This window comes from Rousettus aegyptiacus, unplaced genomic scaffold (assembly GCF_014176215.1).
Source record: "Rousettus aegyptiacus isolate mRouAeg1 unplaced genomic scaffold, mRouAeg1.p scaffold_m13_p_2, whole genome shotgun sequence".
NCBI classification, from domain to species: Eukaryota; Metazoa; Chordata; class Mammalia; order Chiroptera; family Pteropodidae; genus Rousettus; species Rousettus aegyptiacus.
In genome coordinates this window covers 157131059-157275237 of record NW_023416295.1, presented here as the reverse complement: position 1 = coordinate 157275237, position 144179 = coordinate 157131059, and the positions used below count along the sequence as shown (strand labels likewise).

The window sequence follows — 144179 nt, the reverse complement described above, 5'->3', positions numbered from 1 at the left end:
ATGGGAAGCAAAACACATTTCTGTATTAGTTACATTTCTATTGTTAAAAATGAGCAAATCTGTTCAAATAAGCTTAAGCAAAAATGAGTATTGGAAGGCTATTGGAGTTCGTGGAATCCAAAGAGAGATTGAACAAGCTAGCTTTGCAAGGGCATGAGGCAGCCGACATGTGTGGACACACTGCCCAGTGCTGTGTTATTGAGAAGACTGACTCATCCCCAACTCACTAGCCCTGTCTCTTGCATTAATTGTTAAGAGAGATAATAGCTCTGATTCATCTTCAATCAGATATTCACCCCTGGTCTAACCAGTTATGTATGTGAAGTCAGGGTCACACAGCAGAAACACTGCTGGTGACAGGCTACTTCCGTGGTGAGGGTGGGTATCTCCAGTAGTTATCGTGATCACGGGTACATGGTAAATTTTTGGTCACCTCCTAAGCCAGTTGAAGTATCTTTTGCATTCTCCTTATCCCCCTAACAAAATACCTTTCCAGTCTTTAGTGTGTATCTGACTTCTTCAAAAAATTATCTACTATCTTTATATCCTTTCCCTCCTACCAGACTTTCCTTGGGAGAGAGTTTTCCATGCTTATTGTAATACATTTCTGACAAGGTTTAATACTGCACCCCAGGAGGCTTTGCATTTAAATAGAGCATAATGTAACATAATCTAACAAATATTGATGGAGTCCACCTGTGTATGAGGAGTCCTGAACAAAAAATTGTCCTTCCTTTCTCTAATGGTGTTCAAAGACAGATAAGGCTCAATTCTTACCATGCAGAAGCATATAACTTAAAAGCCTCAGTCAAAAGGATGAAGCTATAACTGTAAGAAGGGAGATTTTGGGGAAAGGAAGGGCTGGCCTTGAAGGATCTGACTTCTCAGATCACACGAGGAGGCAACAGATTGTCTTACCTGCCAGGTCCCATAGGTTTCCCATGGTGCAGAAATTAAGCAGCTCACATGGCCACAACAAACTCAGAAGACAATCTTATGGGTAGGGGCAGGGGCTGAGCAAGGAAATCTAATTAGACTCTGGGAAACAAAGGAATACCATCCAACAATATAAATCTTCTAGCCAGGACCCCTTAGGAAAATATTCCCTCTGGGACCATTGGGTCCACGTCATGGAACATTCCATGGTAAAGGTCTTGTCTCCCATGGGGTGCTTGCCAGGATATGTTTTAGTCATTCACAGCCCCCAGGGGGGCAGTGAAAAGTGAGGGCGTAAGTCCTCATTGTAACCAGATCTATGACGGTACGAGCAGTGGAGGCAGGAAGTGTTCTGGCACCAGTGGTCTTGCCTTCCCACTGCACAGGTGGTCCTGAGAAAACCAGGAATTGGTCTGAGTCTGCAGCTTCTTCCTATACTGTATCCTCATCTCTGCCTTCTCTCTCTTTTCTCTTGGTAATACTCACCACCTTGAGCCTCTTCAGGGCACGTGCAGAAGCATCCCTTCTGGGCTCGTTCAACTGAGGTAGGACTGTAATCTGAACACTTTGGTATTGTCTCATTTCCCTCTACAAAAATGCATTGATGCCTTAATGTCCTGAATTTTTTACTGATGATAAAGTGGTCTACTATATAATGTCCATGACTGATAGACCTCTTTTGGGGTTCAAGTGTTTTCTACCTGGACAAATGCCCAGCACAATTTGAATGGCAATTGTCATGACAGACAGTAAGGGAGATACTTGGGGGTAAAGGGTAGGGGCTTTTCATGAGATGTTTCAGGACATACCATATAGCAAATGCCTTTCCACACATATGTGTATATTTATGTAGGATAGATACCGAGAAATGGAATAGCCGGTCAAAGGGTAAAACTACTTTAAATTTTAATAGACACAGTCAAATCACTTTTCAATATGGCTATAGTTAGTTACCTCTCTACCAGATAGGGCTAAAGGTATCTCTAGAGTGATTATGGGGGCCATGAGGCTTAGTATCAAGACTTTAACAGCTTCTTAGTGTTGCAGTAATGCATAAACCATTGAATATTTCCTAGGGACATATGAGAATTTCATTTTGGGGAAAAAACCTTGTAGCCACCATTGTTGGAAAATGTCCATTTGCAGAAATTAGTGGGTTTCCTTCTTGGGGCTATTCTCTATCAGAGACTGAGACAGAGGAATAAAAAAAAAAGACATCTTCAATAAATAGTATTGGGAAAACTGGATAGCCACATGCAGCAGAATGAAACGAGACTGTTATTTTACACCATACACAAAAATCAACTTAAAACAGATTAAAGACTTGAATGTAAGACCTGAAACCATAAAATATATACAAGAAAATATAGGTGCTATGATTCTGGACATTGATCTTAGCAATGTTTTTGTGGATTTGACTCCAACGGCAAGGGAAACAAAAAGGAAAATAAACTAGTGGGACTACATCAAACTAAAATGCTTCTGCACAGCAAAAGAAACCATCTAAAAAATCAAAAGGCAACCAACCAAGTGGGAGATGATTTTGCAAAGCTATTTTAGGTAAGAGATTAATATCCAAAATATATAAAGAACTCATATAAATCAACAACAACAATGATGATGACAAACAAACCAATGAAAAAATGAGCAGAAGATCTGAATAGACATTTTTCCAAGCAAGACACAGAAGACATGAAAAGATGTTCAACATCACTAATTATTAGGAAAATGCAAATCAAAACTGCAATGAGATATTACTTCACACCTGTTAGAATGGCCAGTATCAAAAAGACAGGAAATACACAAGTGTTGGAGAGGATGAGGAGAAAAGGGAACCCTCGTATACTGTTAGTGGATTTGTAAATTGGTGTAGCCACTATGAAAAACAGTATGGAGTTTCCTCAAAAAATTAAGAATGGAACTATTATATGATCCAGATATTCCATTTCTGAGTATTTATCAAAAGAAACAAAAACACTCATTCAAAAAGATATATGCACTCCTATGTTCATTGCAATTTTATTTACAATAATTAAAATATGGAAACAACATAAGCATCCATTGACAGATGAATGAATAAAAAATGTAGTATCTGCACACACACATAATAGGAATGTTATTCAGCCATAACAAAAGTGAAATGTCCTTTGCGACAACATAGATGAAACTTGAAGGTATTAACACTAAATGAAATAAGTCAGATGAAGGACAAAAAAGTATGATTTCAGTTATATGTGGAATATAAACAGAAAAGAAACAAACAAAACAAAAACAAACTCAAAAATACAGGCAACAGAATGGTGGTTAAAAGAGGGGATGGGGATTGGGAAGGATGATATGGGTAAAGGGGGTCAAATGCATGGTGACGATGGAAACTAGACTTTCCAGTGGTGATCATGCTACGGTGCATGCAGATATCAAATTATAATGTCACACACCTGAAAATTATGTAATGTTATTGACCAATGTTATCTCTATTTAAAAGAATGGTATATTCAAGTAGGTCTTGGAACTTACACTCTATAAGATCTAAAAGAGTCTAGTTCCACTTAGTGATAATTTCTCTAGCTCATTTATTTTTATAATTTCAAAAAATATATAGTAAATAGGATATTTCTTCTAAAACTAACCTTAGATATCATGTAATTAATTCCTCTTACTTTCCAAATGAAAAAGCTATAGCCCAAAGAGACGTCGCTTGCCCAGCTGATTCTTAACAAAACCATATTTGAAATCTAGATCTCAGATTCCCAGTCTAGGGTATTGATCTGGAAGAAGAAGCAGCCCAAATACAGAATCTTTGGGTTGGAGGCAATTTTAGAAAGGACCTAGAAGCAATTCATTAATTTAGTCTCTCAGGCTATGTAGATATCCCCTCAATAGAATATCTGATGTTTCCTACAATTTCAATTTAAACATTTTCCTTGAAAAGCAGCTCATTAATTTGTGAGAAAAATACACCATTATTAGAAAGCATCGATTATTAGGAAAATCTTCCTTTCATTGTGCTGAAATCTGCCTTCTTAGGATTTCTTGAACTTCTTGAACCTTTCGACTTCTTGGAGCATCGATGAACTGGTTACAGGCTGCTCACCATTCCGGTTCCTGCTCTCTGCATACTTTACTATTTGTCACTGTCCCTCTTAGAATGTGACTTGCAGAAGAGGACAAGGTGATAGTCCAGCTGCGGTCTGAGAAGTTCAGGGTGCCATGGGGCCATTGTCTCCTTTGATCTGTCCCCCATACTTCTATTAATAGAGCCCCAATGTTTTTGGCTTTTTTGGCAGCTGCATTCCTGAGATTACAATGAAAACCTCAACTTTTTTTTTTTAATTGACAACTATTAAGCCAAGTTTCTTTCATCTTTTGTTTATGTAATTGATTGCAGGAATTTGTGTTAAAAATTCTATCTTTTAGCTTTTAGTTAAACATTCCTGTCTTTTGAGAATGTTTGAATCCTCATTTTCTGAAATGTTTATCTTTTCTCTCTGATATACCTCACACAAATTTGATAAACAACTCTTCTATGCTGTAGTAGAAATATCTAAAGAAGAGACCAGCAGGGTAAGATGGAGGAGGGCACAGTATGACACAAATGACCCTTGTTCAAGTTGATTGATTATAACTGTGAATCCACACGCAGTACTGGGATACAAATTTTATTCCTCCTTTTTTTTTTTTTAAAAAAACATGGCTGTCATGAAAGGCTGTTAAATGTCTTTCTGAAATGAAAATACTCTATATAATTATGGCATTCTTCTGATTTACTGCCTAGTAACCATTTTAAAAAGAGAAAATGGGGTTAGTTCCACATGGCCAGTTCTCAGTGAACCCATATCAGCTTTTAGTGATTATCTCTTTGTAAATATTAACTTATAGATCTCCTGAAGGCAAATAGCTAGGGCACCCATGCCAAAAACATAGTGCCAAAGACAGAAAAAAAAATTTTTTGGAAGCAGAAGGAAGCAATGTTCTTCTAGCAACTTACTGTTTCAACCTAGGTTGATAGAGAGCAACACAGGGAACTGTGTTTAGAAGCGAGGGCATGGGCAGATGGTGTAAGTCAAAGGCTTTTGAAGGTCTTGGGAGGAGAGAGGTAGTGGAGTCCATGAGTGATGCAGGCACCCCGCAGGAGAGCCCAAGATGAGTTGGGACTTGCACCAACTTTCTCCTTCCCAAAGCACCAAACTTTCCCTCCCTCTCACTCCTTCTCACTTGTCACCATTCTGCCTGCAGCACTTGGAGTCAACTCTAGCCTTTTTAATAAGAAGGGTTTGGAAGAGAGACAAGCCTTTTCAGTCTGAGAGATAAAAATAAAAATGTCAGTGATCAGAATTTCCACATATGGTCTCAAATGATAGATGAAATTTAAAGCTGGCAATCGTCCTGAGTTGGAAGGACGCAGGCAGCAGAGGCTGGAAGGAGGTTTAGGATTTTGTTTTGTTTTGTTTTGTTTTCCCCAAGTGATAATGGACTGTCCCAAAACACAGTAAGTTCTTTCCTTTTTAAGGGCAGTGAAGGTTGCCAGGCTTTGTGCATTTGCAGCTGACCTGTTCAGAGACATTTTGTAGCCCTACCCCCACCCTCTGTGACTAGATTTTCCCAAAATTCCAGGAGGGAGTCCTCCACAGACTGCCCATCTGTTCTCAGGCATGCCCGGAATCTGGGTAACAATTACATTTGGGAATCACCTGTTGGAGCTCCGGAAGAAAGACCATACTCTGCAACAAGCCTTTGGAGATTTCTTTTTGTCCAAGACAGTTCTGCTTTTGGGTGTGGTTAGAGATTAGGAGGAAGGATTAGAAGGAGGAGAGAGATTTGCTGAGAGGAGTCGAAACCCAAGAAAGGTTACTTTTCACCCTGACACAAGAGATGAACACATTTTCAAGTCCAAAGCTCATGGAAACACTATGATCTAGGCTCTCGAAGCCCTTCATTCTGCGATGTGTTTTTTGCTCTCAGCACGAGGTGGATTTTTACACCTCAGCACCCTCTTGTTAGCTGCTGCCATGTTCCTTGGATAGACACATAAAGACTCATGTTTATGAGCCTTTAGGTGTTTTTAGGCTTTTGCTGTTACAAACAGATCTGCAATGGCCATCCTTGTCCAGGCCTTTCCACACGTGTTGTATGTATTTCTGTAGGGTAGATACTGAGAAATAGAAAGCTGGTCAAAGGGTAACACATTTTAAATTTTAATAGATATAGTCAAATCACTGTGTGAATCTGTGAAACATTGGCTCTGCTAGGAATACACCATATCCTTTAGCAAATCATTCTGCCCTCAATTTACTAACCTGAAAAATGAGGAGGAGGAAGAATTCTGAGACTACAATATGATCTGGGCCAGTGGTTGTCAAACTTGAACATTAATCCATTGGAGAGCTAGTAAAACACATTTTTGGACACTATCATCAGAGTTTTTGATTCACTGTTCTATGGTGGGGCTTGAGAATTTGCATTTCTAACAAGTTTTTTGATGATGCTGATAATGCTGATAATGCTGGTTTGAGGACTTCTGGTCTAGACCACAAAACTCAGATGATCTCCTAACTCCTAGCTATTTAATGGTCATGCTTGGGAAGTAATGATCTACAGGCCTAAGTTAAGGACCTAGTCAGCAGGAGATGACTTCAGGGGCTGTACCCAGACTCAGAGGTGCTCAGTAATGTGGGAGTTGGGGTTGGGAAGAGGAGCAGTCAGGGGTCTGAACCTGCACCTTGAAAGATGTCATCGAAATTTGAGAAAATCCCACAGATGCCAGGAGCAGGTAACAGTGTCTGTAACCCAGTCCCAGCCTTGCAGATTTGTTATTCTAGTCAGAGTGCAGGAGCCAGTGGAAGCCCAGCCCTGCTGCTGAGGAAACATCTTCTAGTACATGCTCCATTGAGAGCAGATCAGCATCATCTTCTCCCTACAGAAGGGACAGCTCAGCATAGTGCTTTTCCTGTTTAAGGACTTCTGCAGCCATTATCTCAACTCCTTGAAACAGCCCTGAGAGACAGAGCACAAGGACAATTATCCTATTTGGGAGAAGGGTGGGAATCACTTGCTTTTGTTGACCCAGCAAGGGCAAGACCTAGGAATTGTTTTGCCAGCAAGGTAGGTGGGAATGTGTGGAGCCATGTATAGTCATCCCAGAAGCCTCGTATAACCAGGAAACTGAAAAGGCTCACAGCATAGTCTGTTCCCCTATTCAACTTCGCGAATAACCTGGTCTCAGCAGCTGAGCAACTGGGTCACGAAAAGTGTTAACAAGTTGGCAAGGGCCATAGGGGTCTTACACTCTTGAGTTGGGATTAGCAAGTGGATTCTCCAAGAGAATTACTACATAGCCCCAAAGCAGAAACCTTTAGACAACCTGCACTTCTAGAGCACTCTGCTCATTATTTAAACAGTGGTTCAATACTATTAAGTCCAAACTGCTATACTGTTGCAGGAAAAACAAATCTAAATTCAAAATAGGGGAAGAAATTCTGGTTTGTTGAAAAAAAATCTTAATGTCATTTAATAAGTACCTACCGAGCAACCATTATTTACCAGGTTCAGGGGACATACATACTGATGAATAAGACAGCCGTGATCACTGATGCCCCGATAGAGCCTACCATTTAGGGACGGAGATGTTATTTAAACAAGAAAGCCCACAGATCCTAGATAATGGCTGTGATAAGTGTCATAGTAGAGAACGAGGAATCATAGTAAAATACAATATTATAGTTTCCAAAGCTGACCCGATTCTAGGAGATAGAAACAGAAATCAAGGCTTCTACCATTATTATCCATAATTCGTCACATGAGGCCTTGCCCCAGGGCAAGTTCCTGTGCAAGGGGCAGCATTGTGTGACTGAGTGTGGCAGGGCTCATTTTCCTTTTTAAAAATGGCATGTAGAAGCTTTAGGACAATTGTTTCTTCACCTTCCACTCCAGACAGGTCTTTGCCAGAGTCCAGGATTCATGATCATTCAAAGAGAACTTGAAGTGAGGTCAGGAAGGAACTTGGAGTGATTGAAAGAATTGGAAAAGGGGATAAGGAAACTTAAGATAGCTCAAGAACTTGAGAGTTAACTGGTTTGCTCTTTCAAAGTACATGCCTCTTAGAGGATCGTGGCTTCGCCTCTCCCATTGGATACACACACATGACTGGAGTGTCCTGGTCTGTGATGATGGGGGTTTCGGGGATAAAAACAACAGCACACACCCAGTTCTAAAATTCAGTTCTCTTTCTCAGAGACCTTCATTCAGTTGGAAGGAAATACTGAATCTTGAAGAATCAGATTATGGTTCTAGAACAATCCTTATGTTTTGAATATGGAGGGATCCACATATTTGAAAACATGATATAAAACTGAAGTGTTAGGTGGGAAGGGCACAAGGAGGTGCCCCTTGCTGGCTGACTGCTTCCAGGCAAGGTCACGCTGGCATCATTCCAGTCAGGGAGATGACGCTGTCCTGCCACCTAACCCACTAGGAGGACTTCTCGGGGACTAACGGTTCTAGAAATAGCTCCATCCCAAACTAGCTATTCAGAAGTCCATGAGGAGAACCATAGAGTTGTGCCCTTGGTTTAAGGTTTTGCCTGAATTTAAAGTGTAAATGTCACCAGAGGGGTAGCAGTTATTACTGTCTAGGAACACAAAGTACTTTACTAGATCCTTTCCGGTCAGACCTAGTGGAGAGCAAAAGAGAAAGGCCCCATATCTGGGAAAATGTAATGTTGGGGAGAAAAGAAAGAAAAGGCATTGGTAGGCTGCATGGAGGAAGATGATTCTCTATTGAAGGAAAGGGTAGCGGTGTGCTGTTTTCAAGCTTATGCTGATTTGCCAATTTCCAAGCTGTAAATACTCTGACCATTGCTAATTTCAGGCTGCCAGTGCGATGTCAACTGGCTCACACAATTCCTGGCAATGAACAGTTGGCTGGTGTTGCCGTTGGGTAAGTGTGTAGGCTCCTGCGCACTGTCGGGGGTCTCCACCGGTGGGCAGAGAGGCACTGGAGGGGTGGTAAGAAGTCTCCCTCCTTTAGACTTGGCCCGCGGTGCTGGTCTGAAGCTCTCGTGGACTATGTTGAGATTCCCCTGTGTTGCGGATAGGAGCGGTAGTGGGGCCTGGGTGGCCCAGGTAAACATGGGTGGGACTGAAACTACAGGCGGGTGAAAAGTTTGGTGGGCCCCTAATTAGACCGAACCTCCCCATCTGCCTTTTGTAACCATCACGTAGAGAAGCAATCTCAGCAACAATAGCATTAAAGAAATTAGAAAATGATTACTGCTTATATCCTGAAAGCACGCTTCTTAGCATGGGGACACCCATTCGAAGACAATGCCCTGGAATCACAGAGGGAAAGTGACAATGAGAAGGGAGGGTGAGGCCAGCTGTTCCCCTTTGTGGGGGAGGCAGGGACAGGCAGGGTTATTAAAAGCTCCATGACATGCCGGCTTTGGCGGTGAGGTTATGTCTCAGCCTGCGGGATCACTCCCTTCAGAGCAGATCGGGAAGGCATCAGTACCGGCTTGGTTGAGTTATTCGTGTCCGTGGGGCCTAATCCTGTTACATGTGTTCTCTCTTTGATAAGGGCCTGCCTTATGTCTCCAAGCTTAATTTTTCAGTTCCAGACAGGGCAAAAAGAATGATTCCTCAGAATCCAGGCCGAATTGCGAAGGAGTGACGGTTCTGCCCTCGCTCTCCCATCTCCCTTTCAGTGGGTTTCTCCAGGCAGCCCGCAGCTGGCATCCTCCTGTCGCCCCGCGCCCAGGGCTCTACGCTCTGGACCGAAGTCCTTGATGTGTCAACAGGACCCCCTTGCCCTTTTGTTTTATTTCTTGTAGCCTCATTATCCTTTCTTTCCTAATTTCCATGATGAGTGAAATTTTCGTGAACTATTTTAATTTAAGGGCTGAATGACTGGTTTTGACTTAAGGAATCACCTCCTCCAAGACATAGTTGTAGTTTTACAAAGCTTTAACACTAAAGAAGGATTCCAATGTAGTAGAACTTCTGGCTCTGTGGTAGTTAGATAACAAGGTTTGCTTTGGGCAAGGCTTTGGTGCGCCCACAAATCATACTCTACAAATGAACATGCATTCCCCCATGGCAATCCAATCTTGATCTGCTTAACAAGGAACAGTATCCAGTAATTAATAGTAGGTCCAAATAGGTACATCAAACATAGGCTCTGCTTGACTCCTTTAATGGGGATAAAGCCAGGTCTCTAAAACGAACCCCACTTTTCTGTTGAGTCCAAAGACCGAGAAGAGACCTAGAGAAGAAGAGATGTAGGAAATTTAAGAGTATGTGGCTAGCAAATCCTTTCCTGTGAGAACTGCCCATTGGACAGAATAGGAAGCAGGGTTTTCCCAGAACGTGAATGTTGCATGTGGCTCAGACTTGTGACTTATCTTTGTCAGAGAGTTTCCAACCTGGTTTGGGGCTGAGACACACCTATGATAATTGAAATGTTCTCAGGACACGCCTACCTCTCTTGACCAACACATAAAACCAGCCGCAAACTCAGACCCATCACCTCCCCTCTGTTCCACCCAAGCTCCATTCAAGACAGAACCACCTGAGCAGAACCGAGCAGGCGATGAAGCTCCAGAATGCACTCAGTGATAATTATAATAGCTATCACTTATCAAGCGCTTATTCTGCCCAGCTGCTGTTCACGGGTGTCGTGGGTGTGTGATCTCATTTAATCCTTGCAACCACCCATTTACTTCTACTTATTATTATTATTTTCATCTTAGAGATGAGAAAACTAAGACTCAGGCTAAGTAACTTGCCCAACGGCATATAGCTAATAATTAGCACAGTGAGGGTAGAACCCAGTATACTATGAATCCAAAGAAGACTAGTTTTTCCCAAAACTCCACGTCCTGGGAACTGGTTCCCATTCTCCATCTCAGCTGACCTGGGCCACCACCAGTGTTCCCAGGTTCTGAGTCCTCATGGCCGTTGTGATCTTCAATCAGATTCATAGTAAAGCCAAGAAAGTCCCCAAACCAAAACAGAAATGAAAACCAGCAGATAGTTTTGCTAGGCTTTACCATGGATTCCAGATGTTTTCATATCTGGAGGCAAATGCACTTGAAATATCTGGCTGCCTTCTCACTTAAAAACTTGATTTGCAAAGGATATAAGAGGGTCATCAGGGTAGATGTGATGGGACAATTTAATACTCCCTAAAGAGTTCCGAAGGGGTTCGAAGTGCTTTGGATGTTAATATTCTGGATGTCATCTGCCCTTTCCATCTCAGACTTGGCATCTTTATGGAAAGTGTCTCAGCAGACAGTGGAAGACACACGGGCTCTTCCTTGTATTTTAATGTAAATCTTAACTTGCTTCCTGACTTTATTGAGTGCACCTAATTTCTACTCAGCATTTGGATGCCGGGACTGTGATTAGTTACTTAGCAAGAGCAGAGCTGAGATGGTTGCTGTAATCTGAAGGGAAACATGGTCAGAGGGGCCTTGTCTCTACCTCCTCTTTCCTTGTGCCTACTTCCTGACTTTAACACTCAGCAAAGTCTTGGGGTGAAGAATTAAGAGTTAAAAAGGCAGCAGCTCCCAGAAGGGTAGAGCCAGAAATGATGTCTGATTTCACTTGGCTCATTTAATAAGTGCTTATTTATTATAAGAACTTAAAATTCAACTCATTGCTCTGGGTTATGTGTGAGTGCTAAAATATGCTAGACACAGCCCCTATCCTGTTGGAAAGATATTTTCAAATAAAACGATACAGACATTGGTAATACCAGGTGACGAACAATACTAGGCACGTGCAAGAGTGATGAAAGTGTGCTGGGAGTTCAGAGAGTTCTAGTGTTTGGAGGGGTTGTGTGGAACAGCAGAGCCAGACCAGGACCACAGACGAGGGGGTGACAGAGGTAGTCTTCAGCCAAGCTCATTTCTTTGAGCCAGCCATGGTAATCCACTGTGTTTTGGCTCACACCACAGCCTCTTCTAATCCCGCTTCCTTCTTTCCACCTTCCCTCTCTTCTTCTTTCTCTTTATCGTCCTATCATATGAGTTATTCAAATCTTTCCCATACTTCTGTACTTCAGCTCAAGTCTAAACTTGTCCTTAGAGCTTTTCCCAACAATTTCAGACTTTGATGCATTTTCCAATTACCGATTTTTATAATGGGTACATGCATACCACACCTTGGGGAAATTAATCATATTCTGCCTTATATTGTTTGCTAATGATTTTGTTCTACGTCCCTAATGATACTTTAAGCCTCTTATGGGCAGGGCTGCATGTAGTATTACTTGTGGAACCAGCACATCACTAGATGCTTACTGGTTGCTCAGGAATTTTGAGTTTGATGCTCACTGTCCAGGGTCATTGGTTGTCTAGTCTCATTCGAAGTTTTTTGTAGGAGCAGATGTTGCACAGACAATTGCATAATATTCAGGAATTGGATGACCTAGGGAGTAGCTTTGGTGCTCTTCCAGAATTCCTTCTGTTTTTTTTTTTTTTAAAGCAACTGCCTAGTATATGTTTCATAAAACTTTTCATGTCTTTGAAATACTACTAACCCTCTCATCCCTCTGCTTAACAACTTTGGATTCCCTTGCCCATTCTTTATGGCCCTGGGATGCATTAAAACTTTAGCATTTCTTTAGTGACCATTGTACAGTTTTAAACAATCAATTCAACCTATCTTGGCCTCAGTTTCCACATGGGTTAATATCGTTATCATAACTATGGTTCTGTTCTTAAATTATTTAGGGTTGGCAGGATTGTTTCAAGCAAAAGATAGCGCATATAGCATAAGCAAAACAAATAAACAAGTAAATAAAATATAACTAATTTTAAGAACATGGGGGTATCTCATGGCACTCAAGAATAGGTACGTAACCAAAGCTAAGTAGACATTCCAAAAATTATCCACTATGGTTCCCACTTTGTCTCCCACCCCTCTTTTCCTTTTCTTAGCTCCTTTTTTCTCTTCTACCTACTTCCCTTTCACTTCTGCTGCTGAATTCTTCTAGGTTGGCTCAAATAGTCATTATATGACCCCTAGCTCAGGATCTGAGGACGACCAGGAAACACGTACTCTGGAGTGGGCAGAAGCCTGGGCTCGGGTGAATAGGCTGTCTTTCTACACGCACTGTGTCTTTCTAGTGGCCCTAGGGTTAGATCTGTAGACACTGACTTCCCATTAGAGAACCTTAAAGGCAGAGCCGGCATCTCTGCTCTTCCCTGCTCCATTCATTGTCATCAGTGCATCATCAAACCAAGTTAACCAAATATTCATCTGTTGTACAGGAAATGGGCTGAAATCATGGGACCCGATGGGAAAAATGTAAAATCTGACACCTTAGTCCAAAAAATGAAGAACAAATGTCAAAGGATTGAAGAAGGTTCTGCTAAAGAATCTCATATTAAAAAAAAAAAAAAAAAAAAGCTGTAGCTTTCACAGACTTCGAGAAGAATGTGAATTACTTATGGATATGGGTGCCATGAAAATGGATGCGAATTTAAACTAATACTAATAAATTTATACTAACAGGATAAGAATGTATTATCCAGAAGGAAGGTGAAGCCCCACACCATTCTGATGACTTTTCAGTGTTGGTTTTAGTACTCTGAGAAGCCGGTCGTCTGGAATGTGTTCAGGGAATAACCAGGATGGTGTAGAACTTGAAACCATGCTACATGAGAAATTACTAGACGAAGTGGGAGGACCTAGCCTGAAAAAGGGAACATATTGGTGATGCTAGATCTTGGTCTTCGAATCTGTCATGGGACAGGTATAGTGGGAGCACCTAAAGGTCTCAGTTAAGACTTACAAGATGAAAAACTCCAGATTAATATTTTGTAGACATTTTAGGACTGTCCAACTTATAGAGAGACTGGCTAGTCCTTTGTTAAAACTGAAAATGAGGGGTAGGATCCAAGAGGGGGTAGGATTTGAAATAGACTGTGCTAGATGATTTCTAACAACTCTTGTGATTACAAAATTCAAGCACAAAAGGAATCATTATTTCCATTTTATAGCTGAGGAAACCAGAGCCCATAGTGATTAAGTGACTGGTCCAAGGTTCTGCAGATGGTCAAGATGCTGAACTGAAGCGTGGCCTCTTGTGGTAATGGGGCGTGGTCTGTACACCATACTTCCTAGATGCTATCATTAATCCTTCCCATGACAAATACCCTTGTCATCGGATTTCAGAATAGTCTCTTAATCCCTAAAGCAGAGTAGAATCAGTGTGACTTCCACTAGGGAGTCAGAGATCTACATTCCCATTCCATGGCCCACTTCCCCCATCCATCCCATCCCTGGAGAAGGTAAGCAAAGAAAACCAATGTCAGTCTCAACCTGCAACTGGGAGAATATGCGACATGACCTCATGTCACTGGCTTACCCCACCAGATTGTGCACGAGGGACTCAGCATAGAAGCTTCTTGTCAGATTTGCAGACAGACAGATGGAGGCGAAAAGAGAAAGACTCGACAAAGGTCCTTAAACAGGGCTGGCTATGCTGTCACCATCAGAAAGTCCTGCAGAGACTCATATGGGTGGGCCTCGATTTGAGAAAACCAGTTTTAAAACATGGCCTTACAAAATACATAAATTTGGTCAGGAATATATTCATTTACACAAAAAGTATTCGTTTTATAATAAATTGTCTAATTCCTTTAAATTTCCTGCTTTCCTCCTCTTGTGCTTTTCTTCTGCCTGTGATGACTTTTTAAAACTAAAAACTTTATTGAGAGATGATTTACACACCCTAAAATGCACCTTCTTAAAGTGCACAATTCGGCGGTGGTTAGTATATTCACAGAGCCGTGGTGTCTAATCGCCACTATCTAATTCCAGAACATTTCGTCACCTTAAAAAGAAACCCCTTTCCCATTAGCAGTCCCCTCCCCCCATGCCATCCAGGCCTCGGCAACCGCTAAGCTACCTTCTGTCTCTGTGGATGTACCCGTTCCAGACATTTTAGATAAATGGAATCATACAGGGTACAGTCTTTTGTGACACACTTCCTTCAGTTAGATTAATGTTGTCAAGATTCATCTATGGTGTAGCATGTGTTAGTAATATGACTAAATATTATGCCATTGTATTAACATAGTACATTTTATTCATCTACTCACCAATTGATAGATGTTGGAGTTGGTTCCACTTTTTGGCTGTCACAAATGCTAAATAACACACACCATTTTATGACACTTTCAGTAATATGTGAGGGTCCTAATTTCTCCTCATCATTGCCAAAACTTGTTATTTTTTTATCTTTGATTATAGTCATCTTAGTGGGTATAAAAAAATCTCTTTGTGATTGTTATTTACATCTTACTACTGGCTAATGGTGTTGAACTTCTCATGTTCTATTGGCCATTAGTATATTTTCTTTGGAGAAATGTCTAATCAATGTTTTTTTGCCTATTTTTAATTGGGTTATTTGCATTTTTATTCCCTCCTGTGGGTTTGAGATCAAACTCGGTGACCAAACCTTTTACAGGAATGGGTCCACTGTGACAACATCAGCCACAGATCCAAACATGTCTGGATCACGAAGAAGATCACTGTTGGGTAAACTGTGGCCTTGACTAGGGATGTGGGACTAGACCATAGATGACTTCTTAATTGCAGTTTCATCCCAAGGAGACCATGAGATGAGATTTCTTTTCCTTAAAAGATAAATACATGTTTATGGGGATGGGAAAGAGTAAGTTTGAGAAGAAAGGAGGACCAAGGAGACTAGTGAGCCCTTGAGTGATGTCGGTCAGGACCCCCACCTGGGCCTCTGACAAGCACCCAGTGTTTTAGGCCAGCACCTTACATTCCAAAGGCTTGCCTGCAGGATGGAGACTTGAGAAGGAGCCGATCCTCTATTATATGTTCGTCTCTGCAGTCCCTTGCTGAATGAGCCACATTACTTATTCTTCATGGCCCTCAGCTTTTTTCATCAGTAAGATAACCTCCAGTGCCAAGGTTCTGTAAGCAAGGACAACAATAACTTCTCTTTCTTGTTTCCTAAAGCAAGACACTAGAACAGCCTGAAAACTCCTTCTCTGGAACTCTTAAAGAGAGTCAGAGAATGTACCTTCTGGACACAGCCAATCCTCAGCACTAGCCCAGAAGATAGCCCCTGTGGATTAACTTTCAGATCCAGGATGCCATGAATGTGCATGTTTTCTACCAGGTCACCAGGAAAGCCTGGTCTCTGCCCCCAGGCAAGTTTCCATACTAAATGAATTGCATATTTTAAAGTTTCCAATGTGTAAGTACATTCTGCTTTCTATTATACGCTGACCAGCATGGAGTAATGAATGCCAAAATGTGAAAAGAGGAAAATTGGGGTGGATCAGAAAAATAACTTGGCGGCAGCAAAACTGTCCTGAGATATAGACGGCCATCTCTCTAGCCAGTGTCCTAGGTACAGGTGGGGAAAGAAATCCATGATATGTAAATGAGTTCTGATCAGGTCTGCACATTCCTCTTAACCCCAAACCCTATCCTAGTGGGCATTTGCTGGGTACGTGTTTGAAGTGGGCTTACTGTGGGAAATCGTTCCTTGTGGTTTTGCCTGGAATAAAAGCATTAGAGAAAGAGATATAATCCAGGGCTCAGGCATGTGCACCCCAGGCAGCCAGGCTGAAGGACAGCTTTGGAGCTGAAGAAAAGGAAGAAAGATGGCCTGGAGCCACAAATCAAGATGTACATTGATGTCATAGAAGGCTGTTGCCTGCAGCTGCTCAGCCCTGAGCTAGCAAGGAATCTGCTCAGCTCCTGGATTATGTCAAAGGCCAAAAGGAGGATGAGATTAGATCCTCAGGTGTGTAAGCACTCGGGCCCAGAGAACAATGGATTTAGAAATAAATGCTGAAAACATGTAAATTGTCAATGAAATGTTAGTGACGGTCAACCAAATCAATACCTCCTTTTAAAAAGAAACATGCACAATAGACCACTTTTGGAAGTTTGCACTTTGCTCCCAGAGAGGACTGGAAAACTTTTCTCGTTTGAGCTACTGGGAGTGGAGGCAGCAGCAGCAGGATAGGGAGATGTTCTTAGTGACCAGGGGACCAGAACGGTAGAGTGGGTGGCGGTAGAGGCTCCCAGCCTGGCCACAGACTAGCTGCGTGACCTTCTCCATCTGTTTCCTGATTTTTAAAAGAAGGAGGTAAAATGTAATGGTTTCAGAGATCCCTTCCAGCAGTAGTAGTCTAGGATGACTTTATGAAATCTACCATACAAGATTACTTCCTTTTCCCCTCACTGCTAGGTACAGAGGAAGGAAAACATAAATGGCCACATAGAGGATTAAAATTAAACCAAAGGAAGAATTTTTCAAACTTTGGGGTCATGAATGACAGAAGCAGGGCTCTAAGGAGAGCTGTGGGATCTGTTTCCCGCCTCAGGTGGAATGCATCTGGGGATGCTGGAGGCTGAGAGTGTCATGTGCAGAGGTGGCCTTCATCTTGTCAAACTCTTTCCTGCCTGGTTGCAGCCCCCAGCGTGGCTTTTTCTGCTTCAGTCGTCTCTTTCAAACCAAGCTGCGTCAGCTTCTTAGTTCCTTCCTTCCATCGTGTCGCTTTTTTGCTAACTGTCCTTCCAGACCTACTTGTCCCTTACCGTATCATGTCTAATTCCTCACTCTGACTTTCAGCTCTCCATAATGTGCTTCTGCTATTTATAATCTTCTACTTCCACAAATAATGTTCACTAGAACCTAGTCTGTCCTGTGAATACACTTGGAATCTAGGTCCAAGTGGTGACCACTGCCATAGCTTTGTTCTTTTCTGTGCACATTCTGATTATGCGTCATCTCCACCAATCCTGTTTATCCTTCAAGCCTCAGTGGAGTTGCTGCCTCCTCCCTGAAATCGTCCCTGACCCATCAGGCCCTTCCTGAACTCTCTGACCCTCTTTCCCACAGACAGCTTATCACAGTTGAGCCTTAAAAATTTGTGCACTTAATATAGGTTTTTTCTCTATATAAGTAAATCAAAACCTACAGTTAGGCACAAAGTAGCACTCAGTATAGACTCTATAGGTTTTAATACACTTGGCCTTTTTTTCTGTGATGAGCCTTAAGGACTTACGGAGTCCTCAAGGACTCAGCACCTCTCAGAGCCTCAGTTTCTGCAAATGTAAATAAGAGGTCAGCATGAGTGGCCTCTAATGCCCTGTAAGCTCTAACATGTTGTGGATCTAAGAAAGAAGTTGTTAGAACTCTGTTCTTTGACAAGGGATATAGAGAAGAGAGCAGTATCATATTATAGGGGTAAAGATGAAGTTAATTTTAGGTCTCATCTATCCACCCAACAGATATTTATTGAATACTTACTCTGTGCCAGCTCTGACATAGGCGCTATATCTTTATCATAGAGCTTAGATTCTAGTGATGGGAGGCAGACAATGACCAAATAAAGCAATATACACATAATATGTCCTCTAAAGAGCGACCACTGCATATGGCCACACAGACTAAATACTGCACACTCCCAGGCAGTGTCTCCACCTAGACTCTAACAGCTCTGAGTAGTGACGAGTACTATGAAGAAAAGGAATAGGGCTGGAAGATAGAGAGTGATAGAAGGTAGTGATGATTTTGAAAGAAGAACTCTCTGCTGACGTTTTAATTAAACAATCTTGAATAAAGTAAGAGAGGAAACCACATGCATAATCTGGAGAAAGAGCATCCTGGGAAACTGTATACTGTACTAAGCTCTTGAGGGGCTTAACCTGTTTGAGGAAGAGCTCTGAGATGTTATAATCCTGCAGCAGTCCCCCAGACAGTATTATCACCATCAGGGAATAAGGGAAAAAAAAGACCTCGTCGCATCAGGCATGAATGCCTTGGTTCTCTGGCTTTTGCCTTCTGGCACTTACCTTGGAAACCCTTTCGCATGTCCACCTAGCTCTCATTCATTCTGTTAGGAAGCACTAATTAAAGCGCCAGGCACTGTTGAGCCTTCCCTGCTAATTTCACTCTCTCCTAGAGTTCACTACAAATTCCATTTTTTTTCCCCTTTAAGATCAGAGTATAGAGAGTGTGCTAGAAATATATAACGAAGAGCAGAATGGAGTGGGGCCAATCTTATATATCTTAAGAAGTTCATTCATCACTTGGCCTCAGCTCTCAAGTTGGAGAATGTTTTTGGATGAGGTGCTGCACCAGTCTCTACCTTTGGTTTCACCACAAAGAACTTTTGCTAGACCCCAGTTTTCTGTTTTATAAAATGGTACATTCACTTATACGAGACAGGTCAAGGATGAGGATGGGGAGGCAGTTTAGAATGGGAAAGGCTCACCCGGTGATAAATAAGCAATACATGGAAGCTAGATACTGAGAGGGAGGCACTGATAAGTGAGTGAGAGCTATTTCTTTAGTTAGGAAGACAAGGCATGTACAGAGATATCTTCAGTGAAGTTAGAACTTGGTAAATGCTAAATGACCAAGGCTGCAAAAACATGCTGAAGGAATTGAGAAGGAAATCACTGTAGTCTGAGGTGATTAGAAAAATCTTCAGAAAACCTGGAGCTTAAAGATGGGCAAGATGTTCCCAAATAGAGTCAATAAGATGAAAGGATGAGACTCAGAAATACAGATGAGAAAGCTCATGTGAGATTTAGGGACTGGAGGAAGAATGGGGACTAACACAGAAAAGATCGGGGAACTACACCGGGGCTAGAATTCCAGTTTTATACATTTAGGTGTTTCTGTTAGGCCTAGGAAAATTCTAGCCACTATATCTAGAGTGTTCTCTTAGGTAAAGGTGGGACACCACCTTTTCTACTTCCTCAGTGTCAACCCCATTAGGCCCCATTCAAGGGCTTTTCTGTCAGCATCTCCTATGATGACAACATCTCCTATGATGACAATAGCAACAATAATACCGTATAATTGTATAGTCCTCTGAAATTGCAAAGTGCTGTATTTGAAATTTCACAAAGGCAGGGGCCATATCTGACTCCATTCAGTTCCTCAAACCTGACACATTGCTTACCATAAAGTACAACTCAGTAAATTCTTAGTTGATAAATAAAAAATAGGAGAACCAATTGCATCATCTAATTTGAGCTGCATAATAACCATCTGGAGCAGGGAGAGCAAGTGTTTTTATTCCACTTTCAAGATGAGAGAAGTGAAACCCAGCATGGGTACAGGGTTTTCCCAGTTCTCTTAAGTACTATGTTGTAGACTTTGTATTAAAAATTGCCCTGAGCTAGGAACCAGAAGACCTGGAACCAGTGAACTAGGAACTTAGCTTTGTCATTTAACATCTTTGGATCTTATTTTTCCTTGCCTGTTAAATAGGCATAGAACTAAATTTCGTTGATTCCAAGATACATAAGCACACACTCATACACACACACGTGCATGCACACACACACACACACACACATTTATTTAATCACATTTTAATGTCTCTGAAGTTAGAATGTGTCTGATAGCCAATGGTGTGCCATATTTTAATTCATGACATTTTTTTTCATTCTTTAATTCTGTGAGGTACAGTAACTTTCATCCTGCCTGGATGCTGGAATGTGAATATGAAAATACTTTTGAACTGGGAAACACTGTCCAAATAAATAATAACTAGTAAAACAGGTTGCCGTCAGCCTCCCTCAATCCCTGGTCCTATGCTTCCTAACCACTCTGAAGAAGGCAGCCCCTAAGTGGGTTCTAGTTAGAGTCCCTGAGTGGGCTCTGCAAGAAAGGAGATCAAGTGGCATTAACCCACAAGCAAATGCTGGCATCTCTGAAACACCTGGTACAAATCTTTGCTATTGATTAAAGGAATTAGTGGCCTGAGAATCTATGAATAGACAAAAAGAAAGGAAATGCAATCCTTTTCCACAAGCCCAAACACAGACCAGGCATGCATTGATCCCCTCCCCCGCCATTTGTGCATACCTGTGGTTCCGTAGGGCTGAATTCCCAGAAGGAGCCCCTTTTACATGGGGACCTTGCTCCAGCAGAGGACTCCTCCTTAACGGAACCTCCTCCCTCATGCTCTTCCACACACTCCTTTGTTTACAGCAGCCACTGGCCAGGTAGACAATGCACAGGGAAGTGATAAGGGGGTTGGCGATGTCTGCTCTGAGTCTGCAGCAGGCACACTGCAGTCTGTAGTCACTGAACTGCATACATTGTCTGCATTTGGCCTCCATCAGCCACAGTTGTGAAAAACAAAGAAAAAAGTCAGCATTTGGGATAGGGATGACGGAGGATGAAGTGAGTAGCAGAGCTGAGACTAGGGTAAGTTAAGTGAGGCACTATGGAGTGAAATTTAAGGAGAAATACATTCTCACTGTACAGTCTTCTAATATTCCAAGTTTGCCACTCATCCCTGTCAAATCTAAGACAAATCTTTGTATATTCCATACTTAATGGGTTCCAATACTTCCTAACATATAGAGTTGATAATCCTTTTTGTTGCACTTAATTTATAAATATTTTTCACACATATTTTGTCATTTGCTCTTCACTGCAACTTGAGAGTGTATTGTTATAATTACTATAGTATGCTATAAACAAGGAATCTAAAAGTTGAGTGTTACTTGATTGAGAAGCCAGACATTGATAAGCAACAGGATGACAACACTTAAAAATAAGTTGCTATAGAAATTTAGTTTTAGTTTTTATTTTTATTACCCATACTGGTGCAATAAGTTTTAAAATTAAGGCAATCATCTTGCCTTATTATCTGTGTCTTAGAATTATAGCAATGACTATGCAAAATGCTAAACAGGAATTGCATGTCTCTGTCCTATGGACTGTTGGTTTAAGAAGGCATGCTTCAGCTAAAGCAAGTTAGATCTTCAGTTTTCAGGAAAATTTAAATGGAAAATAGAGTATCCTACTACGGGAAATTAAAAAGGTGTGTGTGTGTGTGGAGGGGGGTGCATTGTATCAGAGAGCATCAGATGAGAAAAGCATTAAGTTTGAAAAGCATTAAGTTTGAAAGGGCAAGGAGTTGCCAACATCTGTAGATATCTCAGTGGAAAGAAAACAAGACTGATCTTTATCTTTTGCAATTAAGAAGAGGTGAGTTTGGGAAACACTTCTGAAATGGTAGAGTAAAGGTCTCTGAAATTCTGCTTCTCCATAAAAGTAATAAGAACACTTTAAAACTTGACCAAATCGATATTTTTAAAACTCTAGAAATTAACCAAATTAACCCAAGAAGCATTTATTTAAGAAAAATTTCTGAATCTCATTAAGAACAGTGAGATTTATAGTATTTAAATTTGTCCTGTTTTCATTCTCCTTGCCCCAGCTTCACGATAACCTTGATAACTCACAGTTTCCCAACCATGGTCACTATGAAAATCAGCAGCCTAGCAGCCCCTGCTAGAAGACACATGGGTTTGGAGCTTCCCCCAAAGCCCCATCCCTAGAAAATTGTCACTATTTGATCTGTCTAGCAGCTTCCTTGAAAAGCCCCATTCACAGGACTTGTCTTTATTTTATCTGACTCAGAGCTGAAAGCCTTATCCCCAGAGCATTTATTTAATAATAATAATAAAAAAATCAGTGACAGTTGTTTAACAACTGCTTGAGGTGGCAATACCAGATATGACAAATACAAGGTTTACCAAAAAAAACTTAAAAGAAAAATCTGAGAAACTAAATGTTCATAGGGGACACTGAATAGCTCCAATATATTCATGGAAATTTAGAAGGCCATATACATGTGCAGCTCTGAACACTTACCCTGGAAAGACCTAAGAAGTCTTAGTTTCTCACCTCAGGCTGACATAGAGGCTCTGTACAAGGAGGAAGTGAAGGCTAATGCAGGGTTGTAAACTACTAGAGCCCAGAATCCAGGCCCCAACACACAACAAAAGCTTGGAGACATATTGGTTAAAGGAATTTAGGGATATCTCTAAATTACTGGCTGACTGCTGAGCTAACCAGTAGAGACTTCAGTGGACACATACAACAAAGATACAAACTTTACAGAAATAGTTCAAGAGAGACACTTAAACAAAACAGCAGCAAACAGCAAAAGCAACAAACTTGGACAGATTGGGAAAAGGGGAAATCTGATTTCCAGAGTTACTACATTATATTATTTCAGAAGTTCAATTTTCAACAAAAATAATGAGACCCACAAAGAAATAGGGAAGTATGATCTATAAATAAAATAAAAACAAAGTCAAATGTCTCCTTAACAAGGTTCTTAAAAATTGACCATCTTTTAGCTAAATTTACAAAAAAAAAATTTTTTAATGTAGGGAGAGACATTGGGGTTGTGGGGAGAGAGGGAACATTCAAATTTATAAAAATCAGGAATGAAGGAATGAGAAATAGAAGAGTAAATATCACTACCAACCTTACAGAAATAAAAAATATTATATAATCAATAGTGTCCAAAAAATAATAGGGTAACCTAGACAAAATGAACAAATTCCTAGAAAGACATGCACTACCAACACCGAATCAAGAAGAAATAGTAAATCTAAATAGACCTACGACATTGTATTGGAGGGTCTGCTCAGAAAAGTTAGGTAAGCAAAGTAAATAAAAAGCATTCAGATCTATAAGAAAATTAGTTCATCAATAATTCAAGATACAAACTCAATATACAAAAAAAAAAATAGATTTATATACAATAGCAATGAAAAATCAAAAAAAATTAGGAAAAATTCATTTTTAATAGCACCAAAAAAATTAAATACCAAAGGAAAATCTAAAAAAATCATATGTAAGACTTGTCAACTGAAAAGTACAAATCAAGTGATTTAGGTCCCATTGTTCTGGCTTCATTTTTAAGCTTGGCAGCAACAGTCTGATCATCTCAGGGTCAGGGCTCTAGGGGAAATTTGCCTGCTTGTTTAAGAAAAATCTGAGCAAAAATCTCATTGACCGTGATTGGGTTTATATGTTTATCTTTGAACCAATCACTCTGGCCAAGAAAATATAGGATTGGGCAGGACTGTGTCATGTTCCTCCTTGTAAACGGGAGAAGCCTCACCAGAAGTTTAGTGAGTGAGACAGGAAGTTTCCAAAACTGTTTCTAAATGGGAGAAAATAGATGAAATGGGCACTGAGGAGGCAAACAACAGCAAAAGTCTACTATGAACAGTTAGAAAAAAAATTGCCAAAATAGGAAATCAGTCTAAGGGCAGTGTATAATCTTGGTGTAGTTAATATTCTCTTAATTTTGGCTCTTTATCCTTTGAATGCAAGTCTGGTTTGAGTTGTAATTTACATTCAATGCTTCTATTTACATTTTTAAATATGAAGTTTCATCTTCCACCACAACATTTTATTAACCTACCTTCTGTGTAGTGGTGGCCCTTAAAACATGTCCACGTCCTAATACCTGGATCCTGTGAATTTAACTTTACATGGGAAAAGTATCTATGAAGATACAACCAAGTTAAGAGGCCTGTAATGAGAACATCCAGGATTACCCAGGTAGACCTCAGATCCAACGATAAGCATTCTTATAAAAGGCAGAAGGGGAGAAAACATGGACGAGAATGTAGAGTGAAGACCGAGGCGGAGACCGAAGCAAGGAAGCCACCGTGAATGCCCACTGCCTCCAAAAGTAGGAGGAGGTGAGGAACAGGTTCTACCCTAGAGCTTCCAGTGGGAGGGAGTACGGCCCTGCCAACACCTTGATTTCAGTCTTCCATACTTCAGAACTGTAACAGAATAAATTTCTATTGTTTTAAGCCACCAAGTTTATGAGTTACTTGTTATGGCAGCCCTAGAAAACTAATGCATTCTGATAAAGACAGTAGATTTTGAAAGAATTAAATCTATTTCACAAATTTTAATTTTTAAAACATTTAAATAGACCACAAGAATATTTTAAATCATATGTGGTTTTTCTAACAGAGCAGGTGGATTAAAAATCTTGTTCTTTAATCTTTTGAATCTTTTCTTATCTCTAAAACAAAACAGAATAAAAAGCGAAAGAGCAAATAAAAGACTGGGGGGTTGGTGGTGTGTGTGTGTGTGCGTGTGTGTGTGTGTGTGTGTGTATGCATGCGCTTGTGTGTGATCTCCCAAACTTGGATTAATGAGAAATTAAAGAAGAAAAATAACTAATATTTCAAAAAATTTGTGTGAGAAGAGAAGGCACAAGATCGGTAGGTACAGGGATGCTAATAGTCAAAAGAAGATTTTATTTTTGTTTTTAGAATGGGAGGGAACCAAGCACGTTCAAGACACAAGAGAATAAACAATTAGAGAGGGGTGGCAGTTGTAGAACAAAGAGAAGGTGACCAACACGGGCAGGTCTGTGAGGCTAGAGGGGATATAGCTGGCCTGGGGGAGCCATATGCATTTTGAATGAAAAGATGGAGACCTTGTCTTTCAAACTAGAGAAACAATGGTCAGGATGGCTATTGATATTGAGATTTTAGGTAGAGGGTAAACATTAAACTAAACTAAAAACAATAGTCTTGTAAATTCTTATTTTAAGAATTTCGAGATAGAGCAGCTGAATTAGATTAAATTTCCTTTGAGTGACTTTTTTTCCTGATTACCCTATTCCTAAATTTGCATCTAATCATGAAAGTACAGAATTTTAGACTTGAAAGAATCCTGTATATTAAGGCTTCAAAATAATTATTTTTCTAACAACAACAACAAAAAGTTCCCATTAAAGAAATAATGAAATGGAGTGTTCCAAGTGATGACAAGACACAGGATGAGGTCCGGATGAACAAGGCTGAAGCGCAGAGATTAAAGTCATGGGAATTGGGAGGATCCAGGCATTTCTAAGATTGGGAGACAACGTAGCATAGCTTTACATTTTGTTTTTTATAGAATAGATTTAATGTCACAAACTAAAAGCCAGACTTTCAGGGCTCAAATCCTTGCTCCATCACTTAAGAGCTGTGTGATCTTGAGCAAGCTACTTAATGTACTAATACCTCTTTTCCATCTTTTTGTTAAATGGAGAAAGTAGCACACCAACCTCCAAGGGTTGTTTCAAGGACTGAGTGAATATTTGGAAAGTCTTACTACAGTGTTTGGCATTTGATAAGCACTATATTAAATTTTTGTAAAAATAATAGAGTGCTTGATTCTGTATATTCTTAAGGAAGTTTAATCAGAATATTTTATGCATGATCTTAATTCACTTGTGTTCTCTCTTATTTATCTTTTCTTTTTCACACTTAACTTCTCAGAGAAACAAGTCGGCTTTAGAACAGAAAAAAGAATGCAGAGATTTAGCTCCCAGCCCAGCCTTAGAACCCAGCTATCTCCACTGTCTCTCTCCTCCCAACTCAGGTGCCAACCATCCCCATCCCCAGCTGCCCACCATTTCTCAGAACTCGTAGCATCTTAGAAGTCACTAGAGGACCAAAGAAGCATCTCAAGGGCTTCAAGGGTTGCATGCCAGCAAGTGGTAGAGCTGAGGTCGCAACTCAGATCTCTCTATCTTAATAAGATGTCTTTCAAGCAGCTGAAAAAAACACATTTGAAATGGGTGGATAAGGATCCTTCCTAGGATAACATCAAGAGCTGGGAGGAGGTTTGTAAGAAAGGCCAACCCTACCTGTGGGAGACCCTTCCCAAATATTCTCATCTCTGGCTGTACCCCACCACAGGCTTGTTCTGATAGGCTGAGTGGCCACAGTCAAGTCACGATACGTTCAGAGCACTTTTCTTAGGTAATCCGGTGGGAGATGGGACACAATTTCCAAGATTATCTAAATGCTTTCTGTGAAAGAGATGGAAACGTAACAGGCTACACATAAGAATTGAGTGGGAAAAGCAGTAAGACACGGAATATGGATGGCTATCCCACCTCAGAACTGCTACCTGCTCCTCCCCCTCCCTGTCCATCTGCACACAAAGGCACCTCCAAAAGATTACCTAGAGGGCCAGACTTAGAGCCCATGGCGATTCAGGCAGAATTGTTGCAATTACTTTCAGACCTGTTCTCTGAAGCAGGATAATTTTCATAAACCAGAATAAATCCTTCCATGACAATGAGAAATTTTTATAGTCTTTCTGCAGCCATCTAACTAATTGCATGTCTCACATTTTACAATTTTCTCTCCCCATCAGTACAAGAGAAGTAGTTAGCAATGACCTTGGTCTCGTCTATCCCTGAACCTATTTAAAATTGTTGGAAGGGGAAAATAGGTATGACTGGAGGCTATGCAGAACCTTCACCCTTTTATCCTGTTCTCCAGGCCTATGTGGTAAAATCAGCCAGTGGTGATTGAGAGGTCGTACATTCTCTAAAGTGATTAGGGCCTATTTGAGGCACAGTTAGCTCAAGTTGCCCTTTAAAAAATTTAATTCAGTAAATTTTCATAACTGGATTAGGTTTAAAGGATAATGAAATTCACAGACATGGGAGTGGGAGAGGAAGACAGATCTATACACAAATAAATGCTGGTCAGTGAGATGAGGGCATAATTCAGCTAAACTGTGGGATGCAGTGGGGACCCAAAGAAGGAAGTCTTTACTCTCCCAGTGGTCAAGGGAGGTGATGTTTCAGTGTGTCTTGAAACTGAGTAGGAATTCTCCAGGGAGAAAATCCAGGGAAGAGTTCCAGGGAAGTGGGATGACATGTACAGTGGTTTACAACAGCTTTGCAAGTTTGGGGAACTGCAAAGACTGCAAATACTATAGCTAGCTTGCAGGGAGTTGGGGGTGGTCATAGCAAAACAGCTAATGAGGTGAGGGGTGGTTAGCAGAGCAAGGTTCCTAGAGACCTTGCAGGCCACCCCAAGGAGTTGGGGCTTCAACCTGAAGGTAATGAGAGTTTAGAAGTTTTGTTTGTTTGTATGTTTGTTTGTTTATTTGTTTTAACGATGAAGCGACATGGAATTTTGGAAGATAATTGCAAAATTGCCTGTAGTGCAGAGGAGGGACAAACCAGAAGGAGGCTATTTCATGGACAGAAGCAGAAGGGATAGGGGAAAAGAAAAGAGTTCAGAGAAATGCAAGAGCAAGAATCAGCAGAAGTTAGTGACTGATTCATTTGGGTGCACATGGGAAATGCCTGGCTTGAGTGCCCAGAAGGATGATGGTTAGAAGAGAGATAAAATGCTCGTCAGGGTATGGAGGAACAGGAACTCTCGTCGCTGGTGGGAACGTAAAATGGTATGACCACTTAGAAGACAGTTTGGCGCTTTCTTACAAAACTAAACATACTCTCACCATGTGACTCAACAACAATGTTCCTTGGTATTAACTCAAATGAGTTAAGAACTTATGTCCATACAAAAGCCTACACATGAATGTTTATAGCAGCTTTATTCATAAGTGCCCAAACTTGGAAGCAACCATGGTGGTTTTCGTAGGTGAATAGATAATGAAACTGTGGTACATCCAGACGATGGAATATTATTCAACAGTAAAAAGAAATGAGCTGTCAAGCCATGAAAAGACATGGAGGAAACTTAAATGCATTTATGACTAAGTGAAAGAAGCTAGTATAAAAAGGCTACTGACTATATGAATCCAACTGATGACATTCTGCAAAATGCAAAACCATAGAAACAGTGAAAAGATCAGTGGTTTCCAGAAGCAGGGTCTGAGAAGCAGGGAGATAAGCAGATGGAGCACAGATTTTTTGGGCAGTTGTATTATTCTGTACAATACTGTAGTTGTGGCTACATGTCATTATACATTTATCAAAACCCATGAAATGTACAGTACAAAGACTTAACATAAACTACTGACTTTAGTTAATAATAATATATCAATAATGGCTCATCGGTATAACATAATGTACCATAGTAGGTAGTGCAAGATGCTAATTCTAGGGGAACCTACAGAGGTGTTGATGGGGGGAGGAGAGAACTTTGTACTTTCTGCTTAATTTTTCTATAAACCTGAAACCGCTTTTAAAAAATCCATTAAATTTTTAAAAACTCACAAAATTTTGATTTATGTCCTTTTTTATATATACTTTTTTCTCCTATTGCCTGAGTAAGTGAAGGCAGAGGGTGTTTATAGTTAGGATTTAGCTTTCTAATTATTAGTAGCTGTTAGCATTTAAATAGACTCTCTTCAGAAGTTTAAAACATGATTTCTGAACACTCCATCTTAAAAATAGAGAAACTGAGTACCGGAGAGAAAAATGATTTGCCTAGTGTCACCTAACTCATTTTTTTAAAATTCATTTATCCTACATTTATCAAATCCTTTCATACATAAGCTTTTGTTGAGGGTTGGAAGTAGATGAATGAGAGACAATGACTAACATCAAAATGCCGTAGTCCAGAGGAGCAAGAGATCAATAATCAGAAAGTTAAAAAGCACTGTAATAATTACTATAATGGAGGTAAACATGAGATGCAGAGAGATCAGATCAGGGTTAGGTGTGGTCTCAGTCATCAAGGTCCACATTGTGAATGAAGTCAGAGCCGGAATCCAGACCACTCCGTTTTTCCTTTACCTTGAAGAGATTATTAGGTATAACCTTGGGCGGGAGGTTGGGAAATTGACCTGGATCATTTGAGTGAAGGTAAACGGAAAGGACTACAGAGGTGCATTTTCTGCTTATCAAACTGATGCTGAGGGAGTATGCCATGCAGCAAATAAAAATGTGTCCTATCACTTGTTCTTTACAGGTACGTGAAGCCTGATACATCCTGATACATAGAGTCACATAGCTTTAGGTGGTTTCTCTCAAGTGTTTCCACAGCTTTCTTTCTGGATTCCTTCCACAGTGTACCCTGGAGACAAGAATGCCTTCCCTGTAGGATTCTCCAGGCTTTCCTGCCAGGAAAGTGAGTGTGTTCTCCTGCCATTTAGTGTGTCTTATCTTCTCAGCCTTTATTGACTTGTCACATTGTCACCAAGGAGACTGTGCTATACAAGCCCCCACAAATATTTCTATTCCATTTTGGAAGGGAAAGCAATTTTATCTACTTTTCCACTTGGCTTAAAAAAAAAAAACTTTGAAAATTAGATATTTTATATTAAGTGACAAGCATTAACTAGAAATTTGAGAACTGGTAAAAAATCCTTCTTTTGATGAAAAATCTCTTCCGTATGTTTGGAAACTAAACTTTCATACATAATTGAATATACTGAATGCACAAAACAAAACAATTTTTAAAGATCTCCCTTTTACAATTCTGGGTTCAAAAGGCTTTGGTTTCCAAATATTTCTGACAAGGTTTTGACTATTTTCAGATAATTTATTTGCTCTTCGCTCAAGCTGGCTCAACTTTTTAGGCCAACCAACCTGATTCATGTAAATGTCTTTTTACATTTCAAGTGTTTTCCATATAACCATGTCACAAGAAACTACAGAATTGCCCAGGAGGGTGAATGACATGTGGTTAAGATTTGAAATTGAGGTGGAATCACAGGTATCGAGGGAAGATGCCTAGATAGGAAAACTGTGTCTTTCATCCAGTCCTGCTACTTGCTAGCCAATTGTGTGACTCTGAAGGATATCAGATTTTCAAGATTCTTTTAAGCTTTTGCCACTCTGGGCCATCTCTGTCTGCCTGCTTAAACAATGGGGGAACAAAAGTCTTGTGTTTCATTGCCTGGATAAGAGAGATCAAAGGAGGTAAGCATTCAAGAGGAAAAAACTGTTCCACAAAGGTCCCATCTACCAGTAATCCAAAAAATTCCACCGGCTCTCTGCACAGCCGATAGGATAGATAAATAGGGCAGTGTCATATGGGTGAAAATGAAGATTTATCTTCCAAAGTAACAAACTGTTTGAGTATACACACCCAGAAAAAAATAGGGAGTCATTAAACAATGAAGTGTATGGTAATGATTATGAGTGCTTTGGAATCTTCTTTCAGCTTTCCCAAATATTCTCACCTCTGGCCGTACCCCACCACAGACCCTATCTCCAGACACGCCACGTTACCCGATGGTGCAAGAACATGAGTCTCTGCACATGCGCGTCCCCTTCCATGCTGGGAATGTCCGGCCCAACCACTCCACCTGTCACATGCCTCATCATTTTTCAGGATTCCAGTAAAATCTTCTCCTCGTGTAGCCTTCCGGAAAACTCCAGAATCCTCAGTACTCCACTCCTGCCTCCATTACAGCACAGCTCTGTTGTCATTATCTGGTAGCACGTGTCATCCCCACTGGATTGTGGGATCCTGGAGGACAAGGATGGGGTTACCCATCTCTTTTACCTTGGTGCCGAATGTGGTGCTTGGCACTTAATAGTTTTCTAGATATCGGAGTCAGACGGTGATGTGAGAGAGTCAGCTTATATCAACAACTTGAACTGGCTCGAGAGAACTGATTGTTAAATGTTAAAGAACTTTGTCGGCCAGTATTAAAAATTACATTATATAAAACTTACATTTAAATATGTTCAAAACAAAAGTTATAAATGCTCAAAATTCGTCACTTCCTAATTACATTGCACCATTTTCCTATTGTCTACGTGCTTGAGGTCGTTTATGTCTATCGTACCTGTGTGACAGAAATCCTGTGTACGAATATGCCGCTGCACGACTCCCACGTCAGGGATACTGCATCCGCGGTTCGAAATCGGCCATGGCGGAACTATTTATTTATGTCACAGAAATTGACAAATGCTTCGAATTAGGGCTTGGTTTATTGTTTTGTTGATTGTCTAGACTTAACAGAGTAGTGGAGAAATACTAATAATGCAAACTAAATTAGTAGTGTCTGTAATGATTACATTGTGAATAGCACACACACAAGCCCTGAGTATTCGAACACTATTATTTATTCAAGCAAAGAAGTCCCTCACGTCATTAAAAAGCAAGTGAAATTGTGACATATATCTTTGTTTTTTCACTTTAATTTCATTCATTAAAGTATCATCCAGCATTCACGTCAAAACAACATTTGTTTGTCAGTTACAATCATAGGTTTGCTACAGATACAAGAGTTTGACAAATATCAATGAAAGCATTTTGTGAAAATCAATTGGCTACATAGTACTTACAATAAAGGGTATTGTATATTTTATTATTTGTAAATTGTGTATTACACATTCTTATTTATTATAAGCTTTCAAGTTAGAATTTGTTGCATGATTTGTCAGGTGTTATTAGAATTTATTGAAGGGCTTCTTAATCTAGGGTTCATGAATTTACATGGGAATAAATGACATCTTTTTTATTTTATCCCTCCACCATTTTTTTAAATCTCCTCCCCTCCCTCCCCTTTGGCAACCATCAGCTTGTTCTGTATGTCTATGTATCTGTTTCTGTTTCATTGTGTTTATTCTTTTTTTTAGATAACCACATATAAGTGAAATAATATAGTATTTGTCTTTCTGTGTCTCACTTATTTCACTTAGGGTCATACCCTCCATGTCGATCCACGTCGTCACAAATGGCAAATTTTATTCTTTTTTATTGCTGAATAATATTCCACTGTATGTGTGTGTAGACATATATATATATGTATATACATACACACACACACACACACACACACATATACACACCAGATCTTCATATCACTAAAATTTATAATAAACTCTTGTGTATATATGAATGAACTTATCCCCACCAAACCCAGATAGCCTGTTGTTAAACATCTGCCAGCACATCTCTGGATACAGAGAAGAGAGACATCAGGGAGAACTGGAGTATTGCGAGGGGTCTGTATTTATAGGGAAGGTGGGGCTGGACATAGGCCCTAAGTGTCACAGAGGGAGGCTGGGTAGAAGGAAGTGGCACAATATTCCCGCCAGGAAGAACAGCGCCAGCCAAGCGCAGAGGTGAGGTGGGCTCCATCTGTGTAGGAAACAGTGAGGAGTCCGGGCAGTTGGAGAAGAGGTGGCGATTGGGAGATGTGGGAGATCTAGCTGGACAGCTGGGAAGGGCCGAATTCCAGAAGTCAGTGCAGGCGAGGCAGAGAAGCCTGGATTTGATTTAGCAGGCAATAGGGGACACTTCTTACTTTTTATAAGAGGAGTGATGAGAAGTGAGCAATGATTTAGGAAAATTAATAAGGCCACAGTGTTCAGGATAGATTGGAAGTGGGAGAGACAAGCCCAGTTCCTCCAGAAAGCAGAACCGAGACTGTGAAGGAATTCGGTACAGCCCTTCGCCTCTGTTCTCCATCTACTTTCTCTCTTGCTTTCCCTCTGCCAAGCTCAGCCATGTCCCCCTCCCTCAAGCTTCCCCCTCCAACAGCCCTTTTCTCTTGGGTCTGTGATTGATTCTCTCTTAAAAGTATCTGGTGATAGATCCAAGGGGCATTTCATAAATTCTGCCTCATTATGTGAAGCCTAGTTTAAAAACTTCTCTTTCTCTAGATCAATTATGAAATAATAAAATCTGACCTGAACCTAAGCCTGCATCTCTTCTTTTTCTGAGGAAGGGATTCAGTGATGATGATCAGAAAATCCTAAAAATAAGAGAATTTGACTCTGTAGTTATAGGAGCCCAAGAAGTAAATTGCTTTTCAAAATCAATGGTAAGAGATTTCCTCTCTATTCATTCTCTGTATATGTGTGTCCACCCTCACATACTTACACACACTCACACATCCACACAGACTTCCAATAGTTAGCAATATATTAGTTGGCTGTCTACAGCATTGCCATTCTTATTAGCTTGAAGTATTGAGAAAGAAAAATGCTCAAAAAAGGAGTAACCAAACAAAAAAAAGTCAAATATCTGCCATTTACCATCTTTTCACGGATGCTTGTTGCTTTCAGGACCACAGTGTGGCACCTAAATCATGGTCCTCTTCAGGAATCACATTTACTCTGTTTGTTTAAATGGTCTGATCCCATCCATCATGCCATCTGAAGTGAGAATAATGTCTGGCTAATAATTCCAAGGCCCCAGCATGGCGTCATATTGGGCTGCGCATTGATTTAATGGTCTTTGGGTCATGAGGTTGGAGTGGCGGTGGTGTCAGTGAGGTACAGATGGCTCCTTGGACTTGTGGTCTCCTGTCACAATGTTGATCTGCTCGTTTGCCCAGGGACATAGTTGTGCAAATGCAGAAAACACTCGTTAACTGCTAAAAAAGAAAAATATCCAAAATGAGTAATATCCTCATATTTTTTTCCTTTAAAAATATGGCCTACTGCAAACAAAATATGCCTGAGGGTTTTTGTGTTTTTTTCCACATTTTCTTGTCTTTCCAAGAGTTACCAGCAGAGGTCCTTGAACCCATTCTTGTGCGTGAGCTTGTGCAAGTGTGTGCACATGCGTGCGCTCGCACACACACACACACACACACACACAGTATTTATTTCTGTCCCTCTTTCAAAATGCCAACCCTACAAACATGTCTGCCAATTCTTCAGCACTTATAGCTGCCGCTTTCCTGCCCCATTTCTGCTAGCTCCCTGTGGACAACCCAAATGGGTGTGGCTCCCTAATTTTTCTCCCTACTAAGGACAAAAATAAAAAGTCATAAATGCCAGAAATTTCTTGGAGCTAAGTCAGCTCCTTCTCATGGGTGATTTGTGTGCTGGACTCTGGCATCTGATAGTTGCGTGGTAGGTGGAAGGCAGGCTGGTGCCCACACCTCGTAAATGAAAATCTGTCAATTCATAGCAATCAGTAAGTTCCTCCTCCTTCTTCACACTGAGCTAGGTACTTGAGAGGTTCCAAGAGTATGAAGTGTGTTTCTTGCTTTCAAAGTGAAAGAAACTAGCGCATTAAACTGTTCAAGAATAACTCAGTGCTAAATTGAGTGGCACTGGCTGGAGGAGACAATGCAGTATTGTCAACAAGCACTAGTTTAGGAGTCAGAAGTATGGATTCCTTTTAACCTCTCCCCAGCCCTGCAACACACAGAGCCCCGGACACTCTCTCTTTCACGTTGCTAATCCAGCTCACTCCTTGGCCCGTACTAGGATTCCCTGACTTGGGTATTAAATAAAGTTCAACATTAGTGTGGGAACAAAGATTGTATTTCACAAGCAATGGAATACAAGCTATTCTCGTTTCCAGTATTCACAATTCTACCTATTAGGGTTTTGCCTCTACATTGACCCAAATGAACGAACTGAGTACACAGAACCCTGACCATTAAGAGGGTCCTAAAACTAAAGTACGGGATTGTGATTGGGTTGTCTTGCATTGGGTTAAGTGTTGGTTTGCCTCATTTACTCTCAAAAAGTCAAGTCCTATGCCCTATTTTGTTTGTGACACAAATAGCTTTTGAAAACACCAATCTCTCTGTAGTTTTTTAATATCGAAGATTCTTATCAGTGAATTTTTAGAGTCCAAGGACTATATGTGACAGGAAACTTAATTTATTTCTCCCTCTGCCTCTATATCTATCTTATTTTTTCAAAGAGCCTGCAGTCTCTCTTGATTCTCATTTGTAGTCTGTCATTGCTCAGTGTTGAGAAGTCATCCCTTGTGGCTCACCTATATTTTTTGCTTATAATAGATAAGTTAATTTTCTTTTAAGATATATTTAAAAAGATTCGTTCATTTGTTTGCATTTGTCAATTCTGTGCCAGTACTGTCTATATACCTCTCCAGGCACCATAATGATATAATTCAACGAAATAGATTGAGTCCCTGTGGTACCTAAGTCCCTCCGGCACCCAGGCACTAGAGACAAAATGAAGAGGAGATACATCCCCTTATTTTCTCCTACATAAGCATCATGATCTCAGCTTAAATGGGATGATTACACAATTCCTTAGTTGTGTAGGCACATGTGTGGGTGTGCATGCAACACATGAGCTCTGACTATTAACTAGTAAATGCACACAACTAGAAGAAAATAACATTGACAGATTTCATTTACCGAGTCCTTAACGTTATCCCTGGCCCTATCCCAGCCACTCGACAAATGTTAATGCCAGCAACAAGACTGTGCAGTAGGTGCTATTATTATCTCATCTTCTTCCAGGCTGGAGAAGGAGAGAAAACCAGGGTTCAGCATTCACACAACTCGGACTTGACAATGAGAGAAGATACGGTGGAATGAGGGGAAACACCAGTTCTGACTATGCAGAGCTTCACAGTTCAATGCAATTTTATCACTCTTTCAATTGTAAGTGACAATAAACCCGACCCAAAATGGCTTAACTAAAAGTATGAACTTACTGGCTCACACAACAGAAACCCTGCGGGAGGTTTGGCTTCTGGCCCAATTGGCTTCAGGTGCTCAAACACTCTCTTTCTCTCTGTGTCAGCTCTGCTTTCTTCTGCGTAGGCTCCATTCTCAGGCAAGTTCTACCTTCATGGCGGAAGTAAGAAGGTTACCTGTTGGTAGTACAGGCTTATATCTACACACTTCTAAGTCTAGAAGAAAGATAAAGCCTTTATTTCCAGTGATTCCACTGAAAGTTCTAGAATTGAGCCTCTTTAGATCTGCATGAATCACATGCCCATCATTAAAGTCCTGTGGTTGAGATGGCTTAATGCTCTCATTTTCTAGGTCTGAATCACAGTCCAGAGCAGGTATGATCCACTCTACTCATGGTATAAAATATGAGACTGGCAGGGGCGGGGTGTTACTTAAAGAATATGGAGGTATTAAAAGAAGGGGAAACAGATGCTGGGAAAGCAAACATCATATAAGTCTGTTAAACATAATATAGACACACATACACACTCACACACACACACAGCCTCTTTTGTCACAAGTGTGTTGGAATAAGCACCATGCTAATAGAATGAACTAGAAACAATTTCTTATAAAGGCTTACCCTATAAAATAGGCAGAGTTTGGAAGATCATGTGTAAACAAATGGAGAGCTGATTTAAAGACGTGGAGCTAATGTGAGAATGGACATTCATAGAAGATTGGTGCATGCATTCTGTAGGTATTCATGTCACACCAACTGCCAGGCAGCACTCCACGCCCTGGGGATACAGTCCCTGCCCTTAGGGAGCTAGAGGTCAGCTTTTCCAAAACTTCTCTTCCAGGGGAGGAAATGGAAACCCAGAGAGGATAGAAACAAACCAAAATAACAAAGCTAATTAGTGACAGAGCTAAAACCAGAATGACTATCATCTGCACTCTGCGCTCTGGGGCTGTGAAAAGAACATGAACTTGGGGTTCAATCGACCTGGGTTCGGATCCTGGCTCTGTCGCCAATTAGGTGTAACAAGCCCACCACCTCCACCTTCTCCAGATCACATGCTTTACGGCAGCCTTGAGGAGTGAATCAGGTGAACCATGCTGCCTCTCTGGGCATCTGCTCTGTGAGCTCAGGAATATTTCATGGAGATGTTTCCCCCCGACAGGTTTATGGCTGGTCTTGGCTCAGCGCCTTGAAAACACTCATCATGTGATGAAACAAGAATGTCATCCTGCCGACTATCAATAAACCACAATGGCGTTTCCACTCCACCCCACCACACAATCCCCCTCCCCTCAAGCCCACTTTCAACCACATCCCAAAGATCCAAATCATCTCATTAGAAAGTGACACCCAACAGAATTTATTGCTCCTAATCAAAAGAGTCACCAGAGCTTGTCTTACAGATACTTTTATGTTTTGTGTTAAAAGCCAGAGTTTGGAAATGAGGAAGAGCCATGTCTAAAGGGAAACCAGGGATTTCAGGCTAGAAAATCCAGGAGGCGGCCATCAGAGGATCGTAGCAGATCTTGGAACAACAAGATCTCAGCTCTCACCTGACCAAAAAAAAAAAAAATAGTGAAATAGACTTGAAAGAGGCCTGCCCTCTGGATTCCAGCCCAGGTGATTCATCCTGGGCTTTCCCTACCTGGGGGAAGAATGGGTTTTCCTGAAGAAATTGCATGTTTCTGGGATGCAGGGTGAAATGGTATCACTATGCTGAATTCTAACCATAACTCTGAGAGAGATGGGGGAAGAACTCAAAGGTTCAGTGAAGGCTTCGAGGAATATATCATAGAACTCTCCTGCCACCTCCATAGACATCACACCAACCCCTTCCCTCCAACCCTCCCATTCCCCTTATCCAGAACATAGGCCCTGATGTTTTATCCGAAGATCATTTCTAGGGATGGCAAGAAATATTACTCCTGAAGAAGCAGGAAATGATATAAAGAGGATAAAGCACATGCCTGCCCAGGAGAAAAATACAGAACAGTGTCTTGGGGGAGCCGGTGAAAGTTTACGTGGGCAACAGAGGTGGAAAGAACGATGAAGTCAGGAGATGCCGAGATCTTAAACTACCAATACTGTTGTGAACCAACTCTTAAAACCACACTCACTCCTAACCAAGACAATGGGTATCAGGTCCTTCATGGCCCGTCCAAAAGGAAAAAAAGGTGGCACCGTGGTATGAAAAAGCTTCTGAATTGGCAACTAAGGGAGAAATATTCCTCTACTCCCAGTTCCCTCAACCTATTTTCTCTGAGACATTAGGCAACTTACTTTACTTCTTGGTGTGTTGATCTGCAACTTGGGGACAATAGTACAACTGCATGTGATTGCCGTTTGGAGCAATAAAGTGATAGATTTGAGAAAATCCCTTATTAATGGAAAAATGTGGTCCAAGTTTCAGTCATTGTTATTTCCCATTTCTCACCTGTTTGCATCTTGTTTATATAACTATGTAGTTATAGTCTGTCTTCCATTTGGAGTATAAGCTCTTTGAGGGAAGGACTTGTTTTATTGCCCTTTGTTTAGCTAATGCTTAATAAACATTTCTGAATGACTGTGTGAAGGAGGAGTGACGGGTGCTCAGGGATTCCTGTCCTTTGTCTGCCATTCCCAGGACCTGGGAGCACTGTTCCACGACTCTGTCAGCTCAGACCTGGCTGCTCTGGATCAGCCCAAAGGCTCACCAATTGGACAGGGCTTTGCTAGGCTAGAATCCAGCAGAATGTCTTTGCTCTGCCTGCCTATTTGTTCTGCTACTGTAGCCAGCACTAAACTTAGCTGTCACTACATGAAGACAGGGCTGCTTTAGGCCTCACAAGTCATCCCACAAGCCATGTGGCTGCAGTCAATACCTTCTTGTCTTCCTGTCCCCATCACCCGCTTCACCAGGTTGCTGGGCCATTCCCTGGGATGCAGGGCTGGGAGGCAGAGCTTACACGGGTAGCAACCCCATAACGACACTCTCCTCACCCAATTCATGGTGCCAAAAGCATAGATTCTCTCAAAAGTCATGAAGCAAATGCTCAGTGGCTCCCTCGGGGAATCATTCCTTCAGGGAGTGGCAGTGCTGATTCAGTCCTAGTGAGACCAGAGGGGGCAGTGTCTAGAGCATGAGGGAAATACTTAAGAGCTATTCGTTGGTTCAGTGTTTCACTTCTGCATTCAGTACACATTCTCCATGCTCCTGTGTAGGGTTTCAGGGCAAACTCTCAAATACAGGGAGGGCCTCATTGCTTATGTTGGCAACCAGAGATGACTGGTCACATTTATTCTGGTTTAATTCCTTGTGAAGTGAATTGGAGCTTCTCCCTTCATTCATTTGCATGAGGCACATGAAGGGCTGGAGAGACCGTTCTACCCTGGGTATAAGCAATAAGGGGGAGCATTGTAGGCAGAGGATTTAAAAACAATAACAAAATGATTTAAGAGGTGGTCTGCTTTTTAATCATCACCATGAGCTAAACAATCTAAAAATGTCAGTGATAAAAGAATCCTCCCCACTGGACTGGATGCTTCCTTCACTACCTACCTCACCTAGATGTGCCACAGAACCACACCTGTCATCAACTCATTCTTTCATCAGTATATTGAGCCCACTGGTTTTTAATACAACAAACATTTTTGGAGCATCTGCCAAGAGAGAGACATTGTGCTTGATGCTGGGGGAACAGAAATGGCTGGGACACAGTCCTGGCTCTCCATGGGCTCACACACGGAGGAGAAAAGCAAGGCCTCCAACAATTACTACAGGAAACATGAGTGTCCCCAAGCCTGCTAACCTTGGGAGGGGGAGTCACCCTTCAATTAGATATTTAACTACCATATATCTTTAATTCTGAGGGACATATTTATTCACATATTAACGTATCATCCTTATAATTGATGGTGTCTCACAACTGTAATTGGCAGCATTTTTTCTTTCTTAGTGGTGCATAAAGCATGATGCACATTACGATCACTTGGAATTTTGGATTCAATGTAGTATGGTAACACAGCCAGGCCCCCAGTCTGGATGTCTGCAGAATCCAGTCTTTGTCAGGTCTTCTTACAGAGAGTTTCTGGAATTCTTTGGGAATGCTAAGGCCAGCATGTCTGTCCCGCTGGTCACCTCTGTCCAGGTCGTCTCTGGCCATGAGCAGCTCCAGCAGCAGCTCCGTGTTGCGTCTCCTGGCTGATACCCCTTCCTCTCACTGCTTTGCCCTTAAGTCCCCAGGTGAGAGCTGACTCTGGGCTGTAAGCAGTGTGTCTGAGGGTGGAGGAGAGCATGAGAGAATGGAAGTGCAGAAAGGGAAAACCTAACCTTGGCAGCAGTGACCACAGTTGCTCAAGCACGTTAGCCTTGCCCCTGCCAGCGAGTCCCTTGCCAGGCTGTGACTTCCCACGTGGTGCACCACCCCTTTCCCTGCCCTCACTCTCCAGGCCTGGACTCGACCCCCCAGGTAAGCCAAACCCCTCAACAATATGTTAATTTCTGCTTCTCTGGACAACCCATGCTGAGCAGTTCAGTTCCTCGTGGTCAGCACTTTTGCATTCCAGAAGAGAATCTGAGCTTTAAAGAGTATTAAAGAGTTTTTCTCAACAGAATCACCGTCTTCTCAGGACTTTAGACCCTTGCTCTAGGAGTTCTGTCGTAAGAGCAGGGGTTCCTGAAACTTATCTGTGCCATGGACCATTTTGTAGTTTGAGGAAGTCTGTGGACTCAGAAAAAAAAAATTAAGTGCATAAAATAAAAAACACAGGATTAAAAACAATACCAGTTTTATCAAGATACAGTTGTCAATAAAAAAATTAATTTGTCATTCAATGATAGATGTGCTTTAAAAAAAACATTAAATAATATGATCTATAAGCAGGTCTAATAATTACTGCAATTTTGAAATGGTAAAGGATGTAAAGTATATTTCCAGATCTCTGACTTGGAATTCTGAGCTGTGGAGGGGCGGGACGACACCGATAGGGACAGAGAGACATCGTGTCTTGTTTTAGGCCCAGGGGTCAGGGACCAAGGTACTGAGCAGAAAGCAGCCCTATTGAAATAACTTCTTGAGTAAATTCCCTGGATCCAATACTTTCTCAATGCCATCCATTGTATAGTCCAGATTAATCTTTTCTAGAAACCTTTCCAACGCTCCACTGAACATCCTTAAGTGCCTCCTTATCACCTGTCACAAGAGGTTTCTAATCCAACCTCATCCATTTTACAGAAGAATCTGAGGTCCAAAGAAGGGGTACGGTTTATCCTAGAACATGTGGCTGGTTAGGACAAATGAAGTCAAGACTCTTTAGCCTAAGATACAAAATGCTTCACCCATTTCTATCTTATCCGTCCAACATTAACTCTCTATTCAAGTCAAGCTGTGCTCTGTACTGTCCCCTGCACAACAAACACAATGTTGTCGTCCTGTAGGTCTTCTATCTTTCATCCCCTAATATGGTGGTGAATTGGATTGAAATACAGCTCCCAGGGCAGACATTTTTAGAATGGGAATATAAGACCCAATCCCAGTTGCCATCCCTGGGCAATGTCATGAGAATGTCTCACCATGTTTTGTGGATGAAGAGTGATAGGGAGGAATTCAGAATGACCTTAAGGAAGAAAATGCCAGAAGAAGAGAAAAAATGCAACTGATCAAAGACCATAGGAAGTCATTTGGCTACAGCCAACAACAGGTGTATGAACAAATATTTCCTTTCTGATTCAAAGAAAACTTTTTATGGGGTACCCGGGTTTAATAACAATGTGTGTTTCAGAATGATGGAGTTGGATTTTTTGCTTTCTTAATGTTCTCCCGATCTCACACACACACACACACACACACACACACACACACACACACACCCACACCCCTAACCAAAGCAATAGTTATAGGTCAGGCAGGGTTGACCTTTGGATACTCACATGGTCTGCAAATCATGCAACAGCGGGAGGTTCCGAGCATTCGAGATGCTGCTATTTGTGACTTCACTGGCTGTACCACCAGCGGAAAAAGCATCTCTCAAAGTGTGCAAGGCCATTGGTTGGCAATAGTATAAAGGAAGAATTTCTGTAATACAGAGACAAATTTACCCCGTCTTTGAAAAACTTCTAATCTAGGACAGAAGTCAATTGAAAGAGTTAAATCCTGGATCCTCTCTCCCAGGGAGAATTGACTTTTGTGCCCCATGTAGGCTTATACCCATGCCTACCGCTGTAACCCAATTGCGTGTATTTTTCCTACCCATCTCACCTCTTTAGAGTGTACATGCACTTGAGAACAGACATAGTCTTACTCGTGTTTGTATATCTTGCTCTTACTATATCATCTCTGATGCAGTAGGAACTTTAACAAGTTCCTAGGTGATGCTGAAGCTGCTGGTTTGGTAACCACGCTTTTAAAACCACTGCTACTGACTTTCCTTTTCTATATGGAATGCTCTCCACCTTTGGCTTTTATGGTAAAGACTCCCACTGATTGCTTATCCGATATGTTTCCCCTTTTACTTACTAATAGATCTGATTTTATTCTGGGCAGAAATACAAATAGTACATTTCCCAGCCTCATTGTTGCTAAATGCAGCCAATAATATGGATGACGAAGTTGTCTGATGAGACTTATAAGAGAGTATCTTAAGTAATGCAAAAAGTGACATGAGCACTTTTGCCCTCCCCACTTTTTCCATTAGTGTCATAAGAACATAATGGTTGGAGCGCCAGCAGCCATATTGGACCATGAGGCAAACTTTAACAAAGAAGCCTTATACGAAAGATCATGGAACAGAAGCATAGAATGAGCCAGAGTCCTTGATGATAACATGGTACAGCCATGCCAATCCATTGATTGTTTATCTCAGATTTCTTCTATGAAACAAATCCCTAAAATTTTAAACCACTGTTTTTTTTAGCTTTCCATTTATGCAGCAAACCTAATCTTATCTGATTCAGTTTCCAGTGTGCTATAGTGCTCTTTTTTGCCTTCTAGCTTATCAAATTACTCCTCTTGGTTACTACGCCTCATCCTTATTCTTTTCCTATTCCTCCTTCTCCAGTTTCTTTTCTTTTTTAACTTTTCTTCTTTTTGTTGCCTTTTAAACCACAGCTTATCCAAAGATCTGACCTCACTTCTTCTCTCTTCTCTACTCCATTCTTCTCTTCTTTCTCTAGACTTGTTTTGGAGAGTCTAGCCAGTTTCATTGCTCTAAGCATAAGCTCTATTCTGAAGACTCTTAATTTTGAAACTACAATGTTGCATTTGTAGAAAAAGAGCTGCTATACATCTCCTCCTGGATATCTGATTTTCCCTCCAAGAACTTTTATTTCCCATTTCTCTTAATTGGTCACCTTGATTTCCACTTCATAACCTGGAAATCTTCAAGTCATCTTGAACTTCACCTTCTGCCTGAGGCTGATGATATTATAAATACTATCAATTCAACATCTGTAATTTAACTTCCGGCCAAACTCCACTGTCCATTGTAACTCACTGTCAGAGTTCAGGTCTTCATTACCTCGCTCCTCGGCCACTGCAGTAGCCTCGTAACTGTTCTTCCTGCTTCACTTGCATTCACCCATCGCTCTCATCATATTCCACCCTTATGCAGCCATCATAATCCACAGAATCCGGTCCACCATCTGATACCGGCAAATCTTTCCAAACATAATTTCCCCTGCTTCTCATCATACACTTTATCTAAACTTCATCCGACCTCTACAATTCACCATCTTCAGCATTTAACATAATTCCCTGTTGCTATCTTGTGTTCATGCAGGTTCATTTGCCAGTATTCCCTACTACTTCCCACTCTCTCTTCCCTAAATCTGATTCATTCTTTAGGCCCAACAAAAATGCCATCTTGAAACTCTACAAAACCTCCCATGATCTCTTGAATTAAAAGTTCTCTCTCAAATCCTATATTATTTTATTGGCATATCTTAAGGCACTGAATTTTCTCTTCATATTGTGGTAATTAGAATGCATACTTTATCTTGTTATCTAGATCTGTCTTATTTATCTTCCTTGTCCTTCAGAGTACCAACATGATAGGTGCTTAGTAATTATATGTTGCGTGAATAAACAATATTTTTAGTTGTTAAGTGCATGAATAAATATATACGTGTTAAATGCTTGACTATTACTTATAGTTTATCCTCTCATCACCATGGTCACTGCCTCCTCCATATCTGCATTCCAGCCTCCATTCCTTTGAACAAAATTGGCAGAGGAGTGAGGAAAGAAGGAATGTAAGGGCTATGCCAGTGTGTTTCCTTCTTGAAAAATAAGTGAAACAGAAAGAAAGAAAGAAAGAAAGAAAGAAAGAAAGAAAGAAAGAAAGAAAGAAAGAAAGAAAGAAAGAAAGAGAAAGAAAGAAAGAAATGAAAGAGAGAGAGAGAGAGAGAAAGAGAGAGAGAGAGAGAAAGAGAGAGAGAGAGAAAGAAAAGAAAGCCCTCCTCCCTCCCTCCCGCTCTCTATCTCTCCCTCCCTCCTCTCCTCCCCCTCCCTCCTCCTCCCCCCCGCCCTCCCTCTCACGACTAAGCTCATCACGCCTCTCTCTCCTCCCTAAAAACTAAAGCCAGAACCTCACATCAGAAAACATACAGAAACCCACACCCCCGCAGAAATCACTCCAACCTAACAGAAAGACAACATCAAAAATAAGACTACATGAACCCAAGAAATAACTGCAAGAAGGAAAAAAGAAAAAACAGCAAAGAAGAAAAAGAAAAGACAAGAGGCGAAGCTTTCTTTGAGCTTTGATAGGCAAGGAGAGGATTGTGGACATTTTTTACTGCAGAAAAAATATTTTTACTCCTTTAAAAAATATGAAGGATCTGTCAGAAAGGAGTTCAGTGCACTTGATCTGCTGCATATTGGACAATAGGGACTTCCCATTCGTAGCACACTTTACACATTTACGCTGCTCCACTGCAAACAAACTGTCCTCTGGGGAGGTAATGTGCCCTGCTGCAATGATCAATGTCTTTCAAAGACTCTCCTGAGGCTTCTTTGAGAGCAAAGCCCCTCTCAGTTTCCACTGTAACACCGAAGGGAGAAGTTAAGTGCTATGAATCACACGTTGGGTTTTATTAACCCCATGTGGTGCACAGAGTGGGACGTCACACTCAGCCCCTCAGCTGTGTGGCAGGTGTGTCCTCTGCTTAGTCCTCAGGGACCATACGGGTTGGTCCCCACTCTCCTCAAAGGGGCAGAGAGACAGTCAGACATGGATAGAGCGCAGTGCTTGGTGTCCTGCCTCACATCATGCTATTTTACCATGATGCTATTAATAGACCCCATTTGTTCTCAGTTTTCTTGTCTAAAATAACCTGCATAGAGGACCCCACAGAGAGTGATACTAATTAAGGGGAATTTTATTTACCTTTTCCCAGCTGGTCCACAGTCTGAAGGACATGACTTCTTGCCACCCAATCATCCACAAAGAGGGTGTGGTTTATGCCTGTTAGATGACCATAGGAACGGGGTGGGGGTGGAAATTTTTTTCTCTTTTTCTCTCCCTTTCCTTCCTCCACCTGAACACACTCTGAGTCCCAATTAAACAGCTCTCCGCTGAGGGGGTCTGGTCACTCTCCCCTTGTGCAGATGTGCCATCCTCAGAGTAATGAAATCCCCTTTTCTTCAGCTTTCTTATGCCTGAAACATCTGCTTAATCCCAACAACTTTTCTAATACTCCATTTCTTTCACTTTGTTAAAAAGGAGGAGCATGCTCTGGTTTGCAAGGGGTGAGATGAGGTGGGGTGGAGAGGAAGTTCTGGGCTAGCTTAGGGCAGAGGAAGAGAAATGAGGGCAAAAGGGGCTTTCTTCTGGATGGTTCCTGCTTTTCCCCATAAAAGATCTGAAACCAGCACATTATACCATCATGAGGATTAATGTCTTTCTGAAGACTCTCGTCTGGTCTTCATGAGAAATTTGTATTCCTTTTACTTTAATTTTTATTTCTTGCAAGGTAATAATCCTCACCTTATTATGCTAAAGGAGTATCTGCCCCTTTCCTGCCCTGTACTTTATTACACAGTTTCATCACATTCACTGACAAGAAACAGTCCCTTGCCCAAATCAATTTTCTTGAATACCCAAGCTCCTTCTATGATCGTGGTGGGGGAAGGGGAGCCGCTCTCCAGCTCTCCATGCAGAAACATGGCTCTGGGCTTCAGGGAGGTGATGAATTTTTCTTTCTTTTTTTTTAAGGATATAGGTATAGGTGTTATTTATTTATTTAGGTAATTTTTTTTTGTGGTGACATTGGTAAATGGATGGACCTTGAGATAATCACGTTAAGCAAAATAAGAGAGGTGATGGATTTTAAACCTATAAAGTAGTCATCTACATTGCTAAGGAGCTCTGCAGATGATGTTGAGGTGGCCCACTGCGGATTATGCTTTGAGATGCTGATGGAATGAGCTTCTCCACCATCTCAGAGGAGCAGTCACTGAGTCTCAGGAGATGGAGGAGAGTGTGGAGGTTCTGCCACCATTCCAAGTTTTAATAAGTATGTATTTTCCTACAGTCACTTTTGCAGACCAGTAATTATATACCCAGGATAGTTCACAGAAACCTATTAAACCGCTAACAGTTAGGCATTTCCCAAGCATCTATTAAGAACCTACCATGTGCCAGGACATATCAAAGTGCTTTCGTGAGCAGCGCAGACCATGAGGGGAATTTATGAAGTGACAGAGAAGTGTGGGCTGCAGCATTTAGGGAAGACTTCCTAACACCGTGGGGATTGGTTTTCCATTTAGAGGAGGAGCAAACTTCATTTCCCCAAATTCATCAAGAGCCTCAACACGGAAGGCTCAGGTATGCTTATCTTTCATCAGATCTTGGTCCTAGGACACCTTGTTGGATGCTTTCCTGGCTTTAGACAATGGAGGAGAAACAGCTGGGCCAGGATGCTGACAGTACTGGACTGAAGTCCATACCAAAGTTGTAGCCCTGGCTCTGCCACGAACCAGCCATTGGCCCAGGTCTCTTTACCTCTCTGAACTTCCACTCTGACCAAGGTGCCCATGCTCCTCCAAATCACACCGAGAGTGAAACAGAAGCACCTATTTTCTATTCGCAGGATTTCATCCTAAGGCTTGTATTCTCAGTCTCATCACTATTGACATTTGGACTGGATAGCATTTGTTGCAGAAAGATGTCCTGCACATTGTAGGGTTGTTAGCAGCATCCCTGGCATCTACCTCCTAAATGCCGGTAGCAACCCTCCCCAACAACTGGGACAATCAAAGCATTCAGATACTGTCAGATGTCTCTAGGAGGACAACATCACTCCTGGTTGAGAACCACTGTCGTAGGATATCAAAAGAAAGATGCTTGCATGAGTAATGAGATCTGCAGCACCATTATATATCATAGTAAAAAGCATGAAAACAATTTGCATCAACTGTAAATGATACATTCATTGGATGGCATATTATGTAGTCATTATAGATAAAAAATATGAAGTTATATATTTAAAAATGCATATAAAATTATGTTAAATACAAAAGCAGAGCATTGAATTATAAGTACATAATGCGATTGAGTAAAAATGCTCTGAGGTATAGAATCTGAAGATTAGACAGAACCATAAAAGTCACTTGGCCAAATACCTGCTTTTCTGATCCTCAGATTCCTTTGGCGATGTCTCTGCTGAAGGGGCATAGATCCTCTGCTTGAACCCACAAACTTAGTACCTTAAAAGGCAGGAATTTAGTCTCATTGTTCTGGAGGCCAGAAGTCTGAAATCGAGATGTCTGCATGCAGGTCCACATTCCCTCTGAAGACTCGAGAGAGTACCCTTCCTGCCTCTTCCAGCTTCTGGTGGCTCTTGGTGTCCCTTGGCTTGTGGCAACATAGCTCCAGTCTCCTCTTTCTTCTCCATGTCTGGGTCTCAAATGTCCATCTCCTTTCTCTTATAAGGACACCGTCCCTGGATTTAGGGCCCTCCCTAAGCCAAGGATGATCTCATTTCAAGATCTTAATTATATCCGCAAAGACCTTATTTCCAAATTAAACATATTCACAGGTCCTGGGGGTAAGGATTTGGACCTATCTTTAGGGGTGCAATTGAAGTTGCAATACTCTCTACTGATGAGCTACTCTCTTCTTCCTAAAGTCAGGTCTTTCATTCCTGGACAGCTTTGAAGTAAAACATTCTTCTTCATGTGGCATAGACATCTTACATATGCATAATTGTTACACAACCTGGAGAAATGTAAGTAATTGGATGGTGAGACCAAAAGATTTATTTCCCTTTAGCTATATGTTGTTCCAATTGAAAATAAAAACCTGCTTTATCTTTCCTCATAGGATCCAGTCATATAGTGTATGTGAAATAGCTTTGTACATTTCGAGCTACTATAAAAATGTAAGGATTCTCATGGACGATGTCACCCTCATTTTGCAAATGCTTATTTATTTCATGTGTTCTGCCTGATAACCCTGTGCTTGGAGCATTAGCAAAGGAGAGTCATCAAAAATGTATTTTTTGAAAGAAGATGATATTTGCTATTTTAAAATGTCATGAAATTATATTTGCTATTTTAAAAAATCATCATGGAGAAATCTGAATTTAGATGAATGTAATAATAATTATTATTACACGACTGGGAACATCTTACATTTTTCGGCACTCAGGACTTCAAAGAGCACCCTGTCCATGGGATGTGGTGATTAAAAGCTGTTATCCTTCCGAATAAGTCAGTCAAGGGTCACCTCAGTTTCCCATCTGACAAAAACCAATAACTGTTTTCCCTCTTTGAATTCTCCTTTCCTTCCTTTTATTTATCTTTCTCTCCTTTCCCCTGTCCTATTCCCCTACCAGTATCTCTTTCATCCTCTTTTTTCCCCTCCTCCTCCTCTCCTCTCCCCACACCCCCTTCTCTTCTCTGCTCTGCCTCCTCCACCCTGACTTCCCAGCAAACACATGTCAGACGTCTGGTGGGGCCCAGCACAGAGAAGCAGCTCCAACAAGTTCTGCGGGACAGGGCTGGCTGATCACCTCGTTTGGATACTGAGAGGCCTCTGAAATACTCCCTGGATCCTTCTCCTAACACAGAAGACATATTCACACCACAGCTGCCTCCTTGTCTACTCCCAAGCCCCCCTCAGTGACTACTGCCCAGGGCTCTCAAAAGGCCTCATACCCAGTGACCACATGGAGGGCTGTACCAGAGCCTCAGGCTCGAGGCCTGCATGGGTCATTAACAATGTAAACATCACTGCACTCGGATTGTTGCTAAGGCCCGAAGGTGGCCAGCAAGAAGGAGCCCCAGGCACCCACGGCCTTCGCATCAGCCAGCCAGAAACACTTGAAACAGGAGAGAGGAGCCCCTTTAGCGCCCTGAAAGCCAGTAACACGGTTTCTTATTGGCCCAGGTTATTAAAACTTTTTGTTCACTTTCAGACATGTGAACCACAGCCATCTGCTAAAAGTCTTTTTAGCTAAGGGTCTGTTAACACAGAACACAGGGTCAAATTGCGGTGATAAGAAATTGGTCCTGACAGGAGAGGAGAAGCCACTACTATTTCAGCTAGTCTGGAGTTAGGAGCTGTTTCAGACTGTAAAGAAAAAGGCCCCTCTCTCCCACACCCCGCAGCACCATCTTTTCCTTCTCATTCTTTAGCCCAACTGTTGCGAGAAGAAAATAAGACCAATGATGTTAAAAATTAGAGGATGCCATAACCACGCAGCTATTGACTCTGCAAGTGAAAGGGAAGGGAGCATATCTCAGAGCCTCTGGTCTCCGTACTCTTCCCCAAGCTCACTAGAGCAGGTTCAGTAGGGGCCCCCAGAAAATACATCCACCCAGAACTTGTGAACGTGACCTTCTGTGGAAAAGGGGTCTTTACAGATGTAATAAGGATGAAGATACGAGGGCAAGATCATCCTGGATTAGGGTGGGTCCTAATTCCAATGACAAAAGTCCTCATAAGAGACAAGAAGAGACAGAGACACAGAAATATGGCCCTGTGAAGAAGGAGACAGAGATTGGAATTATGCCGTCACAAGCCGAAGGATCCCTGGAGCCACGGTAGCTGGAAGAGACAGTGAAGGATTCTCCTCTAAATCTGTAGAGGGAAACTTGACTTCAGATTTCTGGGTGCCAGAAGTGTAAGAGAATAAATTTCTGTTGTCTTAAGTCACTGAATCTGTGATCATTCATTAGGGCAGCCCTGGGATAATAATACACTCACTAAGCAAACACAGCGTATTGGTGGAAAATTTCAGTCTTACTAAAATACCCCAACATGTCACAGGAGTCAGATAGACCTGGATTTGAATCTCAGCTCCACTGCTTTTCAATGTAATATTCTTGGACAAGTTTCATAGCCTCCAAGGCCACAAGTTCCGCATCTGCAGAAAACAGAGGGTAAGACCGCCCTTCCCAGGTGTCAGGAAGAGCAAAGGAGATGGGGGGCAGGGTGCTAGTTTTCTTCACCCTCCCTTCTGTTCTCAACTTCCTCTTCTGTCCTCTCTGCTCAGAAGGCTCTGGTGGTTCTGTCTGGTGATCTACACGATCAACTCCAAGCTTCATAGTGTAGGTTTAAGATCCTTTGCTTTTTGCCTGCCAGCAACCCACCTTCCTTTCAAACCTGATTTCCACCCATTTTTTCCTAAAAACATCTGCTTTGGGCATTTGCTTGTCCCTGAACCAGTCTTCTACAAACCTCTCCAGACATTTACCCATGCCCTCCACCCGTGCCTCACCTGCCCCCGTCAGCTCCACCCCACCTCCCACCTCCCTCGAGCATCCTTCCTGCATTGCTTCCTCCGTGTTTCTGCAGGCCGTGGAGCACTACACGAGTCGGGTAATACGAAGGACAAAAATTATCTGTTTCCGGGGCCTCATTCACTCTTCCCCATGCCTCCTCTCATGTCCCCTCACTTGCTCTTTCTTGGTGTTAACTTGCTCCTAACGATGCCCACCCTCAGCATCAGCACCGCACAGCTTGCTCACACTGTGGCACAAAACAGTGACAACAGCTTAAAATATTGCCTCCTAAAGGAAGACTCAGAATCCTAAACCTAAATACCGTACTGCACGCGTCATCAAACATGGAGATGCGAAGTGCAGAGGGGAGACGCGAGGGTCGAGGGTCGTTCTCGAATCCCACGCAGCCACCTCTGCCCTCTGAGTGCGCCTCCTGAAAGCAATGTGAAGCAGCAACTCCCCCCAGCTTCCCACCTCACCTCCACCTCTGGTTCCCGGTTTAGCTGCCTTATTCTGACATTTGTGTGCCATTCGGTCTTGTCTCTCCTTGACTCCTTTCTCTGTCTGACCCCACCTTTTCCCTCCTCTTTCTTCCTGCTACTTCATGTTCTAATTGCCCCTTGGGGGAGACCATCCGTCTTATTCATTAGATGTTCAATTAGAGTGGACCTCAGCAGCCCAGCTCCTCCTCTCCCGTCCCTCCCTTCCTTCTGCTCTGCCCACCCCCAGATGTCACCCTTCAGGAAGCAATATATAACACCCTCCATCCACGGCAGTCTGCTGGCCACCCGCCATTCCCAGCCTGAGTCCCCATTAACTACGCCAAGGTAAATGAATAAATAAATCTCTTAAGTGGGGGAAAAAAGAGGAGGAAGCACCGATTCAGAGCTCGTGAAGGTCACCTCCCAGCGAGGCTCCCACTCCCACTCCGCGCGATGAGCCCGGGACTAGGGAGGCGGCTTTCTCTTCAGTCAGGAATGCTCTGTGTGTGTCTGTATGTCTGTGTGTCTGTGTGTCTGTGTGTGTCATGCTCTGTGTGTATGTGTCTGTGTGCGTGTGTCTGTGTTGTGGCCCTGGGTCAGTTTCAGGAGCACAGTGCATTATCATAGTTTTGCTGTTACTGCTCTGCTTAATTTGGCCTTCAAGGCCCATGACAGCTTGGGAGTAGACAGTCACAGTACCTCTCGTCAGGATAGACAACAGTGAATGACGTGCCATGTGCATATGGTACTGCAAAGTCGACCCCTGTAGGCTGGTGGATGGACAGCATTGTCATTTCAGAGATGGAAAAACCATCTCACCCAAGACTGGAGATGATGGTGGAGCCAGGCCTACTAGTTCCTATTCTAATTTTTATTCACTGACCATTATATTTCTCAGAAAGGGGGACACATACCTCTGAGAATGCCTGGCTTTATGCCAAGAGGTATATGAAACCACAGAATAAATGAGATGCTTTTTCCTGGATGGTCAATTTTACTTTATTCTAAGTAACTTGAGACATAATTTAATATTAATAATATTAATTTCCTGATATACGAATACATGTATATGATATGTACATATATATATTATGAAACAGCTTTTATGATAAGACAGAAGACGAAGTTACTTCATGCTTGTTTCCTCTACAGCACTGTTTCCCTGGGGTACGTTATCACTCTCCCCTGATGTAGGAGTGGCCTTTGACACACACAGTTTGAGAAACTCTGTCACACCACTCAGCATCCCAGGATTGAGTGAACTGACTCTCACCCCCAGACACACACACACACACACACACACACACACACACACACACACTAGCTGGATACATACCAACTCATTTACAAACTCTATTTCTCAGGATTTTGCCAATAAAAGTAGCCTTATGACTTAAGTCCCTGCCAATAAGAAAAAGTGACATGTCACCTCCTTAACAGCAATTGCTTGCCCTCGCTTCTTTTTTTTTTCCTTCCTCTACTCTGGAAGAGAGATTTGGTCAAGACCAAGTTTACGTCCTGCAGAGGAGGACAGAACCGAGGGAATAACAGTCACAACGTGAAGGGAACTAGGTCCCCGCACGACCTCACCGAGCACAGCTGCCCTGTGGGCCTGAGCTGCTCACTTTGGACCATTACGAAATAGAGAAAAACACATCCATCTTATTTATAAGACTCTTGCCTTGTCAGAGCAAATGTTCTTACTTATATAGGGAGAAGAACATCAGTGTTGAGACTCACAGTTCGCTCATCCTAATTGTCTCTCTCAAACTGCAGCACCAAGGACTGTGATGTAGAAGATAGCGTTGTTCTCACTGAGGTCAGCCTTGCAGACTTGAGGACACCCACTCACCTTACCATCTCATCCTAAAGCCATCACCAGGCACCCGAGTCCTCACTCTATCAGACTAACTGCAAATTTTGGGCAAGTCACTAACTTCTGAGACTTAATTGCCACATCTTGAAGAATTGTTGTTATATTATTCCTACCAACCTTACGGATTTATGCTCATCATATGAGAGAATAAACCCAGCACGAGAGTGATAACAATGCTTGGCATCCCGCTCCTGGGCGCCGGTCCTCAGAGGCTCCGGGGCCACACCACTTTCACAGGTGTGTCTCGGCTGGCTGGGGTGGTCCTTCTGGTCAAGAGGAAAGTGGGCGTTTATCTTTCAGTACAAGAGGTCAGCCACGCTTTGCATGCTTGCCATTGTTCCGCCTCCGCTCGGGCTCTTCTTAATAACGATACCACCCTGGGGCACGTCATCTCGAGAGCTTGTAAAGCAGCTCCTGAAACACATTTTCCAAATTAGGAGCCAAGGTGTGAGATGTTCTTGGGGAAGATGCCAGAATAGAAGGAATAGAGTGACAAGAAAAGCCAGCTCCTGGACCGGGAATCACAGAAGCCAGACCCATCCCAGCCCTGACACCAATTCAGTTTGCGACCCTTGACTAGGCACTTGCCGACTCCAAAGTCCATTCTGGAAAGTGACTGGGTTAGATCTGGTAATCTTGAAATTTCCTTTCTAGCTCTAAAATCCTGTGATTATAGGCACTTTGGGGAAACAAGACAAGGATACCATGAAGTAAGGATAAAGAGAACAGAGTGGAACCCCAGCAAATAGAAACTGATTCATTCATTTCCTCATTCATTCTTTCTTTCTTTTAGCAAGATGTCACCAAGTCTCTACTATATGAGAGACCCTGTGAGAACAAGAAAGAAGGGGCTGCCTGCTTTTCTAGGTACTGAGGGTGAGCACCCACTCTCTGACTGGCACCAAATGAAGCCAGTTGTCTACCGTGTAGTTAATTCCGTCCAGCGTGGGTAGCGAGGCAGCAGGCTGAGAGCTGGAGTCATCGACTCCATTCATTCATCCTTATTTTTCAATGTGACCTTCAAACAATGGTAGATGAAATAAGAGTAATAAAGAGAATCGCCGATGTTTAAAAATAAATGGTGAACACAAATCTCAGCATGTGAGATTCCGGAGGCCACGGAATTGCTATGCCAGATCCACAAAGATAAGAGCAACTTGAGCTAGAAATCCGGGTTGTTGCCCGAAATCTGTCACTGACTGCAGTGTCTGCGTCGCGTTGGGCAAGGCCCTTTCCCTCTCTGAACCTTAGTTTCCTATTGTTTAAAGCCTGGAGTTGAATTGGATTGTCGCCAAGGACTCTTCTAGGTCTGATGTTCCACGAGTCTCTTCCTGATATTATTCCATTAGGTAGTATTCCCTTCTAATAGCACAGCATACTGAAAATTCCCCAGGGCCAAATGCAACACCTCCGTTTCCTTTGTGTGGCTGATTAAATTAGTGAAAGCCAAGCAGGCCCTCACTGGAGAGCCTGGGAAACTGCTGGATGCTGAGGAAGATTTCTGAGGTTAGTGCACAGTTGTCTTTGGTTGGATTATACAGTACCTCAGTTTTCTTTGAGTCATACTTAAGCACGAAGTAGAGAAGTTTGGCTATGTAGAGAACAGGCTTGTGCCTTTCCTTAACAGAGAATGCTTCTAAACTAAGGGATCTTTTACCGTCTGATGCCAGGAGGTACATTTATTCTTTGACCCATGTTTTATATCTCCATGACCATTTTTAATTAACAAAGATGTAGAAGCAAAACTGAAAAACGTCTTGAGGTTCAGCTGACATTGATGTTATTCAGTGTGCTAGAGACTGACTACACAGGAGCATTTGGCAATGCTCTTTAAGAATCTGTCCTAGGGTATGTGTGTAGTGCATGAGTAGAGAGAAGATACTGAGACAAGAATCTGCTCCTACGAAGTCCTCTGAGGTGACAAGCATGCCAGTGGGCCACAATACATATACTGGGGACCCCCATAATCTGTGTTACTCACCTCTCAGGTCCATGTGGAGGCCGAAAGGGCAAGCATGATGAAAAGAAAGGGAGACGAATGTGGCTTAATTCAATTCTTAGGATTAAAACTGGGGAGACATAGGGGTTAAGAGTTATTGAAAACCTACTATGTTTCCACATACTGTGATAAGCACCTCATAGGTAGTTTCTCTTTTAAATAGAAACACGCATGGGCATACATATCTCACAACTCTTTATAATTATCCCTATTTAATAGGTGAAGAAGAAACCAAGGCTTAGAGAGGTGACTTAATTTGATCAAACTAGAAAATTGAAATGGAGGCCTTAACTAATTCTGAACCTTAAGGTTTTTCGCAAAACCAGTGGTTCTCAAATTGCCTGAGTGGTGGAGAGTCACTTTATAATATCAAATCCTTTCTCTTCGCAATTCTCTGTAATGCTAAATTTTTAAAAATCCATTCTACCACTGATTCTTAGGACACATACAAATTTGGGGAACAGCAGGATCATGGTATTAGCCATGCAGATGAAAGTTATTCTCTTGAATAACTTGGCTTTGTGGGCTAACGTAAGATGCTCAAGGTGGAGAGAGTGACAAGAAGTAGAAGTGGCAGATCATAATACCTACGTAATATCACATGTGGAGTGTACCGACCTACAAGACTTCAAACTGGAAGGCTGGTTTTTATTCTTTCTTCTCTAGCATCTTATTTCTGGGAATGATGGGTGTTTACTTTTCTGTACTTCCAAGGAGATGTCAGAGTCTCCCTGAGAAAACCAAAAAAAAAAAAAAAAAAAAAAAAAGCCACTTTGTGAGTAAATATATGCTGAATGAATGAATTACATAAGCCATTCATTCTAGGTTCGTTAATTAGTGTCGCCTCATTCATCAGCAGCATTGTCCAATCTACTTCAGAGGACTAGCTGTCTTCAACTCTGGAGGAGGGGCTAAGACAGGGTTGAGATCATTAGTCCCCACACCCTGAAAGAGAAGTGGAGACACAGTCTTGCTCTCTTGCAGAATTGCACCCTGAGAAACTGAGAATTGAAGTCAAAATGAGTGACTGACTGAATACGAAATGGTCAGATTCACACACATTTAAATGTTAGAGTTGTATAAAGCTGCAAGAGAACGTTTTCCAAAACAGATGAGATGTTCCCTTTCCTATTTAAAGACTTAAATCTAATCAGACCTCTCTTGAAAACTTGTCATGGTAGAAATTCTATAGCAGGCTGTCTGTAGCCCCAATGTGTCAAGCAGAGCCAGCTTAACATGCAAGAAACACTGTGATGTAATCGAAGAAAGCCCCTTGCCTTGAAATAATTTCTTCCCCATTGGCCTTCTGGCAATACTTGTTATACCACCATTCATTTCTTTGGGCTGATTATGTGTTTTTTTGGGTTTTTTTGTTTTTGTTTGTTTGTTTGTTTTTCTGGAATAGGAGCAATTGGCATGACGAGTGCTGAAATTGGGCAGTTGTGAAATGACTGATGAAGAATTAGTAGTCTAGATCATGAGACTGTTTAAAGGCAAATTTGGGTGAAAACACTCTGTCAGGCAGGTGAAATTTGACAGCTCATCGAGCCACGTGGGCTATCAAGGGAAGGGTGTAGAATGGAAAATCATTTGCATGCATGCATCTCGTGTGTGTGTGTGCGTGTGTGCGTGTGCGTGTTTGCATGTGTGTGGGGAAGGGGGCTGTCTAAGAGAAATTTCCTAGCCAAGCTGTCCAACAGAGCTCGCAGGAGGGCAGGTTGTTATTGCTGTCTTCCCTCTAGTCTACTCCATCTCTCTCTCTTTTTCTTCCCACACTGTATGTAGAATTTCTTGAAAGCATACTAGATGACATTCAGAACCACTGGGCAAGCTGGTGAACTTGTCTTCCAAAACATACAGCCACAAATAATGATTGGGCCTAGAATAGACTGAAAGTCAAGAGGCATTATTTCCATTTCAGCTCTGCCAGTACTAGGTGAATGGCCTTAGTGTATCTGTGGCCCAGTCAATTCAGTGCTTAATTGCTTGTCTAAGTCCCTTAGGAGCATCTCAATTCACTGTTTTTCCCTGCGTTTTGGAGGGAAAAACACATTCAACCAGGTCTGCTCCCTTCAGCCTCAGGCAGCAGCCAGTTAACATAGTGCATGTGCGTGTGTGTGTGTATGTGTGTGCATGTGTGTGCATGTGTGTGCACAAGTGCGGGATGGAGGTAGGGAAGACAAGCTTAATTTCATCATTCACTCATACATTTAACAAACATTTGCAGAGCACCTACTGGGCATCAGACACTAAGCCAGGCAGTCACACCTTGAAACAAAAACTTTGTAATCTTGTTAAAATATATACTAAAAGTATAAATTGGGTGAATTCACAGACTATGCAAGTAAATGTGGTGTGAGGATATAGGTAAAGGAACATTACAATAGATAGGATGAAAGGAAAATGTTAATCCCAAAGGACAGTCTGGAAATGTAGTTTGAGGAGGAAGAGAGGGAAAAGGTCACTCTGGGTATAACTTGGCTCCAACATTAATTTTCCCTCAAGTAGAAGTTGGCTCAGCAAAAGGCAGAGTCCTCACTATTCCCCTATAAATGGGCTGAGATCTTTCCCCGAAGCACTATTATACAGTTGAACATTCTCTTGCTATATTTACATGGGAAAGAAAAAAAGCAATTCACAGCCTCCTCAGTTCTTTTTCATGCTGCTCTCCATTTGTCTTTGTTGCTGGCATGTTATTTCACTAAAGAGGAATGTCCTATTTTTAAGAGGTAGAAGGCAGTATGTGTGATGGAGGCTATGCTAATAAATTGACATTGAAGTAAGGATTCCTTCTCTTATTTTCTTATGATAAAGGAAAACCAAGCCACGAGTCTTGAAACTCACCGTTATCCTAAAGTGACACGAATGTCTTCGGATGAGATGTCTTCCAGGGGTAGCTGGGCATGTGCCTGGCTAGGGATGTAGGAGTGAACAGCAGTGCCTTGAATCCCCTACCATTTTTATTAATGCCCTAGACTCCTGGGAATTCCTCGGGTCTCCTCTGTGGTGGATACATCCTTCTCCTCAGAATGTGGTGCTTATATCCACCTTGCCTTGGGTGATGCCAATCCCAGATGTCTGGTTATTTGATTAACATTTATTATCTTCTACATTCCATGAAGCTGCAAGTACTGAGAATTTAAAGACTTCAAAGATAAACAAATTTTTTTCCTGTTACAAGTGTATTAGTTTGCTGGAATTGCCATAACAAAGCACCATAGACTGAGAGGCTTAAACAACAGAAATTTATTATTGCACAGTTCTGGAGTCTAGCAGTCTGAGATCAAGGTGACAAGATGGGTCCTTCTGAGGCCTCTGAGGCCTCTCTCCTGGGCTTGCCGTCGGCCACCCTTTCACTGTGTCCTCCCATGGACTTCCCTCTGTGCACATCCCTGGTTTCTGTGTGTGTCCTAATTGCCTCTTCTTATAAGGACACCAATCAGATTGAGTTAGGGCCCACCTTAGCAACCTCATTCTAGCTTAATCACCTCTTTAAAGACCCTATCTCCAAAGATAATCACATTCTGAGGTACTGAACATTAGGCTTCATCACATGAATTTGAGGGGGACACAATTCATCCCATAACACCTAGGCAGCTCCCTATCCTCGCAGTAAAACAGATATCTTAAGCCAACTCATATCGTTTTTAAATGCAATTTTTGTAAAGGATCGACAGATCGAATGGACCCTCTAGCCAGAGTAGATCTTTCCTACAAGTTTGCTGAATTGAGCTCCTCGAAGGTAGTGAGGAAATCCCCACAACTCCAGGCTCTATTTCTTATTCCAGTAGAAATGTAGTATGCACAGGTCATTCCAGGCAGAGGGAACGATGGTGCAAAATCACAGTCAGCGCAAAGTCCTAGGGAAAATGTCGGGTGTGCATATAGGGTGCCGCTTTATGGGGGTGGGGGTTGGGAGAAAGGCAGAAAGGTAATTTGGGTCCCAAGGGCAAAGGGCCCAGCACATGAGCTGAGGATCTCAATTTCACCCTGTAGGCTCAGCAGCAGGGTTGGTGCTTGGAGGAGGGAGAATATTTTGACTCGAAGACCTTTGTTTTTTAGGTATATGACTGAAGCAGCGCGGAAATAGACCAGAGCGGGATGACATGCAACTAGGACCCCAACTTTAGGAAATGAAGACAGTGTTTCAGGCCACCTTAGAACCCTGAAGAAGCCACAGAGGTGGGGGTTGAGGCTGCCCTCGTTGCAAAGGTATGGGACCTCCTCAGAAGACTCTGAGCGATGTTCTTTTAAGTTCTCAGGACAGACAAATGCAGACAAGGTCAGATTTGAGGGAAGGTCATTGGCCTACGGGCACAGAGCCATTGGTTTCCTAGTACTTGAGCTACAGCCAGGCTGAGGGGAAAAGGACTGAGATCAGAGGCCCCCAAAAGCTGTGCGTGAAGTTTCTATGGTTGTGTTAGCTGTTAGATAATCACATTACTTCTTGGAAAAGCGAAATATAGTTACTATTTCTCATTATCGTATTGTTGGAAGAAAAACGTGTGCCTTTTTGCTGGCTACCTGGTGCGTCCAATTCTAAGTGTCAAAGCCAAGTTCTGAAGATAGTGCAGGAGACCTTTTGTCTGAGAGATGGGTCAAATGGGTTCCACCCACTGGATCAGATGGGGCTTCTCCACCACTGAGAACAAAAACCTGCCTTCTGCAGATGCAAGAGCAGAATATTTTCATGTTTTAAGAGGGACGTATGATTTTTTTTTTTTTCTTAGAGCTTTTCATTCCTTCACTCAGTGTTTGCCAAGCACCTTTGTATGTGATGAGCTTAACACAGACACTGGTGGTACAAAGATGAATATGACCCAGTCCAGAGAAGTCTCTTGCTATCTGATAGGAACCAGGCAGATATAAATTAATGGATTAAAATGGCATGTAATACATACCTTATTGGAACTGTTACTAGCTGAACTTTTGTCACACTCAGGGAGAGCGTATTGTGACGTACTTGGAGTGATGATTTACCAAGATGCTGGGGCCAAATATATGATTCATTGGCCTGTATGGGTACCTGAAATTTCTACATTAAATATTCCTTGGATTAAAGCCTATTTAAATCTGAGAATGTTTTGTTCTAATCATATCCTAGTATTTCAGCTCAGTCACTTAAAATAACCATTCACCCACCTAATATGAAAAGACATAGGACTGACAGACGATCCATTAATTACTCGAACATTCATTAACTATCTTTTTATCTAAAATGCCTTGGATTTGGGCACTACAGGAGAAGGGCACATAAAGAGGAGAGAGGGCTACAAATAATGGAGTTAGCATCTGTTGATGGGGATTGTGTTGAGTATTCGATAGATGTTATATTGTTTTTGAAAGGAAGTTACTATTATCTCTTCATATAGGCTAAGAAATTGACATGACATGAGTTGATCAAGTTCACATAGAGAGCAAGGGGCAGGTCATTGCCATTCCAAAGCCCAATGCATCACTCTCTGGCACTCTGGCAAAAGTACGGGGTGGTACATTTTGTGAGGACAGGAAGGGGCGAGGGAAAAGCCGGCAAGAGCCTGGGCAACTGAGCGGGAGGAGACACGCACTGCAGCACCCGGCGCAGCCCGACTTCCCCGGAGGCGCAGGGGCAGAGCACACCCCCGCCGCGTCTGTGCACGCATGGCAGCGTGTCCACACACTGCTGCATTTGTGGCCTTACTGGGTCGGCATTCAGGTTTGCTTTTGATACATGTGTTTTGTAAATGTATGTGCTACTTTGTTTCAGGTGAAAGCATATGTTCAGATTATCAAAATCGACATCTATTTAAAAGAATTGTCAAATTTGTTTTTTTTGTTTTGTTTTTTTTTCCATCATGAATTCACTCAGTTAAGGGATACTAGAAGGGCAGTGACTGTTCTGTGTAGTATGTAATGACATTTTTGTTTCTGGGCATCGAACCAGGGTCCTCCTTTTGGAAGAGGTTATGTGTCAAAGGACGAGAAATTACATAGTTCCCTCTGGTTAATATCTATTAAGGTTGTAGCTCATACAAGGTGTCAGACAAGATAATGAGAACTTTGTATATTGTCACACTTTAGCTTCACAGCAGCTCTGCAAGTGGGTAGTATTATCATCCCCACTTAACAGGTGAGAACACCAAAACTCAGAAACATCAAGTGATTAGCCTAAGGTCATACGGCTATTTCTAAGCACTTAAACATTTAGCTCATTTAATACTCATAACACCCATGCAAAGTATATACTATTCTTATCATCATCCTCTCCACTTTACAGTCAAAAAACAGAAGTATGGAAAAGCTCAGTGGCTTGCCCAAAGTCACACAGCTAGTAAGTCTCTGAACTGGGATTTGGCCCTATCTCAGGATTTGGCCTGCAGAACCCAGGCCAAACCACTAGCCTCTCTCCCCTATTTGATAAACTGTGATTCTGCCTTCTTTCTTGACGTTATCTCAGATTTCAGACTATGACTTCCTGCCAGAGTCCAGCTTCAGCCCGTGGGCCTGAGAAGATCCTCAAGATTATTCTCTGAGAGATAAAGCACCTTGCCTCCAAAAGCTCTTCTGAGCTGCTGCTGGAATGCTTTTAAAAGGAACTGGTCAATGAATCAGGGAAATTCTGGTGGAGTTTTTTTGTCATCCTAACGGGCTGATGCCCCAGACATGATCATGTATAATATAAGATAGACTATGCAGTGGAGAGAAGAGGAAGTGTCTTGCACTCAGAGCCAGAAGACACCAAGATAAAACTACACTGGGACTCACAGGGACACTTCGGCTATTTGGCTGCAAGTGACTTTGGCCCTGAGGACCTCTGTGTGCCCCATCACCCTGCTACCTCCCACATGTCTGCCCAGTTTTCCAGGATTCACTCCCTTGAAATAGAATCTCGGGTTCATTGGAAACGGCCTAAGGTTGCGTCGCCATCTTGGTTCTGTCCGTGCTCCCCCGAAACTCCTGGTCTCTTCCATATAAACGACTCACTTCCAGGGCAGATCACTCCGCTCGCATCCTGGCAGAACCGATTGCCTTTGACCTCTAAATGCAAGACTTGAATTTTGGCATTGTTTCATTTCTAACTTGATGTTGCTAGATTTTACCCTTTGAGCTCTTACAAATCTCAAAATTCTTTCCAAGATTATTTCTGCTATTCATCACATTAACAGATATTTCCAAGATCAGAGTAATCCACAGATTTGGGAAGTTTGAACTCTTATCTACTTCTGAGTCATTGGTGAAAAGTATGGAACATGTTCATGTCTCTTGGGACCTGACTACAGGTTGACCGCAACCCACTGAGATGGCTTAATTCCCTGGTGACCAGTCCAGCTCCTATGGCATGTTTTCAGTAAACCCTTCCTATATCCCAGAGACTGTCACCTTCCAGTCTAAGAATTTAACACCATTTATTTAATAATCTATTCTAGAATGTTCCATTTAATCTATAGTGTCCTGCAGTCCTCTTTCTCTCCTATTTTGAAAGTAAAAATATGCCCATTTCATGATATCTCAAGTATTATAAACAATCATCTAAGATCATAAATGCTAATGCACTTAATACATTAATAGGTGGTTTAGTGGAACCAGAAGGTTCAAATTTAAAGTGATTAGGCATCCTCTTTTTGTCTCTGCCCATTCTCCATCAAGGCTGCAAATAGATTTGGAATCTATTTATTGCCTCATACACACACATACACACACACACGAAAACCTCCCCCTCTATTTTTTATCAAGAACAAAAAACTAGTTATTCACCCAAGATCATAGGCTGAAGAATGAAATGAGAAAGATGTCTGTCTCATGAGGTCAGCTGGCAACTCCATCTAGTCATGACGTGTCCCGACCATATTCATTGTCCCAGACACTGAAATCGATTAGCAAATGAAAAAGGATTGTAAAACTTTAGAATTGTGAGGGAATTTAGGGATTATCAAATCCAACCCCTCATCTAGTGGATAAGAAGCGAACCTCACAGGGGTAAAGTGACTCAGTGAGCATTACATGGTGTGTCTGTAAGGTAGACGAGTTTAAAGCCTCTGTCTCCTGACTCCTAATGCAGTGCTCTTTGCATTGTACTGGATTGCTTTTCTGAACCCTAGCTAGTATATCAGAGGCAACAGCTATCAACAGCGCGACAGATTTTGGCAAAATAGTAACAAAGCTTTAAGAAATTTATGCAAGGGCACTGTAAGTAAGGAGCCTAAAATAGAAGGAACTTTTTACACAACTGTTGTAAAAATTCCTTAAAATTGTCCTCATAACCTACTCCCAATCATTCCCTCCACTCACCCATCCTCTCCATTTTATACATGTGGAAACTGAGGCACAGAGAAAGGGCATAACTTTTCTAAACTTTCAGAAATGTTAAGGGATTTCAATCCAAACAGAGCGGCTCCAGAATTTTTGTTCTTAACCATCTGGCAAAACTCTCTTTTCTTCCCAACCACTCTGGCCCCCTCATCGGGGTAACTGCTTCTTTCCAACAGAAAGAACCTTCCTTACCTGATCCACCTAATACGTGCTAATGAGCGCAAATAAGCTACGCTTCTCAATTTATCCTGTTTAACAGAGGACTTTCTGGAGACCATTTCTTTCTATGAACTTAATTCAACAAACATTTTTTGAGGCCCCATGAGAGATTATGAAAGAGTTGCTCAGGAGAGTCAGCCTTGCCCTTCCTCTCACATGATAAAGCCATCTGCCTGGTGTGTGATAAATAACAACATGCCGTGCCTGAGACACAGAATACCTTGAGGTCACTTCTTCCGTCTTAATCCCTCTACTGAAGCAACTGAGTGCTGAGGCAGTGTGGAACCCGTACGTTTGTGGTGCCTATATTCTAGGCACTGCACCAAGGGCCTCACATATGTTATCCTATTTAATCGTCACATCAATTCATTTTACAGATGAGGAAACACTGGCTCAGAGAAACAATTACATGTTAATGATCTTGTCAAAGGTCTTCAGCTAGAAAGAGTCTTAGAAAGTTGGGATTCAAACAAGTTTATTTGGTTCCTCAGCTCTTATCTTCCTTCCTTCCTTCCTTCCTTCCTTCCTTCCTTCCTTCCTTCCTTCCTTCCTTCCTTCCTTCCTTCTCTTCTTTTTCCTTCTTTCTTTAATTATCCTAAGCTCTCTCATATCTATTAGCACATTTTAGGATGGAGGTTATCCAAAATGGACTGCTGAAGGTATTTCACAGAAGTAGGATAGACGTGTATATTAAATTCCCCAAGCTTTATTGGAATTTGAGTGGAATGAAGGCTAGACTTAGAGGCTGGAGACATGTTACATTATTTGAAACTTCCCCTGTTGCTCAGTACCTTTGTCTGTAAAACCAGAAAGATCAGACAAGATGCTATCAAAGTGTCCATATGGGCAGCAGAAGAGTGAATGGTAGGAAAAACCTAAAGAGTCAGGACAGACTGCCTTTTTGTCCCCAGCCAAATTAGACACCAAGAAGATAAAGAAAAAAGATGAGAAATGCAGAACATAAGTTGCTACAAGTTCAATATTTCCAAAACTTCTGTCTTTTGCAAACCACATAATGATTTTCCCATATAGGCACATCACTAAAACTATTATAAACTTAATATTTTTCTTTGAATTGATTACATATTTGTTTTACATAATTAAAGGGATGCTTTTATTTTTTTATAAAAATTATTGAACTATAATATTTATGCAGAGAAATTAACTTGGTCAATTTTCAACATATAACTATCATCCACATCAAGAAACGATCACCAGTACACCAGAAGCCCTCATTCTGCCTCTTTCTTATCCTCAAAGGTAACCCCTATGCTAACTTCAAAACCCACAAATATGCTTGGCTTCTTTTAGATATTTATTAAAAATGAAATTATGGTACTACGTAAACTTTTGTGTTTCCTTTTTTTTTTTTCCTGTTCAATATATTGGGAGTCAGATTTATTGATGTTTGTTGCAAGCAACAATAATTCATTAATCTTCATTTGCTGCAGAGTATTTCATTGTATAAATACACTACGATTTAATTGTTCCTTTGATAGTTGAAGGCATTTAGTTTGTTTCAAAAATATTGCTACCACAAACATTTTTGCACTTTTTGGGGGGGGGGTGCAGAAGTGTAACACTTCTTTGTTGAGTATATATTTTGGAGTGAAATTGATGAGTCAAGGTAAGTGTATGTTCACTTTTAATAAATACTGATAAAACAGTTTTCTGAAATGATTGTACCAATTTATATTACACCAGCAATATATGACATTTTGGGTTGCTCTGAGTCTTTACCAACACTTGTCATTGTAAACCTTTTTATTTTTAGCTCTTCTGATCCTTTGTTGAGAATATGTATTGCAAAACTTTACTCTCACTCTATGACTTGCCCTTTCATTTTTTAATAGTACCTTTAGATAAACATTCTAAATTTAATATAGTCCAACTTTATCAGTCTTTTCCTTTATGATTAGTACTTTCCTTTTGTTTTAAGAAATCTTTTTCTATCTTAGGGTCATGAAGAAATTCTCATTATATTTTCTATGTGCTATTTAGATTACAATTTATGTGTAGTTGATTTTTGTATGTGGTATAAAGTAGAGGCAAGATTCATATTTTTTCATGTGAAGATCCAATTGACCCAACACAATTATTTCTTTGTTTTTTTGTTTGTTTTTTAGGCTTGGCAACCCTTGATTGACCTTGCAGATTGCAAGGAACTTGTCAGCTTTCAATCCCTTATTTTTTTATTTTTTTTATGCCTACAGCACCTGGTCTTTCTAGGTGATCTCCCATCCAAGTACTAATGAGGCCTGACCCTGCTTAGCAGCCGAGATCAGACAGGATCGGGCTTGTTCAGGGTGGCATGGCCGTAGACATGATTTATATTTTTAAATGATCCTTTTCCCCTGCTCTTCAGTGCCATAGCCACCCATCTACTATGGGTCTACTTCTGAATTCCTTATATTGGTCCATTAATATGTAAGTCTGTTCTTGTGCAGATATCATATTGTCTTAATGTAGCTTCATAATGACTCAGGATATTAGGTATATAAGTCACCTAATTTTGCTGTTCTTCAGAACTGACTTGCCTCAACTTGGTGGTTTTTAGGATAAATTTGATATCAGTTCATCAATTTCCACAGAGAGCGGGGGGGGGGGGGGGGGAGAGAGAGAAAACATTCCTGTGATTGATTTTGGGGGGAGGGAGGGATTATATTGAATTAATAAATCAGTTTGGGAAGAATTTACGTCTTTATAATCTTGAGTCTTCCAATCCATAAAAATGGTATATCCTTTTATGTAAATCTTCTTTAATTACTCTCAATAATATTTTGTACTTTTCTATTTAGAGATGTTGTACATCTTTTGTTAGACTTATTCTTAGAGACAAATGTTTTTCATTGTCTCAGTCTCCACTTAAAAATCAACATATGCCTCAAGAAGAAAATGGAGCTGAAGATCGATTTTACCTCTCTCCGCTTCCCTTTTTTTCTGAGATTTTATCCCCTCATGTTCTTGCTGCCGTCAGAGTTCTCCATTTACTTCGAACATATTTTTTTTCCTTTTTTCTCAATATTTTATTATTGGAATTTTCAGACATAAAGAAAAAGTTACAATGCTTAACAATAAACAGCCATATACCCACAGAACAGATTCTGTAATTTACATTTTTTCATGATCGGCTTGTTTTATGTCTCTCCTATCTGTCCCTCTGTTCATTTATTTATTTTATTTATTGATGCATTTAAAAATTTGTTAATGCTGTCAGGACGGTACTCTTTAAATATGTCAACATGTGTTTTGTTAACTAGAGTTCAACATTGTTTTACAGATTTTTTCTTTGGACACAAAATTTACATAAATTCCATAAATTTTAAGTGAACATAGGCTTCATTTTGACAAGTCTATACACTGTATAACCCAAAGCTCTATCATTCCATAAACCTCTATTATAATTCCACACATTACTGTATAATCCAAACTTCTATTGCTCATACCTTTTTCCAGTCATTTCCTACTCTTGCAACCCCAGAGGCCACAGCTATTATAATTTTTTACACAACAGATTATTTTTGCCTGTTGTAAAACTTCATAAGTATGAAATCACATAAGATATATGATTCGGGGTAAGGCTCTTTAATTCATTCTAATGTTTTTAAAGTTCATCTACATTTTTTCGTAGATCAGAATTTGTTCTTATTTATTGCTGAAGAATATTCCAGCATATGAATATACAGCAACTTTATCCATTTTCCTATTAAGAGACACATATAATATTTGTATCCTTAGTCTTGTTCTTGACCTTAGAGAAAATGCATTCAAAAGTTCACCATTAAGTATTATGTCAACATAATCACACACACACACACACACACACACACACACACACACACGCACCCCTTACTGTGGGATTGTACACTTGAAACTTACTGGATTTTGTTAACTAATGTCAGTTGTAGGTATTTTGTATAGTCCCTTTATCAAATTGAGGAATTTCCCTTCTATTTATCTCTCTCTATATATATTTATCATGAATAGATATTAAATTTAATATTGTCAAATGTTTTTCCTGAATCTACTGGAAATATAGTTTTTCTTCTTTATTCTATCAATTGGGTGAATTATATTGATTTTTTCCAAATGTTAACTGACCTCGAATTACTGGAGTAAACCATACTTTTTAATGATTTTTTTAAAATTAAATTTATTGAAGGTAAACATTGCTTAATAAAATTATCTAGGTTTCAAGTGTACAATTCTGTAATGCATCATCTGTTTATTGAATTGTATGTTCACCACCCAAAGTCGAATCTCCTTCTGTCGCCATGTATTTGACCCACTTTTCTATCTCTTCCCTTCCCCTCTTCCCTCTGGTAACCATTAAGTTATAATGTATATTCCTAGATTCTATTTGTTAATATTTTGTTAAGAATTTTTGCAATTATTTCCACAAGATATATTGGTCTGTAATTTTCTTTCCTTTTTCCTTTCAATTTTTTCCTTTCCTTTTTTTAAAAAAATAATGTTTATGTCAGACTTGTGTATTAATGTTATACTGGCCACATGTAACAACTTGAGAAGGGTTTTAAATCTCATGCTGTTTCTTCCTTAAATTTTGATAAAATTTATCAGTGAAACCATGTTTTCTTATTGTTTTATTGGTAGAAATGTTTATAATAACAAATTTGATTTTTCTAATATTTATATTTTTTAATTTTAGAAATAATATTTCTAATATTTCTAATAAAAGGTAAAAATTTATTCAGATATTTGATCATTTGTTAGCTCAAATAATTTGTCCATTTCATCTAAGTTGTTAAAATTTATTGCATGAAATTCTTTGCATGATAGTCCCAAGTTTTCCTTTTAAAACATCAGTAGGATCTGAGTGATACCTCTTTCTTTCATTTCTAATATTGCTAATCGTTTTCTCTTTTATTTTTCTAAACCAGTCTAGCTAGGAGGTAACCAATTTTGTTGATTTTTCCTAAGAACAAATTTTGACTCTATTAATTTCTATTTCTTTGATTTCTTCTATTATATTTATTTTCTTCTTCCGACTCGGTTTTGGATTACTTTGTTCTTCTCTTTCTAGACATTGAAAGTGAAACCTTAGGTCACTGTTTTGTAGACCTTTATTCTTTTTAATATAAGCATTTAAAGCAAAAATTTTTCCTCGAAGATTGCTATATCTGCATCTCAGAGATTTTGACGTGCTGCATTTTCATTGTCACAGAAGTCAGAATATTTTCTACTTTCCCATGTGATTTCTTCTTTGACTTGTGGAGTAGCTAAACACGTGTTGTTTAATTTCTCATTACTTAGGGGTTTCTAGACCTTTCGTTGTTATTGATTTCTAATATTACTCCATTGTTGAGAATGGACTCTGTGTGTGGTTTCATTCTTTAAATTTAATGGGTTTTGTTTTATGACCCAGCATATGGTCTATCTTACTAAACACACCACGTGTACGTAATAAGAATGTGTATTCTGCATTTATTGGGTATAGCTCTACAAACAGTAATTAAATCAAGGTGGTCGATAGTGTCATTTTTATCTTTACTGGCATTTTGGTTATTTGTTCTACTAATTGCTTAGGGAGGTATATTAAAATCTCAAGCTATCACGAGGAATTGTCTATTTCACCTTCTATATCTGTAAGTTTTTGCTACCTCGTGTAGCCTGTGGCCTGCCCTCAAGATAAAAACTGTAAAAAAAAAAAAAAATCCAGCAAACTCACCCCATCTTTTTCTCCTTTTTGAAATATCAGCTCCCCTCCAAAATATGCCTGCTTTTGTTCTTTCTCTGGTCCCCAGTATATAGTTGTGAAACGTAGGAGGGTTGGTCTGAAAGGGCTTATGCAGCCATATGCTAAAGTAGAACCTATAAATGATTTTTAAAAAATATTTTTTGCAGATTTTCTAGGTATTTTTGGTGGAAAGATTGGTATATTACAATTTGGTCTGCCATATCAGAAGTGAAAGTCTCCGGTAAATATATTTTTAAAGGAAGTTTTGTATCACCAGAAATAGAATTGATATTTTAAAGCCAGTTAAATATAACTATGTTAGCATTAATGTGTTGGCTAGGTAGAAAGAGGAGAGAAAGAGCAATTAGGGGGATCATTTTATAAACTATATAAATGTCTAACCAATGTACTATATACTTGAAACTAATAAAAATAGGTTTTAAAAAATTTTTAATGTTTATCAATGTGCCACAAAAATAATATTAATATATCTATCAGTGGTACCAATATTATGCTTTGAGAAAGTACCTACTTGCTGAAGTGATCAGACCATTGATTTTGTGATAGCTCAAGTTTGGAAGGGATCTTAACTGTTCAACCACCCATTCAAATCTGAAATTCCTCCACAGCACTGTTTTAAGGTTGTCCTATGCCAGTGACAGAGAACAACTCATTTGGTATAGGGGCAATTGATTTGACTTTTGGAAACTCTCTGTGTCAGAACTATCACCTTTTTTTTTTAATTTGATAATTTTGTGAATTAAATTTATTGGCATGACATCGGCTAATAAAAATATATGTTTCCAGTGTACAATTCAATAATACATCACCTGTATGTTGCATTATATGCTCACCACCCAAAATCGAATCTTCCATCACCATATACTTGATCCCTTTTACCCTATTTACCTCTCTCTTCCCCACTTTCCCTCTGGTAACCACTATATTGCTGTTTATGCCTATGAATTTTTGTTTGTCTTATTCATTTGTTGTTTTCAGTTTTATATCCCACATATGAGACATCTGTGTAAATTCTACCTGTCAGTCCTCATTCTACCCCTTGGAGTCTTGTAGAACAGTCCCATTTTCATTTACATCATGACCCTTTCAATTTCTATTTATTGGATGCTCCTAGGCTCCTGAGATCCATAATGCCAAGGACATATATATTGGTGTCAGTTCTTTCAAAAGGAAGGAATTAGGAGGTAAATAGGAGAGTAAAGAATTTGACCCTAGGTTTTATTTTTCTGCTCTTTTACTTTATTGAAATAAAAAGAATAAATAATTCTACTTAAGAAACATTAGCAAAATAGATCTTTTTGCCATCTTTCATACAAAAAAAAAGATGAAAAAGCAAAAACAATATGGGGGAATTAATGCAGGTGGAATCTTAAAATGTAACATTATAAAATGTTATAATGTTATTGAAAAATAGGGTCCCTCCAATTAATCCTCTCTCTCCAGAAAGAACCAACCTTATGTCATCAAAAATAGGAAAAGTATCAATTTTACTTTTAAAGCCGTCCTTTCACCTCTGCTGTGAATAAAACTCTTTCTCAGTTCCTTTTTGCGTGGTAATTTTCTCTTTTTTTTGCCAGAAGAGCACAATAGGAACAAAGTAAAGGAAATGAGAGATTAAGATAAGTTACGGTAAGTAACAAAATAGAGGAAAGAAGAAAAAGTAAGGCAGGAATCAGAGGGAAATGGAGTATTTCCAGAAGGAAGTTAGGCGATGTGGCTGTTTCCTGGGGTGGTATAGGGAAAGCAGACGACAAGCAGGATCCTGGGAGTCGGGAGTTTGGGTTCCACACACTCCCTGATGAGTCTCATTAGCTGTGTGCTCTCTAGCACACGTTCCTTCTTTCTCCTGGGTCTTAATAACTTCCGCCGTAAATGAGGGGATAGACTAGGGGAATCGCAGGCTCCTTCCAACTCTCAAAGAACTGACATCATTCATTCGTTGATTCTACATTGTAGTCAGTACCTGTGTTCCAATTTGAGATACAGAGTGTGGACCAGTGATTCATACTGTGAATTTCCTGCCAATTATGGTTCTTTTCTCATCTTAACCATGGACTCTCTACTAACCCTGGGAAAAAAAGACATAGTTTTGGCTTATGAATTTCTATATGTAGAAAGCTATTTCCAACTTTGCTGTGTACCTCTTTTATTTACTTTATATTTAAGATGTCCGTAAAGTCAATTGAGGAGATCAATACAGGTGGAAAGATAATCACTGTCATCATTTGCATCTTATTTTTTCTATTTGCTTCAAAGGAGCTAAATTTTATCTTTGGACTCATTGTTGAAAATTTTTGGCAAAAGACCTTTTAAGCAGTGGGCGAAGGACCAGTGAAAAGCTCTTGTCCTTATTTGGAGGCAGAGAGGCTGGACATTGTAGAGCAGTGAAATATAAATCTGATGCCTCATTACTATCTTGGCAGCAGCTCTTGATTTTAAAGCTCATTCACAGGCAGGTTTTGAACACTGGCTTGCATGCTGAGTCTGAGCTCTAAGTGGCATTTAAAGCTATGTCTATGCTAGAGGAAGAGACATTTGCATGAATGTACATTCGTGACTAATGGGATTCAAATGAAACATGTGTAACAAAACATCAGTTGCCCATAATGTTCTAATCTAGGGTTCTGTAGTTTCTGAGTGGGCATTTACACACTAATTACTCATTAGAGACTCAAGGTTTCACTTTCCCCCTGTATATCTTGGTTTTGCAAACACTCGTAGTTTTGATTAGAGGCCTTTTACTCTTTGACACCAGGCCAATGGCCTGCCGCCTCGGAAGAATTTCTTAATAACTTGGCACCATGTGGCTTTGCCCTGCTGCTTGTGGGAGCTGTCTTACCCAAGGCTGTCATGTAGTCATGTATGTGTGTTCTGACGAAGGAACCTGCAGAGGAGATAGGTAGGCGCTGAAATCAGTCCTTCTTCCATGTACCAAGTCACTGCTCTGGTGTAAGTTGCATTCTCCTAGAAAGTCATACGAGGGGCCCAGAGAGGCCCCTGATCCTGCTCTACTCCATCCTCCATTTCTCTCCTCTCCTCACCTACGACAAACGTGCTCAGGAGAATTGACTATACAGATATTGCGATACTGCTACTGCTGGTCCTAGCCCTGGGATACAGACAGGAGACCTGGCTCACATCTTGAGCTCCTCTGAGTGATCTTAGGTATGTTTGTTGTCCTCACCTAGGCCTCTGTAAAAATGCCATTCTCTCAAAGTTGGGTGGTGTAGCAGGAACAGGCAGTTGAGGTTCAAACCTCTGTTTTGGCACTCGTTCTTACCCATATATCTTTGGCCATGTTATGTAAACTCTTTATGCCTCACTTTTTGAAATCTGTACTATTATTACCTCCACCTTACAGATTTAAAAAATCGAGGTCTAAGAGTGGAGAGGCAAGTTGCCTAAGATCACACAGGATGATCTTAGACATGAATTCATCTCCTAGTCTAGTGCTAAGCCCTGTGTGTGTGTAGAGGAAGAGACATTTGCATGAATGTATATTTGTGACTAATGGAATTCGAATGAAACACATGTAACTAATGTCTCTTCCTCTACACACACACGTACGCGATGGTATATGTACACATGTGTATACATATAACATACAGTACTTAAAACATGCAACATATATAATGCTAATATTATATACATTGTATGTTTCAGTAAGCACTCAATAAATGTTACTGATGATGATGATGAGGATGATGATCTGTAAAGACAATTCCTACCTGCTAACATTCCTCCCTGTGCTGGGTGTTTATGGTTCTAGGAGACCCCAGTTTGGGTACTTTTTGTTGTTTGAGCAATTTTTGCATTCTGAATGGAGGCCTAAGGACAGCTCAAGGTGGGAACAACAGTAGAACTGTTAGTGAATTGTCTGATAAATACAGCAAACCATCAGATGGGTTGGCTGCATGAATATATTTGTCTATGTTTGTGTACACTGGGGATAGTAGAGGTATGTAAGCTTATTTTAACTTGAATTCAGCTTTCCTTGGCCTCCAAGAACTGTTAACATCCCTTTTTACTGTTTTGTGGGAACTCTGGGCACAAGGTCTTTAAAGTAAAAGACTTGATGATTAATTAATCACTCTTTCTTAGTTTTCCTAGACCACTGGAGTGGAGAGAAGAATGTTTTCCAGGAGACATGGATAATAGAATGAACCTTCTTGGCCTCCTACCCCATCCTACCAACTTAACACCTGTCTTATTAGTGGTAAGTAAAAATTGGTCTTAGGGGCAAAAGGATGGATGAGTGACCTTCGCTATGTCCCCCTCAAGATCAAATTCTGGGGAGAGATGTGTGGGAGGAGAGTACTAATAGGACATATTGTTTATTATACATCACTGTCCTGTGCATGGTTAGGCCAGATAAGGCTCCTAATTAGGGGTAAGAAGACTAGATTCCCACCCTACTTAACCCTAGGTCCTTGGGAAAGCTCCACCTTTGTACTGATAAACATTTGCTTCCCAGGCTCTCCCCATCCCTTACTACCCAGTAGGGGTATTAAATGGAGGGTGTAGTCAGAAAACTTTTCTAATCCTTAATCCCATCCCAAGTCCCCAACCAGAGAGAGGCAAACCCTTAAATGACTTTAATACCCAATAGAAGGAATTGCGTGATGGAAAAATCACTGTTTTTTCCGTTGGCTTTTTCAGACATGAACTTGTATCTTGTGTCCTTTTTTCCAGCAGGCCACAGAAAGTGCAAAAGGCAGGCTTCCCTCACACTGACTGCCCCACTAGTAATGGGTAGGAACACTGCTGCCCAGGAATCAACAGGGCAACTCGCCATACTTTGCATAGAGAAGTCATCTGGCGATAGCTTGTAATCGAGCTAGACTTCTCATTCAGCGATATCACTCTGGGGCTACTGGAGGTGGAGGGGAGCATATTATGCAAAACTCCCAACTGATTCAAACGCACTAATTCAAGTTAGTGTGTTTCTTTATTTATAGTCCCAGTTATATAAGAAGATGAGGGTAAGCCCCCTTTACACATGGTATAACCAAGGAATTGAGAAGTTTAGCGACTTCCCCAGCTCCCAAAGCGGTGATGAGCCTAGCTGTCCCTTCCCATCCTCCCGTCTCCAGCTCCCTGATGATTCTATGGATAGCACCGTCTTTCATGATTACTCAGTGTTCTTACTGCATAAACTGAAGCCTAAGCAACACCTACCATCTCCCATTTCCTCCTGAGCATTCAATATTTAGAATCCAGACCCTTCCTCAGATGAAATGAAAAGACCAGGCCAGGGTTTGGAAACTGGACCCAGACTTCTCCTGAGGCTAATGTACCTGCTCCATGGTTCTCAGAGTCCCTAAGATCGAAAGCATCTCCTTATTTCGAAATATCTAAATTGATCCTAATTTTCACGTTCATCTCAACGTTTGATTGTGTCTAAATGCAACTGCAGAGGGCTCAGGAAACAGCTGGCTGGTGAGTGGGCACGGCATGGAAGGGGCTGATTACTCTCAACATTTGCAAATCTGAACCTGAAATATGAAATGCTGGCACCCGTGATGAGAGCGATAGCCTACTGAGTATTTTAGTGCCTGAAGATGGAATTAATGGCAGTGCCATGTCTATGTCGAGCCCAGGTAATAAAACTTTACGAGTTCCTCCCCATGAAATATTTTGTTTATGTCACATGGGTCTAACTGAATGTTTTTTTTCTTTTTCTTCGCTTCCCCACCCCCACCCTTTCCCTGCCCTTTTCGTCTCCTGAGGCCTATTCCCTTTGGAAATGCATTAGTTTCCTAGGAAACCTTAATATCATTTTTTTTCTTTTTTTTTTATGAGTAGAGTTTGGTGCAGCATAAAGTTAATTTATGGGGTGGTTAGGAATTCATGTCATGACTGGTGAAATAGGAGACTTTATTATGATTTCTGTATCCACCTGTGTGGTAGGAATACATGCCTTCTATCATTATGGGTAATTTCTTGAAACATAATTATGAATGCGTATGCTGTTTCACAAAATGAGTCGATCCATTGTTGTTCAATGTAATTCGTCATATCGTTCGATGTAAGCGCTAGGACATAATTAGTAATAACAACAAACCAATGATAAACTAGGCAATCTGCTTAGAGTTGAAGGACATGATGGAATTTCCTTTTAAGTGATGAGAGGGTTCTGCCTTAGAGGTAAAGAATGAACAAGAGATTTTGAAATCCTTCAACGATGCTGCCCATGCTCTTTGAGGTCCACATTAGGAGTGTGCATAAATTCTAAATATGTCCACTACTTCATTCCGCTCATTTCTTTCTGTCTTTGTCCAAAGGGGAAAATACATACCCACAAAGTTACATTAATAAAATGTTTAACAGCTCACAAATGACACACAGGCTATTCCAGAATCAAGTTTCTTTCTAAAGGCTGAGACCCCCTAGCAGTGGGGTGGCAGCATTTTCAGTTTAAGGACTGTTAGTTGGGAGTTCATGTTTACATGGTGTCTGGCACCATGCTGAGTGTTTTTAAATAAATAAGTTCATTCAGTTCTCATAATCCTCCTATGAGGTTGGTCTTGGTTCTGCCAATTACAGATGGCTTCTGAAAAGTCCAGGAACCTGTCCAAAGACACACAGCTAAGAGGGGAAACCTAGGCCTGGAACCTAGGCCTGTATGACTCCGAAATCCACTCTTCCCATGAGTTCTGGTTCCTGATCTGTCACTATGTTTTTTCTGTCTCCCTCAGGAACGTCATGGAGAGGCTGGAACTTCAGTTTTCTCAACTATTAAATGTAGAGAGGCTGATAGAACTTGATCTCTAGGATCCCTGCTCTGTTTAGAGATCAATGCTGATAATGGCAAAGCTGTGCTTTCATGAGATGATATAAATTTTAGGGAAGATTGAGCTTGCTGAATAAACACAGACAAGTCACTCGGTTTGAAAAAAAAATAATGTACTCACTTTGAAAAAAAATAATGCCTCACACAGGACTCTTGAAAGCATTGGGGGGGGGGGGAGTTGCTAATTGGCGTGATAGCTGGTGTGACTGTTGGTTGATAATGCTGCAGTTCATATGCATGAATGTAGTAATGGGTGGGCAGCCAGGAATCTTTTGAGTGCCAGGAGCCAAGGTAGCATGCAGGCTTTCCTGACTCTTAAGTTCCCAGTCCCTACGCGAACACCTTTATCATTTACTTTAATTGTTTCAGAAACAGACTTTCGGGCTCCATCAGCTCTCGCAGCTGTCTGGGTGACTGGGGGCAGGGATGGATGAGGTAGGACAAATGAAAGTAGCTGCCACCATTCTGCCAGACTTCTCCACAGTGCCCTCCAGCAGCAGAAGAGGCAACTTGCAAACATTTTAGGCTCAGCTAAAGTGTGGAGTACAGCTTAGCAATCTCAAAGACAGAAAAAGAAAAATAAATAATAATAATAATAATAATAAAAAAAGCTACAGAAAACAATGAGAGAGGACAAACATTCCAGGCTAGCTATATGATCATGGGGAAAATAACCAGGCTTGTCTTTGTCACATATGGTCACAGAGGAAAAAGGATCCTTGGATACCATTCAGCCCAATTCTCTCATTTCCTGGGTCCACGTGTCACAATGAATTAACCACATGCTGCTAACTGCCCCCAACACACAGTTCACTTAACTAAAACATCAAGTAGATAAATGCTATTTTCAGAAGGTAAAGGCGTAATTCATTCTAACATTTCCATTTTGTTTCTATTCAGTGTTTCAACCACAGAGTGGTGCTATTGCAAAAGATAAGGGTGGGCAGAAGGCAAGCTCTAGAAATTTGCTCTAGGAAATAATTTCAAAGGGGGGCTTTCAAACATTAGATCTAGTTTCTGCTCTCACAAACCACTTGCAAGAGTCAGGGACTTACACAACTCAGATGCAGCAGAGAGAAAAAGAAAGTTCAGCAACCTAAAAATACAGTCAACAGATGGACAGCCAAGGCCATAACCACGGAGTCAACTTGGAGAGGGGTGATTACCTAATCAAAAAAGACCTAGTTCTGGATGGACTTCCATACCCAGCACCGTATGTGGGGCATGAACTCACCAGCTTACTTCCCAGTTCTATTCTTTGCTTTACCTATCTCTACCACTAAGAACTTTCTCTGTTTAGGAAGTGACAATGTTTAGCAGTCCAAAAATTACTCTCTAATACATACAATAATCTTTTATTCTGTCTTTTTTTTTTTTTTTTTAAATTCAGCTTTCTACTTTTCCTGGCCACCCTCTTCTTACCAGAAGACACGGCACTCTCTCTTCTTTACAGGGGAGAAGAGAACCTTTACCTCTGAAGTAGAAAGGGAAGCAGTAAAGGAAAAGGCATTGTGCCTTTTCTAGGGAGATTGCCTGAAGAATTTCTTCCACTAAGGGCCAGTGGCTGTCCATTTGAGGGAAAGCGAGAAAGTGGACCTTTCACTCTCTGCTTCTGCCTGGCTCTGCCACTCTAGCTCTCTCCTTCCCTCAGCCCCTCCCTCCCTTTCCTCCCACCTCCCCAAAGGCACCACACATATTTGGCAAGATTAAGGTGTCACCTCTCATATTACAAGGCGTGTTGATTGCACGCAAAGACAGACCCACCAGCTCAGGATAAAAACCCTCGAATTGGGAAACAATGCAAACTCTTCTTGTGATTGCCTAGGTCCTGGCAAAGTGAGGTGGCCAGTCAGTGACCAGCATCTGCAGAACGAATCCGGGTCTTAAACTCACTGCTGCCTTCCCTTCTTTTTTTACTTTCTGATTTTTCAAATTTAAGTTTACCCCTTCCCTTCCCCTCCTCCCTACAGACTGCCGGTGACCGAGGAGCTGCAGGGCGATCAGCCCGCACATGTTTTTAACCCATTCCTCGCTGCAGCAGGGGCCGACCACCTCTTTCCCTGCAATCTTGGGGTTACTGGAGGACCTGGGGTTCCAGGAAAGGGGCCCTAGAACTTGGCCAGTGGAGCTGAAACTGGGGCTTGATTCTCCCCTTTGAAAGTGGAGCGGGAGGGGGCAAGTCCGGGAAGTGGGGGAGGGCAAGGAGGCGGGCCAGAGCTGGGGGAGAAAACCAGAACCCAACAGGGCACGCCCAGTCCAACCTTCATGGTGCTGTGGACTGAGTCGGGGGAACAACTCGACAGCCTGATCTGGCCGGGAGGAGGACCTCGGCGAAGGAGGTACTTGAAGGAGGACCCTGCTCTTCGCAGGGACCGCAGGAGGTCGCGTCCCTGGGCCTCCGTGGGCGTTTCTGGCCGTTTTCGATGTGGCAGCCTCCGTCAGCAAGGATAATGATGAGGCAGGTACAATCTATTTAGTACACAGCCCCCAGACTCCCCATCCTTTCCTATCTCCTCTCGGACCTCGCAGCCTCTCTCTGCCGTGGGGTTTGGCCTGATCTGGTAGGTGGAGTGTGGTGCTTCTTCTCGGGGTTTGACCAAATTTTCAAACAAGTCAAAAAGAATTCGGATTTTTTTTTTTTTTTTGAACCTGGACCCTAGCTGGAGCATAGAGTGGACTGCTTATTAGATACCTAGAATGGCAGGGCAGGGAGGAGACGGTACATCCTCCCTTCCCGCCCCCAAACGGCGCGCATGAGTCAAAAGGTCCTGGCAAGAGATAGGATGAGGAGTGCGGAGGTGAGATGGCAGGCAGAAAGAGGTGGGGGCTTGGAGATGAGGTTCGCTACTCCACGACTCGGGGACCGGGGTCGGAGGGGAGCAGGACAGCAAAATTCCCCTCTGAGGCTCTGGATTTCTCGTTGACCTTTAACTGAAGCCTCCCCCCCCCCTTCTTTCGATGGCAAATGGGCGAAAACAAGATGACTTGACTTGGTAAATTTAGAGAGAACGATCTCAGAACAAGTGAGGTCTAATGAACAGCTCAAATTATCTCGAAATAAGAAAAATTTTCCCCCTCCCATTCCGTTCTCCGAAAAATCTACGAGTGGGGAAGTGAACGTCACTACTTTCTGAGGTCTACAAAGAGGTCTGTTTCTTGCCTTTTCTGCTTCCCGCGCTGTCCCCGTGTGCAGGCTAGTGGGTGCTGGGTGGGTGCTCAGCTGCAGGGCCCGAGCCTTGTTTGGAAGGAAGGGGCTTTTAAGTTAGAGGCCGGGTGAAATGGGAGTTTCCGATCCATCCCACTCTCCCTTCAGGCTTACGCTAGCACAAATAAAACACACACACACACACACACACACACACACACACACGCACACACCTTGGTCCCCTTGACCCCCGATCCTCCCTCCCCCAATACCTCTCTGATTTGATCCCTTGGCCGCCTGCACAGCGCCCTGGGTACTGGTCCCCACCAGCAGCGAGTTCGCTGGGGAGCGATTGTCCTTGGGCGTGTACGTGTTGCGGGTTGGGGGGAAGGAGTGACGGGTGGGCTTGATAGGGGGTGGGGAGAGATCTGGAGCTGGAAGGGTCTAAGGTTTGGGGGAGGAGTTTACACATTAGACCCGAGCCGCCCATAGGAAAGGGGGCAAGAAAGGCCTTTCTGCCTAGTAAAGAAAATCTTAAAAAGAAAAAACAAAGAAGAGCAAACAAAATTTTAAGAAAAAGAACAAATAAGACAAGTTGGCGATATTAACATGTAAAATGTAGCGAGAAGTCGAATATTTCGTTTTTTTCCTGAATCTCTAAAAGGGAAATCAAGGGGGAGACTGAACTAGACTACTCGTTTGGAAGTTGTTGGTGTTTTTCTTTAAGATGGGCTAGGAGAAATGACCCCCTCTCCCCACCGGCCCCCCAAACCTAGTCTGAGGGGCACCGAGGAGCAGGCCGACGCGTCGCTGCGGGCCGGGCGCGGGGGCGGGCGGCGCGGCGCGCAAGGGGTTAAGGCGCTGAGCGCAGAGCCATCTGGCCGGGTTGGCTGGTTATAACCGCGCAGATTATGTTCACGGGACTCAGAGTTGAAGGCTCCTCTCCCTACCGAGCAGCTCCGCGCGCGGCCCCGCGAGAGAGCCCGGCGCAACTACTTTGCTCCCTTTTTTTTCTTTCTCCTCTTTTTCCCCCTGCTGGGTAGTGGCGGCAGCGGGGTGGGGGAGACTTTGAATGACCGAGCTTGCGTCCACCTTTCTCTTCATGTCGACGTCCCTGGAAACAGTCACACGGATGCCATGGTTACTTCTGCCACGGTAAGGAGAGGTGGGCATGCTGGGCGGGCAGGTTCGGGGCTGGGGGGCCTTGTGGGGCTTTTACCTCTGGAGTAAGCGGGGGTGCCTGAACTCCGCACCCCGCCCCACCCACATCGTGCCGCTCTCACTCACTTTTCCCGGCTCATGCCTTCCCCAAAGTTTGCGCTGGAATCAGTCTGGGCCGAGGCGCAACCACAACCACCCCCTCCACACACATTCACGCGCGCGCGCGCACACACACGGACACTCCTCCCCACCTACTCTCGCTCGTCCTTCGCCTGCGAGAATCCACCCAATATCTGGGAAAGTGATCAGGTTGAAGGGACCTGGATTGGAAACGGGGCGGGGGGGGGGGGAAGGCGAGGGGAAATGGGGACGACGGAAGAGTAGGGACGGGATTCAGGAAACCGCCAACCCCCCGCTCCCCAACACCTCCTTCAGAGAAGGCTCCCCGCACATCTTGTAACAAAAGGGGGTGGCAGACCGACCCCGGGAAGGAAAGAGGCGAAGTGTCGCCGCCACTCACCGGCACGCGCCCCGCTCCCGGCTCCCCGCCGCTCGGAGTTCTCCGCGCGCCTCCCCCTGCCCGGGTCCGGGAGTGGGCTGGGGGAAGGGACGCGGGGCTCGGACCTGGAGGGTCATGTCCCAGTGTGGGAAGTTGAGACTCCTCGCCCGGCGCGGGGTACCTGCTCTGGAGGCTGCCTGCCTCGGTCGATTTCGCGGAAACGACCCCGCACCCCGGGCAGGTCTTGGTCAGCGCCCACCCTGCGCTTGCCTCACCCTGAGTCTCTGCGCAGATGTCGGAGCTCCGCGCGCGCCCCGAGCACCTGGGACTCCGCCGGAAACGGCGGGCACGGGGGCCGGGCCGTCCTTAGGGAATTCCTTGCAGTATCTCCAAGCCAGCTCTAGGAATTTGAGGCGGAGGTGTGGGAAGTCTGAGAGACGCGGGGACCAGCGTAGCTAGGTCGGAGTTAAAAGGATCTACAACAGTCTAACTTGCTCCATTGCCCCATAACTCTACGCATACTTCTAATGAAATTTGGGACGCTCTGGAGTTGAAAGTCTGGGAAAAGAGGGACTGCGGTGGGGGAGGGGACTCTGCTAGTTGCTTTCTAGTGCGAGTGGGTGCTCGGCGACGAGGCACTGCTGCTTTGAGGGCGTTTGGCTGCCGCGTTCCTCATCTGCGCTTCAAATGCACGGAACTGAGACCCTGCGCGGACTCTCATTGGATCCGTGGCTCGGGGGAATTCCAGGTGGAGGAAACACCGAACCAGACCGCCTCGTCTCGACCTCTGGCGGCAGGCGACAGGTTCAGAGTCTGAGCGGAGGCAGCTGCCTAGACACTGAGCCGGAGCGCCGGGCTCAGAGCTGGAGAGCTCAGAGACTGCGCGCCCGCGGACTTGTTTATGTGTGTGAAGAGCAGGAGGCGGGAGCCGGGGTTGGGGGTTGGGGGTTGGGAGGGGAGGGCGCTAAAAGGGAGTGGGTATCACTCCTGGAATTTGATGTTTGCAACTCAGCCGATTACAGAATGCGTTGGGAGACCTGCTTTTTAATAAAAAGACACTCTCTTCCACTCTGCACAACAGAACAAGAAAAACATCCAAGCCCTCTGCCCTAACGTCAGGGTGGGGGACAGTTGTAACATAGAGGGAACTTTTCTGCTGGTGCTGTTTTTGTCGCTCTCAGAACTCCTCCAGCAGACTCAGCCTGCCCCCTCCTGCCCCCAATTCCTTCCTGACATGTTACACAAAGAAAGTTGGGCGGTAGAATTCAGGGGATAAAATCCAGCAGCCTCTGCCCTGGGCTCAAACACTCAGCACTGGGGATGGGAGTTGGGGCGGGGGGAGGGAAAGAAGGCAAGCTCTGAACAGTGTTAGAGGAAGACTGGGGGGCGAGGGGGGCCGGGGGGGGCGGTGCATTAGGGAGTGGTGAGGACTGCACTGTAGCTGGCAGTAGAGGATTTGGTTCTGTGTAAATGGGTCTGCTTCCCTATGGGGGTTGGATCAGGACCCTTGGGTGCCCTCTTCTGTAAGGGAGGGGTTTTTGAAAGTCTCTGCATAAGGGTGTGTGGATGGAGGGGTGGCCAGAGAGCAGGGCTCCACCCTGCCCTGTCTTTCGTGGAGGCATTTCTGAGGAAGACTGTGATGCACATATGTGTGACTAGCAGGAGATGAGAGCATGTGGGAACATAGGTGTAGCTAATGAGAAATCTGTGCCGCGAAGGGTGTCAGCGCAGGAGAAGAGGTACAGTGTGTCGAAGACAGATGGCTCGTGCATGCCCGCACAGACACATGGAGTGGGTGTGGTGTGGGAGGGCGGCTGGGCCATGTGTGGCCGTGAAAGGTGGAGAGTATGGGAGGTTCGGTGGCTGAGGATTACCAAAGGGATGTGCGTGGGGGCGAGGAAAGATTATCTGAGGAGAGCAGGGTGTGAATTTTATGAGTGTGCAGTCGGAAGTTTAGTTGGGATGGCATTGGGTGTGTAGGGGAGAGAAAAGTGTGGACTAAAACACTCATTGTGGAAAGACTTGTCGGGGAAGGATGCTGGCTTGGTTTTTGCCTTCTCCCCCTCCCCAGCTCTCCAGAGTGGAGGAAATTGGAGAAGGCTTAGAATAAGGGATGTACATTTAAGGGGAAAAGTCTTGTGTGTTGGCATTGGGTGGAGATGACAGGGATGTGTGCAAAAGATCGGAGTAGGTGGAGAAATATATTTCGCATGCCGAGTGGCAGAGATGCATGCTGTATTATGTTGTATAATAGATTTCTTATTTAATAGAGGAATTCACTGTCATCAATTAATATTGATTATCACTTAAAATTTATGGAATGACTACTGGATGCTCAGCCCATTGCTGGGTGCTGGGCCATGGCACAGTGCCCTGGAAAAATTCCTTGTTGAGCCTCAGCTGACTGCTGTGATTTTACCAGGAGGAATGAAGCGAACTCAGTGCTAGTCGAGGTTTCTTCAAGAACTGTAATTCAGTTTCTAGAGATGTTTATGGATCTTGGGGGCCAAAGGGAAGCTGACTTGAAATATATCTGTGGTTTTGTAAAAAGAGGGCCTAAAGATAGGAATGATGTATACTTTTGTGTGTTGGGGAGGGGACGGAAGCGTGTCACTGTTTCTTGTAGGGAGTGTGGGCTTGGAACTGGGGTGGGTGGCGTGCAGCAGTCCAGGTCAGAATGAAGGTCCTGATACATTTGAGAAGTGGGTTTCTGAGAATATATAGTGCCCACTTACTAGCAGGAACAAGACTTGATACGTGGAGCTGAAGAAGAGGGAAGTGTGTGTGCACATGCGCACGCACAAGCGCACTATGGCACTGGAATTAAGTAACTGGGAGAAAGCTAGCTAGGGGAATAGGAGGGGTGTACATTCTGGCTCTTGTGAGGGAGTGGGTGTATGTTCTTGCAGAAATTTGTGTGTCCGGGGCAGGATGAAAATTGTCTTGGATGCTCAGATGTGCATCATAAATAGAAAAGATATAGATAAAAGAAGGGCTGTAGGCTTCGGTAGCCTTTGGGAAGTGAGGGGACCGTGAACTTGGTTGGTTTCACACACTGACAGAGCTAGTGATGTAACCGGATCAGAGCAGGGAGAGGGATGTGCTTTGGCTGCACATACTTGCTTGTCTGGGCCAGGTGACAGGGAACTTCATTTATTAGGTTCTAATTGTGTGAGGGCATATGGTTGGGAGGGGGGGCCTTTATTTGACTCATTACATTTTCGAATCCATGAAATTACAGCTGTGCCATTTTGAGTTTTGACCTTATTTTTAGGGGAAATTCATCTATGAAAGAGAGATATGATATAAGGTCAGAAGATCTGGTGGCAGATATTTCTGAGGGGGGTGTGAAGGTAGAAGACTCCCTGTCGAGAATGCTTTGATTCTAGTCCTACTCTGCCACTTCGAAGCAGTGTGACTTTGGGAATTTTTTTTTTTTTTAAATCTCTCTGATCCTCTCTTTCCTTTCTCCTTTTGTAAAATGGCAATGTCTGGGATGCCTCAGTGAAGAGGAAAGTTCACACTGGTTTCCCCCCAGTCAAAGCTTGGTGTGTTTACTACGAAGCTTTACACAGAGATGAAGCCTAATCGAATACAGGTGCTAGAATGTATCTGAACCATTGTAAAAATAGGATCTGTACCTCTTCCCTCTGATAGTGCAAATTGGAAAATAGTCTTAGTGTACTGCTCATCCACCGTGTAAATAGAACTTTCTATAACTGCCTCAGTTTACTCATTCATAAAATGGAGGCAGCCAAACCTAGATTATAGTTGATGGAAATCTGTATTCGTAAAAGGTTTTTGAACTATTCACAAGAAAGGTAGTCTGAAATCAATGTTATTAATTATCAGAGACAGACATTGTCCTATTCTTTAACATGAGCTATGTAGACCACGACTTCAAAATGAGTGAGACGTTGAGAACACAGTAAATAGTAATTGTCTTTGGCATATGTGAATAAAAAAGGAACAAAGTCCAGCCATCTCGGGTTACTATCATGGTCTTTTTCTCTAACCTGTGGGTCCTTAGCCGGTGAGAACCTTTAGGTATGTGAAATGGATGTACACCCAGTGCAACCACTTTCCCCGGAGATGAAAATGTAGGCACAGAGGGGCAAGGAAACCCACTGAGGCATCCGAGTCCCCCCAGAAGTCAGCCCATGCTGTCAGCTCCTGGCTCAGAGTCAGGCTCCCATCCTCGAGTTCAGTGGCCATAAATAGTCAGGAGCTAAGCTATTTCCGTGAGGCACTAAACCAATTCTGTTGCTTTTCTTGGCGAGATTGGGCCAATTAAGTTGATTGGAAGAGGTCACTGCTGATGGGTCTCACATTCCCCAGGCGGGACAGGCTAGCAGAGTTTAATTACATAACATTTCCCATCTCTGCAAGTCCACTCCCAGATGTATCAGATGTTCAGGCCTCTCCTCTTCCCCTCCATTCAGGACGACTAATTGAGCAGGCGGCTTCTGCTCCAGGCTTCCCTAGACCTTTTCCTGAGCAGTTAGTCCCACCCCAACAGGAGGAAATGTAAATCCACATGTTGGCTGATGTGAGAGAGGGGAGTCAGGCAGACACAGAAGATCTTTAAAACCCACCACCCCGCTTTAAGACCAGCTGCTCTTTTACTCTTTAATGAGGCAGGCAGTTTCTGGCGGCGGGTTGAACTAATGACCGTTGCTAGGGTTTTAGGTTTAGTCGTATTTAAAATTGAGTTTGCTGGAGAAGGACCAAATCTTCTGCTGGAGACAAGCCTAAGCCCTGTGTGGTGTTGCTGATAAGGTCTGTGGAGGTACTCGTGCGTGGACAGAACGAGAGGAGAGCACAGGATGTGTGTGCGTGCTGGGGGCCACATGAGCACAGGAGTGGCCCTGGGTGATCAGGAGGCATTGGTAGAGCTTATGAGTGGCAGGTATATGAGCACCTGGCTCACATTGGACTGTCATTGTATTGCTTCTTGCAAAAGGGCCGGCTTGTGGGAAAGTGGGGAGCAGCTTCTTTCAGATCATTTGTATATGGAGATGGAGGATGTGTGAGCTCTTAAAGAAGGATGAGGCCAGTGTAGATAGTTCCTCACTCTTGCCTGGAAAGATTTCTATGAAGGACAAAGGAAGCCTTTCAAAGGACTCGAAAACCTATGAAAGCAATGTAGATGACCCAAGATCTTTAAAGTATTTTTTGGTGATGGCGGTGGTGGTAGTTTCCCATAATAGCCTTTCATTCTACCTAGAAATACCAAGGGGCTAGAGAGTGCATGCACCCCTGGATGGTCAGAATACATTGGCTGTTACTGGGAACCAGAGGCTGTCTGTGTCCCCGGGCATCCTCACAGGATAAACCTCTGAACATAACTGTGGTTTAGCTGGAGAAGAACAGATTTTGAAGTGACATTGGATGGGGTCTGTTGTGGTTGCTCACTTTTTAGCAGTATCTCCAGAGAAGACATTTGTTGAGCCCCAAATCCTTTATGGATTTGTTCAGTCAGGGATTTTTGAGGATTAAGGTTCTTGCTCATTCAAGGCCAGAGCCGTAGGAGTAAATGACAGCTTACTGATCATAAAGATCCCAGACCAAGGTGACCTTAAGCATCATAGGGCAGCAGAAAACCTGAAGTCTTGGAGGTTGGGGACCAAACTTGAGACTGCGCTATGTCACTCATTAGCTGTTGTGTGACCCTGGATGTTCTCTCCAGGCCTTGATTTATCCATCTGTAAATGAAGGGCTTAAATTAGAAGATCTCAAGGTCCTGTTCCACCTCTGCTGTCCTAGGATTCTACAGTAGCCCCATCCTCCTGCCCAGTCAGTGCTAGTATGCCTTGCAGGAAGCGCATCTTGGCATGCCCTAAATGAGCTCCCATTTTTTATCTTTGGGGAATGGCTGAGTCAAAGGCAGAAAGGCATGCGAAGAATTTCCTATGGTGTTTTGTTTCGACCAAAAATGCTTATGGAGTTGGCTTAGCCTGCACAGTGTGTACAGAGCTGAAAGGGGTTGGGTTTGGCTTTCTGGTAGGCCTGGTGCTAATTAATCAGCCAGCTTTCACATGAATGCCTTTTAGTGTCAGTGTTTCTGACTAAGTACCCACTTTTAAGATGATTGATGATGATTGATGATGATGATGATGATGATAGTTAATATTTGACTACTTAGTGTATGCCAAGCATGATTCCAAATATTGCATGGCATTACCCCAATGCCCCAGATCATTTTATTTACAGATGAAGAGTCTGAGGTTACAAGAGGTTAAAGGATATGCTTACAATTATACAACTAGATGGTGTGGTGGTTTTCTATCCTGAAGCCTGTCACCATCCCAAGTCCATCAGCTGCCAGCTAGGCTCTGTTTCTTTGCGTTCTGTGGTGTCATCCAGATGAGAAATTGTTTGATAGTTGTCTGCAAAATCTGTCACCCCACAGGGTAGCCTGCTTCACTGGAAGGTTCATTTTCACTTGTAAGACAAATGTTGACGCTTTCTAGCCACCTGCTGGCAAGCATGTCAGATCTGTCTTAGCTCCTGTGGGCACTTCCTCCCTCTTCATTTCCCATTCTGTTGACAGGGAATCTGCCCATCCAGAATGGGGGTATTGAGTTAAGCCACAGTTGCCTTCTCGTAAACTCTGTAAGACTGGAGCTGGACATCTGCTTTGATCCACATGCCTACGAGAGGTGGTAGGTCCCAGCATTCTTGAGCCCTGTGAGGAGTGTTGCACAAAGTCAGAGTAAAAGAGAATCTGAATGGAGAACATGAGGGCTTTTCAGAATTTGGAAAGTGGCTTTTCTTGATAGGCAAGGGAATCCCCTCCATTTATACCGGGGCCAATGTGAATGTAGGTATTTTTTGGTGAGAGGTGCAGAGCAGGGGTGCTGCTAAGGACTGGGTTCCCCCCGGCTCAGTTCGATGAAGAGCAGATCAGTTGTATAGTCCTCCAGCCCTGACACTTGTCTGCTGCATGCCCTTCTCACGGCTGTACCAGAGGTAGGGAAGCCAGAGGGGTGCTTGGGGCACACGTCGCTGTCTGTGAAGTGTGTGACTGAAGGTTCTTGTTCTTTCCCTTTCCACTGATTTCCCCATCACCATTACCACACACTCGTCTTCAAGGCAATTAATGAGAATGATGGTGTTCTGTTGCTTAAAGGTATTGCAATGTGCAAATAAATGTACATCACTAACCTAATGCCGGTGAGGTTGTAGGTGCTTCCAAAATATATCTGCTTTGTTTGAAACAACTTTTCACATGTAAGGTGATAGGCGATGCGTTTCTCCTTTATAAAATGAGATAGCACTTTTATTACTATTTTTTTTTATGATAGCCAGGCCCTTGCAATTTACTGCCCTCCCCCCAATTTAAGCCCGTGGCATTTAAAAATACTTTCTCCCTCTGGTTCCAAATGATCCCTTAGGGAATAGGTTTCAAGTTCTCAGTCTGGGATTATTTCCAACCTGTGTCTAGCGGACCTACTCCTGATGGTTTGTAGGGCACATCCCTAGCTTCCACTGGCTTCAAGAGGAAAAAGCAGCTGGGAAATCACCCGATTCCCAGCCAGTGGTTAGGAAGGAACCCAGCTCCCCTGACACCCAGCTTGCTACCTTGCACAGCTTGCCACACTTCTCTCTGCAAAGGACTCAAACTAGCGTTGTGACCTGGAGCAACTCATTCTCCCTCCATGCGCCTCTGTTTCTTCTTCTGGAAAAGGAGGGGCTTGGACACACTAGAAGGTCAAACAGACCCTGCCAGTTGTGACAGCCCACATATTTTGTGATCCTTCTGGTCCCTAAGCCTCACTGTGGCCCAGGCCTAGGATTTCCAGGTATCCTTGCTGGTCTGGAGGACTTACATGCAGAAATGTGGAGGGGCGGCGGAGGAGATTAAGTTATGTGGTGCCAGATAAGTTATTGAACATATGGATGAGTGCATGTTTGCAACGTGCTGAAGAAGCAAGCTTGCCAGATTTGTGGCAGATCTTGGATTGGAAGTTGAGAGTACAGGGAAAGGTTTATGTGGGATAAAATTGTGGGTAGCTGAATTCAGTAAGCTAAGCCAGAAAGATCCCAAACTACAGATAAGGAGACCAGAGTCCACCCTTAACTCTACCAGAGGCTGACTGTGCATTTGGGGGTGTCTCCAAATCACAGCAGGTTTCACTTTCCTCATGTGTTAAGTAAGTTAAGGGCTCCTGACTTTGGTGATCTGTGAAGTCTTTCCTGCCTCACCATTTGTGTGGGAATTGGAGATTAGTAGAAAAACCTGGATGGATGGCTCCATACAGGGATATGGTTTAAATGTAGAGGAAAATGTCCTTTGCAAAATGACACAAGTGGCAGGAATATACGTCTGTTCTTGAATTTGAGATGGCCTTGGAGGGCACGTGCTGTGTGTGCATTGTGTTTAGAATGGGCTCTCCTTTGTCTACACCAAGGGTATGGGCATCATCGTTCACATCTTTGCTTCACCGTTACCTTCTCTGGGCAGTCCCTCTGTCCTCCCCAGAGAGGCTGGGTTCCTTCCCCAGCTTCCCCGGGTTATGCCACTTAGCAGTGGGAGTTTTATTTGCATTTCTATCTTCTCACTAGAATATGAGCTCTGCGAAGAAGGGGGTCTGGTCTTTCTACCTTTGTGCCCCCCAGCACCATAAACAGTGCCACAGAAATGTGCTGGATGAATGAATGCATGACAGGTTATAGAAAGTCCAGACTGTGCAGGGGTAAGAGTCTGGGCTCAGAGAGGCGATGCGCCTGCCAAGAGTCCAGAGCCATTTTCTCCGTGTCTCACTTTAGCCTCTGCCAGGCCTGGGTCTGAGGTCATGAATCGCATTGCCTGATCACCCAGAAAGGCTGTTCTTTCTCTCTTTAGAGATCCCTGTCTGCCATGTCTTAGTCTGCTTAGCTCTTCTGCAAATATAGGCCTTTGATTACAGGGGAATTGGGTGTCATTGCACATGAATCGGGGCAGTTTATGTTTAGGCACTTGGAAAGAACATGTTTGAAGATTATTCAGTAAGCATCCTGTTGGTAGCTACTGAGTCTCAGGCCCTGTGCTAGATGTTGGAGAAGACGCAAGGTGAATGCTGCAGCTCTGATTTTGAGGGTCTGTCTAGGAGCTAGGAGACTGGATAGGTTACATCATTATGCCCCAGGGAGGGCCAGTGCAAACATGGAAGGTCAAGTGCAGGAGTCCCAGTTGGAATGTTGTTATTTTAGTGTGAATGGTTAAGAGCAAGCTGAAGAGTCTGTGAACAGTCTTTACTTTGGCAAGACAGCGGTTTACTCATCCCTTAGTTCCCAGTGCCAGACCAAGGCTCTGAGCATCTCAGAGCCCATCGTGATATATGCCCTTGGTTTTTCATGGGGAAAGTTTGGGGGAGGCTCATGTTGTACGGGTGTTGGGGCTTGGATGGGTAGGTGTGTGCGGTCACAGGTGTGCTTTTCAGAAGCATCCTGCGCATGGCTGCAGTCCACACACGTAGACGGGTGTGTCTGCCTGTGGCCCTTAAACTCTCACTGCTTCTCCCTGCTGCCTCAATGCATGGCATATCGTCCCTGTGTCTCTGTGACCACTTCTGACACAGGGACAGACTGCCATCTACTGTCCACTTCTGTCTTCTGAGTCCCTCCTGCTTAGTGAGCTTCTTGGCATTTTTTTTTTCACATCCTGTTTTTTAATTGGTGCAGATACCAGAAGAAATAGAATAGACATCAGGTCCTTATTTAGTAATTTCTTTGGAATTTAGAAGGGAGCCTTTAGAAAACATAACACATCTGTTAGATGTTTTTCTTATTTGCTTAACAAACGTGTTATTTTTAAGGAGTCCTCCCGTCTTTCCTGGTTCTTCTGAAACGCTGTGCTAAGTACCGTGTGGAATCCCGAGAGGCGAAAGGCAAGGCTCTACCTTCATGAGCCTTGCACTCTAGTTTCGGGTTCAGGACACACTTGTGGAGACATAGACAATAGGGTGGGGCGGGATGTGTTTGGTAAATGGTACATGAGTGGCAGGGACCACAGAAGCTCCGAGAGTTTTGGAGGGAGGAGGCTGGGGTGATTGGGAAAGACGGGTGTGGGCAGCTTGGCCGGGTCTGATTTTAGCAACCCCAGGGGTAGGTGAGAGCCTAACATCATGGGGTAGGCTGCGCACTGGGAGTTCCGGGACCTCGCAGGCCTGAGGTTCACTCCCTGCCACCCCGTGATCTGGAGCACAGGTCTTGTTGTGTGAGGGTCCTCGCATCCCTGACCCTCCGTTGGGTACCACACTTGCATGTGGTAGGGGGTGGCCCGTGGTTTCCATCTTTTCAAGGAACAGTAGAGCTCAGAGTTCCACTTGGATCCCATGCAGGTAGGGTCACCTCAAGGTGTGGTCCTGTCATGACAACTCCACACACAGTGGTAGAGAGAGACTTTCCCCAGAGGAATCGCAGGTGCTCTACAAATACACGGTAAGGGGTCTGGCGGCTTCAGGAGGGGTCTGCCATGCTACCTCTCTCCACCTCTCACCTGGACCTTCCTTCCAAATATATATATCCACATGGTCTTGAGTCAAAGATAGCTCCCCAAAAAGAAATTGCAGTAGTATCCTAGTATTGGTCATAGCCCTTACAAGATTCCTCCATGTTAGAATTCATTTTACCATTGCTTTTATGGAGTTGTTTTTTTTTTTTTTTAAATATCTGAGACTTTTTGATGGTTGTGGATCAAAATGGGGAAAACAATGTTTTCATAGCTCATACTTTTTTTCCTCTCTCCCTTTCTTAGTATTTAAGTGATCACCAAGGAAATCTTCAATGTGTTTGTTTCATGTTCTTGTCTTTTGGCGTGTGTGTGTGTGTGTGTGTGTGTGTGTGTGTGAGAGAGAGAGAGAGAGAGAGAGAGAGAGAGAGAGAGAGAGAGAGGAGAATGGGAGAAAGGGAGAGAGATTGAGAGAACAAGAGAGAAAGATGTTTTAGATTGTAGTCTTTAGCAAGTTTAGGAAATCAAGTTGAGCTTGGGTCGGGTTACTGGTAGAGAGACGGCTTGCCACTATCATCCTCTGACATTTCCCTTTCACTTTTTGGCTCTGGTATGAATCTGGACTATATGTTCTCAGCCCCCCTTCAGTGTTTACATCTCCTTTTGGGGTTGCTGTATAAAATTGCCGTCTGTCTGCCCCAAGTCTCCTGAATTCTTTAAGAGACCACTTGACACAGGCACAGTCAAGGATAGAACCATTAGAAAATGTTCGATTTTTGGCTAAGAGGGGGAAAAAATTGTTAGAGGGTTGGAGAAGGATTTCCGTGTTTTTCCATGTGCTGTCCTGTGGCACAGTGATGCCTGTGACCCTTGTCTGAAGAGACACAGTGGGCAAAGGCAGGATAGAGAGCGAAAGGGAGGTTCTTTTACGAGGGATGTGTATGGAGGGAGATCATCAGTTCTGAGCGATGTCCATGGTGCCAAACAACCCTAGGAAATACGAAATACCTGGGAGGTTTTCCGATGGCCTGTGACGTGATTTGTAGTCATCGGTGAAAGTAGGAGGAGATGGGGAGAAGAATGTTCCAGGTGAGGAAGCAGGTGGAAAGAGACCCTAAGGTGAGAAAAACAGGAGCCAATAGACCTGAAAGAAGTCTAGGTAGGTGGCGCACAGAGACCTTTGCGGAGTGATGTGTACGGTGAGGTGGGGAGTAAGCAGGAACCAAAGGGGGCTTGCTCTTTACCCCCTGGGTCGTGGGGAACCACTAAAGTCTTGGAGTTGGCATAGGGGAGGGCACAATAAGGCTTCTGTTTTAAAAATGAGACCTTTGGCTGCAGTGGGGAAGATGGCACTTAATAAATAGTTGTTGGATGGAAAAATGACTATTGGTTGGATTGATGGAAAAATGAATGAGGGCACAAATGAATGAAATGTAGAAGGGGAGCATCAAACCCGATTTTATCTCTGGTTACTCTCACCAGGCTCCTGGGGAGATTAAACCAGCTGGAAGGAAGGGGGCGTTGATACATTGATTGTTAGCTCTAGGTGTGAGGGAACAGGGACTAAAATAGTAACTGTTACTCTTAAGAGTTTAGGGTGGTTGGTGATGGAGGGCTGTCCCAACCTTTTTCCTTCTCCTCTGCATACCCATCCTTATTTGATTTAATTCAGGAGCAAAAAAGAAGGAGGCTTTTGGAGTTGCACTCCAGAAAATCTGAAACTGTGACAGCGACTTGCTCCAGAGGGGCCGATTGCATTTCAGACTTTTTCGTAGGCTCAAATGTAATGTGCACAGAGGCTAAAATTTCTGCGGCATCTGAGGGGAACCCAGATTCCTGGACATCAGAGGCACCTGTAGATGATTCCTATGGATATGTGTGTGTGCACATACATGCACATGTGTGAGTTTCAAAGTCTCCAGAAAATTACCAAATTTTACAGAACTTCTTTTACCAGTAGTGGATCTATATAGACAATTACTTGCGAGGTCACAATGCTTAGTCTATATAAGGAGAATGTGTGACGGTGACCCAGACAGACACCTGGCATGCCATCCAACAATGTGAGGTGTGGGACCATAAGAATTACCATTGGTTAAGCCAAAGGGAGTCGAAGACAACCTCTAGCGTCATCTCAAAGGTCTTTCCTCAGCAAAGACTCACCTGTGTTCTGACTGTTCTGATCTCGCCTTGCACTTTAAGGTCTTTTAACTTTGGCCAATTAAAGTTGAACGTCTACAGTTGGGAGAAAGGCAGCTGTACTTTTTGCAGTCCATGTGAGTCCAACATACAGCCAAGGTTGAGAACCACTAGCTTACGGTATGACTGCTGCACCCTGTCCCTGCTCTCTGCAGCTTTGCCATGGCATCTGCCCCACGCTCACCCCAGGCGTGCTCGGGGGAACTTCCCGCGTCGTTAAGGGTGTTTGGCCCATGCGAGCCAATCTCTCCTACTCCCTACTCCTCTAGCATTTGCCTCAGAGACTGGAGACCAGGAGGTCAGATCACAGGTGCTCGCTCAGAGGATTCTGAAGTGCCCCGCCCCCATCTACTGGAGGGAGAGCAGGAGAGAGAGGAACGTAGAACAGCATTCCCAAGGCATTAATGCTGTGCAGATACCTTTGTATACGTCATCTCATTAGTTCCCCCCAAATCCCTCAGAGGCAGGTATTATTCCAGGCCGTAGGGCATGGTTTCCACAGTCCATTCAGAATGCAGAATGGCTTGCGGTTTCTGAATGCTCATTTTCCCTGCCCTGGTTCTCCCTAGGAATATGCGTACCAGTCAGAGCCCCTCTGCTAGGCTTAGCTGTGGTCTAGGGCTGCTGCTGTCTGGTACCAATGACTTAATTAGAAAGTGAGCACCTCTCTTCCCTCTCGGTCCTGTGGGATCAGCCCAAGCACCAGTCTTGGGACGGTGCTTCGAGAGGCCCAGTTGGAGGACCTGCTCTAACCAACAGACCCCCAGGTTGAGAAAGCAGGTGTTCTCTTCCTCTGCATTTTCCTCTTGGAGGTCAGCGCTCGCGGGAGGATTGGGGAGAGAAAGGTCAGAGAAGGAAGCTAAAATTCAAGGCCTGAAAAAAATAATAAGGTCTGAAAAGGTTATATTTCCAACCGCATATTCCCAAATTGTAAAGTGGGCCATGTGGAATCATTGTATTCCCTGGGTTTCTCATTTACAAAGAAAGATATTACTGTGTATGCTGTCAGGCAGGCTGGGGCTGGATGTCTCACATCCATCGCTAAGTGTATACGTCTGTAAACATTTTGGATTTGGGATCTGAGATCTGCTAGACTGCTGTGTGGCCTATGTGTAGTTTAGGAACTATGATGTGGTGGATTGAGCCACGCTGACCAGATGGGAGGACCGTGGTGCAGCCACGATCTGTAGCAGTGGGCAGTGAGCTGGAGACAGGCCTCATTCTGCACAAGAAACTACTAGAGAATTGCACATCACAGACAGGAATGAGCACTGCAAAGAACAGTGGGAGCAAAACACCACAGGGCTCTCGCTGCTCTCTCTGCCTAGCATGTGGATGGAACCGAAGTCATTCTCGGCAAGGTGTAGCTGCCACCACCCTCTCCCCCTCCCCCACCCAACTCCACCTTCAGTCACCTTCAGCAGTGGCTTTAAAAAAAAAAAATCAAGGGACACTAATGTTTTAAGGAAGGAGGAGAGAGATAAGCTAAAGAATTCATATCTGCACTCTAGATAATTTATTTTGTTTTCTGAAGTCTAATCGAGAACGTGTTCATAAGGGACCGTGTAGAAAGTTGGCTGTAGTATTGAGGAATATTAGACACATTGACTGTAAGAGGAGTTAAGAGTGGCCCTCCAATAATCGCCCTACATGAGAATTTAAGGAGAAAGTGCTCCTCGGGCTATTTCTGCCTTAGAGCTAATGGTGAAAGAATGTAAACTTCATCACAGTGAAGGAAATAAAAACTAACATTTAAGCGAGAGGACCTAGGTTCTATCCACTTCTGTCAATCACTAATAGTCACATCCTCTGGGAGCATTAGTTCCCTCTTTTGTAAACTGGGATAATAAACTCTACCTACTTAATGTAATTCATGGGGAGTTCCAGATGAGATCATGCATAGGGAAGCGTTTTGCAAGCTGTAAATTATTTTACAAATAGACGTTCTGGTTTAAACTGGTATAGACAGTTTGATTTAATTAATGCTAATAGCACGTTGTTCTGTTTGGAAGATGGCTCTCCTCTAGGTCAGGCTGGGAACATGCTCCTTAAAGGTCACCCCAGCATCTGGATGTTCCTGCCACATTCAGAGTTTGGGAGGTAACCGTCACGTAGCACCATATGAAATGGGAAGAAATGTTACAACTGTGGCTTGAAAGAATCAAAGTATTCCTTTCCCTCTTTCTGATGATGTCATCTGGTGTATAAGCTCAGTGCACTGGCATTTGTTTGTGAAGCGTGGCTCGTGGGACAGAATATTGAGAGTGGACGTGCACATGGCAGTCAAAATGCTGTCTAGGAAAGTTGAGTTTATTTCAGTATGTGTCACTCACCCTCTCTGTGGGGCCGGTCACCAAGTTTGTCTTCAGCTGTTTACTCTTGTTATCCTCTCTCCGCACAGTTACATCTGTATCTGTGAAACAGAACTTCCAGCATCATTGTGGACCTGGTCGCAGCCCTCATGGATGGCCACCTCTACAGCAGTGGCCCTGCCGTTTTGCTTTATTTTCTTGTTATTTTGAAAATCCCTTCACGAGGTCAGCCGTATTCTCGTTTTGTGGATGCAGCACCTATACCTGAGATCACGAAATAGTCAAAGTCCTTTTCCAGTGGCTCTTTTAACTGCTTCCTTGGGTTTGAGTTTTCCTGGTAGTGTTTGTTATGTCTTTTCCTGGTTCTGGCTTTTCTTGTATAGATGGTTGGTTATTCTTATTGCTGGGTTATCTTCTATGGCAAATTTTTTCTAGATTCCTGACATGTGGTTTCTGGGCTTCTTAAATTATCTGTGGTTTCTTGAATGCTTACCTTCTTTTAATGATTCCTTACAGTTTCTGGCCAATGAAAGTTTCCCTCTTGTTTTCAAGCCTAAGCAGTTATAAGTCTCTGTGTCATATGTTTGTTATCAATAGGAATTTGGTGCAGGAGGAGGATGATTGCAGTGGTGCTCAGTCTGCCATCTCGAAATGGGAATCCGCTCAGTTCTTAAGAATGCTTTGGTCAAGTGAAGCGATTACGCAGACTGCTGCGGTGGAGATAGTGGTGATAAAAGCTAGGTCACTTAGCACTGTGCCTGTTCCCTAGCAGGAGCTTGTTTTAGACAGACAGATTGTTTTGTTTTCTGTATATTATTGTGATTAAAAAGAGATAATCCGCCTGGTTTGAAATCCCATCATTTCTTGGCTATGAGACTTTGACAATATTTCTCAGATTCAGTCAGTTTCCTTAAGTGTAGAAGGATGACATTACATTGTTAGAAGCACTAAAGAAGGTAGAGTATGTAACTCTAAGTCTAGAACATGGTCAAGGTTCAATAAATGTCAGCCATCGCTATCACGATTGGGAGAGGGGGAGGGGAGAGATAGTGCCATTTAGGACAGGAATTGCAACCAGGCTTTATGAGAGACAAACTAGGGAGCTTGGAGGCCATTCCGGCTGCGGGATCATGTGGTTCTGCTCTCTGTGCATTGGACCCCCCTCTATCCCACTTTCACTCTAGGCCTAGCAACTGACTGTCCCAGGACCCCAATTCCAAATTCCGCAGAGAGAGAGTCTGATTGGCCCAGCTTTAGTCAGAGGCTCACACCAGTTTGTTAGGTGTGGGTCAGGAAGCGGGTTGGGGGTGGTGGGTGTCATGTAGAGTATAAATAACTTCAGAGATCCCACCTTTCCATAGAGGTACAGGCTTGTAGAGATTGAGCACTTTCCCCGAAGTTATCCACGAAAATGATCAATGCATCACGTCAGAACTGAAACCAGCTATGGGACGTGGGAGGATTCTCAGGTGAGTTTAGGTAAGGGCCATTTGAAGGGGGCCATTCTGTTCTGAGCGGTAAACAGCCGTGTACTAAGGTGCAGGCAGAGACTCTCCTGTGGAGCTTCTGCACCAGAGAGGAGAGAATCGGACGGCAAAATGCAGATTCATGTAGGTGGCAGATAAGTGGCCCACATGGAGCACCCAGTCAGGAAAAGGACAGGACGACGTTTCTCTGCGAGTCCCTGGTTCTCGCCGAGCTTCGGGGCATGTTCAGGGCCACCCTGGTCTTGATCTTTGGGGAACGATTCAATCAGGGCCTTTGCTGGAGCAGACAGGCATGGGACGACTTCTGTTCGTGGGCGGGGCCGGTCCTCCCACCTCCCTCATGGCTCAGCGTCTTTTCCCAGGCACGGATCTTAGGCTCTTCTCCACGAAGCTCCCGCTGGGCTCGACCTTTTCAGTTCAAAATGTGCAGACCCTCAGTGTACACATGCAGGTCTCGATTTGTGTGAGCTTTTTCCTTTCAATTCTCTGCATTTTTTAAAAGCTGAACACAGGATTCATCAATGAAGGCCTCAGGCATATCCAAACTGGCAAAGATTCAGATTCTTAAATCCTAAGCAATTAGATAACCAGTCTGTGATCCAGGAGGAGGGTTTTTAATGCAATACTTTTTTTATGATTTGCTCAGGATTTGTCGGCTTGTTTCTTCGCATGTGGGGTCCTGACACCCAGTATCTCACCGTGCTAGGTGCTTTATATGGGCATGCTCAGTCTCCATAGCAACTCAACAAGACAGACTAATTTTCCCCATTTTGTAAACGGGGAAACTGAGACCCAGAGGCTTGTCCCGCAGAGCCTGGTCACCAGCTGGAGCTCTCACGTGACTCCTCTTCAGGAACAGAGTCATTGTCTGTCTGGGCCTCATTCATCCCTCCTTTCAATAAAGCAACATGCCTTCCTGTAAGACATACACAGGGTCATCAGTGACATTCTCCTCTTATTGGAGCCTTTTGTCTAATCATTAGATTAATTTTCCAGTCAACTTCAGAAGCTCTCGAGCCATCATCTCGCCTTTCACTCTCCTTTTTGCTTTCCACGTTAGCTGGGATTTTGATTGATGAACCGTTTTGTTGCTTATGGATGAAGTGAGTGAATACACCTAATACCACCTAACATTTCTACGTTTGAAGAAATGAAGTGTGGGTGGGGACTCCGTCACACGCCAAGTACATCTGAGCTCCTCGAACATGACTTGCTTGTCCTTCCGTGACGCACTCTGCCTGCCTCACGTTTTATGCTTGAGTATCCTGACTTCACGGGTTTTTTCACAGCTATACTTCTGTTCATGTTGTTTCCAAAGCTTAGGACCTCTCTCCTGACTTGGTCTGCCTGGCCGATGATGAGAGGTGCTCATGCAGAAAGTCCTCCCTGAATCCCTAAACGGCTCTGGTTTACCAATACCAAGTTGTATAGGTTCCCAAGTGTGTCTCGCTCATGAGCTTATACCCTTTTCGCAGGCAAGGGCCCTATTCTAATTATCTTTATATCCACCAGGACTTTAAAATGTTCAAAAATGCTGATTGCACTAAACTGAACTCCAGGCAAACCAGAGTGGCGGCAAGGGGTCCTAGAATTTGGCATGGCTCTCTACAGCACTGATGCACCTTTGTGGGAAGGTTTGTGGTGGCCTTTAAAAGCCTTCTTTTTTTTTCTAAGGCAAATTCAGCGAGATAATTTTAAAAAGCAGCTGAGTGATCACTGGCCAGTGCTATTAGTCTTGGCTTTTGATTTTTGATCTCTTAAGATTTTCTTTTGGCATTAATTAACATTAGGGAGAACTTTGCTGGCAGGTGATTCTTACATCAGTGTCCAGAAAGAGCCTCCTATCCAGAAATAGTTAGTAAACACCTACTATGTGCCGGGCACTTTTCCAGATGTGGTAGATAGGGCTGTGAATGAGAAAAATAACCCTCTGCCCTCATAGAGCTTATATTCCAGCAGAGACAACCCATAGATACAGAAGCAAACGAGCATATAATAGATAGATAGATAGATAGATAGATAGATAGATAGATAGATAGATAGATAGATAAAACTTTCCTGTGGAGATTAATGCCATGATGGAAAATAGAACAAAGCAATGTGAAGGAGGGTATTTTCGATGGGCATGTTCGAGACCCAGCAGGAAGGCTTGTGTGTCTGGGACAGAGAGGCTGGCCAGCTCAATCACGTAGGGCCTCGCAGACTGTTTACAGAGTTTATTGTGAGATGGGTCAAGGTGTGCGATGAGAAACCAAATATGTTGGAGAGCCAGAGCCCCCGCCCCCACCTCCATCAAATGAGACAGAAAGCCATTGGAGGGTTCAGAGCAGGGAATAATGTCATCTGGTTGACATCTTTTTGAAGGTCGCGCCGCCTGCTTTGTGGGGGACAGGCTGTGCAGGCAGTGGGACGAATCAGAGGCCAGTACAGCGAGCAACAGAGAGTGGTGGCCTGGATGCATGCCGTCACGAGAGGTGCGAAGAAGCCGGGAGCTTTTAGGATCTGTTTTGGAAGCAAGGCTGGGATGACCTGCTGGCGGGCGAGCGGTGGCGTGTGAGAGAAAGAGAGCTGTGACGAAGAAGGAGCGATCCCGGCCCCGGAAGGAAGGTGCACCGGCATTCTTGTCGGGTTCCTGCGCACCTCCCCCCGAAGGAGCTTGCGTTCTGTGCCTGACCGCCGTGTGTGTCATTACCAGGAGCGCCGGAGAAAGAAAAATAGAATGTTCAGTATGCTTCATTTATCTCATCTGAAAAACGAACTCTGCTCAGTGACCTAATAGGCATAAATTCCGGTGCTAAAAAAGCCGCTCATTCAGCAACTAGCTACTGAGTGCCTGATATGGTAAGGTATTGTGTCCTGTGCTGATGGGGAATACAAATGCACGGTTCCTGACCTCCAAAAACGTGCAGTGTATCTAGGGAAATAAGACATCCTCAACTAAATAAAACTTGAGATAGAAGTGCTAGGGCCACGGGAACGTTATACGCAGAAGGCAGTTGGAGTTCCAAAGACTTCTAGTGGGAGATTGAGGAGACCCCTGAATCAGACAAGAGAATTTTAGCGGGCGGATCTGGATAGCTCAGACAGGCGCCGAGGCGGGAAAACACATGGAGTGTTTCGGGCTTGACCAGTACGCCCGAAAGGGGGGGAGTCTGTACAGGCCAGTAATGGAAGCTGAGTCTCAGGGCAGCTTCCCCCCACCTCCCAGGACATTGTGGTTTGGGGAAAAGGGCCTATTGCATCCCCCGATGGCTTCTCTTCCCTTTTTCTGTTTTTGGTTTGCATTATTTTTCTCCCTAAAAGCTTTCTTTGCACTTTCTGGAAACTCCTCTTGGGGTCTTCTCATCTGTTACTACTTTAACACTATGGGGGTTCTACTTTGCAGGTTGTAGTGTTTGAGAGTCAGCCTTCCTGAAATGTTTCTCCGAAATGTTTAGCACTGGCTACATGTTTTGCTGTTTTGTTGTCATCCCAGTCACAAGGAGGGAAAGGCTTATCTTGAATGTGGGAGCAGAGCTTCAGAGAGCAAAATCTCACACTTCTGACTCCCCAGTTTACAGAGCTCTGCCAAACCTGGCTTCACAGAGTAGGGCGGAAGCACTAACAAGCTGTCCTCTCTGTCAAGTGCAGAGAAATCATTTAGCCTCTCCGAGGTCCGCCAAAAATAAGCTACTGGTTTGTGAAACCCCGGGATAATCCATCCGATTTAAGCCCCGCATTTAGTTACTTAAAACATTCTTGCACATGCATCTCCTGGCGCACACACATGCAGACACACACATCTATCTCCTGGTGCTCTTTTCCAGCCTCTGATGACTTCTCTCCTCTCCAGGAGGCTGGGATCCAAGGCTTCTAAGACGTGACTTCTGGAAAGCTTTTCCTTCTGCCTAGCCAGGGTGTCATTTCTCTCCTTCCTCCCCTGGAGAATCGTTGGCCTTTGGCCCAGTGGTTGGGGCGTGGATCAGAAACACCCTCATATTCTGAGGTGGGGGGGGGGGGAGGCGTTCATCCCTAAAGCCCAGTTGGGAATCCGCATTGTGCCCTGGCTCCACCAGGCTTTGGGAGAACTCCATTTGAGTCTTTCGCCAGTCTCATGACTCCCGAATAGCCCCGGAAATGTTTTTACTTAGAGAAGCAACAGACTGCCTTGCCTTTTCCTCTCGGCCTCTGCCATCTTTAGAGAGACAAGGGGGAGGAAATCACGGCGGAGCAGGTGAAACTCCCTTGACCTTGTGCCTTTGGTTAAATTCCGTCCTGAGGCGGGAGACACTGAAGGGCAGATATCATCTTTACTAAGTAATAGTAGCAGGGATCAGGGATTCTCCTGACACCCCAAAGTGAGAAAAACTTTGCTCTTCATGAGAGTCACTTCAGGTCGAATCCCCTTTGCCTCTGCCATTTCTGAATGGTCGCAGCCATTTCTTATAATTTCCCTGTGCCGTCACTCAGACGAAAGAGTAGACTTGGCTCTTTTAATCTCAAAATAGTGATAATAGTTAACATTTATTGGATTGAGACCTGTGTCCAGTGTTTTTATATGTGATCTCATGAATCCTCGTAACTACTTGACAAAATAGCTGTTTTATTATTCCCCCGTCCATTGTGCTGACAAGCTAACTGAGGCTTGGACAGATTTTTCTACATCGCTCCTAAGATCCTCAGAGAAATGATATATTTCATGTGTTTTTTACTTATCTCTATTATTAGTAAATTTCCTAGTGGCGGAGCTTTTTTGTATCCTTGCTTCACTGCTGTACCTCCCAAGACCTGGACTACTACCTGGCGCATGGTAATTGCTCAATAAATAGTGGAATGACCGCGCAGTGTGCCCAAGGTTAAATGCCTAGGGACGTGGGGGCACCAGCTTGGAATTACTTTTTTTTTTTGATTCCAGAGTCTGTTCTTAACCCCCGTCTCACACCACCTTCTTATTTATTTATACATACTTTCCCTTCTCCCGCTCTACTTTTCTCTCTGCCGCCTTTCACCCTTCTTGCTGTAACTGAATAAATGATACAGCTTTCATTTACTAGACACCGTAAGTGACAGGACCCCTGCACGTGGTATCCCTGTCCCACTCAGCTTCCTGAACATGACCCTTTGTTGATTCCCTATTAAATCAGCAGATATAGTTAACCACATGTATAGTTCTTTGGTGTAATCACAAACGAAACATGTGTCTCCTTAAATCGAGAATTTGGGCTTTTCCTGGATTAAGAGTAGGGCCAAGGTAGTTCCATACTGCTGATTGGCGCTGCTCGAAGTTGCCTTTTTGTAACTATTCAGTGGAAAGTGGATGAGACCGACAGCTAAAACTTTGCAGGTTCTTCCAGAATTAGTTGTCACGTGCAGCATTGTTTTCTGATTATGAAATAAATACTTGTTCCATGTTCATTTTAAAGAATTAGGAAAATGTCAGAAACAATAAAGAGGGAGACTTTACCAGAAATCCCATTCACATTTTAGTGTATATCCCTTGAAGACCTGTGTGTGTGTGTGTGTGTGTGTGTGTGTGTGTGTGTGTCTCTGTGTTTATGTGTCGCTGTGTGTCTTTCCTTTTTTTAATAAGGGAGTTCATTCATACTTTATAAACAATTTTTAATTGGCCCTTTCCTCTTAATACTGCATCGGATGTATTTTCCCATGTCTTTAAGTGCTCTTGTACAAAATGATACACTGTATTTCATCATGCCCTGTACTTTAACCATTTCATTACTGTAGCACATTTTCATTGTGGCCACTGTTCTTCTGCTGTAGTTACTCATTCTTTTATATACATATTATACACATAACTGGTTATTTTCCTAGATTTCTAGATGTCACCTTTCTGGGCTTAAAGATATTAACATTTCGAAGAAAAGCAGTGATTTTGGAAAGGTTTGCCAGCTCAGAATGGGGACTCAGAGCTGACAGTTGTCACAGGACAGCAGGAAGCGTGCCCTGGCCAGCTTCAGTGACCCCACCTTCACCTCACTCCCGAGCATGCAGCCCCAGTGAAGGACACTGTGGCGCATGCGAAAGACTGTCACCTCCCCTTCGCTCCATCAGCTCAATCTTTCAGGCATATGTGCTTTCTCGATCTAATTTCTGGATTGTTCTCCTCTTGTCTCCTCTCCCCAGCTTTCGGCTCTCACACATTTCATAGTGCAGCGGAAAAGAACTTAAGTGTCGGAGCCAGGCCAGCTTGGCTTTGAATCTCAGCTCCATCGCTTACTAGTGGGGTGACATTGAGTAAGTTACTTTTACACGTTTGTCGTCCTCAATTTCCTCATCTGTAAAATGGGGACAATAATCCCACTACATCATTGGATAGTACAAGTGATAAATGGTTGAATCCATATGCTTAAAACACTGCCTGGTACATAGGAAGCATTTAATAAATGGCAGTTTATTAAATGAATTTTAAGGGAGATAAGTTATTATGATTAATATCTGTATTCATATTGTTTTGACCTCTGCAGTCTTTTGCAGGTATATTAGCACTATGGTGTGTGTATGAGACTGACTGTCAGGACTTTCCCTCCAGGCCCCAATCCCTACTCTCTCCTCTTTTAGTGTTTTCCTATCCTCTCTTTCCTTCCCTAAAACGCTTGATATTCGCAGAGCATGAGCTTTTCTCTGGCCTCTTGATTTGCCCACATTTCATGTCCCCCTTATGAATTCCTCTTGGACTCTCCCTCCCTATCCCTTTATTTGTTCCTTTTAGAAAGAATTGGAGCCTGGCCGGCAGCTTTTCTAGTTGGTCTTATTGGTGCTGGATTGTAAAACATTCTCTCTGTTACTTAGAAATCTCTTCGATTCATGTGGCGCTGTATTTGTTCTCCCAAAAGTTGTGTTGGGTAGTTAGAGGGTTTTCTTCCCCTATTTGCTGGGCCTCCTACCCTTTCAAGCTTCCCACTTGTTCGGGATCTTTTCTCCAGGTGACCACAGACCAGGGACTTTTGACCTGAAGGTCTCCTCTGCTCGGCAGCACCAGGAGCGTCATGGCCACCAAGACTTTGTGAAAGTGCCTGCTTAGGGGCAGGAGGGAGGAATATGTTGGGGGCCGCGCAGGGTACAGTTTGAATTTCCCAGACGCGTTCCAGGAGTTCTTTTGAAGCATGATATACATGATTCAGCTGGTACTCTGCGGCATGTTAACAAAGCCTCAATCTCGCATTGTCTGCTGAGCAGAGTAGAGTGAGGCTCTAAGGGATGGCAGGTAACCTAGGAAGACCTCGGAGTGGAGAGATGTGTGTGTTTCCTAGGGCAGCCGCAACAAAGAATCACAACGGAGTGGCTTAAAACAATAGGAATTTATTGCCTCACCGTCCAGGAGGCCAGAAGTCCTAAATCAAGGTGTTGGCGGGGCCACGCTCTGGGTGAAGGTGCTAGGGAAGGAACTGTCTCATGCCTTTCTCTGAGCATCTGGTAGCTTGAAGTGTTCCTGGGCTCGTGGATGCATCACTCCAAACCTCCACCTTCACATGGCCTTCTCCCTGCGTTTTCACATTGCCTTCCCTCTGTGCATGTCCGCCTGCGTCCAGATTTCCCCATTTTCTAAGAACATCAGTCATACTGGATCAGGCCCCACCCTAATGACCTCATTTTAACTCGATTACCTCCGCCAAGGCTGTATTTCCAAATAAGATCACATTCCAAGGTAGGACTTACCATATCTTTTTGGGGGACACAATTCAACCCATAACAGGAAGGGAAGACACTGAAGATCCATAACTCCCGCACACACCCATCATGTGCGGATCGGGCTGAGATGAATAGGTCCAAGACCTTTGAGAGGAGTCTCTGTCTGTCTCAGCAGTAGTGACAGCCAAGGAGGAAGATGTCTTGCCCCCCTTGTCTCAATCCAACCATTGTTCTTTTCAACATTTCTCCTGCCTTTCTCTTGCATCAATTCGGGAATTTCTGAGAGCTGAAGGGCGAAAGCAGCACAGCGGGAGACCGCCCACCGCCCCCCCCCCCCCCCCCCCGGAGGAAACGGAAGGAAGTGATGGAGGGCTGGGGGAGCAGAGGGCGGAGGTAAGTGTGGGAGGGCAGGGACATCAGGGACAGCGAGTGGGGCACCAGATTGGTGGGGAGGCTGCACGAGGCTGCTTTGCAGCCATGTGTTCTTGCCCCGACCCCGCCACAAGGCTGGGTGCCTTTGGCCCAGGTGTTTAACTTCCCTGGACCTCATCTCCCTCCTGGGTGAGATTGAGAGGTGGATGGTTCCTGCCTAGGATCTACTCGCCGGCAGGAACGGAGTTCTTGGAGCCTAATGTTTAGGGCAATGGGAGCTCGAGGCACAGCCCCTTTTCCCTATGGAAACGCCTTCTCAGCAGGGCTGCGCTGTCTGCAGGGTCCCCCAGCATGCACCTGGTGCCCCGCCTGTGCCTCTTTAAGTCCCCACTTCTCCCACTCCTGACTCCTGTTTCTGTCCACATGTAAGCTCGCTACTCCTTTTCACGATCCCCATTATTCTTTGACTGCTCACATCTGTCTTTGATCGCTGTCAGCTCCAGAAGGCTGTGCCAAGCTACTTGAACACAGCCTGCAACTGCCTGGGCTATGTGCTGTGTTAGCTGGGAGGTGAGAGGACGATGCCTGCAAGCCAGGGTGGTGGACAAGACGCGCCTGGGCCTGGCCTCCGGCTTGGACTTCGGGCCACACTGATTCAGGCAGAAGCCAAATAGTGTTCCAATTAGGCGACAAAGGCAGCGGTACCATTACATCAGTAGAAGGAAGGCATTTCCATTGGCGCAGATAACATAACATGGTGATGTGAATTCTAAACAATGTTTTTAATTTTCAGTCCAGTAGTCATCGGTCCAGTAGTCATAATTACTGCTTTCTCTTGTTATCTTTGCAAACAGTCCTTTGGGACACGAGTTTGCTTGGGCTCAGTCCAAAGGTTATTTTGTCTTTTTTTCAACATTCCAAGGTTTGAGGTATAAAATGTGTTAGGCAGTTCCTCTGTCATGGCAGCTCCGGCTCCATTTTAAAGTGGCTCTGTTTATGTTATTTTCAAGGCTATGATCACCTGTTCACCTCGCCTTACTCTCTCTCTCTCTCTCTCTCTCTCTCTCACACACACACACACACACACACATACACACACTGCCCTCCATATTGAAAGGAGCCCGGTGCTGCTTATGCCATCCGATTCAGCCTGCAGCCTGGGTAGTGCGAGGCCAAGGTCTGCACCTGTTTATATGGATGATGGGGAAGGGGAGGGGAGGTACGGCTCAGAGAAACGAATGTCTTGCTTAGGGATGCTCAGCAGCTAAACCGAGAACACCTTGCTGACTCAAAGATGCTGACAGGCAAGAAGCTGGCTCTGTCCATCCTTTTACTGAAACCCCTTTTATGATGGACAGGGAGAGTGAAGAACAACCAGGGAGAAGGGTTGGGGATGAAGGTCAGTGGTTAGAATCAAATAGTTCAGAGAGTCTAGGGAAACAGGACCAGCGCTGGCCCACCGCAGACTGGGCAGGCCTCGGTGCTGTGTGGGCCAGAAGAGAAAAAGGAGCAGTGTGAGTCCACTGCAGGACAGGCAAGCCGTGCGCTCATGGCCGTCTTCTTCCTTCCAGTGTCCTAGGGATTCCCCAGTCAGTGGGTGGGCTATAGGTCTTCAATGAGCGTGAAGGTTTTATTAACAGGAATACTACAGTCAGTTTGCATGGGACAGTTCTTAGTGGTGCGAGATGCCCTGCAAGCATTAAATATCCAGTCACCAGGACAATCAGGAATACCTCCACACATTTGCAAATGCCCTTTAGTAGGCGTAGGATCAGACGTTTTTGAGAATCACATGGCCCAACATTGATTAAATGAGTGAAAAACCAATGAATGATAAACTACCCTTGTGATTTTGCTGTATACTGCACCTTCCTTTTCTCACTCTAGAAATGGACTCAACACTGGGACTTTGGTCTTGTCAAGCCCAGGTGGAACCTTGCCAACCTTATTTAATCCATCCCCTGCTGAGGGCCAACTGTACCTAACTTCCTCGGGCAGGGCTGACTGGCTCTTCAGAAAGCTCTCTGGGCCGAGGTGGTCCTCATTCTGTTTCTGTCAGGTTGTGAGCTCTGGGAGCCCACCTCCACGTCCACCCCTCCCCCTTGGAGTGTGACTCGGGGTCGTAGCTCTGGCATTAATCTGCTAAGTGTCTGACTGTTGCAGGGGAGGTTTGTGTAAGATTCTCTCTCAGCAGCTCAGCGCAGATGGGATGACGAGGACCAGACTCAGTTTCTGAGCTCTGATATTTGCAAAGATTTTTACCAGGCTTCCTGGAATAGATGGGGAAACCTCACGAGCTCCCTTATGTCAAGTGATTTGGGCCCAGGTTCTCCAGAGTCTCCAAATGACTGCTGTGTTAGTAGCACAAGTGTGCGGAGCACCCCGCAGCTGCTCCTCCAGCAAAGATGGGCGAGGGAGGAGCTGCCTTCTCACCTCTTTCACCTGCCCATGGGGTCGCGGGGACAAGGCAGTCTCTACCTGGGTTTGCTAGCCTGCAAAATGGAGAAAACGATCATCTCGCCGCTTTTGCCATACAAAGGTATGGAGCGAGAACAAAGGGGAGGTGTTTATGAAGTGCTTCGGACTGCAGAGAGAACAGGAACTGTATAAATTCATGGCGTATTAGGATTTGAGAAAGTCAGGGTCAGAAGTTAGAAATTAATCTAATCCAGTCATGAGTGTCATTGCCAGGAAGTTCCGGGGACCGTGACCTAACTAGAGGCCGCTGGGGCCCCTCCTGCCGCCCTGGGATGCCTTCATTCCAGCTGCCACCTGGAGCCTCTCCTCCTCTTCGCAGCCAGACTTCTCTAATAGAGACTCCGTTTCCACAGTGTCTGTTCGGTGCTCACACCCACCGGATTCTGGCTTCCACCGGCAACGTGCCACAGAGCCTTCTGTGGCCCACGGCCACCCTGTCACCAAGCGCAGTGGAGAGAGCCGCCCTTTGTTCATCGTACGTGCCCCGGGAGCAGCTCTCGCCGTGTTTCCTCTCTGGAAGTCCTCTCTCCCCTTGGTCTGTTATGACACTGTCCTGCGTTTGGTCCCACCTCCTGGCAGTGTCTTCCCTTTCTTTTTAGTTTTTTTAGGTTTTTTTTTTTTAGCTTTTTCTCTTCCACCTGACCTGGGCTCTCCTCTCTCCCAACTCTCCATAGCCAATTTCAAGGTGGCCTCCCATATCTTGTATGAAGCCAATTCCTGAGGATACTTTCCTTTAAGCTACAAACCCATACATCCAGCTGTCCAACAGATACTCCACCTAAACAACTATGGGCACCCAAAACTCGGTGTGTCCCAAACTGAATGGGGCTCCCTCTGCGCCCCAAACCTGCTCTACCTCCAGTGAAAGTTCCCCGTGGTTTCCCAGCCTGGCAAGCAGGACCACCCGCTGTTGCGTTCGGCCAGGTCAGACGCCTGGGAGTCGTCCTCGGCGAGTCCCGCTCACCCGCTCCCTGGCATCAAGCAGCCTCCAGCCCTCGCGATTCCAACCTCTAAACATCAGTCGAGTTTCTCCAGATCTCCGCATCTCCACTGCCACTCTCTAATCGAAGCTGTCTCATCCCTCGCCATTTCCCGCACTTTGCGAAGCTAATCGGGTCGTTTTTCTACTTGGAATTGTGTAATGCAGGCTGCGGACTAGTACCAGTCCGTGTCCTGTTAGGAGCCCGACCACACAGCGGGTGAGCAGCTGGCCAATGAGTGGAGCCTCATCTGTATTTGCAGCCGCTCCCCAGCGCTAGCGTCACCACCTCAGATCATCAGGCATTCGATTCTCATAGGAGCGTCGATCCCTGGTGCCAGAAAGGCTAGGGACCTCTGGTATAATGATTTCCTCCCTCCACTCTCTCTCTCCCTCTTTTTTCCTCCCCTCCTCTCCCTTCCCTTCAGCCATACTGGATTCATTGTTTCCCAGAATACCCACTGTACTCTTCTTGCCTCTGAACCTCAGTACTTAGGTATTTGTTCCTAGTACCTGGGACAGTCTCCCTCTGCCCCAGCCCTGCCCCCTGTGCCTCTCACCTGACTCTCTCTCACCACCCGTCAGGTGTCAGCCTGAGCCCCACTTCCTTTGGGAGGCTGTGCTAGGCTCCTTGCCACGGGCTTCCCAGAACCCTGCACTTACCCTCACTCCCAACATTTCTCATTCTAAGTACAGGGTCGGCCCCTTTCTTACTAGACTGTAGACTTCTTGAGGACAAGAACTATTCCTGCTTGTCCATAGCATCCTTTCCAACCACACACACCTAACGCAGTGCCTGGCTTATAATAAACAGTCAATAAATAGCTGTTCAATGAATGGCCGAGTAAACAAAAGGTGTTTGCCTAGCAGAAACTTGGAGTAGGATCAAAGATCTGGGCTGAAATTAAGGAAAATAACTTCCTCAGGGGCAGCATTGTGAATTCCCAAAACGGGTGACTAACCCTCATTCACTTTGGCAAACATTTATTCCATGCCACACAGCCAGGTAAAAAGTTGAATGAGGTTTAATCCCTTCCCACAAGGAGCTTATCCCTTCTTTGAAGGTTTCCGAAAACAAGCTCTGAAATGACTTTGGCTGGTAAACGAACTGGTCCTCCCTCCTCTGTGGCCAGCGATATAGAAAAAGGATCGTATGCTCACATGCGCGCGCGTGCACACACACACACGTGCGTGTGCATGCTCACGCACATGGACGTGCCCAAAACCTTCTTCTCTTTTACACATGGTAACTCACATTTCAGTTTGGGCTCCCAGCCTGCCATGGAAAACCTCGTCAGCCTCAGATCTGGTTTGACCGTCGTAGTGAAGTCCGTAGCTTGATCTTTGCTGATTCCTTTTGCGTCCCCACTTCTCATTTGCTGCAATCACTTCCCTCCCACAGTTAACACCTGATCTGGCTTCCCCAGAGTACGATTTCCCCTTTCTGTGCTTAGCAGTTTATCGTCTCTTCCTCTTCTGGATTCTCAGATGGGATGAAGTCAGAGGATGGAGACTGACCACGCCCTTCCTCCTTGACCCTGAAAGTTTCTTGGAAGCTACCCAGAGGCGACTGGTTCCTGACAGAGGAGGACCCTCTGAGAAGAGGCCCCAGGAAGCTGCAGGCTCAGTGCCTGTCCCCAAGTCCCTTAGTTAAGGACATGTCTGTCCTTCACTCTCAGATATTGCTGCTATTCCCTTGCTAGGGTGACATACAACCCTGGCTCCTGCCCTTCACACCCCAGCAAAGGGCTGTTTCCTGGAGGTCTTATAAGCGATTCCATCCTCTTTGGGGCTGTTTTCGTTTTTAATTATCTTCAAGGAGGAACATACGTATTGGACGTTTGCCCGGCTGTGAAATTTCATTTCCATTTCTTTACACCTGTGGGTCGCAATATGAGAAAAAAAGACCAGAGCTCAGTTTGATGTTCCAGACCTAGGTTATCGAGGTGCTTTGGCTGTCGTTTCTCAGAAGGGGCTGTGTTCCTGGGGCAGATTTCGTCAGCGGGGCCTTTGAGGGGCCGCGTGTCTTCAGCCGCCTCCTCACTGGGAGCCTGTGGCCTCTAATTCTTCTCAGTCACACCAGCTCAGTCTGTGCGCTCGGTTCAGTCTAACATTGAAAAGATATTTGATTGGCCATTCCAGATGCTCGTTCCAATTATAATTTGTCCTGAGGGGCCAGCTTATCCTCTTGCTTTTTCTCCTTTTCCTGATCCGACCTGTCAGCTTCCCCCTGGGACCTCACAGACTCAGGACTGGTTTCTGTCTTTTTCTTTTGTTACCGCAATGCCAATCATCTGAGGGATTTTTCTATCCTTATATGTTCCTTTCTACCTCTGTGTATTCCAGTGCTTGGAACGTAAAGGATGCACATTTAGTGATCATTTCCTCCCATGACCTGGGACACCTTCCCAGGGACAAAAAAAAGGGGGGTGAGGGGCTAGGTCAATACCAGCACCCCACCCCATACTTAACCTCATGCTCTCCTTCCTACAATAACTGGATCAGAACCAGCAGCCCTATAGGAGTACATTTCTTTGCCTCGAAACCAGACTCCAGAGAGCATTTGATTCCTTGGCAGAGAGGTTTAGACTTAATTAATTTTTCTCTTTTTTTCTTTGAATCTCTTGGAATACACACACATACTCACATCCATGCACATTGGGTGTATAAGAATTTTAATAGCAGGTGGTGTTAGCAATTCTTTTCTTCCTGAAACAGACCAGGGTTTTTCCATCTGGACTTTTTAGCAGGACCCGAGAATATTGACTTTCTAACCACTTGGATTTGGGTGGAGTGAGCAGAATGGGAATGGGGGAGAAGGTTCAAGGGGAAATATGCTTATATATAAATCACATGTGAAGGGAGTTTTGAAGTCATTATTGCTTCAGGATGTGTGAACTGTAATTATTTTTTAAGGTTCTGATTTGCCCAATGAGCATTTCCCGGGGTTGCTGCTCCAAGCATGACGTCTTTGCTGTCAGGGGGTCCAGCCTGGTCTGATAGGAGTTTAATCGCTTTAAAGGGGGCCCAGGGTAGGATCCGGTTTCTCCAGGTTCTCAGCTGCGGTCAGTCCTGCTTGCAGCACGACTTCCAAATGACTTCGACGATTATGACAATGGAGTTACCATGAAGAAGAGACATTTTCCCCCCACTCTCCTCCTTTTTATTTCTTTTTAATGGTTGGCTGCACAAGGCAGTAAATCACTTTTAGGCTGCAGACTATTGGCCATTGGACTCGTTCTTTGCTGTCCTCAGTTTCCTAGGCTCTGAGGTGACCCCTCAGCTGCCTGCGCCCAACCTTTCAGTTCCCGAGCCCGGCTCTGCCTTCTTTCCACCCTCCTTCTGCGTCCTCACACACCCAGCCCTCCTCGGGTCTGTTCCTCGTGCTCCATCCGCTGCAGCCCTTGGTCAGCGATGGCCATTCCAGGGAGTGGTTGTCAAGGATCGTGTCAACCGTGCTCCCTCTGTGTTTTGAGATTATTCTCTATGCCCAAAGGACCTTTCTGGGTAAGGAGGAGGGTCAAGCCGGGGTGGCCTACAGGATGTAACCCTCGGGAGGGAAACGTACATCCATACGACATACCCATCCAAGATTGGTTTTGGGGGGACTAGCTACTTAAAAAGAAATCCTAAGAACTTGGAAAACTTGAGAAAAGAAGATTGAAAGACTAGTGAAATACTATGGGGGGATATTGAGTTTGTGGTAAAACTTTGTAACAGGGTAACCTGTTCTTTCACTGAAGTATGCTTTAGTGCAAGGCTGACAAATTGAGCACATGTGCTGAACTTCTCAGTTTTTGCCCATAGCAGACATCACCAATCAATCACAGCACTCGTTCCCACTGAGCTTTACAAGGCTTGTAACCCTCAACACAGGTCTCCAGGTTCCCACGTATCCATCAGCTGGATTTGGAACTTAGATTGAACCCCATCTGCCCACCTTGAGTTTCATAGTGAGAACATTACTATTAAATACCTGAATTCTAATCCCTGACCCACTGCTTATTAATAATTAATTATTATTAATTAATTATTAATAATAATTAATTATTAATGATTGTCTAACCTCAGTTCTATTAAGTTAGCCTTAACCTCTCCTCTATATTAAGAAAATTATGCTTATCGCAGAGGTCCGAGGGAAGGATTAAGGTAACGTGTAAGACGACTTGCGCGGTGGTGCCTAGAACACCGGCACGTGGTAAGCGCTCGCGAAGGACAGCCAGCTCTGACTCCCAAGTGCCGCAGGCACCTCGCGCCCCGCCCCCCGCAGCACGCAGAACCATAGATAGTGCTTCTTTCATCCTTGCTGCTGCTTCGAATGACCTCAGCGAAGGCAGATGGAGAGCAGCTGGGCCCTCTAAATCTACCTCACTTTAACTTCGCGTTCTTAGCACTCCTATTAACTCTCTCTTTCACAAACTAATGAAATGCTTCCTTGTGGCTCTGGGAGGACAGAGTTGACACCCACGTGCTGGGACCTGACACGTTGCACGTGCAGCCGGGCGCCAACACCGGACCCGCCTCCGTACGTGGCTCTCCAGAGCATCTTCAGCCACGGAGCATCTTCACTGTGACTGAGGAAAGAGAGATCTCTGCACAACTCATGTTCGTGGCGTTCACACTGGTGTGATGACAGAGAAGTGGGCTGACGTGGTGTGAGGCTGTAGTTCACCTCATTCCAGCAATAGAGAAGACTGAAGGGGGGTGTGCAGGGCATCCCCAGGAATGCCTTCTCCGAGGTGATCTCTGCCAACAGATAGACCAGGAAGGTGTGATTTTCAGAGCAGCAACTTCAGGGAACATTCTTTGAGCAATCCAAACCCTTAATATCATAAATTCACATGCCCTGCAACACAAATGACTTCAAATGCCTTTCTTAAGATGTATGTGTGTGTGTGTGTGTTTTTTTTTTTTTTTTTTTTTTACTGTTTTACTTCCTGTCTTACTGATCTGCACTGAAAAAATCAAGCTGAATACATCTCTCCCATGTGGCTTCAAATTCTGTTTGGACTTTGCCTTGTTATTCCTTCCATTTAGGTGTAGACACTTTGTACCAAATGTTAGTCAAAGGTATTATGTCCTTTTCTTCTGAAATGAAAGGGGCAGGACCCAGACGGTTGGATCAAGTCAAGAATTGGTTTCATTAAGCAAATACATATGGATCGCCTAAGTGTGTTCTAGATAATATAGGAGTTATTGAAAGGTGTAAAATGTAGCCCCTGCCTTTACACAGCTTAAAAACTTTTCTGAGGGATAAAGAAATATACAAAGGACAAGGCAAAATAGAGGATGTACAAAAGAGAGCATCGAAATGCCCGGGAGTTACAAGAAGGTGGATCCCAGAGGTCTTTGTGGAGGAGGCAAGGATTGTGGCATTTGAGACCAGTCTCACAGCAGGGCTCCAGATGGATAGGCAGGGATGGTTGCTATGAGAATGGATTTATATAAGGGACATTCCTCGGAGATGGGACTCTTTCTTTTCTTAGATTGAGTGTTTAAGGCAGAAGTCTGGTGTGTTATAGGTATGAGAACAGGTCCAGTTCAGGGTCTTGGCAGGTCTGTGGAATGTTTGGGGAACTGCCCAGCTGGCTTGGGCCTCTTTTCATTGTACCACACCACTGGGGTACCAACTTGCTCTGAGAACTTGGTTAAGCTACTGCCTCCATCTGGGCTCTGTGTCCACACCTGTTAAATTAGGAGGTTGAATTAGCCCATTCTAGGTCTGACACTTATGATTTTTTGATGATGACAGAGAGGTCATAGGGCTCTCTCTCTCTCGCTCTTGCTCGCTCTCTCTCTCTCTCTCTCTCCCCCCTCCCTCCCTCTCCCTCTCTCTCCATCCATTTATCCATCTATCTATCCATCTACCCATCTATTTATTTATTTATCACATCTCTTTGAGATAGGAGTAGGAACAAAGTGTCGCCTGTTTCCACATGCCAATAGAGGTCAGGGGTCCAGTTCTGGGCTTGGTCTGAGCTCGGTCTGAGCTGCACTTTGTCTGTCTGCTGCACAGGCATGGGTAGATAGAGTTCTATATTGTAGAACTACCAACTTGCAATTTCAACTGAGTTCAGCAAATGCCTTTTTGTTGTGGTTGTTGTTGTTAAAGTGTAGTTGACATGCAATATTATATTAGTTTCAGGTGTAGAACCTGGTGATTTGATTTATGTGCCTTACAATGTGATCGCATGATAAGTCTAGTAACCATCTGACCCTGTACAAAGTTATTACAATGTTATTGACTATAATTTCTGTGCTGAATAACACATCCTGTGACTTAACTTATTTTATAACTGGAAGTTAGGATCTCTTATTCTTCTTCACCTTTTTCACCCATACTGCCGCCCCCTCCCTTCTGGTAGCAATTGGTTGGTTTTCTGTATCTGTGAGTCTTTCTGTTTTGTTTTCAGCAAATGCTGCATTGTGCTGGGCTTTTGTGGGGTGTAGGGTCCTGCCAATCTCAAGGCTGGCAGATAGACATGGAAGGAGCTGTGTGGTTCCCAGATCTGGTACTTTTAGAGTCATCATGGAGGATTTTTTAAAATGTAGATTCCCGGGCCCCATCCCTTGATGATATTGATTTAGTAAGCATGGGGTAGGGCCTAAGAATCTATAATATGCAGTATTAACTGCTCCCAAATGGTCGTGATACTGGGCCAAGTTGAGGGAGCTTTGATCTAAGGAAGGTTGCTCAGAAGGACTGTGATCTACCTAATTTGTATTTATTTGAATTCATTGAATATTTGTTGTTTTTGTCCTGTGTGCTTGATACAGAAATCTACATCCCAGAGTGGGGAATGGAGATTTATATTTACCATATAAATCAGAATATGGTAAGATCTCCACTTCTGAGCACCTACACACATTATGGCCTCATTAGAAAGGCAAGTCATTCACATGGAAAGTGATGATATCACTATTCTCTTTGTATTAATTGAGGACTCACCTTTTATCAGCTGACACTGGAACGAATCCCTTAAGGTGGACAGGTCAGGTGTTAGTATCTTTTTTTTTTTTTTTTCCATATGGGGATACTGAGCCTCAGAGAGATGAACTGATGTGTCCAGACTCACAGAGGTAGTAAGTGGAAGATCAGGTCACAAAGCTTAACTCCTGCCCTTAGTCCAGTGCCATTCCCTACTCCATGCTAAGTCAAAAGTGTCCCCTTCCCCCAAGAGCGGTGGATTCTGGAAATGGGAGAGGCCAGTGTGGGCCGGGGGTGTTGGGGACAGCTGCATGGAGAGCCGGAATCAAGGTGGCAGAGAGCTCATGCCGGAGCCTGTTGCCAAGAGCAGGGCAGCTGACACAGCTTTGATCTGGAATGAGTCCTGCTGCTGAGAATGACAGCTTTTTTTATATCTGCTTTCTAAGGTAGTAATGCCATGACAACCTGGATTTATGTTACGTCATCTGCACAGAATGCACACGAGGCAGAAAGAAGGTAGAATTTAGCACACAGAAATTAACCAGTGGGAAAATTAAGGTAGAAGGTAGGCATTTTCCCACTATTTATTGGGTGCCTACTATGTACCAGGCACTGTGCGCACTGGACATTAATTGTGAATACCTCATTTATTCCCCACAACTGCTCTGAAGCAGGCATCATTAGCCTGATTTTACAGTTGGGAAAACAGGCTTGCAGAAATTATGTGATTTTTCCCACAGTCAGACTATTACAAGATTGGAGAGCGAGCCTTTGAGCGTGGGTCTGTTTACTTCCCAGCCCACCGTCTTGCATCAAAGCCCCTACTGCCCGGCTCACCTAGTGGAACTGGATGCTCTGAGCCCCAGGCTAATGACTGGACTGCGCTGCTTCATCAAGAAAACCACAGCGGTAGCAGCTCCGGCAAAAGCTTGGAATTTCTCTCACAGCAGTCTCCATGCTTATCTAATAAGAACCATGCACCAGGAGTGGCTACTCAAGGAACATTTCCAGAAGAAGCTTCTCTTCTTAGCTTTCTGTCGAGGCTCAGAGAGGTGACAGGAGTTGCTCAAGACCATCCAACTTGTAATTGGCAGAGCCAGGACTAAAAGGCAGGTCTCCCAACTCTGTTGTCCTTGTACCATACATGGCTTAACCTCTCTAAAGAGCACTGAGCACTCTGAGGCATCACCAGGCCAAGGCAACCAGCGCAGGGCCTAAATGAGACCTGTGGGTATCATGGCGCCCTTTCTCCAGCCTCTAGGCGGAGCTGCCTTTACCTTATCTCTTGTCGGGTCCATACTAGAGCTTTGCACATCTTTGAAGTGAGCTCCATTATCTCTTAGCATCCCATTCAGCATGTCCTTCCCCAAAGGCGGACCCAGCTGTTCTGTACTGTGGCCTGGGGTGAAACGCACCGTAGGTGAAGGCAACTCTTGGCGTTCTGCTTCAGCACTGTCCCCAGCGACTAAACGGAACTGGGGCCTGTCCCGTTTTGTGCAGTCGAGTTCTAAAACCAGCCTGCAGGGATAATGCCAGAAGAATGTGCCGCCAGCTCCAGGGGTGTCTTTTACGACAACTGCTTGTTCTCTCGTAATTCTTCTGACAAATTCTCCTTTTGATCCAGACTTTCCAAGGCACCGATTCATTCCAGAAGTGACGTGTGTGCACACATCCATACATGCTTGAGGGGGATCCAGAAAAAGGGGAAAGAAGGGAGATGGAAACTAAATCTGCTGAAATGGGGTAGAGAAATATATTCAGAAACTACTGCCTACTCACCGAAATGTTATTTGCCTTTTTTTTTTTTTTCCTTCCTGGGTAGAGTCTCCTGTTCAAACTTGACCATGAAATTCCTCCACTTCAGAATGAACGGCAAGAAATGCTGCAGGTTGGGATTTCCCAGGAGGACTGGCAGCCGTCTGCCCTGGGCCACATTGGGGAACCCGCACTGTCTCTACGTGCTGGTTTTATTCATGGAAAGGATAGGGGAAGAGGGAGAGCAGCAGGAACAGATCGCCCTTTGCAGTTTTCCTCCAAGTCCTTGAGAAGTGGGGACTTCCCAGGCTCCTTTTAGTGAGCATAGGGGAGGAAATTAGGAAGAGCTGGTCCTGGGATTTGGGTTCTGTGATCTTCATCAGACCTATTCCTCTCTCCCTCCCATCGCCTCAGTGATGGGGATGACAGTATGGCATTGCAAGAGAAGTCCCCCAAATGTGGGCATCCTAGTGTCTGGGAGGAAGAGATCTTCAGTGCGGTGCTTGTTCTTCCTCCTACTCGACTATTAACTATTCTTAGGCCAGATTTCCCGAGTCTTCTGTGATTTAATTACTCTCTCAAGGGTTACGAAGTTGTTCTAAAAGCAGCCCAAAATTTAAAAAAAAAAAAAAAAAAAAAAACAGGTAGAAACTTATATTTAACTGGGTACACAAATCCAGTACCTGCTTGACAATTACATGGACGTGTGACCTTGGACAGCTCACCTGAGTATCTCGAGCCTTGCTTCCTTCACCTGTAAGATAAAGATTGAGAGGTAGACGGTCTCCAGGTTTCTCTGAGTGCTAAAATCCTGCTCTTTTGTGATGACCGATTTTTAAATGCCACCAGCATTTCAAAGCATGTATTTGGGGAGACCCTCAAGGTGAGCATGACCTTATGTTGTATCTGAGAGTTTTGTCATTCGGTCAGGCTAGGGTCACCTGCAGCTGCAAGAGGCTTTGACTGGCCTAGAAAGGTCAATTCTGGATTTGGCATTTTCTTCCATAAGGGATTGGCCAAATGCCAGAATCTTCCATCTTCCACCTCTCGCCCTTCCTCAAATGGTTGTGTCTAAAAAGAGTCTTGTGATGCATCCTGCTGGACTTTTCCATTAATCTTGCTTCTTTCAAGCCGGCACATGATAAATGTCCATCCTTGAATTCCGACAGTTAGAGATGAGGTATGTTTCACTGTTCAGTTATCAATTCAGAGTGAATTTATTTCCCAGTCTGCGGCAGCAGAGGGTAAACAGGCCGGTCCTCATTCGCTGCCTTTCCTGTTCTCCTCCTCCCTCCCTGCCTACATTCTCCTTTGTTCCACCGTCTCTCCCCAGGATTTGTCAGGCTGCATACCTAACACACACTTGCCTGTAGAGAGGTGAAGCAATTTCTGCTCCTCTCCCCACCTCCCTGCAGCTACCCCTCCCCTCCCCCCATGGTTTTCCTCCGATGAGATTTCCTCTCCAAGGGAATATTATGGTCCTATTCTCTGTTCCTAAAGAAATTCCCCTGGTTCTTCAAATCTGGTTTCAATCAACATAATCAGAGTCTATTCTGTGATATCAACTCTGCCTTGATTTGTTCGTGTAATTCATTCTGCGTCTTCCACCTCTCAGGCTGTTGTGTGTGTGTGTGTGTGTGTGTGTGTGTGTGTGTGTGTATTACATGTATGTCTATTATATATTAAAATAGACATAGATTTTTCATCATGCCTGTAATTCCTTTTCATCTTTCTCTAAATCCGTATCTTAATGCATATCACCTAAACTGGATTCTTTTGAGAACCCTGGAGGCATTTTTTACCTTTTAAGAATAGCTATCTAAATTTGGGTCAAAAACTAGTTATAAACTGAGGCAGACTCCTTTTATTGCCCGTCATAAATCTCACCCACGTAACAGAGTAGTGAAGGGTGAGGTGGGTGGTTACTCCAGGTAGCAGTCGCTCCTCAGTCCATCTTCATTCTCGCCCTGTTATAAGTTCTTTCTTTTAACAGGAAGAAAAGATATGAGGTGGCCCTGGAAATGGAGGCCATAGAAGACAATACACACGCGAACGTGGAAATGGCGATTTAGTGGTAGAGCCTCAGTGCACCCACCCCATACTGAATTAATTCTCCCAGCCTGGTAATTATGCTGCTCTGCTTAGGCCAGGATGGGGGGAGCAGAGAGTATTCTGAGTGATGGCAACACTTTCCACCCCCAGCCTGCTGAGTCGTTAACACTCATCACCTCATCAGGGAGGGTGGATACCTCCTCAAACAGAGAAATCAGTGGAGTCGCTGGATGGATTTTTTAAATCGGTAACAGACAATTCTGGCAAGTCATGGCTTCACTGTCCAGAGCCAGGCACTTAGGAGAGAAAAGTTTTTGTGAATTCTGAAAATTTAACTTTACAGCATTCAGAGCCACAGTCTGAAGTGAGAGCCTAATGACGTCAGAACCACTTTCCCAAACAGCAGGCCGGGAGGGAGGGTTTGGAGGCGGAGTAACAGAGCTTTGCAGAGGGAAATGGGGAGGGCCTGGAGTGTGCGGTGTCCTGGAAAAGGCGGGAACCGCAGTGGGAGATGTCACCACGGGGCGGTCAGTGATGTTCCCCGGCGGTGCAGTGACCAGTCCTTGTGGGACGAAGGGGAAGCGCATGTCGCACATCATCACTGAACTGCAGGCTGTGGACAAACGTAGAATTAGATGAGATGATATAATTACCCCAGAACTAACCCTGACCGGTAGGGCAAAATGTCCAAACACTGGCCCAACCTTCCTAGCAAGTTAAAAATCTTATTGAATGTGTCTCTTTCACATTCCAAAATAATATACAAATAATTTTTGAACCATGCATTTTTTGACATTTAATTTTTTTAATTTTAAGATAAACTTAGACCCATGGCATCCATTGATTTTTAAAGTATCCATCCATGTTTTTGATTTAGCGAGATGCTCAAATTAAACAAAACAAAACAAAAACAGAATGAGAAGAACTCCATTCCCCTTTTGCACCATTAACTTGGTCATGAGTTCACTTTATGAGAGACTTCTGGCATAGGGGTTCTTCTCATGGGGAGGAATCATATAATTGGGATTTTTGCCCAATATGGGGACCACAGTCTCAAACTCTAAGAGGCAGTGTCTAGGTCATTCAAGTTTTGCAGCAGGAAAAACACCCCCTCAGCCTGAGTCTAATTCCCGAACCCTGTGCCACGGTTGGGATGCCGAGGTGGACGTGAGGACACATCCGTGTCCCTGCGACATTCCACCGGGAGCCCTGCTGTAACCTGAGCGAACGATCTGTGCAGTTCCTGTTGATAAATCTCCCCGCCACCCATCGTCCCTTGACTGCAAGTCAGGCGGCCATTCCCTCCTCTTTACTTCCTGTCCTGTTCCTGCCTTCGCCCCGGTCCTTGGTGCAGTGGCTGGAAAAAGGAGAATGGAATGGGGTGGGCACAAATGGCGTGTACATTGTCCTGCCTTCCCCTGCCTACCCACGCTGGCCCAGCCCAGCGGAGCCGTGAGACCAGAAGGCCTAGTATTTTCTCATCTACAAAGTCCAAATTCATACCCTGCACGTGCCATGAGCCTTGAGGCTCCCCTGCCATAAAATACTAATTGTAAGAGGAGTGTGCAGCCCTGATGACTTCTGATAAAGGCCATTATTTTGAAATACAAAATGTGTGTCTTTCAGCTGCTGGTATTTGCGGAAGCTGGGCATGTTGTCAACACCTGCTTTGAGCTGCTTCCTTTCCCCACCCCTCCTTCTGGCAACAGAAGTTGCAATTCCTTTCCTCTGATATTGGACTCCTCTCATCCTCTTTTACTAGATCTTACAATAGGCATTTTAAATGGCTTATTCATTCACAGTATAGTTTGTGTAGAGAAACATGGACTCACTGACTCGAAGATTTTTCCTAGCACTAAAAATCTCCCTGGTTTTTATAGACTATTTCGTGGGCCATTGGTGTGGAACCACCTGCCTCTGGAAACAAGGGATCGGAACACCTGGATTCACACTTCCCCTGGTATCATCAACCAGGAAATGACCTTAATTAAATATGTCACTGTCCTTCTTGGGCCTCAGTTTCCTCATCTGTCACGCAGAAGCCCTGTGACTTTGGGAACCTCTAATGCAATGATATATTTGAATTATAAGTTAATACTAAAGTCCAGAAGCACTATCATACTGATACTCTGTTCTCACCAGGGACATACCAAAAGACAAGGGACTGATGTTGCAGTAAGAGGATTTGGGGCAGACAGTGGGAAAAACGGCAATGCACCGGGGCACGGACGGTGGAGGGGAGCCATGGCCCTTCCCAGAGGCCTTGCCAAAGGGCCAGCTGCAGACTCGGGTATTTATTATGTGCCTCTCCTCTGTGGCCAGACTCTTAGGGAGCTCTTCTCACAGACCAGGGAGGGGGTCTGAGTGGGAGGCGGCGAGGAACAGTAAGGACGCTATACGAAGAGGCCTCGGAGAGAGGGGAGGGCCTCTGCACAGAGATTTGAATTTGTTCATGGGGGTGGGATTTCTGGATCTCTATGAAATTCTGAAATAGATCTCTTGGTGGGAAGTCTCTGCTTCCGCGTGGAAGGTAGAAAGTGGGCTTTAGGCATCCTAGAGGTTTTCTGGCTCGGTTGGGGACAGGGGCGCTGGAGAGACAGGACACCAACTCCTCAGCGTGCTGCATAAGCCCTGCGTGTCTGATGCAGGAACGCATCATGTGCAGGGCAGAAAACCCGCCTGGGAGCCTGGGCCCTTTGTCTGCATACTGTCTATTTTCACCTGGTTTCAGTTTGATAAATGTGATATCTGAGATCTCACTGAGAAAGCATCACCTGCCTAGAGGTATGTTATTTAGCTAACAGTAAGGTTGCCACCTATATGTAATTAGGCTCTAAAGGGGGACTTGGGATTTTATTTATTTGTTGATTTATCGATTTATTATTTATGGAGAAGAGTGAGCATGAAAGGGAGAGCTAATAACGATTATACCAGGACAAAACTGGAAATGGTCACATGTCTTAAAAGGTTCATCCCTTTGATCTAGTGACATTGTTCTACCTGCTACGAGCCAGGCACTGTGGTAGTTAGTAGTAACATCAAATACAGAAAGAGAGTTTATAATCTGTAGGAGGACAAGTGAAAAGATTGTTATGAAAGAAGGTGGTAAGTACTAAGAAGTCTCCTTTAGGGGGATGAGATGGACAAATATACGATCAGAGAGACGAATAGGACTCGACCAGGGAAGGTTAGTGGTGGGGAGTAGTCCTGGCAAATGGGCTAGTCAGGAGCATCCTCGCAGAAGTGAGAGAGCACGTGGGGTGTCTGCAAACCGAAGTCCCTCCGTGTGGCTGGCGTGTGTCGTGTGAGAGGAGAACCAGTGAGATATGAAGCTCGTGGGAGGGATCCCCAAAAACCAGACTGTGAAGGGTCACGTATCAGCCTAAGGAATTGTGTCTTTATCTTCAGCATTTTAGAAAAGAACTAAAATTCCTCCAGTTGAAGAGTGACTCAATTAGGCTTAATTTTAGAAGATCATTGCATTCCTGTCTGGAGAAAAAATAATAGGGAGGCTGGGAGAAGGCAGAAGACGGGTCTCAGAAACCATCTAAGAATCCAGTGAAGGGATCCAGGCAAGAGAGACAGCATGGGCTCTACAGAAAAGCGGGATGGATTTTGAGAAATATGAGGAGGCAGAATCAACTAGACTTAAAGATCAATTTGATATGCGGGGGACAGGGAAGAGAGAAGACTCAAGCACGATCTCCGGTGAATGCCGGCACCCCTTTTTGAGCAAGCACGAGAGGCTGGAGGAGGGGCAAGGTTTGGGGGAAGACAGTGACCTCAGCATTTTGCCCTCGAGATGCCTCGGAGACGTTCAAGTGAATATGTCCGGTAGGCTGTTGGATCTACGAGCTTGGAGTTCAGGACTGAGGTCTGTGCTAGAGATGTGGTTGTGGAAGTCGTCCGCACATAACAGGGTGCATGAGATTGTACGATCATCGGCACAGATGAGAGGAGAAAGACGGGATTTGGGAAAACAACACTGAAAGAGTGAAAAGGCAACTACTGGTAGCAGCCGGACAAAAACCATGAGAGAGTGGTGCCCCAGAACAGAGAGGGGGAGAGCCGAGAGGTTGAGGAAGGACTGCAGCGCGTCTGTCTGATCAGACGCGAGGAACTTGGGTGTTCTCGGAGGGTGCGGCATGAGGGCCCCGATGCTGGTGGTGACGATGGAAGGAGAGCACTCTGCCTGTTGCAGGGGGGCCGAGGAGGTGGCAGTAACTGGACGCAGGTGCTCTTCCACGAAGCTGGGCGAGGAGCAGGGAGTCTTCCTGAGAGGAGGACAGCTATTGCCTTTTCTATTTTTAAGGCTGGCAGCACCCGAACACCACATACAGACACGAGAAAACCTGTGGAGAGGGGCAGGTAGAAGACATGGCTGAGAGGGAGCCCTGGAGGAATGAGGCTTCTGAGGAAATGGAGGGAGTGGGACCAGCCTGCCAATGTAGACCTGATTAGAGAGGGTGTGTGACAAGGATGTCTCCGCCACTCAGGAAATTATAGCTTACTCAGGGTGGCCACGAGTCCTGGTTGACCCAGGTCAGGCCTGCTGTGCAGCTGTTACCCCATCCAAACCATGAATAACATCTCACTTTCAGACGTGTACTGATTTGGGTGATAAAGTATCTATCTGGTCACTTTAGTTTATGCATTTGAGTAGATTTGTAGGGGGCAGTTAGAGAGCAAGGAGTCTTTCTTTCTTTCTTTCTTTCTTTCTTTCTTTCTTTCTTTCTTTCTTTCTTTCTGTTTCTTTCTGTCTTTCTTTCTTTCTTTCTTTCTTTCTTTCTTCTTTTTTCTGTGAATTTGAAGGCAAGGTTTGCTGTCTTCTAAGGTATAACAGGAGACAAGTGCAGTTTTGAAAGAGCTGTTGTGAAAAATGGAAGAAAGACCTGACATGGGAATAAAAGCAACAAATTGTTGATCCTCAGCAAGGGCTGAGCTGAAGCTGAGAACATAAATTTGCTTGGCACCACGCAGCGCATATGCACGGTTTTCCTTTCTCGGCAGCCTGGGCGTCAGCAGGGAGAAATGGATGTTTGAATTGACCTGAGGTGGGGAACTTACAGGGCAGGTCTGACCAGGAGGTAGGGAGTGGCTGAAGTGATGGATCATGGGAATAACTTATACCAATAGTCAGCTTTGACTATGAAGACATTAACTGTGGCGTTATTTATGAGAATAGAGAATAAGAAATACTGAATTTTCTGCAAATGGAGTATGATTCAATTAATTACAGCACACTCCTATGATGGTAAATTGTGTAGCCATCAACATTTTGTTTATGTTGAATTTTAATATGATGGGAGAATGCTTAGATTTTAAGATGAAGAAGGAAAGTCACAGAATGATATATATTAAATAATCTCAACTATGTAATGCATAGAAAAACTTTGCACGTGTTTTTAAAAAGCTGGGCACAAATATTCCATAGTGATACTTGTGGGAGCTGATAGATTTATTTATATATATTTGCATTTTTAGGATGTTCTTCAACATACTCGTTACTTTTATAATAAGGAGAAAGACTCTAAAAAAAACATATTTAAGGAAAAAATTCTTTAAACGTAAAAAGGGGTGTATGCAGTCATGGTATAATTTGGCCTCCTCAGAAAACCAGAGTAGCAAGAGTTTGTTCTCTCAGGCCCCAGGATGGGGTGTGTGACCAGCATGGCCTGGTGACGGACAATACGATTTGGGTGTGAGACATGCCTGCTGCTGATCTTCGCTATGGCGTGGCCATGGTGTGGTCTCAGGCAAGCTCCTTTCTCTTGAGCTTGATTTCTTTATTTATGAAATAGAATACTACATGTCTCCAGTCTCCCTCTCTTTTTTAAAAAATAAATTTATTGGAGTGACCAGTTAGTAAAATTATATAGGTTTCAAGTGTACAATTCAATAACACGTCATCTGTATGTTGCATTGGGTGTTCACCACCCAAAGTCAAGTCTCCTTCTGTCCCTTGGCCCTTACTTTACAATTCCAAATCCTAAAAAGCTCAGAAAACCCAAAGTCATTTCTTAAGGTGACGCCAGATGCATTTGGCTGCAAAATATGGCCTGAATTAACAGAATCTTTCTCATTTAAGTGAATATAATTTTGCAGCAGAATATGAAATATAAACTTGTTTAATCATAGAATGCTGCCCCAGACCCATTGAGGATATTAGGTCATATACAGTAACATAGAGGGTTTCAGACAAGGGATCGTGATCTATAGGACATGCCTTATAGACTTGTGATAGAATTCAATCTGATAGTAATCGTACAGTCCTTAGTACAGTTCCTGGCATGAAGTAAATGCTCAATGATGTTAGCTATCATCATTACTGATATAATTATTCTTGGGCCTTCAATAAGTACAGAGCGTATGACTTCTGCTTGCCTTCTCCTCTTTCTGGTCTTTTCTTTATTAGGATTTTTGAGGAGACTGAGGTGTCATTTATTATGGGAACTTAAGTTGACATTGTTTAGAACATAGGAAATGAAAACTGGAAACTTCTGGCAGGGAAATTCTCTGGCCTCTTTACTTCTTTTAGATTTCTAGCTTCTTGAAGAATAAGTTATAGAGAATAATCCATGTCAATAGGGCATTCAGATAGTTGAAGAGTTAATCAAAGAATAAATCTTATTCTCTTAATGAAGATTTTAATCTCAAAGCATTTGTTCGTCGTGTTCATTGTAATGGAGTCATAGCATAGTTGATCTACATTTAAGGATGTAACCTACTTTAAGCTAAAACTAGTCCAATGTATACATTTTTTAATTTCGGAGTGATTATTTACCGTTTTCTATATGAATTTATGATAAGAATTTTTATTTCAAACCCTCCTATTATTTTGAAATATAATTCAGTTCACGAAAATTTGATTTGCACTCAGCCTGCTCAGAAGCATGAGCAGGTTATAAACAGGTCTTTGCTTCTTCCTTTGCCTGGATGAGTCGGTGCCCCATAAATTCTGTTAGGAGAACATTAGGCAACTACATTATTAACATTACCAAGGGGGATTAAAATGCGTCATGTTATAGGATCAAAAATTCCACGTTCTGAATCAATGCCAATATGTTTCCATACCCTTGAGTTTGACCACAGTTGGCAGCAGTCCCCTCCTCTCAACCACGTCGCTCACCCACAGTGGGGTGGAAGTCGCTCTGCTCCCACAGATCTCTATGGCCCCACTGCCTTTTGTGGTGGACCGTTTGCCTTTGCAACATCAACGTGGAATCACAGAGCCTCGGATCTAGAAGGAACTTTTTTGCAATCCTTTCTATGAAATCCAGTTAATCTGCCATCTAGACTCATGCCTAGAAACTCACTACGGCATTCTTTCTAGTAAGTTGAAATAGCGTTCCCTGAAATAGATGGCTCTAATGCTTTACGAGTTGGTCCGGTGGCAGAAGAGCTCATCTTTCGGCCAAAAATGACTGCCTGTTATGAGGTCTCCAACTTTTTCCACTTCTCTCATCACGTCCCTGTTAGGCCCCCCTCCTGCAGGCCCAGCACAGTGCCAAGACACATTCCCGCACATTCTTGGGTTTCCACTTATCCTCTCTGTTAATCCATTCATTAGCACCAAATTGCAGGGCTCCTCGCCAAGCCCATCAAGCATAATTGGAGCTTCTGAAGTCAGATTCCCCCAATTACATTAGTTGAGTTATCTCATTAGCCGCCATGCGTCACCCAAACACATCATCAAACATATTTTCCTTCATTATTGTTGTCATTTTCTTAATACAGGTATTGTTAAGAAAGATTTTTTTTAACACACACTTTGGCTTAACGTGTTGTTTGATCTCCAGAATACAATAAATCTTCAACTAAATGGAGCTGAGACTGGGGGAGGACATGAGTAGGGAAGGCTTAGAAAAACTAGACACAGAACCTAAGCCAATGACAGGCTGCCTCCATCTCCCTGGACAGGAGGATGCTCCTGTAGCCAGATGTTGTCCAACTTTGGAAATGACCCACTTTGTATAAACTGGTGCAGCAAAGATATGGGGAGCCCAGAGGCAAGTGCAGGCTGCACTTTGGACTAGAAAGAGTTCTTCCAGAGTTCACAGACAGATGACGGGTCTCCACTTTCTGGGCGATCACAAGCATGTGGTCTGTTCTCTGGGCTCTTTAGGACTTTGATCATAGAGAGGATTATCTTTTAGGAAGAACATAGGATCCGGAGTCAGGAAGCAGGGTTCTGCTTTATGCAAGCTGTGACAACTTGGAGCCCATCACTCACCTACTTTATGCCCTAAATGTCTCAGCTTTAAAATAGCAATACCCTCTCCTTATAATTTTCCTAACTCCATCGCCACCAAAAAAGCTCAAGACAGTAGGATTCAGTTTTAAATCACAGGCCTTGACGTAAAGTTGGTGCTCAAAGTATCATCCTTCTGTTCTTTAAGAGTTGATGGTTCTGCCATGTCCCCAGATGTGTTTCTTTGCCTGACCCATGTGTCTGTTTTGTATAGCCTCAAGCCCTCAATCTGGCCCCTCAGGGCTCATGTTATCCTCAACTTGCTCCTGCCCACGCTTGTTAGGTTAAAGGGTTGCCTCACTTCCTGTATCAAGGTGGCCCGTGCTCACTCTCCAGAGTATCCATAGGGGGCCAGAAGGTTTTAAGTACAATGGATGATACTTTTGAGGAGGAGCTGCACATAGTTCTCAGGCTCCTTTGACCAATTTGAGGTCATCTTCGGCCCGCCCAACCCAACCCTTCCAGGGCTGCAAAAACTAAAAAAAAAAAAAAAAAAAAAAAAACCTAGTGTGAAGCTGTGCATTGCATTTTTCAAGAGTGAAGCTCAGTGGCCAAAAGATGTATCAGGGAGGCTGGGGCGCATAGGAGAGATGCATGGTGTAGGGGTCAGGCGAGGAGGGATGGAAAGTCTGCTCCCATCCCCAAAAGGAACATTGGAAGTTATGTTGGAAAAATCTCTTCAGCCTTTATTTACCATGGTGGGTAGCCACGGGAGGAGGGGGAGCTGGGATGGGGAAGGAAGACAATAGAACGCTGTGTTGCCTCGCTATAAAAGCATGCTCGAAGCAAATAATGTGGCCAGCTCAGTCAGAGCACTGCTCGATTAGCCCCAGTGCTTAAAGGAGGGTTCCCCACAGCTGTCGTGGCGGCGGGTGGGCTCGAGCAAAGGCAAGCACTCTGGGCTCTCAGGAGGCAAACCTGCAGGAACCCTGAGTGGGAATTGACCTGGGGCAGGGGGGCACAGGAGACACAGACCACTCCAACCTGAACCAAACTCATGTTTCTCGAGCGGAGGACCTGAGAGGGCCTTGGTTGGCTGTTCTAGGGAGAGGCAGTGTAGGGAGACCACAGAGGAGGTGACCAGAAAAATGAGTGCAAACATTTCATGCAGAGTGACCGACATATGGAACGTGTTATCCGTAAGGGTTACAGGCTGGAGTTGCTCCTAGAGTTTTTCAGGGGTGGGATGGGGGAGGGGGGGAGCCTTCAGAAACTTAAGGAGGTTTCTAAACAAAAGGAATTTGAGAAGGGTTGGAGAAATAATGAGAAATGCAAACTTGACCAAGAGTTTCTCTTTCTATCTCCCCAGCTTCTCTCCTGCCTGTCCTTACATGTTTTTTAATTCACAGGGACCTGAGAAGGCCACAGAGCCATGTGCCTTACTGTGTAAATGAGCAGAGCTGACGGAGTGTGTGTGTGTGTGTGTGTGTGTGTGTGTCAGGGGGTGGTGTAAGTAGGGCCCCCAGAGCCATCTCTTACTCCTCTGTGTCCAAGGGGACCAGAGAGAGAGCGTCAAGCCCAGGGCCTTACTTAGACCTCTCCTGGGTAGGCAGACAGCTAGCACTGCAGTGATCTTAGGATGATTTACTTTGATCCTCTCGCCTTGCAGAAGAGCAAACCGATGCCTGAGAGGAGAAGGGGAAAGGTTTGTCCAAGGTCTCACAGTGACTAAAGGGGAAAGCTGGGGGGAGCACCCAGTCTTGGGATCTCTCTTAACCCTTGGGTTTCCTTCCCTTCTCAGCATCCCTTTCCTAACTTACATACACCACACACACACACACACACACACGCTGCCCAGCCCATTACCAGCAGTGCATGTGCTGGTCAGAATTGCTCCTCTCCCCCACCTCTGATGGCAGTGCTGCTGGGCACCGCTTGCCCCAGCCACTCAGGACGAGATGCAAATGGCCTGTACAGTCATGGCCTGTGTCGTGGGCCTCTGCCTCACTTCCGGGGAGCTCTTTTTGAAACTGAGTGCTCATGCCTTCGTGCTTGGCCAGTGGCTACCTGCCGTGTCTGCAGCACCAGCTCCTTCCTTTCCCTGGAGGGCGGGAAGGAAATGTAAGCTAATGCAAGGATTTAACTAGCTGGGGGTGGGGGTAGCAGCAGAGTGGAGCAGTTTCTAACAGAATCTAAGTGCGGATACCCTCCGGAGCTGCAGTAGCAGTGGCTTCGGACAGGGCATTCTCTCTCACGCCCTCCTCTCCCCCGTTTTCCCCTAACCAGGTAGAAAAGCCACCTGTCCAGGGGCCTTTGACTCGGCACAACCCTGTTCAGAAAAGCCTTGTCTTTCTGCCTCTCTCTCTCTTTCTCTCCACCCTCCTTTCTTCCCCTACCCCTTTCACACACACACACTCACACTCACTCACCCTGAAGTCTCAGAGAGCAGAGGGTTGCCTCACACCTCTGCGCTGCCACTTTGCAGTCAGACCCACTGGGATGGCAGTCGCTCAGCAAGAGTACACCTTCAGGTGATTGACGGCTCCAGGGGGCATTCCTGTTCTTCAGGATTCCAGCCTCAAGTAGGTCGTAGTACACAATGATTATCCTAGAGATCCATTTTAGATCCATCAACCAGGATGGATCTAAATTCCAAGCAAATTTAATGTTATTATTGACATTAAAAGGTCAACTCTCTGATCCTCTGTTAGTGTTTCCAGCTCCAGATGTTTGCTTGCCTTTTGCTGGGTAACAAATCACCCCAAAACTGAGTGGTGTAAAACAACAACCATTTTATCATGTCTCATGATTTTATGGACCAAGAATTTAGGTAGAGCGAGGTTGGGTGACTCTTCTGTGCCATGTGGCATTGACAGAGGTCACTTGAGTTGGTTGATGGGCTGGTACAGATCATCTAGGCCAGCTGCACTCAAGACTAGCAGCACCTTGGCAGGGCCAGCTTGAAGCCCATCAAAGGGAGCCTCTTTAGCATGATGACCTCGGGACTGTCGGATGACTCACATGGCGGCTCCGGGATCCAAGAATTGGAAGAGGCTGCATGGCCCTTTGCAGCCTAGCCTTAGAAGTCATATAGTGTTACTTCTGCTAGGGTGTACTGGTAGAAACAGCCACAAACCGCACCCATACAAGGAGAGGGCACGTGGACATCACCTCTAGATGGGAAGAGTGTCGAAAACCAGCAGCTATGTTTTAAATTGGCGTCACGCTTGTGCACAGTGTCTGGGCCCCATGTATTTTCTATCTAGACCCTCGTGTAGGTCTAGCTCACTTTTGCTATCTGATATATCAAGAGAGCCTCTGTTGATGCTGAAGCTTCCGGAGGTGCCTCCTTAGGCCAGTGTCCTGTGACTGCCCTGCTGTCCTCCCACCTCCAGCTCCTCCTCCTCAGAGAATGTGCAGCCATAGTTCTCGCCATCTCTAGAATCATATGGCAGTTGGCTCTTCAGAAACAGTAAAGTTTCCAAGGTAATGGAGAACACTGGTCTTGAGGACGTTGCAAAACAGAGAGGCCAAAGGGATGAAAAAGCTTTCAGGTTAGAAGCAAAGTCATCCAAAGCGGTGGCAGATGAGAGACGGGAAGGAAGATGCACAGAATACCAGAGTTCTTGGAGGATGGGGCCCCGGCAGCCTCATCCAGCCCCAGAGACAGCCCATGGAGGCAGAATCCTTCCCTCCTTCCCCTGACAGATCGTTGCGCAGCGTCAGCACCATCACCTGGTGACATCCACAGCCCTCGAGAACTCTGGTAGTCTGTGCATTTTCCTTCCCTCCCAAAGTGTAGCATTAAACATGCCCCATCAGTTGGGCTCACAGGGGACCCTTATGCCTCCCTGAGAAAGTCCCGCTAGCACTCGAGCCTCATGGGCAGATGCTCTGCTCGCATTTTTAAATGTACTGCTCTGTGCTGGTTCCAGATGAGCTGCCCAGGGCTGGTCCTCTGGAGAGCTCAGTTTTAGTTCTGGCTCTCCCACTAATTTATAGTTTCATTTTGGGCAGGTCACTTTCCCATCATAAATTTCCTATTATATGAGAATCCTAGTAGATTAGGATACCATTGCCTGGCTCCGTAGCTTCAAAGGGACACAGAGAAACACAGAGAACCAGAAAATGAGACAGGTAATGAGGATCATGTGGTCTGCTGAAGAGATGACTCGGGACTGGCTGAGGATCGTAGAAGCAGAGAACCTTCGAAACTCTTTAGTTCAAGAATTATTCACCTAGGATCTGTGTGGTTCTGTGGGTTAGGCTTTAGGGTGTCTATGAACTGCCTTGAAATTACTTTGTAGAATTTTTCCTTTGTGTGCGCATGCAGGTTTTTAGGGGAAAGTGTTTTTGGTTTTTATCACATTCTTAAAAGGGTCAATAATCCAGGAACAACTAAGAACAACTGTTTTAGTCCACTGGCATCCTGTGATGTGACTCTTAACCAGGAGGGATAAGGCCTACCCGGATGCCCATAGGAAAGGTGTGAATGCTTTTTTTCAGTTGTCATCATGACTGTGGACACGATTAATATTTAGTAGGTGGGGGTCAGGGCTCCATGTGTAGGGGACAAAACTGAACAATGAAGAACTGTCCTACCCAAAATACCAGTAGCAAACCCACGGAGAAATTCCATTAGGAATTGAGACCCCAAGTCCAGCCATGGTTCTCCCCCACCCTCAAAGCTAGTCAGTAGCAGAGTTGGGTTTTATTCATAAATCAGAACAGATGTGCCAAGAGTCCACGTTGTTTTATTTCTCCTCATCAACTGCAAATATACTAAGATCAATAAAAATCAAAGAATCAGAAATCTGTTTCACCTTCAAAGATCCAGTCATTTTCAAAAAGAATCCCCGAGTTATTGGTCTTCTTTACCATCAAATAAGGAAAGAGGAAAGGAATGTTTTCCATTTGGGGAAAATGAAGCATTGATAAAGGACCTATTAGTCCCATGTCACAGAGATGCTTTCCAGCTGCTAAGAATTGGTGATGTTAGCCTCAGACGGTGCGATGTCCTGTACAACTCAGAAGGCCTGCTTTGAATGTCTCTTTCTCTAACAAAGGAAAGATGTATTAGTATACCAGTGAGGTACTCTCACTCACTGCTCAGTTCACTGCAAGCCAGTGGCAGGTGCCTTCAACTCTCTGGAATGAATTGGGAAGTGTTTTCAGTATCAGGTCGAAGTAAATCTTGTGGGGCTGCACAGACAGGGGTTTGCATCCTGGCTCTGCCTCTCAGCTGATGTGTGGTCGCAGACAAAGTAAGTTAATCCCTCTGAGCCTCAGTTTCCTCAGCTGAAAAGTGGGGCTAATAATCGTATCTGTGAGGATTAATTGAGATAATCCATGTGACGTGTCCCGCAAAGTCCCTAGCATATGGCACGGCTCAGTAAATGCTAACTGTTATTACTGGCGATTATTGTGACTGCGTCTGTGATTAAAGACAGCTTTGGGTTCGGGGTGTTGGTGCCAAATTTGCTTTCAGAGGACAAGCTCTGAGGTGGTTTTTAGTCTTGCCCAGCTGCCCAGAAAGAGACTGTCTGGGGTGGGAGCCATGACATTTGTGAAATGCCAACCACACACTCCAGTTTGAGTAGGAGACTGATTTTCCTCTTGTGCGCACAGCCCAGCATCACCTCACTAATGAGTGAGAAGAGGCTCAGGAAGTCACCACTCAGCCATCCCTCTTGCCTCAGTTTCCTGGTCTGTCAGGTGAATAATTGTGGCCAAGGTGAGCGGAGGGGAAAGATGCCAGCAGAGTGGAAGGAAGCCTTGTCCTCAGAGTCTTCAGACATGGCGGTTTCCTGGAGAGAGGATCCAGACCAAAGATGGCCACAGACCATTTGCCAATTCCTCATCCTCATGAAAGGAGGTTTGGCTATAGGGCCAGGATGTGGTGCGAGGGGGAAGCGTGGGCCATATTTGACACAGGCCTGATCGCCAAGCCTGGAGGAGAAAAGCTGCCATATGACCACACTTAACTGCGGCCAAGTCCTCATGGGGCCAAACCAGTATGGTTTGGGTTGATCCCGGCCTTTCTGTTGCTGCTCTGGTCGATGCACAGTCAAAGATTTGGGTGTTGCCAAGCCAGCTGTGGTCTTGGTTTGGAAGAGGCATCCAGAGTGTGAATGGAAGTCATGCTTTGGGATTTCCCTTAGCTTCCAGCTCTTAAGATGAAGCTAACTTCATTATTCTGCCATGTTAAGACCCTTTCTTGGCTGCATAAATAAGATTGATACTTTATCATCATCATCATCATCATCGTCATTTATTATAATTATTAAATATCAATTACTCGGCAGTCCATCCTTTGTATATAGCACTTTGCAGGTAGTGCATATGCTTGAAACATAAATCCAACTCAAACATGAGGCATAAATATAAAATGAAAAAGTTGACTCGGAGCAGTTATTCTCTCATACCAAGAGTTTAACGCCAGGTGTACCCCCAACCGTCAGTGTAACTGAAGCAACCTTCCCTCGTGTATTTTCACACTTGGAAAATGGAGTTAACCCAGAGGCAGAAAATGAATCTGAAATCGAAATGCCTCAGAATATTAAATGATACCATAATTTAGAGATAGCCTGACTACTGTAACCCGTCCTTAATCTTGGGGAGTACAGTATATTGGGGAAGGGATGCAGGTGGGCTTGTGCACGCACATGCCCATGCACGTAAACCTTTATGCACAGTGGTGGACGAATGTTGGTGCCCAGAACACAGAAAGCTGAACTTACCAGATAAATGCCCTTATGGCCAGTAGCTGGGTTCACACAAATTTTCTTTGCGGATCCTTCCTTGTTCACCCTCTGGCCATGATGAAATGAGAGTTTGTTGTATGGAAAGGATAAAGTAAATCTGGGTTTCCTGGGGCCTGTGTCAGCATACCAAGCTTTTTTCAGATCTCTCTGCCAAGATGGGACCACGCCAGAGGGTTCCTTGGCCTGGGGACTCACTGCGCTACCTTCCTCTCAGAGCTGCTGGTACACATTATTTTGACATATGCCACACCTTCCGTCTTTCGCTGCCTTGGGGCCAGAGGAGGATATGCTTTGAACAATGTAAAATTCCTCCTCAACAGCTGTGCGAAGCAAACTCACAGCTTTCCGCTTCCATCTCGAGGCACTGAGCTTGGTTCTGGATCTAGGCTCTTGTCCATCCAGGGGTCTCGGTTCCTTGTTTTCTGGCCTCTCAGAGGGGCCCATTTTAGAAATTCCTTTCTGAGGGAGGTGAGTCAACCTTCCAAGCTTCTCTGTTTCGTTTTGTTTCGTTCTGGAATACGCCTTCCCAGATGTGGACTATGTGCCATGTTTCTCCTGTGAAGCCAGCATCTCCTGCAAACTGAAGACCTTGTCCTATTCCAGGTCTTGGGCCAAGAGTTATCCACATCAGTCAGTATCAGAACCCTGGGTTAACTAAGTTTTAACAGAGGAACTAGGAAGAATGAGGGATTTTTAAAAACAGGTTAGGAGTCCATTTGCTGGCCTCTGCTCTGTCCCATGTCAACTCTATGCAGATGCAGACCCGCCCAGAGTCAGGGCTTCTCAAACAAGGTCTCACCAAATACCGCGCAGAGAGGGAGGCCCTCCCTCGTATAGATCACCGGCCACTTTTGGTTTGGGGAATTTAGAGCGTACCTATCAGCATCTTTTGGTAGCTGTCAACTTACTCTCTGATCTTGCCTCCATCTTGTGCCCTCTTTTAAGCTTAATTTGTGTTTGGTTGGTTGTGTGTGTGTGTGTGTGTGTGTGTGCGCGCGCGCGCGCGTGCGCACGGGTGCTTCCGCAGACAGGGACTGTGACCATTGCCACCACTCTAGAAGTGTCCTAGGGGTGAATGAGATGGGTTTAAGAAAAGAACATAGAGCTATAGGGGAAACCCACACAGCCCTAATCGTGAGTGTGAGTTCATTTCTCATTTTCTCCATGCAGCAATTCCAAGTCACTCCTCCCCTTCATCCTTTTACAAGCGTTTCCCTCCCTTGTTGGTTTTGGATTCATCTGGCCCCCAGTGAGTTAACCTACGTGTTTCCAGTTTGCATCTCATCATGCTATTTCCAGGTTGCCAACCCCCATGGGCGCCGGGGAATAATAAGTGGTCTGTCCTCACCGGTGTTTGCAGCACCTTCCCTTTGAACGTCATCTGTGCATTTTAATTAATCTGCTACTTTTTTCTCTCTCCTGCTTCCGGATCATTAATAAAGAGATTAACCAAAACCAGACCAATCCCCAGAGGAGGCTCTGCCAGGATCTCTCTCTGCCAGCTCCCAGCCTTGTCATGGGTCAGAATACCTTTATGTGGCCCCACCAGTCATTTTTAGGCCTCAGAACCTGTGTTCAAAACAAAGCCAATTTGAATTAATTTTGCAATTAAGATATGAGGGAAAAACCTAGCCAGTCTTTTGCATGGCCTTAGTTTAATATTTCCAGCACATTCCTTTCCTGTTTGTCATTCTACTTTAAATCTATCACTTTCCCACCTCTCTCCCTTTCCACTCCCTGAACAAGATGTTAGGGTTATCTGGCAGGATGTGGTCTTTTGAGCCCCTAACATTAGTCAGAGACCATGTCATAGCTGCAGAAATTCTCCAAAGAATTAGACCCTTCTAGATACAGCTGGACGGTGTCTTTACTCACCCCAGCCAGAGGATGTATTTGCCTCCGGAGCGTGTGGCTGTACCAGAAATCACGAAATCTTTTGAATTCGCATGTCAAAAACTTGGCAAATTTAGAAATGTTTCCACGTTCAATCTCGTGCCTCGTCCCCGAGGAAAGCTCGAGTCTTTATGCCTTCTTTGTAAGTCACCCTGATTTCCAAGGCTGGTGCCAAACCTAGGGCTTGAGAAGCTACAGCAAGTGCTCTGTCGACGGCAACATGCAGCCTCTGCAGGGATGGGTGGCTCGCTGAGGACTAACATTGGACAGCAGCAGGCCCAGGGACAGGGGTGAACTGAATTTTGTTCACTGATTTCACGGGGAATGTTTTCATTGGGAATATGGAGAGGAGGAGACCAGAGTGGTGGCCCAGGATCCCTGGAAACTCTGCCGAGGGTTTTGGGGAGATGCTCAACCTGCTGGTGGCAGCTGTCCTGGCTCTAGGCTTGGAACTTGAGCTTCCTCTGGAAATAAACTCTCTGGAATGTTGGATAGCGGGGACAGACAGAGAGACAGCACAGTATAACCAACTGTTAAGAGCATCAGCTTTAGAGCCAGACTGTGATTAGACCGTGGCTCTGCCGCTTGTTAGCTAGTTATTGAACCAACTCGTGCCTCAGTTTCCCTACCTGAAATAGGAAATGTAAGTACCTAGCTCAGAGGAGTTGTTATCAAGATTAAAGATTTAACGGGTGTCAGTCCCTGGCACGTAGCATTTTTGGTCTTGGTGCTCCCACTCTGATCAGGCTAAAAATTCCTCCGCACATATGCAACAAGCGAGGTCTTTGGTTAATGCTCAGGAGGAGGCGTTCTTGTGCTGGGAAGCTGGAAAGTCTGGAGAGGTCAGTCGGAACTCTGTGGATACAGCCCTCATCTCTGTGCGTGTGAGCGGACAGACCTGGGTGCTTGCCGTGGGCTCAGATCCTGTACCCCTCTCCACCTCAGCTTCCTTTTCCATTTCGGCTGCTGCTTGAATACCCCCGAACCCTCTGTGTGTATTGTAAACCGAGCCAAAAAGGAGGAATCAGAAATTGCTCTCTTTTGAGTATTTTGAGGGATGGTGAAACCTTGTAGGAATGTTGCTCCAGGGACTGAGAAAACACCATATGTGGGAAAGCATTTCTAAGTGAGGAAAACAGCATATGCAAGTTGGTCAGGATCTTGGAAAACTCTGAGCAGGGGAAATGGGCACTGGGGAGAGTGTAGGAAGGGGGTTTTACTGAGGTCTTTAACAGGTCTTTTTCCAATTATAGCCAAGAAGAGCCTAGGGACCATGGCCGACTTCAGAGCCAGGGTCTGTATTTGCTTTGGGAAAAGAAGGCAGAGTTGATTGGCTTCCAAACCAGACTTGGCAGAAGTCCATCCAGATCGCAGGCCAGTAAGCGGTGTCTTGGGTAGGTCTTGATCATAGTAGGCGCTCATTCAGTAAATAGGCATCGAGACTCTGCAACAGACCAGCCCAGTGCTAGGCATCAGGCATGTGTGGGTGAAAAAGACACGGCTTCGTCATCAAAGAGGCGACAAATGCCAGTAATAACACAATAAGGTTAATTGTTTGAGCTACAGTGACTACCAGAGAAGGAGCATAGAAGTCTCTCTAAACTGAAAACCTCACTCATGTGCCTTGCCTGGGCTGAGCTGGCACTGCCTTCCCTTTTTCATAAGCCCACTCCAAGGAACTAGTCGTCTGGTACCTCATACGTGTGCATGGAAGGCAGGCACACCGCATCCCCGCTGCCTCGGATAATTCAGGTTTATGTCCAACTGATATTTCTAGTGTATCGCTCTATGCCAAAAACAGTGCTAAGCACTTTCATATAGATACGATTGCTTACCCTTCACAGTAACCTTGATTACGCACAAGCCGCACGATTTTTGTTGAGTTTTTCATAACTAAGTATCGTCTATCCCTCTGTACTGTGATTTAGCAGTCTGACCTCAGGTGACTCAATTCACACCACCACTCTGGGCCTCAGTTTCTTTATTCGTAAAAATGAGGAGGTTATCTAAGGTCATTTCTAGCTTTCAACATTGTGTTTTTGTGAGTCGTACTGCCAGCACTCATTGGCTTGATCTCTATAACAAAGCCGAAAGCAGATTATCAAAGTCAAGTCCACAGGAAGCCTGCTGGGTATTAATGCAGCCTTGCGGATAGTTTAGAAACACTTACCAGTCTGCAGATGATTATTCCCATTGCTGATTACCAAGTATCATGGCAAGGTTTGGGCTTTGACGATAAGAAACAGTACAGATCCAGAAACGGCAGGACCTATCCTCAGGAGCTTTGGAGAGCTTTCAATATAATTAATTTTTTCATTCGTCTCACCCTACCCCCACCAGCAGTGGCCTGATTTCTTTGTGCTGAGTTTGTGTGTTGAGACCCAAGAAGGGAGTGGGGGTGGGAGGGGGGGGAGGCTAGGGGGTGAGCTGTCTAAAGAGTCAGGAGACCTGCGTTCTAAGGCAGCAAACGCCTTGGGTTCCCAGAGGCGGTGCACACCGAGGTGGGATGCCAGGGAAGTCCACCAGGGTACAGTCAGTAGTATTGTCTGTAGGAAATTTTAAAACAATAATAAAATCAGTTAAAAGTCTGTCTGCTTTTTATGCTCAACATGCTTTGGCAATTCTTAGCCACGTCAGTGATAAACAATATTCCTCCCTGACGATACTGACGTCTCCCTCTGTCCCATTTAGTTCCCTCCATTCTTGGTCACTGCTGCCCAGAGGAAGAAAGCAGGCAATCTCAAGGGCCTTTCATTTTCCACATCCCCAGGCTCTCCCTGCCAGATTGTAGCTGAAGTCATGGCTTCCACCCACAGCTCTGAACATGAAACCCTGCCACGCAGTACTCCATGGGCTTTGCCCACCCCTCCTGACCAAAAATGGATTTCTACTCTTACCTTCAAACAGTTTGACCGAGATTGAGCATCTGAGTTCCTGCAGCCAGAGCTGGCTTCATGGTCTTACAACCTGTGCAGTGGCCCAGGGTCCTGTACTCAGGAAAGGAAACTCACTGAACTCAGGGTTCAGTGCTCTATGGTTTCTGTCTTGGAAGTCTTAGAATTTTATCTCCGATATGTATTTTGTATGTGAAGTGTAATGGGACAGTGGAGCATGTGCCTGGAGACTCGGCTTATTGGCTCAAATGTGGTCATACCTCTTGCAGCCAACCCTGCCCCCAAATAATTTTTGCACGAGGCCTTGTACGTAATGTAGCTGGTTCAGCCTTCAGCCACCCTCCCTTCCATCTCTGACTCACTGCACCTAGACCTCCACCCCCACCTTGTGTGCACTGTGGTGTGGACACCGGAGAGGAGCACAGACACAACCAGGAAGGGGCTCTTGGTCTCAGAGAAGCATCTAGTGGGTAAACCATGTAAGATGCCATACCTGCCACCATTGCCACTCAGAAAACGCCCTGTGCAAAGGACGCGGCAGTGGCCGTTGCTGGGGAGCCTCATAGGAAAGTTAGTTTTCAAACCAGGCACTGAGGAATGGGCAAAATTTCAACGGAAGGGGCAATGAAAGTGCAAGGTGAGGGGCATGACACATGCACATGGGTCATAAAGCTTATAATGGTGGTTTTTGAATAGCGAATGGGGCTGCGGCAGAGGGCGTGGGAGCTGTGGTCACGGGACGAAAAGGGAGATTGGACCCACAGTGCAAAGAAGCACTTTCTCTGTTCTGTGTGTCTCTCCTCTTCTTTAAACTACGGTTAGATTTTCCTCATCTATAAAATTAAGGTGTTGGATTAAAGGCTCTTTTAACATCCTTTGGTTCTGTATTCAGGCCGCCAACCATACATATGCTTCCGCAATCCATTGGCACCATTCATCATCCTTCCTATCAGCTCACCCTTGTAATGACCTGCTGATCTTATACACCGACTAGTACCCTACCTGGGACCTCCACCCCACCCCCAACCACTGGATCTCTTCCCCAGTGGGCAGACAGCCTGTGTATTCTGAGCTTACAGCGTCTAGGCACTGGGAGGGAGTTAATACATCGAGTTTCGGTAGACTCCCAATCCCAGATTATTTTACCGCAGTGGTATTCTGTTTGGGGGTATAATTCTAGGACATGTCTGCCACACTTTTTGTGTTTTTCCAATTTCATTGTGTTGATCCTGCCAGATTGAAGGAAATGTCACTTTATGCAGAGTGGGAAGGAGATTAGTTATCCTGTGGGAACCGTTTTCCTAGGATAATATGATTCCTAGGGCAATCTTGAGGGTTGGGCAGCAAAGCCAGAATCTTTCGCTCAGCTCTGACCTCGGAGGAGTCGGTTGTCCAGAAAGTAGTTCCCATGGAAGAAAGATGGTCTCCTTATCAGAGAGACAGGCCAAGAGCCAGGAGGAGGAAATTGGAACAAAGTGCCTGCAATGCTGCTGGCCTTTAGGGACAAGAGAGCAGCTCTTCAGACAAGATGGGGAAAGCGGCTGCATGTGTGAGTGCTGGGAGCGAGTTAGCACGGGCAGGCCAGGCTCGGCACCGGGTCGGCAGGTCGGCTTTTCTGTTTCTGGTGCCACCTTTGTTATTTCCCTTCTGCTTTCCCTCTGGATTTAGTACAGTCTTTCCGAAAATACCGAAGGTGAACCAAGGGAAAGATTTTTATTTTCCATGCTTCAACAGACCTTTAAAGAGAAAACAATGTGCCCCTGGGGCCAGGGCGGAGGCAGCAATGGTAATTAAAGAGCAGATACCTCCAGGCAGGTGTCGTGAATCACAGGGCACTGGTGTGGATCCCACCTGGAGAATCTCTCCAGTGCTGGATTCAGAAAATCCAGGCTTTGCTCTAGTGAGAGAGAGACCAGCAAGGAAGGAATTTCGAGACCAGGTCACTAATTCCCCAAGGACTCAATAGAAATCCCATGGTGAGGTTCTCCTATGGCAACAGAAAGAGAGTGTCGATGGGTTAAAATGCCATTTATCTTGAGATCAGCCCGCTAATTCCCCAAGGACTCGACAGAAACCCCATGTTGAGGTTCTGTGGCAGCAGAATGAGAGCATTGATGGGTTAAAATGTCATTTAAACAAGAAGATAATAGAATTAGAAATCTAACCACTAAAAGAAACATTCTGCAATGGAAGCTTTCAAAGTCAAATGAGGAAAATTAATCAGCAAGGCATCTTGCTATTCAGGGCAAGTCTGGCTCGTTAATTTTTAGCTGGTTGTTGCTGCCTCTTCATCTTCCGCTGCTGTCTTGTGAAGAGGGTCTCAGGGGAGCAGCTGGGTGTCCCAGGGAAGCATGTTCATTGGAGAACTTGGCAGAGCACCCGGAAGCTCTGCCCTCTGGTAGTGGCTCTACATGTTCCTCTCCAAGGGTGGGAGACCGGCTCCCCAGGCACGGCCCAGCTAGGGATGAGCCCAAGTCCTGAGGCCACAACACAGAGCAACCAACCCGACCCCCATCCTCAGGGTATGCCTTTGAGAGGCCCCAGGGGCCGCAGTTGGGGGGCAGTAGAGCTCCGTTTGCTGAAACATTTGCAGGGCTGCTACTGCTAATGAAAGACTGTCAATACAGTTTATAATTTTCAGGTTGATTTCTTCATAGTTCACCCAAGTGCAGTGGACTTTGGTCTTTTCAGGCTCAAGTGATGTTTAAAGAAGTGGCGGGATCTCGTCCACACATAGCAGAAGGCCGCAGGTACGGCAGGCATCAGACGCAGACGCAGTGGGTTCTGTCTGTCCGGGAAGAGCGGAGGCGGAAGCGCGTTCCTGGTCCTGCCTCTGCCTTCGAGACCTGGGTCCTAGGAAGAGACCTAACTCTTTTCTGCTGTAGTTCTCTCCACTCATATTTTTGGTTTATTTTGTTAAAAAAATTATTTTGCCCTCTCCCGCTTGCTTATATAGCATGTGTGCACATGCACGCACACACGCTCGTTCACGCGCGCGCACACACACACACTCACACAATCTCTTTCCCCATCGCACAGCCACGATGCTGGAAGAAGGACTGTTGAGGCGAAGCCACTTGGAAGTCTAGGTGAGAAATGCGATGTAGAGACTCAGAGGACTCATAGAAGGAAGCAGTTTCCGGGGGTGAGGAAGGAGACAGCTCTGTCTCTGGACATCAGAGAGGAGTTTTGCTTGCTCACCTAGGGGGGTGACACCCTGCTGTCTCTTACCCGCACAGGGACACTCGGCCTCTGGGAGCTGGTCCCAGAATGACATGGACTCAGCTACCACAGCCTGCTATTAACACCTGTGTTTCCTTTCCAGATCTTACAGGTGAACAAGGTGATGTCCATCTTGTTTTATGTGATATTTCTCGCTTATCTCCGTGGCATCCAAGGTAACAACATGGATCAAAGGAGTTTGCCAGAAGACTCGCTAAATTCCCTGATTATTAAGCTGATCCAGGCAGATATTTTGAAAAACAAGCTTTCCAAACAGATGGTGGACGTTAAGGAAAACTATCAGAGCACCCTGCCCAAAGCAGAGGCCCCCCAAGAGCCGCGGCAGGGCGAGCCCGCCAAGTCGGAATTTCAGCCGATGATTGCAATGGACACAGAATTGCTGCGGCAACAGAGACGCTACAACTCCCCCCGGGTCCTGCTGAGTGACAGCACCCCCTTGGAGCCCCCTCCCTTGTATCTCATGGAGGATTACGTGGGCAACCCCGTGGCGGCAAACAGAACCTCGCGGAGGAAGAGGTACGCAGAGCACAAGAGTCACCGAGGGGAATACTCCGTGTGTGACAGCGAGAGTCTGTGGGTGACCGATAAGTCATCGGCCATAGACATTCGGGGACACCAGGTCACGGTGCTGGGGGAGATCAAAACCGGCAACTCCCCCGTCAAACAATATTTTTATGAGACGAGATGTAAAGAAGCCAGGCCTGTCAAAAACGGTTGCAGGGGCATTGACGATAAACACTGGAACTCGCAGTGCAAAACGTCCCAAACCTACGTCCGAGCACTGACGTCAGAAAACAATAAACTTGTAGGCTGGCGATGGATACGGATAGACACCTCCTGTGTGTGTGCCTTGTCGAGAAAGATCGGGAGAACATGAATTGACGTCTTTCCCCATATATAAATTATTACTTTAAATTATATGATATGCATGTAGCATATAAATGTTTATATTGTTTTTATATATTATAAGTTGACCTTTATTTATTAAACTTCAGCAACCCTACAGTATATAAGCTTTTTTCTCAATAAAATCAGTGTGCTTGCCTCCACTCAGGCCTCTCCCATCTGTTAAACCTTATTTTGTGACCCAGCTCTCGGGAGCCACTCTGTAAAATCTGTGTACACCAGTATTTTGCATTCAGTATTGTCAAGGCCATGACTGTCGTTTTAGTAAACTTGTTAAAATCAGATGATGTCAGAGTTGTATATAGAGAGTGATATCTCCCCCCCCTCCACCCCCCGGTATACTTCATATTTGATTGATTAATTAATTAAAAGAACTGTTATCACCTCCATTGAAAATGAAACCCGGCAGCTTTGAGCCTCACACTTAATCCTAGCCAGCACGCTCACTGTCAAGAAGTCACTCTCCTTTCTCTGCTGTCGGTTTCGCCAGTCGAGATTAGGATCTGTTGCAGTGGTATGGTCCTGGCGCAACAGCAGTGAACCTGGCAATTTGAGTGTTGGAAGTTTCTTCTCAGCACATTTGTTGTTTGGGATTGTTTAAGGGTTGGATTTCTTTTGGCTTTGGTTTTTGTTTTGCTTTTCGTGAGTGGTTTTCACCCTTTTAGGCACATAGGAAAAATTCTTTAACTATTTGTAACAGAATAATTGTATGGTTACCTAGAAGCAAAGCGAATGGGATCATGAATAATCTACCACAGAAGAGAATTTACTCATTGGAGATCTCTGAGGGGCACAGCTTCCCTCTGCTTCTGGTGGCCCCTCCTGGAGCTGCACGAGGAGTTAGAAAATGCTCACGCTTTGGAGTCAGACCTGGGTTCAAATTCTAGCTTCTCCCCTGTGACTTTC

At 44.2% G+C, this 144179-nt stretch overlaps 1 protein-coding gene and 1 pseudogene across 1 annotated transcript; one reads left to right on the top strand and one right to left on the bottom strand.

The window, feature by feature from the left end:
• Nucleotides 1–65646: 65646 nt before the first annotated feature.
• On the bottom strand, nucleotides 65647–65765 carry LOC118613986 (annotated as a pseudogene).
• Nucleotides 65766–80013: 14248 nt separating this feature from the next.
• On the top strand, nucleotides 80014–143555 carry NTF3 (neurotrophin 3). The gene is made up of 2 exons (XM_016162910.2): nucleotides 80014–80254; nucleotides 142450–143555. The coding sequence occupies exons 1-2, from the start codon at nucleotides 80237–80239 to the stop codon at nucleotides 143242–143244; spliced, it is 813 nt and encodes a 270-aa protein (XP_016018396.1). The 5' UTR covers nucleotides 80014–80236; the 3' UTR covers nucleotides 143245–143555.
• The last annotated feature ends 624 nt before the right edge of the window (nucleotides 143556–144179 follow it).